This window comes from Primulina eburnea, chromosome 17 (genome assembly GCF_022965805.1).
Source record: "Primulina eburnea isolate SZY01 chromosome 17, ASM2296580v1, whole genome shotgun sequence".
NCBI lineage: Eukaryota > Viridiplantae > Streptophyta > Magnoliopsida > Lamiales > Gesneriaceae > Primulina > Primulina eburnea.
The window spans coordinates 28,393,957-28,538,135 of NC_133117.1; the positions used below are offsets into that span (position 1 = coordinate 28,393,957).

At 38.0% G+C, this 144,179-nt stretch overlaps 4 protein-coding genes, 1 long non-coding RNA gene and 1 other non-coding gene across 13 annotated transcripts; 4 read left to right on the forward strand and 2 right to left on the reverse strand.

The window, feature by feature from the left end:
- Positions 1-23,045: 23,045 nt before the first annotated feature.
- Positions 23,046-96,555, forward strand: LOC140817719 (deoxyhypusine hydroxylase-A-like). 3 transcript variants are annotated; one of them, XM_073177461.1, is made up of 10 exons: positions 27,190-27,341; positions 27,838-27,964; positions 28,858-29,098; positions 29,539-29,588; positions 29,672-29,855; positions 30,484-30,667; positions 30,757-31,102; positions 31,396-31,591; positions 31,834-31,893; positions 31,983-32,047. In XM_073177461.1, the coding sequence occupies exons 3-9, from the start codon at positions 28,955-28,957 to the stop codon at positions 31,852-31,854; spliced, it is 1,125 nt and encodes a 374-aa protein (XP_073033562.1). In that variant the 5' UTR covers positions 27,190-27,341; positions 27,838-27,964; positions 28,858-28,954; the 3' UTR covers positions 31,855-31,893; positions 31,983-32,047. The 3 variants fall into 3 exon arrangements, 2 of the variants coding, with proteins under 2 accessions (XP_073033563.1, XP_073033562.1); XR_012114872.1 differs by lacking the exons at positions 30,757-31,102; positions 31,396-31,591; positions 31,834-31,893; positions 31,983-32,047 and adding exons at positions 23,053-23,369; positions 26,850-27,014; positions 27,405-27,543 and having other exon boundaries at positions 27,108-27,322; positions 30,404-30,518; XM_073177462.1 differs by lacking the exons at positions 28,858-29,098; positions 29,539-29,588; positions 29,672-29,855; ... (3 more) ...; positions 31,834-31,893; positions 31,983-32,047 and adding exons at positions 23,046-23,369; positions 26,850-27,014; positions 27,405-27,543; positions 96,042-96,555 and having other exon boundaries at positions 27,108-27,322.
- On the forward strand, positions 31,979-67,251 carry LOC140817720 (poly [ADP-ribose] polymerase 1-like). Its single transcript, XM_073177463.1, has 9 exons — positions 31,979-32,046; positions 32,146-32,396; positions 51,546-51,595; positions 51,679-51,862; positions 52,539-52,629; positions 65,961-66,306; positions 66,600-66,795; positions 66,987-67,097; positions 67,187-67,251. Exons 3-8 carry the CDS (start codon positions 51,546-51,548, stop codon positions 67,056-67,058), a joined length of 939 nt encoding a protein of 312 aa, XP_073033564.1. The 5' UTR covers positions 31,979-32,046; positions 32,146-32,396; the 3' UTR covers positions 67,059-67,097; positions 67,187-67,251.
- Positions 67,183-70,748, forward strand: LOC140817721 (poly [ADP-ribose] polymerase 1-like). The gene is made up of 7 exons (XM_073177464.1): positions 67,183-67,250; positions 67,350-67,600; positions 68,128-68,365; positions 68,480-68,589; positions 68,666-68,742; positions 68,821-68,981; positions 69,703-70,748. The coding sequence occupies exons 2-7, from the start codon at positions 67,572-67,574 to the stop codon at positions 69,931-69,933; spliced, it is 846 nt and encodes a 281-aa protein (XP_073033565.1). The 5' UTR covers positions 67,183-67,250; positions 67,350-67,571; the 3' UTR covers positions 69,934-70,748.
- On the reverse strand, positions 80,238-80,344 carry LOC140818919 (small nucleolar RNA R71). The gene has a single exon (XR_012115147.1). It is a non-coding gene; the product is annotated as a small nucleolar RNA R71 (small nucleolar RNA).
- LOC140817723 (uncharacterized) lies at positions 90,314-95,661 on the forward strand. Of its 2 annotated transcripts, XR_012114874.1 has the most exons (6): positions 90,314-90,422; positions 90,518-90,597; positions 90,690-90,824; positions 90,994-91,176; positions 91,967-94,997; positions 95,040-95,661. It is a non-coding gene; the product is annotated as an uncharacterized lncRNA (long non-coding RNA). The 2 variants fall into 2 exon arrangements; XR_012114873.1 differs by having other exon boundaries at positions 91,967-95,661.
- A 1,864-nt stretch (positions 96,556-98,419) lies between the features above and the next one.
- LOC140817713 (F-box/FBD/LRR-repeat protein At1g13570-like) lies at positions 98,420-100,846 on the reverse strand. 5 transcript variants are annotated; one of them, XM_073177448.1, is made up of 5 exons: positions 100,579-100,846; positions 100,296-100,451; positions 99,254-100,139; positions 99,018-99,161; positions 98,420-98,948 (listed from the first exon to the last, which is right to left on the reverse strand). In XM_073177448.1, exons 3-5 carry the CDS (start codon positions 100,136-100,138, stop codon positions 98,643-98,645), a joined length of 1,335 nt encoding a protein of 444 aa, XP_073033549.1. In that variant the 5' UTR covers position 100,139; positions 100,296-100,451; positions 100,579-100,846; the 3' UTR covers positions 98,420-98,642. The 5 variants fall into 5 exon arrangements, with proteins under 5 accessions (XP_073033549.1, XP_073033547.1, XP_073033551.1 ...); XM_073177446.1 differs by having other exon boundaries at positions 100,338-100,451; positions 100,579-100,845; XM_073177450.1 differs by lacking the exon at positions 100,296-100,451 and having other exon boundaries at positions 100,590-100,846.
- Positions 100,847-144,179: the final 43,333 nt, after the last annotated feature.

A 144,179-nucleotide genomic window follows, 5' to 3' on the forward strand; every position in this document is an offset into this window, starting at 1 on the left:
TCAGAACTCGGTAAGATTGAATTTTCTCATTCGTCAATCATTCATCTCTGTTATTTAATTCTCGTTTAGATTTATAATTTTTTATTTCTTATTAATTTTAGTTTTAAATTTTTATTTTGTTCTTAACAAAATCCCTTTTTAATTGTCTTTTCTCGAAATACTAAATCTTCTATTCCTTGTAGATTCGACCGTATTCCCCGTTACACTAATTTAATTTATATAATAGAAATTTAAGTTTAGTGGTTCAACAACAGCATACTATTGTGTAACAAAAAAATGGTCCAACCCGTGTGGGGTGCCGGACGCTGTCATTAATCTTTTAATTTTTTATATTCGGACAATACCATTATCAATCACATTTTAAAGTTATTATTATTTCAAATTTTATATTAAATCGAAAAAATATGGAACTCGGTTTTTGTTTTAGAAATAATGGCATCTTCAATAATAATGGTACGAGGTAGTTTTAGCTATTAATGAATTATAGATTTCTTGTAAAATTGTTTTACACATTTATATTTGTGAGACAAATCAACTCCATTTTTATCTATGATGAAAAGCATAATTTTTTAAACTTTTCACTTAGTTCAATATTCTAACCATTACTACATTGTCACAATCAATTTAAACAAAAGAGGTACAAATGTTTTACTGAAAAGACTGGAATTGCTTGTTCGTTGCAGGGCAATAAAAGAAAAGGCTTTTTCAATGTGCCCGAAGGAAGTTCCGATGATATTGTGGAAAAAAAATCATGATTATCTATGTGAGATATAAATTTGATCTTAATTTAGGAAAATTCCATATGTAAATTGTGGTTCACATTGGGATTGAAATTACAAAATTATTCATGTTTTTTATTTGATTTTTTAAAAAAAACATTTATGATATTTTTTTGTAATTTCAAATATAATGTGCAACTAATGTATACCCGTATGTTGTTGTCTTGATTATTATTTAAGAAAAGAACAAACGAATGGTGGTATACTTAAAAGGGTAATTTTTCTATTTTAGTAATGGTTTGTTGTGTCGTGTAACAAAAAGTGTTCCAACCTATGTCGGGCCGGACGGATCATTACTCTTCATTTTTTATATTTGGACAATATAATTATCTTATCACATTTCAAAATTATTATTATTTCAAATTTTGGATTAAATCAAAAAAATAAGAAACTTGATTTTTTTTTATTTAGAAATAATGGCATCGAGTAGTTGTAGCTATTAGTGAATGATAGGTTACTTGTGAGATAGTTTTACACATTTATTTTTGTGAGAAGAGTTAACTCGGTTTTTATTTACAATGAAATAAATAATTTTGACATAAAACATAACTTTTTACACTTACAATTATTTCAATGTTCTAGCCATTATCCCATTATCAAAATCCTATTCAACAAAATGGTTACTAAAGTCGTACTGAAATTACGTGTTCATTGCTGGGCAATAAAAGAAAACGCTTTTACAATGTGCTCGAAAAGAATTTCCGATTATATTTTTTAAAAAAAATCACGATTATCAATGTGAGATATAAAATTTGATCTTAATTTAGAAAAATTCGACATGTAAATTGAGTTTTACACATTGCATTTGATGAAATTACAAAATTATTCATTTTTTATTTTAATTTTTTTTAAAAAAAACATTTAAGAGAATTTTGTAATTTCAAATATAATGTGTAAACTAATGTATAATCTTATGTAGTTGTCTTAATTATTATTTCCGAAAAGAACAAATTAAAGATGGTGAACTTAAAAGGAGAATGTTTCTATTTCAGTACAAGTTTGTTGTGTTGTGTAAATAAAAAGTGGTCCAACCCATGTGAGAGGGCGGAAGCTATCATTACTCTTTTAATTTTTATATTCGGACAATTTCATTATCCATCACCACATTTTATATTTATTATTGTTTCGAATTTTGGATTAAATCGAAAAAATATGAAACTTAATTTTTGATATAGAAATAATGAAATTTTCAATAACAATGGCATGGGGGTAGTTGTTGCTATTAATAAATGATAGATTTCTTGTAAGATTGTTTTACACTTTTATATTTGTGAGATGAGTCAACTCTATTTTTATCTACAACAAAAAATAATAATTTTGACATAAAACATAATTTTTTAAACTTTCACTTACTTTAATGTTCTAGCCATTACTCCATTGTCACAATCAAGTTCAACAAAATAGGTACTAAATTTGTACTGAAACTGTGGGGACCCGGACGCTAATCATTTTCTTAATCGTCATTGGGACTAATTATAAATTCAGATAAACAGGGTCTAAAAATTTTCTTTTTAAAATGTAATTGCGGAAGGTAATGGAATCAATCTATTATACAAACCAGTATAATAAATACAAATCTTGTACCTCATACATCTAGTTTAAAACTAAGGTTAAACTATTATGATCTAGTAATGAAACCTATCTACATCCAAGTCCGGAATCACCACTCTAATCTTGATCTCTCATCTTCTTCTGGACCCCGATCCTGCCCCACCTGTTGTCATGCACACATACAAAACAAGACAACAGCCGGATAACTCCGATGAGATATAAATATCCCAGTGTAAACAATGTATACATGCAATCATATAAAACATATATAAACGCATGAATTATATCTTGTCACATGTAGCATAATCAACAACATGTATCAATACCAGTCTGTAAATAAAAATATGAATCGTAATCTACGAAACATAAATTAATACGGATCTGGAAATCAAACTTTAGTCTCAATATCTAAGACTTGACTCATCTCTCATTCTAATCTAGGGATCCCGTGAAAGCGGACCGGTTACGGAGGCCGGAAACGCAACGGAAGCGAAAAATTAAAATTTTAAGAGCAAAATTTCGGCCCCCATGAAAAATGGTTTTGTGCAATATTTACAAAAACAAAACATACATAGGATGTTTTTAGAAATTTACCTATCAACTCCTTAGAGTTGATGAAATGGCTCCAACTTTGTTTAAAATAACAAAGCTCTTGTTTTGGTAGAGAAATCTACAAGCTCCTTCTTTTCCCCTTCAAGAATAAGGCCCACCACTTGGCTATGTAAATCCCCTTAAGATTTGCACTAGAAAAACTTAAGGATTTATCAAAGAGAAGAATTTTTCTCCAAGAAAATGAAGAACAAAAGAAAGAAAAATTTGAGAGAAAAATCCCTCTAATTTTCGGCCAAGGAGAGATACAAGTGAGGGAGTGAAGTCTAGTCTTGGGTGTGGGAAAAGTTGGGAGAAAAGTTGCATGCCTTTGCAATTTTTTTAATCAAAAATATTCCACACCTCTTCACCTCCCAAGCATGCAAACCCTAGCATGTCTCACATATATTATATGGTTTTTAACACATTAAAAACCATAGACTAAATTTTAATTATCTCAAACATTTTTGAGATTAATTAAATACTACTTGATTTTACTCAAGTCCCACTAGTTAAATAATTATTTAAATTGAGCTCTACAAGACTCAATATTATTTAATTAATTCAACACTTGAATTAATTTAATTATTTAGACTCTACTAGGTCCACTAGTGTTTAATTAATTCAACACTTGAATTAATTTAATTTAGTCCACAACAATGTTTATGAAAATCACAATTTTCAACTACATTATTTACTTGGCCAAATTTTAATCTTAGGAACACTTCCATAAATTAAAATTTATATTTCTCTCATAGAAGTCATACTTCTAATTTTCTTTACGCTTATAAACACATTTATAAGCCGTTCAACACATTGAACTATTTTACTTCTCTTCGGGATTTACTAAGCAAGTACTTGTGTGGCCCTCAATGGTTCATTGATACAACTAGCCGTGGGTTCACATCTCAATGTGATTCGGACTAAACATGTCCTTATACGAGCATACCCCAATTGCTCCATTCTTACTTATCAACTCCTTGATAGTAAGAACGTCAGAACTCAAGTCTGATAGTACCCAACCAATCACGTTAAACGCCTAGCAGCATCGCTTACGTGATTCCCTAGGTATCACATGATAGTGCCTGCAAGAACCATTCAATTATGGTTAGCGTACAGTACGGTCCCTTCAGCTCATATATCCCGACCGATTCGACAACTATTGGTATATCGAGAGTTGTCAATGAATCGATACTATGTGTCATGTTGTGGTTGCATCGATGGTGTAATCTATGAAACCCCTTTCATAATTACCACCATACTCTGATCAGAGATTTCAACCCACATATACATGAAAAACACATAGGATATCCATACCCGTAGGTAAGCGGTGAATCCCCGACTACAATGCATCGACTCCTATATGTTTCGCCGTAACACCCAACCTTGCCACCTAATGACCCCATAAGAGTCGGTAAACAAGTCAAAGTGAAACGCTAGCACATAGAGTCTCAATGTTGTCCCGGGTCATAAGGACTAATTCTGTACAACCATAAACCAGGACTTTTCCACTCGATAAGTGAGAACCACTTGGAAAGTCCTTTTATGGAGGGTTGTTCAGTGCACTCTACAAGGAGCACCTATCTGCATGCTCGGACATCACAATGTCCCCTACCAATGAAACATGGTACTCACATCGCAGATACTAGTCTCTAACTCGAGCGGCCTTTATCCTTCTTAGTGGCGGCTGAATCGACTAGGAACGGTTTAGAATATACAGTATTCCAAATATGAGTTTCATGATACTCATCATATGAGCATCTCATATTCTTTCTACTATTTGTATATTCAAGGACTTTATCTATGCAACTAGCATGGGTATAAAGATAAAGATGCGCCAAATTAATAAATTGAAATATTATTAAAATAAAGATCGTTTATACAAAGAGTTTCATTGTGAACAGTCGGCCAACACTTGGCTCGACGTGTACCTACTCTAACATCCCGATCTAATTTAGACTTTGGTATGCTGTATCGAGTGTCTACATTAAACGTTGATCTACATTTAAGCGCATCGATACACCGTAAGTCTAGAGTCTTATCGATTTTGAGAAAGACTCGGCGGTTCTGCCCTAGCTAGGCTGTTCTGCCCTAGACTCAATCTCTGGCTCTGCTATCAATCAATAGACTTAAAACATATCAATCTGATATATTGCAAATATCAATGCAATAACATAAAGTATGTGATTTTGGGAAACTCAAGTCAAACCTAACTCAAGTTGTGCAATCCCGAATCCACATTTATTTATACCTTTATCTTCTCGTTCTGACGAAGACGAGGTCTTGTATTCCAATCTGTCCATACCCAGTCTGGTAATGACAATAACATAAATACAACATCAGTATATATCTCAGTTCAGAATCTGTTCTGATCAATACTCAAATCAAACACAATCTTATTGATATCAATGACATAACAATACAATCTCAATCAATACTGAATCTGATCAATATCAATCAGTTGATGTTTCAACGGCATAACAACACAGTCTCGGTAACCCCGTCAATCTCAACATCACTGATATAATACCAGAACTCATAATCAATACCGATATAACTCATAATTTCAACGATAATACAAATCTGATATCAAATCTCATTTAAATCGATTCCGAAAATCATAACAATTACAGAAACAGTCTGTTCTTTAATCTGACTTCAATTATACGATGTCTACTATATCAGAAACATCATATATGATTCTTATTCAATTCTGAAAATATCATAATTTCAAATCTTGTCTAAACGTAACAAAACTTACGTCCAGTTGTAGCCTGCGTTGTCAGGAACTCAGTACTGTAATCAGATTCAAAAACAGACGGACGGATTTCTCACAAAAGACGTAAGGATTTTCTATAACCTTCCTCGGCCCTTTTCTCGATTTCTTCTCTTTTCTTTCTGATAGAAGAATTGCTTATCATATATATATATATATACTATACACGTTGCACGAGAGAAACCAAATGTCGATTTTCCATGATGCATGCCGCGCGCATATGCACGCACAAAGCCGCGCATATGCGCCGGTAGTTCGGCCCGGCTACCTGCTGCGCAAATCTTCTCGCGCATATGCGCGACGTTGCTCGCGCATATGCGCGAGATGTTCGGCCTCGCACCTCATCTCATTCGCGCATGTGCGCGCTTCCAGCCGCGCATATGCGCGCAAGTTTCTGGACACTCCGCGCATGTGCGCGCATTGACACCGTGCATGTGCGCGGGGACCCTTCTTGCACCTCTTTTAATTTTTCTTGCGGCATTCCCGGTCTGATTCGTTCTGTCTATAATCATCTCGATTAATCTATAAATCATTTCAGGTTAATCTCAGATTACGGTAATAAAATCTCGGGCCTTACAGAAACGCTGTTTTCATTTTTTATATTCGGAAAATACCTTTATTTATCAAATTTTAAAGTTATTATTATTTCAAATTTTGGATTAAATCGAAAAAATAAAAATTGAATTTTTTATTTAGAAATAATGGCATTTTCAATAATAATGGCATCCGATGGTTGTAGCTATTAATGAAGGATATGTTTCTCGTGAATATATTTATATTTGTGAAACGGGTCCATTCGATTTTTATTTACAGTGAAAGTAATAATTTTAGCATAAAAAATAATATTTTTTCACGTTTCGAGTCGGATCAAATATATGTATCACAAAATTGATTCGTAAAAAAAAAAATTTAACATGATCTCCATCTCAATCCTATTAAGACATTAAAGCAGTATGCATATTTTAGTTAATCGGAAACAGATAACCATCATATGATGTTATGTTGTTATCTTCTGAGTTAATGCAAGCATACATTTTCAGATGAAGAAAAGTAATTCTTTTCACTATCATTTCTTATTTTTCCGTCCTGTAAATTGTCATTGTTTATATATATTGAAGGGAGGGCCTGGCCTATTTTGGGATCTCTGAAAGAAACAGCAAGAAGGAAAATTAAGTAACAAGGAAGAGAAAAGATGCAGACTTCTGCGATTGAGGAAAATGGAAACAAATTTAATTTCTAAATTGCTTTTAGTATTTTGGAAGATGAAAAAACCTCATTGAATTATAATGCCTTTTATTATTTTCCAATCTGGTAACTGATAATAACTCAAAATCAAGCTTTTTTAAGAGTGGATATGGAAATAAATTTTTCCACAGATTGCTGCAAACTGTGGACCACCTACCAGGAATAAAAACTCGAGAGCCCCAAAAGTTTATTTTTCTTGATATATAAGTGATTTTTGATATGATAAATCATTTTCTTGCTGTTTAAACTTTAAATTTGTTTATATTCAAATATATCGAATTTGTAAAACCATTCGCAATAAATTAAAATTCTCAAATATAAATCGGAAGCAATGCGTTGCTTTCAAGTCCTCCCATAAGGAAACTTTATGTTAACCGACGTATTGATGTCAATATATACTATTCTTAGTCTTTTTCTATATATAATAATTATATTCCATGTTCAAATTATCTTACATGTTATATAATTAATATTATATCGTTGATGTAACGTCCAAAATATACAAAGAGGGCCGAGGCTAGGGGAGGTGGTTTGCGCGTGGGCTTTTGCGTGCGTTGGGGCTGGTTCGCTGGTCTAGGCTAGGTAAGCAAGGGTCCAGGAGGGTCAGGGTTAGGTCTGGTCCAAGGTGGCTCGGGGGCGGCTCGATGGAATTGGGCGTGTGGCTTGATTTATAAGCTATGGTTCGAATGGGCCAATGGAATAGGTAAGTGGCTTGAACCATGGTTCACGAGGGTATTTTAGGGATGAAAAACTTATGTTTAAAATTTGAGAAAAAAATATTAAGTTTGGAATCGTTTCGGGATTAAAACGCTCCATGGTTTAGTAATTAAAGAAATAAATCGAAAGATTCAGGTTTACGTCTATGAAAAATATGAGAAATTAATTTTAAGTTTATAAGATGGTTTGGGATAGGCTCGAGTCGATAAAAGTAAGAGAACGTCAAAATCGGGAATTTGAGATCACAAGGACAAAATGGTCATTTTATGTCCCGGGTAGTACGAAAAGTTTGGCAGTGTCTCGAACAATCATAATACATGCTAAATGATATTTTAAAACGTTTATGATGAAAATATGAGAATTTTATGATTTATGATAAAACTGTGCAATATTTCCTGTTAAAATGCTATTTTACGAATTTGGAAAGGACACGATATTTTATGAAAATAAAGGAAGAAATATATTTTGAAGGATGTGAATTGACTTTGACAAATACGATATGATATATGATGATTGGCAATATCGTGAGGGAGAAGGCACCAGAGGGAGCACGTTTACGGGAGAAGACCCAGAAGGAGCCCGATGATCGTATTTCCATTTACGACGGTGCCTATTGCCTGTCCCCATGCGCAACGGTGAGCTAAGGCTGATCAGTCGACCACATGATACAGCTAGTCACCACATTTTATATTTATTAATTTTGGATTAAATCGAAAAAAAATATGAAACTTAATTTTTGATATAGAAATAATGGAATTTTCAATAATAATGGCATGGGGATAGTTGTTGCTATTAATAAATGATAGATTTCTTGTAAGATTGTTTTACGCTTTTATATTTGTGAGATGAGTCAATTCAATTTTTATCTACAACAAAAAATAATAATTTTGACATAATACTGTTGAAAATAATATATTTTATTGAAAAAGTAATAGTTGAATATTTGAATGTTGAAAATAAGAGTTGTAAAGTTAGAATTTGTGTGTGATGATGTAGGTAATGATGTATTTTATTTTTGGATTATGTGTAATGAAACTCTATAAATAGATCTCTCATTTGTGAAGAAAATCACAATTGAGTAGAGAGAAAATATTATAAAGTGTGTAGTTTGGTAAATTTTGAGAGTTTGAGATTTTTACTTTTTACCATAATTTTTTTACTTTTTCACAACACGTTATCAGCACGAAGCTCTAAAAGTCCTACATACTTTTCCAAGCTCCAAACAGAAGAGAAAAGTAACAAAAGTAATAATATTTATTTACTGTTATTTATTTATTGTGTATTTATTTAATATACAATATAATGTTATTATTAGAAATAAGTAAAATAAATTTTTCATAAACTTGTTATAAATCCTGGGAGGATGTTAAGACGACATCCCACACTCCCGGTAAGGGATACGACAAGTATAAAAGCCTATAAGGTTTTTAAACAAAAAGTAATAATATTTATTTTACTGTTATTTATTTATTGTGTATTTATTTAATATACAATATAATGTTATTATTATAAATAATAAAAATAAATTTTTCATAAACTTGTTATAAATCCTGGGAGGATGTTAAGACGACATCCCACACTCCCGGTAAGGGATACGACACGTATAAAAGCCTATAAGGTTTTTAAACAAAATAAATTATGACACTCATTATAATATTATGATATGATATACATAATTATTTAAACATGTCTAATATTATATATACCATATTATTACCATAAAATTATACAAATACATACCTTTATTTTTTTGTACACCAACGGTCATAAATGGTAAAAAACGGCTAGTTTTTGCCCTATAAATATGATCTCACAAACACATTCAATCACTCCAACTTTCTCTTCTTCTCTAAAAATTATTGAAGAACCTAAAGGGGGGGTGAATAGGTTCTTTTAGGCCCTTTAGCGTTTTTAAAACGAGTTTGCAAAAATTGCAAGCGGAAGACTTGAGGGACAATCACAAATAAAATGAATGCGTAAAGTAAGTGCGTAAAATAAATGCGTAGTAAAGTAAATGCGTAAAGTAAAGAGGGATAGAGATGTTTATGGAAGTTCGACGAAGAATCGTCTACGTCTCCCCTTCTCGATGAGGATCGAGGTATCACTATATCGACTTGGCTTTAGGAGCTCCAAGCTAGCTTTTACAACCACGCCTCGATGCGTCTACTTGGCCTTGAGGGCTCCAAGGATAGCCACGAACTTTACAACCCACTCGAGAGTATTACTTTCACTCTTTTTCTACAACTCTTTTGATATTACAACTCTTTTAATCAACGCACACAAGAGATAGTAGAAAGCTTTGTAAGAGACAAGAGAGTGGAGTGGGATGATTGAAAATGCATCCTCAAAGGCCTATTTATACTAGTCTTGGACGCCAAGGTTCGGATCTTCTGTTTATGCTTCGGAACGTCCGATGTGATTGAAATCAATTTCCGTAATTTTGGGATGACTTCGGATCGTCCGTTCTTGACTTCGTAGGGTCCGAACATGCGCTTCGGAGGGACCGATCAAACTTCGTATCTTCCGAACAGTTCTTTCAGACAGTGTGTGAACAGCTTCGGAAGGTCCGAACTCAAGTTCGTACCGTCCGAACATTCCCGCGTTTCCAGAGATTTGAAATCTTCAACACTTCGTAGCGTCCGATCATGTCCTTCGTAGCGTCCGAAATCTTACTCGATCAATCAGTCATATCAATTTGTCTCCGCATTGAAGTGATTTGATTGCTTGTGTTCGGAACGTCCGATCACGTCTTCGGAACGTCCGAACGCTCTCCTCGCAGCTTCCGAACAGCTTCTATTTTGCTTCTGAATTGCACAATTTCGGACCGTCCGAACCGAATGTCGGATCTTCCGAACGTAACCTGTTCTTAATTTCCTGCATGCCTCAATATAAAACATTAGTACATTTTTAATCCAAGTTTTGGTATCATCAAAACAAAAACTTTGGGATATGTTACAGCATTAAAAACATTAATCTCATCCTCGAGATTTGTATGCGTTTAAGGCGTAACAATCTCCCCTTTTTGATGATCACAAAACTTGGTTAAAAAATGAGATAACAATAATCAACATAATCGAAATGGTTATTAAATAACTCCCCCTTAATCAAATAACAAGTCTAAGAGGTTGAATTAAGGCGAATTTATTTAATAACCAATTAACAGCAATTTTAACCAAATAAATTCTCCCCCTTTTTGTGATAAGCAAAAAGACATAAGCATAAAGAGAGACAAATAAACAGGTAAAATATCCACTAATAAATGCAAGTCTTTTATACAATGATGCATAAAGATAAAATAAACAAAAATAACAAAAACATAATCTAAGAATCCGCATCCCGCGACTCTCTATGGCTCGGTTCGGACGATCCGAACACGTTCGGTGGATTCCGAAGTAGCCAAGATGAGGAACACCTAAAATTTAAAATATTTAGCACATAAATGAATGTTGAGCCATAATTATGGATAAATACAATTAATTTGTATTATCCGACATTATAATGCTCACATTAATAATACTCCCCCTCAATTTAACAAATATGTACGAGGGTATTCGACTAGTGTTTACAACTCAATCATGCCAAGTTCACCACGCAAACGAGTAAAAGTAGATTCATCTAGTGGTTTTGTAAAAATATCAGCAATTTGATTCTTGGTGTCAACATAGTGAAGTTCAACATCATTTTGCTCAATGTGATCACGAATGAAATGATGTCGAATGTCAATATGTTTAGTACGAGAATGTTGAACTGGATTCTTTGTTAGACATATGGTGCTTGTATTATCACAAAAGATTGGAATTTTTGAAAAAGTAACACCATAGTCGAGTAATTGATACTTCATCCAAAGAATTTGTGCACAACAACTACCGGCAGCCATATACTCGGCCTCGGTCGTTGAAAGTGCAACACAGTTTTGCTTTTTAGAAAACCATGACACCAAGCAATTTCCCAAAAAGAAACAAGTACCACTAGTGCTCTTTCTATCCACCTTATATCCTCCAAAGTCGGCATCACAGTAAGCTTTTAAATCGAAAAATGAGTTCTTAGAATACCATAATCCGAGATTTGGAGTATTTGAAAGATATTTGAAAATGCGTTTTAAGGCGAATAAGTGTGATTCCTTTGGACATGATTGAAATCGTGCACACAAGCAAACACTAAACATAATGTCAGGTCTACTAGCAGTCGCATAGAGTAGGGAGCCAATCATGCTACGAAATAACTTTTGGTCAACAGGTTTACCTCCCTCATCTTTGTCGAGTCTGACTGTCGTGCTCATAGGTGTGGATGAGGCTTTGGAAGACTCCATCCCAAACTTTTTTAGCATCTCCTTGATGTACTTTCCTTGGTTGACAAAGAAACCATCCTTGCATTGCTTGATTTGGAGACCAAGGAAGTAGTTGAGTTCGCCCATCATGCTCATCTCAAAGTGATCCTGCATAAGCTTAGAAAAATCTCTACACAAGTGTTCATTAGTAGCACCAAAAATAATATCATCTACATATATTTGTACTATCAGCAAATCATTATTTTTAGTCAAGGTAAATAAGGTAATATCAACTTTACCCCTACAAAAACCATTAGACAGCAAAAAGGTAGATAATTTCTCATACCAAGCTCTAGGAGCTTGTTTCAAACCATACAAAGCCTTATCAAGTTTATACACATAATCAGATAAGTGCACATCTTCAAAACCAATAGGTTGCTCAACATACACTTCTTCTTTCAAATCACCTTTAAGAAAAGCACTTTTAACATCCATTTGAAACAATTTAAAGTCTCTAGAGCAAGCAAAAGCAAGTAGCATGCGAATGGATTCTAGTCTAGCAACAGGGGCATAAGTCTCATCATAATCAATTCCCTCTTCTTGACTATATCCTTTAGCTACTAGCCTAGCTTTATTTCTAGTGATTGTACCATGCTCATCTAACTTGTTCCTAAATACCCATTTAGTTCCTATGACAGGTCTATCAGTGGGTCTAGGTACAAGATTCCAAACTTTATTCCTTCTAAATTCATTTAGTTCATCTTGCATAGCAATAATCCAAGAATCATCAAGTAAAGCTTCTTCTATGTTCTTAGGCTCTATGTGAGAAAGAAAAGCAAGATAATTGCACATATTAGAAGAGCGAGTAGATACTCCCTTCGATGGGCTACCAATGATGAGGTCCATGGGATGATCCTTGTGCATAGTCCACTCATTCGGAAGAGGTGCGTCCTCTTGATCTTTAGGAACATCATCTAGGCTTGTGGACTCCAACTCTTCGCCAAGGATATCTATATCATCATCATCAGAAACAACAGGTCTAGGCAAGCAAGGGTTAGTTTCATCAAATATGACATGAATAGATTCTTCAACTAGTAAAGTACGTTTATTAAAGACTCTATATGCTTTGCTAGAAGTAGAGTAACCAAGAAAGATACCTTTGTCCGATTTAGCATCGAACTTACCCAGGTTGTCCTTACCATTGTTGTGGATGAAGCATTTTGATCCAAAAGCGCGGAAGTAAGAAATGTTAGGCTTTCTCCCTCTCCATAGTTCGTATGGAGTTTTCTTGAGAATTGGCCTTATTGATACGCGATTGATGATGTAACAAGCAGAACTCATTGCTTCAGCCCAAAAATATTTTGGTAGAGAATGCTCACATAGCATGGTCCTTGCAATCTCTACTAGGGTCCTATTCTTCCTCTCAACGACACCGTTTTGTTGAGGAGTTCTAGGACAAGAAAAATTGTGACCAATGCCTTTGCTTTGACAAAAAATTGAAAAATTTTCATTTTGAAATTCCGTTCCGTGGTCACTACGGATTTGTTTGATCAAAAGATTTTTCTCGTTTTCAACCTTTTTGACAAAAATTTTGAAATGATCAAAGGCATCATTTTTGTGGGCTAAAAACAATGTCCAAGTAAAACGTGAAAAATCATCTACAATGACAAAAGCATAAGATTTTCCTCCTAGACTAGTTGTCCTCGAGGGACCACATAAATCTAGGTGAAGTAATTCAAGGGGCATAGAAGTGGATACAAAATTTTTATTTTTAAAAGATTCCTTTGTGTGTTTACCAAGTTGACAAGCATCACAAAAAGAATCTAATTTTAAATTCAGCTTTGGCATTCCGGAAACTAGGTCAAGTTTTAAAAGTTTTTCTATGGTGCTCATCCCAACATGACCAAGTCGTCTATGCCAAAGAATGTTGTCATCAACATTTAATGTTACAAGGCTTTTTATTTTTGAAAAAGATGAAATCTTTAAATCGACCTTGTAAACATTTTCACTTCTATAACCTTTGAAACTAATGGTTTTGTCAGTTGTGAGTGATACAGTGCAATCGTGTGGTGTGAATTTGACTTCATAACCCCTATCGCACAATTGACTAATGCTTAGGAGGTTATGTTTAAGCCCTTTCACAAGAAGTACATCATCAATAATAGTAGAGTTAGATATACCTATTGAGCCGATGCCTTCTATGATCCCTTTGCTGTTGTCTCCGAAGGTCACCGATCCTTTTTCTTTTGGTCGAATGGATTGTAGCAGCTTCTTTTCTCCCGTCATGTGTCGAGAGCATCCACTGTCAAGATACCAAGTGCTCGATGACTTGTCTCCCCTTTGTCCCTACAAGGTTGAGATACAGTTTGATAGTTGGTACCCGTTTCTTTGGGTCCTTTGGGGTTAGTAGTAGTTGGGGATTTGGGGATCCATTTCCAATAACTATTCTTGTTGTGTTGGTGTCTAAGTTTCTTGCATTTAGGTCTTATGTGGCCTATCTTACAACAGTAAGTACATGTTGGTGGTGTTCTTGGTTTTGCCTTTGCGATAAGACTAGCGAAGTTGACTGATTTCTTTTCATATCCTAGACCTCCTTTGTCGAAGTTACACCTTTGCATGCTCAAGAGGTTTTCTAGTTTACCGCTACTCACATTGAACTTGTTGAAGGCTTTCTCTAAGTCTCTTAGGTTTGTCTTGAGCTTAGTGTTGTCATGCATCCTAGCTTCTAGTTCAGTTTTAAGTTGCTTATTCTCATTTCTAAGTGACTTAGCCTTATTGTACATACTAGTGTAAGCGGAGAGTAATTCATCGTAAGAGGGTACCTCGTCGTCATCCGAGTCGGTCAGATGATCTTCCTTCGCCATGAAGCATAGGGTAGACTCCTCTTCGTTGTCGCTGTCGCTCCACGTGGCTAGAAGGGCCTTTTTCTTGTCTTTGCCGGCCTTCTTCTTGGAGGGACACTCGTTTGCATAGTGACCCTTTTGTTGACAGTTGTAGCAGGTCACTTCCTTCTCAAACTTTTTGTCTTTCTTGTTGAAGTTGGAACTCCGCATGAATCTTTTGAACTTTCTAGTGAGGAGTGCCATTTCTTCATCGTCGCTATCTTCAAGTTGACTGGTCAAGGCGATCCCTTTCGCCTTTACTTTGTCGTCATCTTTCTTTGTCTCCTTCCGGGTAGATACTTCAAGTTCATGGGTCTTTAGGGTCCCATGAAGTTGATCAAGGTCGTAGGATGCCGCATCTCCCTTGTTGGATTCAATGATAGCCGTGCGCTTTGCATCCCATTCCGCCGGTAATGCTCGAAGGGCTCTCCTCCACACTTGTTTATTTGGGTAGTTCTCACCAAGTTGGGCAAGCTCATTGATGATTTGGGTGAGCCGCCGGAACATGGTGTCGATATCCTCCTTGGGTTCCATCTCAAAGGTCTCGTACTTGAGTTGGAGAAGGTCTATCTTCGTTTCTTTGACTTGATTGGTTCCCTCATGGCAAATCTCCAATTTGTCCCAAATTTCTTTGGCGGAGGTGCAAGCCGAGATTCGGTTGTATTCATTCATATCTAGAGAACAATGAAGAATATTCATAGCTTTAGCATTTTGAGAGATAAGTTTCATATCGTCCTTGGTGAAGTCATCCATTCCCTTAGGAATTTCCTTATTATCCACCGTTTTCATGGGGATATAGGGACCTTTCACCGTTATTTTCCAAAGGTCGTAATCGACGGATTGGATGTATAGAGATATTCTATTTTTCCAATATCCGTAATTTGTACCATTGAAAAGAGGGGGACGATTTGTGGATTGTCCTTGGGCATACTCGCTTGCTAGATTGGCCATTTTAAAAGATTTTGAAAAGCCTACGCTCTGATACCACTTGAAGAACCTAAAGGGGGGGTGAATAGGTTCTTTTAGGCTCTTTAGCGTTTTTAAAACGAGTTTGCAAAAATTGCAAGCGGAAGACTTGAGGGACAATCACAAATAAAATGAATGCGTAAAGTAAGTGCGTAAAATAAATGCGTAGTAAAGTAAATGCGTAAAGTAAAGAGGGATAGAGATGTTTATGGAAGTTCGACGAAGAATCGTCTACGTCTCCCCTTCTCGATGAGGATCGAGGTATCACTATATCGACTTGGCTTTAGGAGCTCCAAGCTAGCTTTTACAACCACGCCTCGATGCGTCTACTTGGCCTTGAGGGCTCCAAGGATAGCCACGAACTTTACAACCCACTCGAGAGTATTACTTTCACTCTTTTTCTACAACTCTTTTGATATTACAACTCTTTTAATCAACGCACACAAGAGATAGTAGAAAGCTTTGTAAGAGACAAGAGAGTGGAGTGGGATGATTGAAAATGCATCCTCAAAGGCCTATTTATACTAGTCTTGGACGCCAAGGTTCGGATCTTCTGTTTATGCTTCGGAACGTCCGATGTGATTGAAATCAATTTCCGTAATTTTGGGATGACTTCGGATCGTCCGTTCTTGACTTCGTAGGGTCCGAACATGCGCTTCGGAGGGACCGATCAAACTTCGTATCTTCCGAACAGTTCTTTCAGACAGTGTGTGAACAGCTTCGGAAGGTCCGAACTCAAGTTCGTACCGTCCGAACATTCCCGCGTTTCCAGAGATTTGAAATCTTCAACACTTCGTAGCGTCCGATCATGTCCTTCGTAGCGTCCGAAATCTTACTCGATCAATCAGTCATATCAATTTGTCTCCGCATTGAAGTGATTTGATTGCTTGTGTTCGGAACGTCCGATCACGTCTTCGGAACGTCCGAACGCTCTCCTCGCAGCTTCCGAACAGCTTCTATTTTGCTTCTGAATTGCACAATTTCGGACCGTCCGAACCGAATGTCGGATCTTCCGAACGTAACCTGTTCTTAATTTCCTGCATGCCTCAATATAAAACATTAGTACATTTTTAATCCAAGTTTTGGTATCATCAAAACAAAAACTTTGGGATATGTTACAGCATTAAAAACATTAATCTCATCCTCGAGATTTGTATGCGTTTAAGGCGTAACAATTATTCATCATCAAATTTTTCGAAGAAAAAAGAAGATGGCTTTCTCAAAGATATTTTTAATTATTTTGGTTATAATACTCACGAGTCTTGTATTTATCGGAGAATATCCTCCTCGTGCGTTTTCTTTATTTTTACAAATACTTGTACTTGTTGTTTATCCGTTATTTTGTATTGCAATATTTATTAACTAATAAAATGCATCGTAATTTTTTTTAGTACCACCATGTCAAATTTAACAAAGCTCGAATTTATTGCGCTCGACATCACGGGAAAGAATTATATGCCATGAACTCTAGATGTAGAAATGCATCTTGAGTCATTGGATCTAAGCGAGACCATTAAAGAAAATGGCATATGCACGTCACAAGAAAAGACAAGAGCCATGATATTTTTGCGTCGACATCTCGACGATGGATTGAAATGTGAATATCTGACTGAAAAAAAATCTCATGGCTTTGTAGAAGGGATTAAAAGAAAGATTTGAACATATAAGGGAAGTTATACTTCCGACCGCCCGGGATGAATGGAATACACTGAGATTCCAAGATTTTAAAAAAGTCAGTGATTACAATTCGGCGATGTATAGAATAATCTCGCAATTAAAATTTTGTGGACATGAGGTCACAGAATCTGATATGCTTGAAAAAACATTTTCCACATTTCATGCATCAAATATTACTCTACAACAACAATATAGAGTACGTGGATTTGCGAGATATTCTGAGCTCATCGCCTGTCTTCTTGTGGCGGAAAAGAACAACGAGCTATTAATGAGAAATCATCAGTCCCGACCCACTGGATCAACAGCATTTCCCGAAGTAAATGCTGTAAGTAAAAATGAATTTAAACCTCGGAACCAAAATCAAATTCAAAGACAAGATTTTGGTCAAAGTCGAGGTCGAGGTCGAGGTCGTGGACGTGGACGTGGACGTGGAATTGGTCGTGGTCGTGGTCGAGGCCGTGGTTTTGAAAATAATAGAGATAGTTATTTTTATAACTCATCTCAAAAGAGCGTCCCAAACCATCCACAGAAAAGGCATCATGAGAATACAAGTATTAATGAGAATCACTCAAAAAGATATGAAAGTTCTTGTTACAGATGTGGTACTCCAGGACATTGGTCCAAAATTTGTCGAGCCCCTGAGCATTTTTGTAAACTTTATAAAGAATCATTAAAGGGGAAAGAAAAGGAGACCAACTTCACTGAACGCAGTGACCGTTTGAGTGATTCAACTCATTTTGATACTGGTGATTTTATGAATGATTTCTCTGGAAATGATCAATATGTTGGTGGGATAGAAATGAACAATATTGATGCTGCAGATTTTCTCAACGATTTCTCTGAAAATGAACAATATAATGGTAGAATATAAATGTACAATAATTTATTTTTCATGTATTCATAGTATAATGTTTTATTGTATAATTATGATATGTGTTATATTTAATATATATTGCCAGTAATTTTATTTCATTGCATATTTTTTTGAAGTTCAAATATGGAAAATGATATGAGCAAAGCTGAAGTTTGCATACTCGATAGTGGTACAACGCACACTATCCTCCGAGATAAAAGATATTTCTTGGAACTAAAACCAACAAAAACAACGGTGAATACCATATCAGGTCCTGTAGACTTGATTAAAGGATGTGGTAAAGCACAATTTTTGTTACCTAATGGTACAAAATTTTTGATCAATGATGCTTTATATTCACCACAATCGAAAAGAAATTTGTTGGGTTTTAATGATATATATTCCCATGGGTATGATACTCAAACAATGAATGAAGGGAATGAAAAATATATGTGTCTTATCACATATAAATCAGGAAAGAAATATGTGATTGAAAAACTACCAATGCTCCCTACTGGATTGCATTATACACATATAAGTCCCATTGAATCAAACATGGTAGTTGATAATTCTTCGATATTAACCAATTGGCATGATCGATTGGGACATCCTGGTTCAACAATGATGCGAAAAATTATAGAAAATACACATGGTCATCCACTGAAAGACCAGAAGATCTTTCAGAATAATAAGTTTCAATGTAAAGCATGTTCTCTTGGAAAACTTATTATAAGATCATCACCAGTCAAAATCCAAACTGAATCACCAATGTTTCTTGAACGTATTCAGGGTGATATTTGTGGACCAATCCATCCACCATGTGGACCATTCAGATACTTTATGGTATTGATTGATGCCTCCAGCAGATGGTCACATGTATGTTTATTGTCAACTCGAAATGTTGCATTTGCAAGATTACTTGCTCAAATAATAAAATTGAGGAATCAATTTCCCGATTATACAATCAAGAAAATTAGACTGGATAATGCTGGTGAATTTACTTCCCAGACTTTCAATGATTATTGTATATCTATGAGAATCATTGTTGAGCATCCTGTTGCTCATGTACATACACAGAATGGATTGGCTGAATCATTGATTAAACGTCTGCAAATGATTGCTAGACCAATGATTATGAAAACAAAGCTCCCTATTTCTATATGGGGACATGCAATTTTACATGCTGCTTCATTAATTCGCATCAGACCAAGTGCATATCATAAATACTCCCCATTACAGCTTGCATTTGGTAAAGAACCAGACATTTCTCATCTGAGAATTTTTGGATGTATGGTGTATGTGCCTATTGCACCACCACGACGAAAGAAAATGGGACCTCAAAGAAAGGTTGGAATTTATATCTGTTATGATAGTCCATCAATCATTCGATATCTTGAACCTCAGACATGCGACGTGTTCATAGCACGTTTTGCTGATTGTCATTTTAATGAGGAAATCTTCCCAATGTTAGGGAGAGAACATAAACATACCGAAAAAGAAATTACATGGTATGTATCATCATTGTTACATCTGGATCCAAGAACAAAACAATGTGAAAAAGATGTACAACAAGTTGTACACTTGCAAAGAATAGCAAATCAAATATCAGATGCATTTGCAGACACAAAAAGGGTAACTAAATCATATATACATGCTGCAAATACCCCGGCTCGAATTGAAATTCCAAATAAACAAATGGAAGATACTCATGATGTCATTAAACGCTTGAAGCGTGGAAGGTCAGTCGGTTCCAAGGATAAAAATCCTCGAAAAAGAAAATTCATAGAGAAACACGATGATCACAAAATAAAGAATGATGTTTCTGAAGAAACACGTGATGATCACAAAATAGAGAATGGTGTTCCTGAAGAAACACATGATGATGAAAATGTTCTGTCAGAACCACAAACTGACGAGAATCATGAAATCTCTATCAATTACATTAATACTGGAAAAATATGGAACCGAAAAGATATAGATGAAATTGATGATATATTTTCTTATAATGTGGCAATCGACATCATAAATGATAACGAAGATCATGAACCAAAATCTTTTGGTGAATGTAAAAATCGGCAGGATTGGATAAAATGGAAAGATGCCATCCAGGTTGAATTGGATTCGCTAAATAAATGTAATGTTTTTGGACCTATAGTCCTTACACCTGAAGGTGTAAAACCTGTTGGATACAAATGGGTTTTTATTCGAAAGCGAAATGAGAAAAATGAGATAGTAAGATATAAAGCTCGACTTGTTGCACAAGGTTTTTCTCAAAGGCCTGGAATTGATTATGAAGAAACGTATTCTCCTGTGATGGATGCAATTACGTTTCGGTATTTGATTAGCTTGGCAGTATCTGAAAATTTAGAAATGCGTCTTATGGATGTTGTTACAGCTTTCTTATATGGATCACTTGATAGTAATATATATATGAAAATCCCTGAAGGATTTAAGATGCCTGAAACACAAAGTTCAAAACCCAGGGAATGTTATTCTGTGAAATTACAAAGATCATTATATGGGTTAAAGCAATCAGGTCGAATGTGGTATAATCGACTAAGTGATCACTTGATGAAAAAGGGATATGTAAATAATTCAATATGCCCTTGTGTTTTCATTAAGAAAACAAATACGGATGCGTAATTATTGCTGTATATGTTGATGATTTAAACATCATTGGAACGAATAAGGAAATTCAAGAAGTTGTGTCATACTTGAAGGAAGAATTTGAAATGAAGGATCTTGGAAAAATCAAATATTGTCTGGGTTTACAAATTGAACAAAAAGAATGTGGAATGTTTGTTCACCAGACAAATTATACAGAAAATATCCTTAAACGTTTTAATATGGATAAAGCAAATCCTTTAAGTACTCCAATGGTTGTTAGATCATTAAACATAGAAAAAGATCCATTCCGTCCATGTGAAGATGGTGAAGATATTCTTGGTCCAGAAGTACCATATCTAAGTGTCATCGGTGCCCTTATGTACCTTACAAATTGTACAAGGCCTGATATATCTTTTGTCGTGAATCTGTTGGCAAGATTTAGCACATATCCAATAAAGAGACACTGGAACGGAATTAAACATATATTCCGTTATCTACGAGGAACGACAGACTTGGGACTTTTGTATTCAAAAGATGCTAATCCAAGTATAATTGGTTATGCTGATGCTGGATACTTATCTGATCCACACAAGGCACGTTTCCAAACTGGATATGTATTTACTCGTGGAGGCACTGCAATATCTTGGCGTTCGCAGAAACAAACGCTCGTAACAACTTCATCAAATCATGCCGAGATTATTGCACTACATGAAGCAAGTCGTGAATGTGTGTGGTTAAAATCAATGACCCAACATATCCAAATTTCATGCGGATTATCATTCGATGAGAAGCCTGTGATACTATATGAAGATAATGCTGCATGTGTTGCTCAAATGAAAGAAGGATACATAAAAAGCGACAGAACTAAACATATTCCTCCTAAGTTCTTCGCATTCACCAAGGAGATTGAGAAGAATAAATGTATTGATGTTCGTCACATTCAATCAAGTGAAAACTCATCAGATCTCTTCACAAAGGCACTTCCTACGTCAATATTCAGAAAGCACATATATAATATTGGGATGCGCAATCTACGAAATTTGTGAAGAATTGTTCATGTCAACATCAAGGGGAGTTTACGTGACTGCACTCTTTTTCCCTTACTATGGTTTTTTATCCCAATGGGTTTTTCCTAGTAAGGTTTTTAACGAGGCAGTACAAAACACGTAATGAAGACATCATCGTATCATGATCATCATCACAAGGGGGAGTGTTGAAAATAATATATTTTATTGAAAAAGTAATAGTTGAATATTTGAATGTTGAAAATAAGAGTTGTAAAGTTAGAATTTGTGTGTGATGATGTAGGTAATGATGTATTTTATTTTTGGATTATGTGTAACGAAACTCTATAAATAGATCTCTCATTTGTGAAGAAAATCACAATTGAGTAGAGAGAAAAATATTATAAAGTGTGTAGTTTGGTAAATTTTGAGAGTTTGAGATTTTTACTTTTTACCATAATTTTTTACTTTTTCACAACAAATACATAATTTTTTAAACTTCCACTTACTTTAATGTTCTAGCCATTACTTTAATTTATATATTATTAGTCTTGTAATCATGTGAAGACAAATTTCTTTAGTTATTTTTTCATCAAAATCATATTATTAAATGAAAGATATCATTATAGATTTATATAATTATTATATGGTTAAAAACTTGTATATCATGAGAGTTTATAATTTGCCATTAGGGATTAGGGTTGAGAAAATTTAATAGCAGCTTTAATAATTAAAAAACCCATCATATCATTATATGTACATATATTTAATCATATCATATAAATATAAAATTAAACAATAATATTTATAAACTATCGTGTTAGTCCGAATGTTTAGAAATGTAGTGGTCACATATGTCTCCTTAATAAAAAATAAAATAAAGTAGGTCTCTTGTGAGACGGTCTCACGAATCTTTATTTGTGAGACGGGTCTCACAATAAAAAGTAATACTCTTAGCATAAAAAGAAATATTTTTTCAGAAATGATCTCAATAAGAGATTCGACTCACAAAATTTATCTGTGAGACCGTCTCACAAAAATTTTCGTGAAAAAAATAATATTAGTTATTTAATTAAATAATTATGATGAATGTCATTCGATGAAAATAAATGACAAAAACACAAGGACTAAATTGAAATTCTCTACTTAGGCACAATTTGTAGTCCACTAATCCCTTATAATTTATCTTATTAATCATCGGCCTCTCTAAACCCTAGATTCTCGGAAGTTTGGCGGTGGTCGGAACTGCGAGATAAGAGGCCTTCTTCGATTGCATAAATTGTTTCCGACGGAAGCTTGTCCCGATTCCGATCGTTCATTCCGAGTTTCTGCCGAAACCGAGAGTTTTTTGTGCAAGCAATTATTGGACTAGAACCAGCCAATATCCGAGAGATTTAGAGCTCTGTTTTCTCTTCGAACCCTCCATGGCTCTGACGCTCGCAATGCCCTAATACAAGGTATGTTACAGGCAATGGGCTGTAAAAGAATTTCAATTCCATTTAATTCGTGTTGGACATTGTAATTGTAGTCAATAGGCTTCGGGTTGTTCAATGCTATGGGCTGCCGTTATGTTTATAATTTGTGTACGGGGCTCTGTTTTGTTAAATTATTCGTTTTTTTAAATGTTTCACCTTTCTTTTGCTGTTGAACTTCCATGTTACCTATCTATTCTGTAAAGGCCGAAAATTCGTACTTGAAAATTTGCGGAAAAATAAAAATTTTCTTTTTAAACAATAAAAATGCCTCATTCATAACTAAATTGATAAACAAAGTTTGATATTCAAAAATGACAGCGGAAGAAAATACTTGTTTGCAAAAATAACAATTTAAGAATATCCAACTACTGATAAAAATGTTTGCATAAAATGGCAAGTGCTGAAAATGAGGTCCTCGGGTGCCACTACTGTCGATCCAAGCTAGCTCACTGGTCCCCGCCCTTGGCCCTGACCTCATCAGTACCTACAACAATCAAGTCTAGTGAGCCTAAAGACTCAACATGCATATATCGTAAGTAACGAGTAAATACTATATTAAAATTTGCATGGGATAAAATATCATGTCATGAAGCATACTGAAAATAACTTGTACTGAGCGATTATAATACGTGCATAACTGAACTGAAAAATCATAGTAAAAATGTTTGCTCCTTGGAGCCCTGTACTGAAATAAAATGTAATAATTTTCTGTTGAGATTATGGTCTACGCAAGTGGCCTCTGCACTGAACTGAACTGTCCGATCACTGGCGACCATGTGGTACCAAACTGAACTGAACTGTCCGATCACTGGAGACCGGGTGGTACCAAAATGAACTGACCGGTAACTGGCTACCGGGTAAAATAATGCTCCCATGATAGTGAATTGACCACAAGCAATATCGCATAAATCTCAAAAATAAGTATTTTCTATTTTTATGCACGTAATATAATTAAATGGCAAAAAGAAATATCCTGTATTATTTTCCACATGGATTGGATCGTCCCCAGGCTCGCTGCAACCTAAATATGCCATGAAAAATATGCAATAGATTTTACTTGACAAACTATGCAATTAAATTCGAAAATGCGACAATTACGTCTAACGACCTCGTATTTAATCATGACTTCGAACCAACCCGAACCAACACTGAACCGTCATATAGTCATGATTAAAATACGCTTAAAATGATGAAATAATTCTCCTAAAATGATGAGGGTCGAAATCTAGGTGAATGGAGGCCAGAACATGAAACGCTCTTTCGAGAGTCAATTTGGCACATCGCACCGTAAATTCTCGTACGACCTCAAAAATGATCCGAATCACGAACGGTCAAAAACATGACCTTCCTAACTCGATGAGGCACTGTCCAGTCCAAGGCCATAGGCTAAAAGCCAACCAAGAACCCTAACCACGCCTCTGAACCGCGACACGCTTGCTGTCAAGAATATTACAGCAGCTGCGTCTCCTTTTTGTTGCGTCGTTTTCGAGACTACCGGCCATTGGGGCTTGAACCACCGACCAGAGGCTCTTACCAACACCATAGGGAATGGTTTGAACCATGGCTAAGGGCCCTAGGCCAGCCACAATTCGAGCCAACCCTGTGACACCCTAAGCTTGCATCCGAGCGTCAAAAAAATCTGTGCTGACATGCGTCGGTTGCTTGCTGCCTTTCGTCGTTCCATTGGCCATTTGTTTGACCATAGCTCGATCTAGACACCCAGGGGTATTGAGTGAACCATGGTTAAGGGCTAGAATCCAACCAAGATCCAAGCAACACCACAAAGGCGAGCACCAACTCACACACACGAAACTAGAAATGTGAAACCGATGGGGGCTGTGCTTCTTTTGTTTTAAAACCAAGGGGATCGTGAACCAAGCCATGAAAGGGCATCTTGGTCACGCCCTAGACGTGTCAAGGAGAGGTTCTGATCATGGCTATAGCCCCTAGGGCAGCCAAGACCAGCAAGCTTCCCCTTTGACAGCACAACAAAATTTTCGAACAAGATTCTGCACTTATGGGGAGGTTGCTGTCATATGCGCGTTCCAGCGTGTATGGAACTGAAACCCACGATCTATCATGGCCCTAACATGTCCTAGTACATGTCTATAGACTCTATGTAGCCTCGAGCCCCTGGAACGAGCCACTCCTGAAATCGAAAGGAACATACCCAAACGTGAAGCATGAAGGGCAATAGAAAATCTGTGCAGAATTTTATTGGTTCTTGTTTGCTGAAATTTTCGGTTTTCATGATTAAAATCATGCACATGTGATGTAAAAAAAATAATATTAAGACTTGATTGAAGAGCAAGAAAGATATACACATGCCTTTGTTTCCTTTGAAAGAAAAACGAAAGAGCGAGATGATTCGGCGTGGAGGAGGTGGAGCACTTTCTTAGTTGCTTGACTCTCGAATTTTCTCTCAAATTTCCTCTAGTTTTCTCACGGTTTTTGCTAGGGAAATTGCTCTGATTTTCGGTGATGAGGGATGGGGAATGATGGTTAGGAGAGTGAGGGGAAATGGTTGCAATATAAGGGGGATGGCAAGACCAAGTCTACCTCTCTTTTGAAATTTAAAATGATTTGATATCAAATATTCTTGAAGGGATTATGGAGGTGAAATGACCGATTCTACATGTCAACTAAGTCTAGGATAATGAAGGATTGATAATTAAATGGTGATTAAAAGCATGAAGGATTATCATACTAAGAAATAACAAGGAATGAGTCAAAGATGAGTTGGCAAAGAATTGTTTGATCACCTGAGGGGTGGCCGAAATTAAATAAAAAAATGGAAGGGAAATATTGTCCAGTTGATAAATTTTAAACCTTTAAATCCTTAGCTATTCTTTTAAATAATTTAGTGAACTAACCTCTTAATTATTGGAGCTTAAATGTATTTATTTTCTACTCACCTCAAGTTGTTTAAATAATTCTTTAAATTCCCTTTTAACTTAAATTAACTTACTTGCTAGCTAAAATAAATTCTGGAAATATTTTCTGAATCTTAAATTTTATCTCTAACCTCCACTCCAGTCCGGTCTCACTGAATTAACTGAAAAGAATAAAATTAAACTGCTGGCTAAAATAATTAACTTCAAAGAAAAGCATTTAAATATTCATGCAATGAAGTCCATTTAATTTAAAATACTAGAATTATGCATGGCTTATACGTAGTCTAATTACGGGTTCTACATATTCATTTTTAGATTAATTTGAATTATGCCAAAAAGCTGTAAATGCAAAATATAGAAATTGGAAAGCTTCATCAAGAATGATAATATACTCTTTACATGCTTGATTGAAACCCAAACAAGAAAGATGCTGCAGAAATGTTAATTACTCTTTTTAAGTAGTCCTCTTAAGTTTGAAAGTAGGAATAAATTCTAATTGTTGTATTGTTGAAACGATTTTCACTTTTTGTTGTGAAATTGTGTTTATTATTATTATCCTATAAATTAGGATCCTGAAGTTGTGGCCTTTTCTACTTCAGCAACTAGGGATGCTTCAAATCTGCTTGCCCATGAGGCTGCATTTGCTTTGGGTTAGATGCAAGATATTCGTTCCATTCCTGCTTTAGAAGTAGTTCTAAATAATCTTTCATTGCATCCCATTGTTCGCCATGAGGTAACTTGCTTTTGAATATTTTCTTCACTTGGTTCAGTCATTTGAAAATGTTCCCTTGGGTTTAGATAATCTTGTGAACTTGTGCATCCACAGGCTGCGGAAGCTCTTGGTGCTATCGGGTTGGAGAGTGTTATTCCCATTTTGAAGAGTAGTTTAACTTTAGATCCTGCCCAGGAAGTTCGAGAAACTTGTGAGCTAGCACTGAGTCGAATAGAGGAGATGACGAATTCTGTGGCTGGAGAGTCATCTCTTTTCTTGTCAGTTGATCCGGCTGCCCCTGCTTCATGTTCTTCTGTAAAAGAACTTAGGTAGCCATTCTAGATATAGGTAGATGACTATATGTATCCTGATTCTACCAGTTGCTTTTACTTATCCCTTTCCACTTCTCAGAGAAATTCTATTGAATGAAAATAAGTGCATCTACGAGCAATATGCTGCTCTTTTTGCCCTCTGGAATCTTGGTGATAATGATGCTATATCTGCCATTATAGAATCCCTTGGTGCAAAAAGTGCTCTTCTACGACATGAGGTCTGTTGTTGTCTTCTTGCTTAATATATCCGATTGGATTGTAGTTGTCAGTTATTATCTTTATCCATTCGACACTGTTCACCTATTTGCATGACAATTACTTAGCACTAATGTTAAATTTATAGTTTGTATATGTAACTTTGTTGTGCAACCATATAAACTGGGCTTTTTCTCTAAATTGGTGGCTTTCCTCTAAATCGGTATGAGCCAACACTATTTCACCCTTAACCTATTAACCATATAGCCTGTTCATTGTTTATATTCGTTAACCTCCTTGTTTTTATTATTCCTCAGGTTGCCTATGTATTAGGGCAACTGCAGAACAAAAAAGCTTCAGATGCACTGTCCCAAGTCCTCAGAGATGTACATGAGCATCCGATGGTCAGACATGAAGCAGCTGAAGCTCTTGGTTCGATTGCAGGTTTGACCCCTGCCATATATTTTTGTTCCTGGATGGAATCACATTTGAATTGCTTATATTTAATGAGCTTGTGATGTGAATTTTTAAATAGAGTAAGAGTTACACAAGCGTGTCTAAAAAAATTAACGATGTGCATGACATAACAAAGACCTGGTAGCCTGTTCGGTAGAGAAGAACTTCCTGAGAAAAAGAAATTGCTCGTGTATGTATCATGGAAAATTTGGTCCGTGTGAGATGCAAGTGTATGTACACATAGAATTGAGAAAAAGAAAATGCTCGTCACTGCGAAATCAAGTTGAAGAACTATTTCTGGCGAAGAAAACCATCTCTTTTCCTCAATGGAAAAAGCAAATACAAAAACTAAAAAACGGCTGCCTCATGTGCCACAGGAGTCGTGCCATTTTAAGTTGTGCTAAAATCGTTATTGTCTTCTTCCGAGTAGTTGACATCGATTCAATGGAATTCTCAGATAAAACTGCAGCCACAGAACTTTTTCAAATATGATATATTTTCAAAAAAAAAAATTAATCAAAGAGAAATGAATATTACTCATTTTGTATATAAAATAAAATGGTGGCCAGAATATGCTATTGTTGGCTACTGTTTTAATTTGCAAGAGAGGAAGGAAGTTTGGACTCCAATCAATTGTTTAATGAATATATAATAATTAGATATGGAAAAAACATTTAAAAAATCATTAATTTTTCCATTTAATATCTACAGCCTGAGATATTAACCAAGATAATTTTTTTTGCAATTCACAAGGACCATCGAATTTGTTTGAAAGTTTTTGGATTTCGATTGTCAGTACAATGTATGTTAGTGGGCCTAAGCTCAAAGTGAGTCCCTAGATCCCACTGCGGTAACAAGTTCTCTTATCATTTCTTTCACAGTCGGTGTGCAGAATCCTGTAGTCACGTTATTTCTGAATCTACACCGAGTGCAAAAGGAAGGCAGAAAAAGGTGCAAAAAGACAGGAAAGTGGGGGAAATGGCGAACCCTCCAAAGCCGTGGAAAGTGGAATATGCAAAGTCATCAAGATCGTCGTGCAAGACTTGCAAGAATCACATTGAGAAGGAGAATCTTAGGCTCGGAAAGATGGTCCAAGCTTCCCAATTTGATGGCTTCATGCCTGTATTTTTCTTTTTATTCCTTCGCTCATATCTTCTTGTTGTTTCTTTTCATCATAAATTTTTAAAAATTAACTCAGTTTTAGTAATTTTTTTTGTTCATATATCTAAAAATGATTTTTTTTTTGGCTTTCTAAGTACAGTGATGTCATTTTTTTGTTTCCTGGTTCGTTTCTCCTTTAGTTCCTGACATTTGTACCATCGAGTCATTTTTGGGGTGCATTCTTGTCGTTTGCATAATTTAAACATTGTTTGCCCTCTGGGGTTTCTAGGTTCTTAGTGTTTCCTGTGTGGAACTTGTGTAACACGAGATTTTTTTGATATCTTGGGTTTTTGGAACCAACCATTACGTTTTTTAACTCCTTCGCTTGATATTCAAATGGTTCTTAATTAAGCAACTAGCTTGTTTGATGCCACCTCACTTGTGTTTGTTTTTGGAGCCAGATGTGGAACCATGCTCATTGCATCATGAAGAAAAAAAAACAGATAAAATCGTAAGTGCTATCATATACAGGATTTTATTCAACCTTTGATGGACTAATGGTAAATTCTTTTACATTTCTTATATTCACATCAGGGTTGATGATGTCGAAGGCTTAGAATTGCTTCGGTGGGAAGATCAACAGACAATTAGAAAATACGTAGATGGTGTCGGTCAGACAGATTCCGTTGCTTCTCCTGCCCTCCATTGTGGCATAGAAGTTTCACCAACATCCCGTGCTACTTGTCGATACTGCAATCAAAAGATTACAAAGGGAGAGGTTAAGTATTTGTGACTTTCCCTGTTAAACAATAACGAGATTGATGTTTGATTTAGCCAATCTTCTATATATGTGCATTACTCATCATCCTTTTTACTTGCATTCTTCCTAATTATAAGGTAAGATAGTTTTAAAACCTGTTACTCCTGCTGGACCATATGATGGTGCACAATTTCTTAATGAAACAGATGAGTTGGGGATGTCGAGTGGCCTTTCAGTCAGTTACATCTGTAGCACAAACTTATTTAAGGGTTATTGTCAAGAACCTAATCATGGCATCTCTGTTCGTCACTATTTACTACACTAGTTACAGATATATAGTTATTCGGAAATAATTCATTATTTTCATGTCTATTCATGTTTTTTTTTTTGCAAGCAATTATTACAATCATGGCTTTGCATGCTCTGATGTCTCACTGTAAAGTCTTTACCTGATGCTATTCTGATTTCCCCAATTTCCAATTGGACTGAAGAGGGGTTCTTCTCGAACTGTCGTTACCATTGTTCCTTTCGCAAATTTAGATTTTGTAAATTTGCTTCATGACCAGTATACAGATGCCATCAGGTCCGTGGAAGCCTTGTTAAAGATCTGTCCTCCCCCCCCCCCCCCCCCCCTCTCTTTACTTAGGTTCGTATATCAACTAAACCTGAAGGTGAAAGTGCTAGAGCCTTGGCATGGCACCATGCAAAGTGTTACATGGAAATGTCACCGACTTCCCAGGTAGAAAAATTTTCTGGATGGGAAAGTCTTTCAGCCACTGATCGTGCGACAGTTACTTCTCTTGTTACAAATAATGCCTCAGCTTTAGAAGGTCCAACTTTCAAATTTTCAGGATAAATCATTAGATTTCTTGGGGATTTCTTTGGATACTGTCATGATGACCCATGGTTTTTGTTTCAGGCACAAAAGTAGACGTTAAAGAGGAGAAAAATATGTTGCAGGATTCAACATCCAAAAGTGGTAACAAGAGGAAAAGAGCATTTGAAAGTGATCCGAAACCGAAAAATTCTAAAGATGGAGGTAACAGTTCTTCAATCAAGTTGCCTTCTGAAAATAATGTGAAAAATGTTGAAGGTGAGCCCTTAAAAGAATCTGTCCTGGAAAGCCAACTTGAGGATCAGACTAAGGCTCTGTGGGAGCTTAAAGATGATCTCAAAAAGTATGTGACTTCTTCAGAGTTGAGGGAGATGCTTGAAGTCAATGATCAGGATTTGAAGGGATCAGAGCTTGATTTGCGAGAACGTTGGTAAATTTTATTCTCTTTTCGATCAATTTGACTGCAAAACTCTTTGACCTAGTGAAATCATTTGAAATGCTTACTTTAGAAAAGCCTAAAAAATCCCCTCCCACCCAAATGTTATATATCTGGATTGATTTATTACTATTTTTATCTCGCTGATTTTCGTTTCGTACATGTCCTGATTGGTTCTAATTTCATCTATTAACCTGCTAATTATTGTGCCATTCAGTTTTTATCGTGTCAATGGTTTCTCTAATGTTGGACCCCTCTTATTGTTTCTCCTTTTTTGGTCCTTTTAGTGCTGATGGAATGCTTTTTGGAGCACTTTCAAAATGCCCTCTTTGCTCGGGATGGCTTCGTTATTCCTCAGGAATGTACCGATGCTGTGGATATTTATCAGAGTGGAGTAAGTGTTCGTATTCCACCGCTAAACCTCAGCGTGTGAAGGGAAAGTGGAAAATCCCTGAACAAACAAGTAACGACTTTCTCTTGAAGGTATGTTAGTTGATTAGCACCATGTAGTTTTTCTTATATTTTCTTTTGTCCTTTTATGACACCATAATGTGTTTCATTCTTTGAATAGTTGACCTAAAAGTTAACAGTCATTACTATTCAATTGAATCAACGGTATTTTTAAGACATCTTTTTCCCCTCCCCCATTATCTTGCTGATAAATGTTCTTTCAGCTATATAGAGGATTTGAAGAAGACTTTTTGTCTGACAAAGTACTTTCGCAGGAGAGTGGAAGAGCAAAATAGCGGAAGCAGGTGGACAGGTTCATACCAAGATAAGAAAAGGTTTATAGCCACTCTTCTTCAATTGAAATTTTGGGTTTTTTGTCTCTCAGTTCTTGTAAATCAAAATTGATGTTCTTCTAATATCACAGAAACCAATTGCTTAGTTGTAAGTGGTGTGTTGGATGAAATTGGTGCAGAAATAAGAAAGGCGAGGTAATCCTGGGAAACTGCAAAGAATATCATACCACCCATTGGTCCCTACCTCTCTGACCTTTTTTCTGTGTCCTTCTCTCCATGATTTCTTCCTAACAGGAGAATGAAACTACCAGTGTTAAGGGAAGATTATTTGATTGATTGCATTAAAAGACAGAAAAAACCCCCTTTTGATTTGTACAAAGTAGAATCTGTTGAAAAGACACATAGCATGGCTACAGTCAAGGTGAAAGGGCAAAGTGCTGTACTCGAGTCTTCTGGTTTACAAGATTCTGGGCACATTCTGGAGGTTGGGAAAAGTATCTATATACAACTTTGAACATGTCCGACTTGTCAACTGGTGTTAATAGGTAAATGCTCTTATTCTTTCTGAAGTAATTTAATTAATGGTCATCTTAATAAGGCTTTCTTTCCGAATTTCTAACTTCTCGAATTTTATTTATAGGTTATATTTTGAAAAATTGATTTTTTATGCAAATGTGGTGCCAACTTGACAGCATATCAAGTGCTTCTATTGTTCTGAATTTTAATTGTGGCATGTCAAGTGCTTCAACTGTTCCGAATTTTATTGTGGGTTCATATTTCTGGAGTAGGATGGAAAATTAAAATGTTGTGGGTGAATCATGCAGAGAATAATATTTTGTGATACGTATTCACGTAATGTTACATTTTATACTTTGTATTCCTAAGGTCAGACACCACCAATTACCAAACATAACATTTGATTTTAAACTTCCGCTGTGTTTGGAAACGTAGAAAACCGGGATCCAACAGTGGTATCAGAGCCATTATTTTTCTAAAACACCATCTGATACCCCTATAAGGGCTCGGGTCCTGGAGGACCCGGGAAATGTCATTGAGTAGTCCCTATAGAAACCGGGAGGGCGATTGTTACCCACGCGACTGGGCGCTTCATGCATGACCGGGTATTTACTTACCTCCCGAGCAACTAGGGACCGGGCTTTCATGCTGAAGCCGAGGGCTCAATACTCGAGTAACTTACTTAGAGAATCTTACAGATTGTAAGGCAGAAAGCGACTGGGCGGGAAGTCAACGTCTTCCGCCTGAACGTATCCCCGAAAATATGGAGAAGAAAGGGACTGGACATGCAGTCAACGTCCCTTATTCTTGGAGTACCCACGAAGCTATCGGATAGAAAGGGACCCGACAGGCCGTCAACGTCCGAGGGTACAGGTAGTAGGTGAGCACGCGCATAAGGTAACCCTAGCTTCTCTTCAAATAGCAGGTATCGTTGACATTCTACAGGTCTAAAATTTCTTCACTCTCAAGCATCCATACATATTGCTTTAAGTTCCCTCTCGACAACCCTGCTGACTTAAGCATCGGAGTGGTCACGCCGGACACCCTTCCGGCGCCCATTCACGAGTTCCTTTCATTGTTTGCAGGTCACGATCGAAGCCATCTACCTTGCTCATTTTCCTAAACAACACTATAAATTCTTGATTTGACCCGGTGGAGCACCCGACCCTGCTCATCCATTTTACCCGGATCACATCATTGGCGCCGTTTGTGGGAAATTGAAACTAAGGCGTTGATATGGCTCACACGAGGAAAACTAACCAGAACACTTCCCGGGTCCAGGGAGTTGACGCGAATCATTCAAGACAAGAGGACGCCCCTCCCGATCTTATCACTATGACTCCAGCGGAGTTTGATAGACGCATTAACGAAGCCATAGAGAGAGCTATGGCCAGGCGGGAAGCTTCCCACCATGATATACCACTCGAGAAAGAACCAGAAAAAGAGCAGGAGCAGCAGCAAGAATTGAGGGAGGAGGAGAAGAGGGGAGAAGTGGAGGAATCCTCTGCTGGTTCTAAGTCACCAACGATGGTCGAGGAAATGCTGGAGTTAAAACAGAAAATGAAAGTCCTGGAAGGGCAGCTGGAAAATCGTGGTTCTTCTCGGACGTCTGTCAAAGGACGCCCGTTTGCTGAGGCTATCATCCGAGAACCTCTTCCTGGAAACTTTAAATCTGCTAAAGTAAGGGCGTATGATGGAAACGAGGACCCGGAAGAACACCTGGCCAGGTTCGAGAATATGGCTATGCTGCACTGTTACACTGATAGGATCAAGTGTAAAGTGTTTTTAACCACGCTGGTGGACTCAGCTCAGAGATGGTTTGATGGATTGGCTCCATTGAGTATTAAATCATTTGAGGATTTTCAGAAAGCCTTCTTACACCATTTCAGCAGCAGTAAGAAGTATAAGAAAACTGCTTTCAGTTTGTTCGAAGTGAGACAGGGACCGGAGGAAAGTTTGAGGATGTATATCAAGAGGTTTAACAAAGTGGCCTTGGATGTGCCAACTTGTGCTGCAGAGACAAAAACTACTGCCTTCACTCAAGGCCTAAAAGAGAGTGAGTTCTTCAAGTCATTAACGAAAAAAGTGCCTGAAGATTTTGAGGATTTGCTGTCTAGGGCAGAGAAGTATATCAATATGGAAGAAGCCCAGAAACAAAAGAGGGAAGCCATCAGGAAGGAAAGAGGGGACCGGGCACCTAAGCCCGAGGAGAGGGAACCACGGCGGGGTAATCCAGGGCACTTTTCCCCGTATGTGCCTTTGAAAATTATCCGAGAAAGAGAAGTGCAGGAATGCAGTAGGGATAGGGATCCGATTCCCAGTCATCAGCTGTCCCAACCCGGGAAAAGTGGATTTTGCACCAGGCATGGTGTGTGTCAGCATAACACCGAGAATTGTAAGGCTTTGAAAAGAAGTTATGTCCCACCCACCAACCAGGGGTATGACCAGTACACCAAAAGGTCGAGAGGTCCACCTTGGACCCCCCGGCCGCCAGTATCTCATGCTCGAGTAGACTCAAGAAACAACTTGGGAAACCATATGGGTAGGAGGAGGGAGCCGGAACCTGAGAAGAGGAGCCCTTCGTCCCCTGTTGCTGGAGTGATTAAGATGATATCGGGAGGATCTACCGATGGAGATTCAAATCGGGCCAGGAAATCAAGAAGTAGGCGGGAGTGTCTGGAGGTGGAGGGATATAGGAGGAACGAGGCCGTGGTCAGTTTTGGCCCGGAGGACCTGAAGGGAATAAACATGCCCCACAATGACGCTTTGGTTATCCAAGCCCGGGTGGCCAATTACGACATCCTGAGAGTCTTCGTGGATTCCGGCAGTTCAGTCAATGTGATTTTCAAAGATGCCTTAGTGCAGATGGATTTGCAAGGGTTTAAGTTGGAAGCTGTGGAGACTGCCCTTTTTGGTTTTGTGGGACATGCAGTTTATCCGGAGGGAGAAATTGTTCTGCCACTCACTCTAGGCTTCCGGGACATCAAGAAAACGGTCATGACCACCTTCACAGTGGTGGACTCCCCATCATCTTACAATATCATTCTGGGGAGGCCGGCCATGAATGAGTTGAGGGCAGTAGCATCTACTTATCATCAAAAGATCAAATTTCCAGTGGGGAACCAGGTGGGAGAAGTTCGTGGAGATCAACCCTCTTCCCGAAAATGTTATGTGGAAGGTATCCGGGCAGATCAGGGCAAATCAAAAAAGGAGGGGAAGAAACCCAGGGTGGAGAAAGTTTGGAAGGGTGGAGTGGAGAAAGGAGAAGTCCACTTTGTGGCAGAGGAAGAACAGGAAGCTGTGGAGATAGGACCAGGCCGACAGATCCGGGTGGCCCGAGACCTCGATATATCCACCCGGGTCAGTTTACTTAACTGTTTAAAGACTAATATTCATGTGTTTGCCTGGTCCCAGCAGGAACTAACAGGGATTTCACCCCTGATATCTGAGCATCAATTAAACATTCTCCCAGGAGCTCACCCGATCAAACAGAAGAAGAGACACTTTGGTCCCGAGAAAGACAAAGTTATTGAGGAGCAGGTGAAAGAGTTGCTGCAAGCCGGCCACATCCGGGAGGTACAATTTCCTACATGGCTCTCGAATGTGGTGCTGGTACCCAAAGCTGCCGGGAAATGGAGGATGTGTGTTGATTTTCGGGACCTCAATAAGGCTTGTCCCAAGGATCATTACCCATTGCCCCGGATTGACCAGTTGGTGGATTCCACCTCGGGCTTCGAGCTGCTCAGTTTCATGGACGCCTATCAGGGATATCATCAAATCCCCTTAGCAAAAAATGATCAAGATAAGGCCAGTTTCATCACCTCGGGAGGTACATTTTGTTATGTTGTGATGCCTTTCGGGTTGAAAAATGCAGGGGCCACATATCAGCGTTTAATGGATAAAGTCTTTGAGAAGCAGCTGGGAAGGAATCTGGAGGTTTATGTGGACGATATTTTGGGAAAGTCAAAAGAGGTGATGAATTTTATCGATGATTTGGAAGAAACCTTTACCACTCTGACATCTTATGGGATCAAGCTCAATCCCGCTAAATGTATTTTCGGAGTCAAGAGTGGTAAGTTCTTGGGCTTTATAGTGACAGAGCGGGGAATCGAGGTCAACCAAGAAAAAGTGAAGTCCGTCTTATGTATGCCTTCTTCCCGATCTGTCAAAGAAGTGCAGAAGCTGACCGGGAGGATTGCCTCCCTATCTCGGTTTATATCTCGCTCAGCCCACAGAAGTTATCCTTTCTTTCAGGTTCTCAGAAAAGCCCAAAAATTCGGATGGGATGACAAGTGCGAGCAGGCTTTCCAAGATCTTAAAAAGCATCTAGCTGAGCTTCCAGTTCTGGTAAAGCCTGAGCCCGGGGATAAATTGTTTGTCTATTTATCCACTACTGAATATGCTGTCAGCTCTGTCCTAATAAAGGAAGAAGGCTCGGATCAAAAGCCTGTCTATTATGTCAGTCACGCCCTAAGAGGTCCCGAGCTGCGGTATAGTGAAGTGGAGAAGATGGCCTTGGCTTTAGTTGTGACTGCCCGGAAATTGCGGCCTTATTTTCTATCGCATCCTATTATCGTTCTTACTAACAGCCCGCTTGGAAGAATTATGACACATTCTGAAGTATCCGGGCGGATGATCAAATGGAATGTGGAATTGGGGGAATACGATATTGAGTATAAGCCTAGGTTGGCCATAAAAGCGCAGGCTTTATCCGATTTTCTATCTGAGATGATTCAACCTGCTGAGGAAGAAAGATGGAGGGTGTTTGTAGACGGGGCTTCTTGCCTGGTTGGATGTGGAGTAGGAGTCGTGATAATCTCCCCATCGGGAGAGAAGATTAAATTGGCAGTCAAAATTGGTTCCAGGGTAACAAATAATGAAGCAGAATATGAGGCTGTTCTAGCCGGCGTCCGGGCTGCCCGAGAAATTGGAGCGGCTAGGATTATATTGTATTCCGATTCACAGTTGATTACTCAGCAGATCAAGGGCACGTATGAGGTCAAGGACGACAAAATGCTCAAATATTTGCATCTCATCAAAGCCCAGGCAGTAGTGTTTGTGGATTGGAGCATCGAACAGATACCCCGAGAAGAAAATGGAGAGGCTGATGCCCTAGCAAAAATGGCTGCTTCTTTGTCGGAAGACAGCACCCGGGAGGTTTTATTTGTTTCCCGAGCAGTTTTAACTATTGAAGAAGAAGAAATGTTGACAATACCCGAGGATTCTTGGATGACCCCTCTGATCAAATTCATTCGGGACAATGAATTGCCCGAGGAGAGAGCTCGAGCACAGAAAATAAAAAGACAAGCCCCCAGGTTTGTTCTCTTAAATAATATCTTATACAGGAGATCATTCCAGGGACCATTGTTGAAGTGTTTGAGCGGGAATGAAGAGATTTATGTTCTTCAAGAGATTCATGAAGGATGCTGTGGTGAGCATTTGGGGGGGACATCTTTAGCTCGGAAAGCGATGCTAGCCGGGTTCTGGTGGCCGACTCTTCACCATGATTCAGCTCGAGTGGTCCGGACTTGTGAAAGCTGTCAACATCATTCCAACTTTCAGCACAGCCCAGCCACTCCTATGAAGCCTATTTGGGCGTCTTGTCCTTTTGATCAGTGGGGTATGGATATAGTCGGCCCATTGCCAGTTGCTCGGGCCCAGAAAAAATTCCTGTTGGTGGCTGTGGATAACTTCTCCAAATGGGTGGAAGCCGAGCCCTTGGCTAAAATCACCGAGCAAGAGGTTTTGAAATTCTTATGGAAGAATATAGTACGTCGCTTCGGAATACCCCGGCGATTGATCTCGGATAATGGGAGACAGTTTCAAGGAAAAGAAATAACGTCTTGGTGCCAGGAAATGAAGATCACCCAGTCCTTCACTTCCGTTGCGTACCCTCAGGCCAATGGGCAGACAGAAGTTGTAAACAGAATCATTGTGCAGGCTTTAAAGACCAGACTGCAAAGCAAAGGGAAGGACTGGGTAGAATAATTACCCAACGTACTATGGGCATACAGGACTACTCCTCGGGCACCTACCCAAGAAACTCCATTCAGCTTGGTGTATGGATCTGAGGCCATCCTTCCTGTTGAGATCGGTCAAACATCTGCCCGGGTAGAATCTTACCCGAGCAACAATGAGGGTAGCCGTGCATTGGAACTGGATCTATTAGAAGAAAAGAGGGACCAAGCCATGATCCGGATGGAGGCATATCGAAACCGGGTCATGAAATCCTACAACAAAAAGGTCCGAGTTCGAGACTTGCAGATAGGGGACTTGGTGATGAAGAAGGTTAATCCAACTGGGGACGTGGGCAAGCTCGAAGCTCGATGGGAGGGGCCTTACAAAATCATTAAGAGAGTCAGTTCAGGATCCTTTTACCTAGAAGATGCTCAGGGTAAACTTCTTAAGAGACCTTGGAATGTACTTCATTTGAAGAAATATTACGCTTAGCCAATGTATAGCTGTAATTTTCACTTTGAAGAAATAATAAAGGATCGTTTTCCTCATTCTTTTGCCTACTATAAGTGATATTGTGTAAAACTGAGGAGACATAAGCCCAGGGTTCTACTCCATGGCTCGGGGCTCCGTACCTCGACCATTCCAAAGTCCCGGGACCTGTTCCCCGGCCTAAGGTTCCGTACCTTAGTTCTACATAAGCCCAGGGTTCTACTCCCTGGCTCGGGGCTCCGTACCTCGACCATTCCAAAGTCCCGGGACCTGTTCCCCGGCCTAAAGTTCCGTACCTTAGTTCTACATAAGCCCAGGGTTCTACTCCCTGGCTCGGGGCTCCGTACCTCGACCATTCCAAAGTCCCGGGACCTGTTCCCCGGCCTAAGGTTCCGTACCTTAGTTCTACATAAGCCCAGGGTTCTACTCCCTGGCTCGGGGCTCCGTACCTCGACCATTCCAAAATCCCGGGACCTGTTCCCCGGTCTAAGGTTCCGTACCTTAGTTCTACATAAGCCCAGGGTTCTACTCCCTGGCTCGGGGCTCCGTACCTCGACGGCTCGGGGCTCCGTACCTCGACCATTCCAAAATCCCGGGACCTGTTCCCCGGTCTAAGGTTCCGTACCTTAGTTCTACATAAGCCCAGGGTTCTACTCCCTGGCTCGGGGCTCCGTACCTCGACCATTCCAAAGCCCCGGGACCTGTTCCCTGGCTTAAAGTTCCGCACCTTGGCTCCTCATAAACCCAGAGCACTACATCCTGTTAAGTGTCCTTTCGTTCCAGGCATTCACATCACATATATCCATTTAAAGTGCGGAAGGCTAATACCCGTTCACATGATTTGGTATCTTAGTTAGTTCTCAACACTTGGAAAATTGTTAGATTTGTTAGAACGAGAATGTCCTGATCATATAAGGAACGAGTACTGAATTTTTGTAAATATTGCGAAGAAGGATAAAAGGAAAGAAAATATTCCATTACTACAAAGCCCGAAGGCAGGGAGTGAACTTAAAAATGAAAAGAGGACAAGCCTATTCTATATCAGCAGAGGGCTGTTTTCTGGCTCTTTCGCCTCCTCTGTCGGCTTCTCTATTTGCCCTGCTTCTCCCTCTCCAGGTTTTTCTTCTTCCTCCCCCTCTACGGACTCCTCCTGTTTCTCCTCCTCTACCGGTTCCTCTCCGTCCTCCTCTTCGGATGTACCCTCGTTGCCTCCCACCCCGGCTCCTGCAAGAGATGCAATGGCTAGCCCGAAGTCTGGAAAGTTGGCTCTATCCTTGGGGATAAGCTCGGCTTCCTGGAATTGTTGAAGGCATCTTTTGAAGCCAGTCTTAAAGAAAGGATAAGCTCGATCCTCAACGGCCACCTTGAATTCTGAGGATTCCAGGAAGGAAGTCCGCAGTTGCTCTTTTTGACGCTCAGACTCGGCTAGAGCCTTCTCGGCTCTTTCAGCCCGGGACATTTGTTCTTCTATGGCATCTATCAGGGAGGCGTTCTTGCGATCAAGAATCGATTGATGCCTTTGAAGAGTTTCCTCCCTGATGTGACTTTCATTTAATTCCTCCCTGACTTTGGCCAGCTCCGCCTGAGCAGACTCCACAGAGCCTTGAAGGGTTGCCACTGTCTCCGAATGGAATCCCTTCAATTGAGCAAGCTCCGCTTGAATAAGCTCGTTCGTCTCTTGGAAGACCCGGAGTTGGGGAGCCTGGTGGTTGGCTAAGGAGGACACCTCTTCATAGGCTGACATTAACATATGTGCACCCTATTTTTCAGAGAGAAGGCAGGGTTGGCAAGGTCATATAAAAAAAAAATGGGAGAGAAGATAGGGGAAGAAAGAAGCTTACAGCCAGAAGTTTGTTCAAGCCACCCAGGCATCGAGGGGTTGGCGGCATGCTCTTCAGGAAGGCCTGGTCAGTAGGAAGGAGCATTCGCTTGAGGAAGTCTGCCCCAACCCGGGAGGCTCCCTCGGTGGAGAAGACAGACCCGCTGGGCTGCGAAGGGAGGAAGGGCCCCTGGAAAAATTCTGGGAGAGGCCCCTGGAAGGATTCTGGGAGAGGCCCTTGGAGAGGTTCCTGTGAAGGTTCTTGGAGGGGTGCCTGGTCATCGCGCATAAGGGGAGGCGTGTCTGACTGAATCGCTTGAAAGGAAGCCTGGCCTCCCGCTTGATCATCCTCGCTGAGAGTCACCACCGGGATGGTCGTAACTCTTCTTGGCCTTTGGCTAAGGGGGAGGAGGTCCTCATCATCTTCTCTGGATTCAGGCGCCGTTCTCTTAAGTTCAAATTGCACCCGGGCCGTCTCCTTCGCCCGGGCAGCCACATCCTCCGCTCTCTTTTCGGCAGCGGCCTTTCGGGCTGCCCTTTTCTTCTCCTTGGCCGCCTTCTCGGCTGCCCATCTTTTGGCAAAAGCCTCTTCCATTAAATCTGCATAAGGAGCAGGCAAGGGTAAAATCCAAATGCAAATACAAAGTCAGGGAGCAATCGCACAACATGTAAAGGAAAGTTACCAGGTTGATGGCCCGAGCCTAGCAACTTCATCAATCACTTGGTCAATCGGGTCCTCAACCCGGGCACTTAAATGATAAGCAACCAGTTGTTCTTGGGCAATAAGGACGGAGGAAGAAAACTTTCTACCCTCTACCAGGGCGAGGCTTCGGATGTAAAATTCTTCAGATTTGTACGCCTGAGGAAGTTCTGGCTGTTGAGGAAGAGAAGGGAGGAACTCGGTTGAACAATCAAGAGAACCCGGGAGACGAATGAAAAAATATCTTCCTTTCCACCCCTTTTGAGAGGAAGGGATGTCATCAAGAAAGCGGGCATTAAGCCGAGCAGAAAGAGAAAAGGCATTATCTCCTAATCTACAAATAAAGAAATAATGCAGAACTTTGAAATTTATTACCAGATCATGCGTACGGAAGAGAACAAAAACCGAAGCCATGATCCGGAAAGAGTTGGGATGAAATTGATTGATAGGTACACCAAAAAATTTGGCAACCTCGACGTAGAACGGAGCAATGGGAAATCGAAGACCGTTGCGGAGTTGGTCTCGAAAAAAGATAATATAACCCGAGGGGGGTTGATTCGCCCGGTCAGAAGGTCCGGGTATAAGAATAGGATAAGAAGAAGGAATGACCCCTAGGGTTCGAAGTTCTTTTTCTGCTCCAGGTCGCAGGGAGCTTTTCAGAGAAGAGAACCATGGAATCTCGGGGGCCTCGGTTAAAGGGTGGTCGGAAGCCCGGGCTTTACCCTTACCCTTATCCTTTTTTGGGATCCGGGATATGCCCGAAGAAGAAGGTTTAGAAGGTCTCGAGGAAGATTGGGGTTTTAAGATTATAGGTTTTTGGACAGTCTGGGTAGAAGGGCGACGAGAAGTAGGAGAAGGAGACGAATCAGAACGAAGGGCTGCGGATTCATACCCTGACGAACCTCGAGCATTGGCCCCGGAAGTAGAAGAAGTAGAATTAGACATAAGGGAAAGAAAAAACTTACAAATGCGGTGGAAGATCGTCGGAGTAAGGAAACTTTGAATGCCGGAACTGCGAGAAGAGAATTTGCAAGGGCTTCGCCGAGAATGCTGATTTGAAAGTGATTTTTGGGAAAACCTAGGGTCGCTATATATAGGAGATGGGGAATGATCGGAACCGTCGATTGAGTGAACGCGTGTGCGGTTTCGATGCGCCTCGAAAGTTGCGACGGGCAGAACGAAAAGACAGTTACACAGATCGAGATGTCATGATGTTTTATCTCCTCGGAATACGAAACATTACTAGCCGTCGGGATAGATGAACACGTGTCGTTGTAGTAACGTGTGGATAGGCCGGGAGGTTTAGGAGAACTCGGCAAGTTCGTTTCATAGCTCGGGAACCTAGAGACCCAAGACGGAGATTTCTAAGTCCGAATAATCCGAGACCCCGGCATCTTGTTATAGTCAAAAGGTTCGATAGCCCGGGATTATATTTTAAGTTCGGGGGGATCAGGTTATTGCAAATAACTGTAAGTCTATTGATTCGGTCCGCATAAATTCGCACAAGATTTATTTGCAGAAGAGTAAAGCGATAGAAGTCGATAAAATTTCCATTACATAAAATAGCGGCGAAAAGTTATGGGATCCATTATGTTAGATACAGAATCCTGCCACTCCGTTATCCAATTAGTTAATTCGTGAATGCGGAGGTCAATGAAGAATTCATTCTTCATTATCTTGTCCAGGGCATGCCACTCTTTCCACAGCATCATGTGCAGCAGAACTTCATCGTCAACTAGATCGGTCACCCGGTCTACTACAAATTCTCGGATATACTTCCTCGCTCTGGCTCTTTGCGCTCGAGTAGTGGCCAAGCGATTGCGATATGTATAATCCAAGTCATGAACCTTGTCCCGCACGGCCATGACCTTCGCCCATATATGTTCCTCGATTTCCCTCTTCAGTTCCTCCACATGAGGATGCATCTCCGGGGTCACTAGGACATGTGTACTGCTGCAGGCACTGGAACCGCTTGAATTCGACATTTTGAATTGAGAGTCACTTTACATCTATCCCCCCTTATTTATAGGTGAACGTTTTTAAATGTGGAGGAAATACAAGGGTCCCAGCCAGCGGAATCGTCCCCTCTATGGGTCAAAGGAAAAAGTTAATCGAAGCCATCGAATCTAAACACGTGGGCGGTCAGGATATTCCTTGAAAATTGTGCTAAGAAGGTGAAGGGGCATTGACGGTTACCAAGGCGCCCGACTGATACATCTGGGAATACGGAACGTTCTCATTCGGTGAGAGTTTTAATGATGAGCTGTATATCATCCGGATACCACGTGAATAGTCCGGGAGGTTTGAGGCCCCGGCATATCATTCTAAGTCCGGGAGGTTTGAGGCCCCGGCATATTATTCTAAGTCCGGGAGGTTTAAGGCCTCGACATTTTATCTTAAGATCGGGAGATTCGAGGTCCCAGCATATTGTTGTAAACCCGAGAAATGCGGAGCTCGGGCGCCCTTTTTGTTTTATTAGTACGAAATCCTCACGTCTCCGTTCGTTACTTATTAGTAGTTAATCTTGTCAGTCGAGTTAGACAGTCCGTGAGATATGCATCAGATAAAATAGTAAAAGACAGTAAACTCGGATGATAATTTTATTTAACGAAATTACTTCGAATTACATCGAAATATGCCTCCTCTACGAAGGCTTTCCACAGGAACATCCAACGTCTCACTTCTCGTGTAGCCCTTCCTTCATAGCCCTTGGCGTCAGTGATATCGTTGAGAGTGTTCCTCTCTTTTCGAAGCATCAGTTCGTACATGCGGTCCTCTTCAAAAGGATCCCCCAACTCGGAAATATTTAGATACTCCCGATACTTCTCCAATTTCGCTAGAAGCCGAGGAGTATTAGCCTCACCGCAGTAGTAGAGAAGCTGTAACTCCTGCAGTGCCTCCCAGAAGGCGAGAATTTTGTGAAAGACCTCCTCCTCTATTTCCGTCTTATGCCTCTCTGAGGATGCATTCATGAACTCTTCTGCCAGATCAGGGACGCTGGGATTGCTAGCACCTGCCATTGTATCTTCCTAACAACACTTTGCTGGTATGATGACGGATCGGTAAGGCCCTATTTATAATAAGAACAAATTAATGATGACCGCTGATCTTCAAGATGCCTGAACGGTTGAGATAAGTTTTGGAAATTGTGCCGGGAGGGGGAAAGACGTGCACAGTTGTCGAGGTGTCAGACTTATCCATTTCTCGAGATGTGGAGCGTTTTCTAGTAGGAATTAATTGTGGGTGCATCTCATTATAACGAATGCAACATCCAGAGGGGCTGGATAACAATTCATTAGGGTCCGGGAGACAAATCATCCAGGCGTGACATCTCTTCTACGGGATATTTAAAGGCTCCGATGCTATTATACACCGTGAATTATTTCACACCAATCGGGACAGCGAGTGAGACTCTAGCCCGATTATTTTAGGGATGGGTGGTGATACCCCTATAAGGGCTCGGGTCCTGGAGGACCCGGGAAATGTCATTGAGTAGCCCCTATAGAAACCGGGAGGACGATTGTTACCCACGCGACTGGGCGCTTCATGCATGACCGGGTATTTACTTACCTCCCGAGCAACTAGGGACCGGGCTTTCATGCTGAAGCCGAGGGCTCAATACTCGAGTAACTTACTTAGAGAATCTTACAGATTGTAAGGCAGAATGCGACTAGGCGGGAAGTCAACGTCTTCCGCCTGAACGTATCCCCGAAAATATGGAGAAGAAAGGAACTGGACATGCAGTCAACGTCCCTTATTCTTGGAGTACCCACGAAGCTATCGGATAGAAAGGGACCCGACAGGCCGTCAACGTCCGAGGGTACAGGTAGTAGGTGAGCACGCGCATCAAGGTAACCCTAGCTTCTCTTCAAATAGCAGGTATCGTTGACATTCTACAGGTCTAAAATTTCTTCACTCTCAAGCATCCATACATATTGCTTTAAGTTCCCTCTCGACAACCCTGCTGACTTAAGCATCGGAGTGGTCACGCCGGACACCCTTCCGGCGCCCATTCACGAGTTCCTTTCATTGTTTGCAGGTCACGATCGAAGCCATCTACCTTGCTCATTTTCCTAAACAACACTATAAATTCTTGATTTGACCCGGTGGAGCACCCGACCCTGCTCATCCATTTTACCCGGATCACATCACCATCAAAATTATTTGATATTGAGTAATTGTCATGAACAATTGGTACATGATTAGTGATAGATTAGGTATGTTGTGCGATCATAGCATATTTAATCTAAATAAATCGACGAAACCAAATTTATCAATTGCAGCTATCTCGGTTGTTAAATTTTAGGATTAACTGTTTCACAAAACGAAAATGCTATATTTAATTAATATGGAACGCTATCATGCCCAGTTAGTTATTGATAAGTTTTAACAGGATGCTGAGTTTGGTCAATTAAATTAAAAAGACACTAGGTTTTTAACGGTTATCCTTATAATTTTAAAGTTAATTATTTGTAACTGCATGAATAAATAATATGTTAGGCGATGAACAGTGATACAATTGAATAGTGAAAAGTACCCCTTGAATCAGAACTCGGTAAGATTGAATTTTCTCATTCGTCAATCATTCATCTCTGTTATTTAATTCTCGTTTAGATTTATAATTTTTTATTTCTTATTAATTTTAGTTTTAAATTTTTATTTTGTTCTTAACAAAATCCCTTTTTAATTGTCTTTTCTCGAAATACTAAATCTTCTATTCCTTGTAGATTCGACCGTATTCCCCGTTACACTAATTTAATTTATATAATAGAAATTTAAGTTTAGTGGTTCAACAACAGCATACTATTGTGTAACAAAAAAATGGTCCAACCCGTGTGGGGTGCCGGACGCTGTCATTAATCTTTTAATTTTTTATATTCGGACAATACCATTATCAATCACATTTTAAAGTTATTATTATTTCAAATTTTATATTAAATCGAAAAAATATGGAACTCGGTTTTTGTTTTAGAAATAATGGCATCTTCAATAATAATGGTACGAGGTAGTTTTAGCTATTAATGAATTATAGATTTCTTGTAAAATTGTTTTACACATTTATATTTGTGAGACAAATCAACTCGATTTTTATCTATGATGAAAAGCATAATTTTTTAAACTTTTCACTTAGTTCAATATTCTAACCATTACTACATTGTCACAATCAATTTAAACAAAAGAGGTACAAATGTTTTACTGAAAAGACTGGAATTGCTTGTTCGTTGCAGGGCAATAAAAGAAAAGGCTTTTTCAATGTGCCCGAAGGAAGTTCCGATGATATTGTGGAAAAAAAATCATGATTATCTATGTGAGATATAAATTTGATCTTAATTTAGGAAAATTCCATATGTAAATTGTGGTTCACATTGGAATTGAAATTACAAAATTATTCATGTTTTTTATTTGATTTTTTAAAAAAAACATTTATGATATTTTTTTGTAATTTCAAATATAATGTGCAACTAATGTATACCCGTATGTTGTTGTCTTGATTATTATTTAAGAAAAGAACAAACGAATGGTGGTATACTTAAAAGGGTAATTTTTCTATTTTAGTAATGGTTTGTTGTGTCGTGTAACAAAAAGTGTTCCAACCTATGTCGGGCCGGACGGATCATTACTCTTCATTTTTTATATTTGGACAATATAATTATCTTATCACATTTCAAAATTATTATTATTTCAAATTTTGGATTAAATCAAAAAAATAAGAAACTTGATTTTTTTTATTTAGAAATAATGGCATCGAGTAGTTGTAGCTATTAGTGAATGATAGGTTACTTGTGAGATAGTTTTACACATTTATTTTTGTGAGAAGAGTTAACTCGATTTTTATTTACAATGAAATAAATAATTTTGACATAAAACATAACTTTTTACACTTACAATTATTTCAATGTTCTAGCCATTATCCCATTATCAAAATCCTATTCAACAAAATGGTTACTAAAGTCGTACTGAAATTACGTGTTCATTGCTGGGCAATAAAAGAAAACGCTTTTACAATGTGCTCGAAAGGAATTTCCGATTATATTTTTTAAAAAAAATCACGATTATCAATGTGAGATATAAAATTTGATCTTAATTTAGAAAAATTCGACATGTAAATTGAGTTTTACACATTGCATTTGATGAAATTACAAAATTATTCATTTTTTTATTTTAATTTTTTTAAAAAAAACATTTAAGAGAATTTTGTAATTTCAAATATAATGTGTAAACTAATGTATAATCTTATGTAGTTGTCTTAATTATTATTTCCGAAAAGAACAAATTAAAGGTGGTGAACTTAAAAGGAGAATGTTTCTATTTCAGTACAAGTTTGTTGTGTTGTGTAAATAAAAAGTGGTCCAACCCATGTGAGAGGGCGGAAGCTATCATTACTCTTTTAATTTTTATATTCGGACAATTTCATTATCCATCACCACATTTTATATTTATTATTGTTTCGAATTTTGGATTAAATCGAAAAAATATGAAACTTAATTTTTGATATAGAAATAATGAAATTTTCAATAACAATGGCATGGGGGTAGTTGTTGCTATTAATAAATGATAGATTTCTTGTAAGATTGTTTTACACTTTTATATTTGTGAGATGAGTCAACTCTATTTTTATCTACAACAAAAAATAATAATTTTGACATAAAACATAATTTTTTAAACTTTCACTTACTTTAATGTTCTAGCCATTACTCCATTGTCACAATCAAGTTCAACAAAATAGGTACTAAATTTGTACTGAAACTGTGGGGACCCGGACGCTAATCATTTTCTTAATCGTCATTGGGACTAATTATAAATTCAGATAAACAGGGTCTAAAAATTTTCTTTTTAAAATGTAATTGCGGAAGGTAATGGAATCAATCTATTATACAAACCAGTATAATAAATACAAATCTTGTACCTCATACATCTAGTTTAAAACTAAGGTTAAACTATTATGATCTAGTAATGAAACCTATCTACATCCAAGTCCGAAATCACCACTCTAATCTTGATCTCTCATCTTCTTCTGGACCCCGATCCTGCCCCACCTGTTGTCATGCACACATACAAAACAAGACAACAGCCGGATAACTCCGATGAGATATAAATATCCCAGTGTAAACAATGTATACATGCAATCATATAAAACATATATAAACGCATGAATTATATCTTGTCACATGTAGCATAATCAACAACATGTATCAATACCAGTCTGTAAATAAAACATGAATCGTAATCTACGAAACATAAATTAATACGGATCTGGAAATCAAACTTTAGTCTCAATATCTAAGACTTGACTCATCTCTCATTCTAATCTAGGGATCCCGATCTAATTTAGACTTTGGTATGCTGTATCGAGTGTCTACATTAAACGTTGATCTACATTTAAGCGCATCGATACACCGTAAGTCTAGAGTCTTATCGATTTTGAGAAAGACTCGGCGGTTCTGCCCTAGCTAGGCTGTTCTGCCCTAGACTCAATCTCTGGCTCTGCTATCAATCAATAGACTTAAAACATATCAATCTGATATATTGCAAATATCAATGCAATAACATAAAGTATGTGATTTTGGGAAACTCAAGTCAAACCTAACTCGAGTTGTGCAATCCCGAATCCACATTTATTTATACCTTTATCTTCTCGTTCTGACGAAGACGAGGTCTTGTATTCCAATCTGTCCATACCCAGTCTGGTAATGACAATAACATAAATACAACATCAGTATATATCTCAGTTCAGAATCTGTTCTGATCAATACTCAAATCAAACACAATCTTATTGATATCAATGACATAACAATACAATCTCAATCAATACTGAATCTGATCAAATATCAATCAGTTGATGTTTCAACGGCATAACAACACAGTCTCGGTAACCCCGTCAATCTCAACATCACTGATATAATACCAGAACTCATAATCAATACCGATATAACTCATAATTTCAACGATAATACAAATCTGATATCGAATCTCATTTAAATCGATTCCGAAAATCATAACAATTACAGAAACAGTCTGTTCTTTAATCTGACTTCAATTATACGATGTCTACTATATCAGAAACATCATATATGATTCTTATTCAATTCTGAAAATATCATAATTTCAAATCTTGTCTAAACGTAACAAAACTTACGTCCAGTTGTAGCCTGCGTTGTCAGGAACTCAGTACTGTAATCAGATTCAAAAGCAGACGGACGGATTTCTCACAAAAGACGTAAGGATTTTCTATAACCTTCCTCGGCCCTTTTCTCGATTTCTTCTCTTTTCTTTCTGATAGAAGAATTGCTTATCATATATATATATATATATATATATATATATATATATATATACTATACACGTTGCACGAGAGAAACCAAATGTCGATTTTCCATGATGCATGCCGCGCGCATATGCGCGCACAAAGCCGCGCATATGCGCCGGTAGTTCGGCCCGGCTACCTGCTGCGCAAATCTTCTCGCGCATATGCGCGACGTTGCTCGCGCATATGCGCGAGATGTTCGGCCTCGCACCTCATCTCATTCGCGCATGTGCGCGCTTCCAGCCGCGCATATGCGCGCAAGTTTCTGGACACTCCGCGCATGTGCGCGCATTGACACCGTGCATGTGCGCGGGGACCCTTCTTGCACCTCTTTTAATTTTTCTTGCGGCATTCCCGGTCTGATTCGTTCTGTCTATAATCATCTCGATTAATCTATAAATCATTTCAGGTTAATCTCAGATTACGGTAATAAAATCTCGGGCCTTACAGAAACGCTGTTTTCATTTTTTATATTCGGAAAATACCTTTATTTATCACATTTTAAAGTTATTATTATTTCAAATTTTGGATTAAATCGAAAAATAAAAAATTGAATTTTTTATTTAGAAATAATGGCATTTTCAATAATAATGGCATCCGATGGTTGTAGCTATTAATGAAGGATATGTTTCTCGTGAATATATTTATATTTGTGAAACGGGTCCATTCGATTTTTATTTACAGTGAAAGTAATAATTTTAGCATAAAAAATAATATTTTTTCACGTTTCGAGTCGGATCAAATATATGTATCACAAAATTGATTCGTAAAAAAAAAAATTTAACATGATCTCCATCTCAATCCTATTAAGACATTAAAGCAGTATGCATATTTTAGTTAATCGGAAACAGATAACCATCATATGATGTTATGTTGTTATCTTCTGAGTTAATGCAAGCATACATTTTCAGATGAAGAAAAGTAATTCTTTTCACTATCATTTCTTATTTTTCCGTCCTGTAAATTGTCATTGTTTATATATATTGAAGGGAGGGCCTGGCCTATTTTGGGATCTCTGAAAGAAACAGCAAGAAGGAAAATTAAGTAACAAGGAAGAGAAAAGATGCAGACTTCTGCGATTGAGGAAAATGGAAACAAATTTAATTTCTAAATTGCTTTTAGTATTTTGGAAGATGAAAAAACCTCATTGAATTATAATGCCTTTTATTATTTTCCAATCTGGTAACTGATAATAACTCAAAATCAAGCTTTTTTAAGAGTGGATATGGAAATAAATTTTTCCACAGATTGCTGCAAACTGTGGACCACCCACCAGGAATAAAAACTCGAGAGCCCCAAAAGTTTATTTTTCTTGATATATAAGTGATTTTTGATATGATAAATCATTTTCTTGCTGTTTAAACTTTAAATTTGTTTATATTCAAATATATCGAATTTGTAAAACCATTCGCAATAAATTAAAATTCTCAAATATAAATCGGAAGCAATGCGTTGCTTTCAAGTCCTCCCATAAGGAAACTTTATGTTAACCGACGTATTGATGTCAATATATACTATTCTTAGTCTTTTAGTAATTAACTCAGTTTTAGTAATTTTTTTTGTTCATATATCTAAAAATGATTTTTTTTTGGCTTTCTAAGTACAGTGATGTCATTTTTTTGTTTCCTGGTTCGTTTCTCCTTTAGTTCCTGACATTTGTACCATCGAGTCATTTTTGGGGTGCATTCTTGTCGTTTGCATAATTTAAACATTGTTTGCCCTCTGGGGTTTCTAGGTTCTTAGTGTTTCCTGTGTGGAACTTGTGTAACACGAGATTTTTTTGATATCTTGGGTTTTTGGAACCAACCATTACGTTTTTTAACTCCTTCGCTTGATATTCAAATGGTTCTTAATTAAGCAACTAGCTTGTTTGATGCCACCTCACTTGTGTTTGTTTTTGGAGCCAGATGTGGAACCATGCTCATTGCATCATGAAGAAAAAAAAACAGATAAAATCGTAAGTGCTATCATATACAGGATTTTATTCAACCTTTGATGGACTAATGGTAAATTCTTTTACATTTCTTATATTCACATCAGGGTTGATGATGTCGAAGGCTTAGAATTGCTTCGGTGGGAAGATCAACAGACAATTAGAAAATACGTAGATGGTGTCGGTCAGACAGATTCCGTTGCTTCTCCTGCCCTCCATTGTGGCATAGAAGTTTCACCAACATCCCGTGCTACTTGTCGATACTGCAATCAAAAGATTACAAAGGGAGAGGTTAAGTATTTGTGACTTTCCCTGTTAAACAATAACGAGATTGATGTTTGATTTAGCCAATCTTCTATATATGTGCATTACTCATCATCCTTTTTACTTGCATTCTTCCTAATTATAAGGTAAGATAGTTTTAAAACCTGTTACTCCTGCTGGACCATATGATGGTGCACAATTTCTTAATGAAACAGATGAGTTGGGAATGTCGAGTGGCCTTTCAGTCAGTTACATCTGTAGCACAAACTTATTTAAGGGTTATTGTCAAGAACCTAATCATGGCATCTCTGTTCGTCACTATTTACTACACTAGTTACAGATATATAGTTATTCGGAAATAATTCATTATTTTCATGTCTATTCATGTTTTTTTTTTTTTGCAAGCAATTATTACAATCATGGCTTTGCATGCTCTGATGTCTCACTGTAAAGTCTTTACCTGATGCTATTCTGATTTCCCCAATTTCCAATTGAACTGAAGAGGGGTTCTTCTCGAACTGTCGTTACCATTGTTCCTTTCGCAAATTTAGATTTTGTAAATTTGCTTCATGACCAGTATACAGATGCCATCAGGTCCGTGGAAGCCTTGTTAAAGATCAACTAAACCTGAAGGTGAAAGTGCTAGAGCCTTGGCATGGCACCATGCGAAGTGTTACATGGAAATGTCACCGACTTCCCCCAGGTAGAAAAATTTTCTGGATGGGAAAGTCTTTCAGCCACTGATCGTGCGACAGTTACTTCTCTTGTTACAAATAATGCCTCAGCTTTAGAAGGTCCAACTTTCAAATTTTCAGGATAAATCATTAGATTTCTTGGGGATTTTTTTGGATACTGTCATGATGACTGATAAGCACGAATTATATAGCATTTTAGGGATCTTATTTTGTCGTATTCGTGCTTATCTGGCATTTTTTATTCCGAGTTTTGCGCTTATTTCGTTTCATTATGGCTATTTGCAGGTTTGACCCAAAGAGGGTGAAAACCAAAGAAATGAAAGAAAAGTCAAGCCTCGCAACGCCAAATCAGAAATACCAGGAAAAATAGGAGAAAACACAAGTTTTGGAGCACGGACCCAGACACGGACCCCGGAGACAGGTCCGTGCCATTCATTTGCCAAGACACAATTTACAGAGCCTCGACGGACCCTCGACGGACCCCTACACGGGGTCCGTGTCCCTCACCATCCGAGAATCGAAATTACAGTGTGTGGACGGACCTCCAGACGGACCCCTGCACGGGGTCCGTGTCAGCCATCCTCGAGAAGAAAAAAATCCAGTACCTACACGGACCCCTCTCCGGATGCAGGCACGGGGTCCGTGTGCGCAATATCAGATCGAGATTTTGGCGAAGATTTGCTCGTAATCTGGAAAGGAATAAAACCAAAAAAAAAGAACAAAACAATCGTGGAGAAAATCAGGAAGCAGCCGACTTTGAGAGAAAAAAAAAGGCGCAAGCTTGAAACTTTTGAAGACGGCGACGACTGGGAAAAACGAGAGGACAAGACAGCGCAATTTACACGCAAGATCCGCGCACCGTCATTGAGATTTCTCTTCTCTTTTATTTTCGTATTTTTTTAGACATGAATTCAAACATTAAATTTGATTTTAGTTTGAATTTATGGAGTAGTTATTCTTGTGATCGGGACCACGATAGGGACAAACGACTGATTTTGTTTATTCGTTGGATCGTTTAATTCATAATTATTTCATGTTATTGATTAATATTTGCGTAATTTCCGTGCTTTTGATTTGGCCAATTAATTGCATGTTTGTTGTTCGATCTTGACTCGAAAGGGAATAGATTGGAATTAGCTTCAAAAAGATTAATCAACACACGGTTAAACCGACTAGAAATAGTATTCGGTTTCAGTGTGCGATTTTAGGCGACAGCTGTAATTCTATCGTTGATGCATGCGTTTTTGTTTAATTAAATTCAATTAGAAATAATTGGACTGTTAAATGAAAATAGGATTATAAATTCTAGAAATAGATTTATAATTAAATTAGGGAATTACATCGTGACTTCGAATAATTGTTAGTCGAATAATTCCAGTGTTTGAATTTACTCAGAGTTTGTTACCGTTGTGTGTTCCCGGTCATTCTATTTAAATTTGAAAATCCCACGTTCCAAGCTTCTCTGATATTTAATTTAGTTATTACATTAGAATAAATTCGTTTAAAAAATTCACTTAGTCGAAATAATAATCAATCGCTCGTTCTTGTTTGCCTAGATTAAATAAAATAATCGAATCTTAGTAATTAAATAATAGTCTCTGTGGGATCGATACTTGGACTGTTCGTCCATTTACTATAACTTGACCTAGTCCGCTTGCTAGAATTATTCCCAACCGAAATCGTCGGTCAAGTTTTTGGCGCCGTTGCCGGGGACTATTTATTTGATATTAGGATAAATTATTCGTTTGAGACTAGGCTTTTACTCTTAGTTTAAAATTTTTCATTCTCTCTTTAGCATTTTAATTACCTTTGTTTATTCCACTTATTCTCTCTTGGAGCTTAAATGGTGCACTTAAATTTTTTGATTTCAGGGGTTAGCTCGTGTTATATGAGCCGTGCTCAAGACGTCAGGAATCTAGTGCCACTTGATCTTGAGATTGAAAGCACTCTCCGCAGTATCCGTAGAGCCCGAAGGAACAACAACTTGACTCTGGAATTTGAATCTGAAGCAGAATCTGAAATAGATCGTAAACCAGAAGTTGAGGAAATGGCCGGAGAAGAGGATAACCGTACATTGATGGAGCTTCATCGACCAGCATTCGAAGGTTATGGGTCTAGTATAATCCGCCCTACGATTCAGGCAAATTCATTCGAGCTGAAGCCAGGCATCATCCAGATGATCCAAATGCAAGTAAAGTTTGGTGGAGCACCATATGAAGACCCTTTGGAGATTTGTTTGACTGATTCATGTTCAGGAGAATTGGAGAATGAGGATATTAAGGAATACATGTTTTATCTGGAAGCAGGCAGACCGATTTCGAGAACGGTAAACTCTAGGATTGGGGAGCTTGGGCATGTCCCAAGACCTTTAAGGTCATCCATTGAAGAAGCCCCAATCTTAGAGATGAAACCTCTTCCTTCTCATTTGAAATATTTATTTTTGCTTGACAATGATAAACTGCCAGTAATTGTCTCATCTATTTTGACAGGTTTGGAGGAAGAAAAGCTGCTGCGAGTTCTGAGAGATAATATCAAAGCAATAGGTTGGAGCATTGCAGACATCAAGGGGATCAGTTCATCCATGTGCATGCACAAAATTCTGATGGAGGCTGACCACAAGACTTCTACCCAACCTCAAAGACGACTGAACCCAGCTATGCAAGAGGTGGTAAAGAAAGAGGTGATTAAGCTACTGGACGCAGGTATTATTTACCCGATTTCTGATAGTAGGTGGGTTAGTCCAGTGCAAGTAGTTCCGAAAAAGGGTGGGATCACTGTTGTCAAGAATGAAAATAATGAATTAATCCCTACTAGAACTGTTACAGGGTGGCGTGTTTGCGTTGATTATAGAAAACTTAATGACGCCACCCGTAAAGACCACTTCCCCCTCCCTTTTATTGATCAAATGTTGGAAAGGTTAGCTGGACATCCTTTTTACTGTTTCCTGGATGGTTATTCAGGTTATATGCAAATTCCTATTAACCCTGAAGATCAGGAGAAAACCACTTTTACTTGTCCTTATGGGACATTTGCATATAAAAGAATGTCATTCGGTCTATGTAATGCACCAGCAACCTTCCAACGATGCATGATGGCAATTTTCCATGATATGATTGAGGATTTCATTGAAATATTTATGGACGATTTTTCTGTATTTGGCTCTTCATTCGATACTTGTTTGATTAATTTGTCTAAAGTTTTGGAGAGATGTGAGGAGGCAAATTTGGTGCTGAACTGGGAAAAATGCCACTTTATGGTGAGAGAGGGGATAGTGTTGGGGCACAAAATTTCTGAAAATGGGATTGAGGTCGATAAGGCTAAGATTGAAGTGATAGAGAAACTCCCTGCCCCAACAAACATCCGAGGAGTGCGTAGTTTTTTAGGACATGCAGGGTTTTATAGACGGTTTATCAAAGACTTTTCCTGCATTTCTAAGCCACTGACCAATTTACTGATAAAAGATGTGAAATTTAATTTTTCTGCTGAGTGTGTGCAGGTATTTCAGATCCTGAAGGAGAAGTTGATCACCGCACCTGTGATGATAGCACCCGATTGGGGGTCGCCATTTGAGGTGATGTGTGACGCAAGCGACACCGCTCTAGGGGCAGTGTTGGGCCAAAAGAGGGATAAATGTATTCATGTCATCTACTATGCTAGTATGACACTTTCCGCTGCCCAACTGAACTATGCCACTACAGAGAAGGAGCTTCTTGCCGTGGTTTTTGCTCTTGATAAGTTTAGATCGTATCTGATAGGGAGCAAAGTTGTCGTGCATACTGATCATTCAGCCTTAAAATATTTGATGGCTAAAAAGGACGCAAAGCCAAGACTAATTCGTTGGGTTCTTCTGTTGCAGGAATTTGACTTGAAGATCATCGATAGGAAGGGGACAGAGAACCAAGTTGCAGACCATCTCTCGCGATTGGAGAATCCAAGTACATGTAATGAAATTATTCGCGATGATTTCCCAGACGAGCAACTGTTTGCGATCAACAGTCTACCATGGTATGCCGATTTTGTTAATTATCTATCAAGTAAGTTCATTCCTCCCCATTTTACATACCAGCAAAAGAAGAAATTTTTCTCTGATTTGAAATATTATTTGTGGGAGGACCCTTATTTGTTTAGAATATGTGCAGACGGTATAATTCGTAGATGTATCCCCCAAGAAGAGGTAAGTGAAATTTTGTTTCATTGTCATGCTGGTCCGGCTGGGGGCCATTTTGGAGCAACTAGAGCTGCGTCCAAAGTCCTCCAGTCTTGTTTTTATTGGCCTACTTTGTTTAAGGATGCGCATGAGTATGTTACAAAATGTTCAAATTGTCAGCGCACAGGTAATATCTCTAGAAGACATGAAATGCCTCTTAATAATATTTTGGTATGTGAGATATTTGATGTTTGGGGTATAGATTTCATGGGGCCGTTCCCGGTATCTTTTGGGAACAAGTACATTTTGGTGGCTGTGGACTACGTGTCTAAATGGGTAGAGGCTACTGCATGCAAAACTAATGACTCTAGGGTTGTTGTTCAATTTCTTATGAAAAGTATTTTCTCACGTTTCGGCACACCTAGAGCCATTATTAGCGATGGAGGTACTCATTTTTGTAATCGTCAGTTTGACAGTCTGTTGGTTAAGTATGGGGTCCGACATAAGGTGGCAACACCTTATCACCCCCAAACTAGTGGCCAAGTCGAGGTTTCAAATAGAGAACTAAAACGCATTCTTGAGAAGACTGTCGGTGCTTCGAGGAAAGAATGGTCTAAAAAACTCGACGATGCACTTTGGGCGTACCGCACTGCTTTCAAAACCCCCATTGGCATGTCTCCTTTTAAATTGTTGTATGGGAAATCGTGTCAGCTACCTGTTGAACTTGAACATAAGGCTTACTGGACGACTAAATTTTTGAATTTTGATGCTAAAGCCACAGGTGATGATAGATTGCTGCAGTTGAATGAATTGGATGAGTTTCGGTTGGAGGCTTATGAGAATGCCAAGCTTTACAAAGAGAAAACCAAACGCTGGCATGATCAGAACATTGTCGGTCGAGAATTTGTGGTGGGACAACATGTACTATTATACAATTCTCGACTGAAGTTGATGCCAGGTAAGTTGCGTTCACGGTGGTCCGGCCTTACACCATCACGCAAGTTTTTCCATATGGGACAGTGGAGATCACTAGTGAGGCAACTTGAGCTTTCAAAGTGAATGGACATAGGCTGAAGGTCTATCATGGTGGTGCCATACCCGATGAGCCGACCACAGTGGATCTACAAGATCCAAACTAAATCAAGGGAGTACAGTCTGGCTATCGACTCTAAATTTAGCGCTTATTGGGAGGCAACCCAGTGTTTAATTTTATTTGTCTTTCATGCTTTAGTTTATTTTATTTGTTCTAATTCACTTTCCTTTTATTTTTCCCGCATTATTCGTAAGTTAATCTCAGTGAATGGTGGTGCAGGTAATTTCGCTACTGACGGTGGAATTTCTCAAGTGTGGGCGAGTCTATCAGGGCGATCGGTTTCAAAACCTCAAATGGACCAGGAAAGTTTCTGTACAATTCTTGCATCTTGTGTGCTTTATTGAGTGTCAATTTTTCTCTTTAGAGTTATAGAATTGTACATGCATGACATAACATTTGGGTTTGGGTCGTATATTTAAAAAAAAAAAAAAAAAAATGAAACAACTACTCCTCATCAGATCCTAGCTCCAAGTCCTCTAGCCCGTCAAGTGTGGATCGGTCGTAGGGTGGCGCAAAGATATCGGCGGTAGACGACTGTGTCTGCTGATAATGCTCGATACGAGCCAAACGGGTGCGGATGTCGTCCATGGTATCAAAGATGGCCGAGAAGACCGGACGGATACCTCTCGGTGCACGCTGTCGTGGGGGCGCATAATCCTGTGGGCCAGCGCGGGCGTCCAAAGCAGCTTCCTCCTCGACACGGGCTTCCTAGGCGCGCTCGTCAATGGTAGGGGCAGGCACTGGTGGGTCACGAGGGTGAGGAGTGATATGGCTACTCCTGGGGTTCCGATACCACGCACCCTGCCTAAAAATGAAATACATCCCCTGCATGGCCTGTGGTGAAAGCGTCTGTGAGGATGTGGGCAAGAATGAAGGCTCGCCAGTAAGATCAATGCCATGGGCCGCTAAAATCCGGGATATGATGATGGGATACGGGGCATAGGGCTTTTTATTCTTGGTGGGGTCAATGTGTGCGACTGTACGCATATGTGAAAGGATAATGGACGCCACCGGAATAGCAGGAATAGCCCCCAAGCCATTCAGCATCTTATCAATAATGTACAGGTCCATCAGACGGACCTCATTGTTTCCAGCCTTCCGCGGAATTATATTGGCACCAGTGAAATAACAGATCAGTCGATCAAGGAGCGGGAGGTGGGTCGGAAGAACACTGAGACGGGAGCCGGTGGGGTATGTGACGTACCGGAGACGGTGCCGCGCGTCAGGGATCCGGTACGTGCTGTCGGAGTGGAAGAAATCGATCTGGTTGAACACTACCCAAGGGCCATCATTGGGGACGCCCAAAATTAAGGCCAGATAATCACTAGAGATGTCGATGGGGACGCCCTTTACGTAAGTACGGATCGATGTCAACCCGGTCTTGTCTTTCTCTTCAAAATTGGCATAAAATTGCCACACCAGATCAGGGTAGTATGGCCCGGCTATGTCCAACAGGGGTCCCCACCCAAATTTATTAAACTCTGCCCGGAGTGGCACCTCGGCATCGATACGTGGGTGAATAGATCTCTCCACGATGACAAAATTCCCGTGAAGGGCCGAGTACCAGTCGAAGTTCGCCCGACTCGTAAATTTCGAAGCGTCAAAAGATAATCTGGCAGACCCAGACGAGGAGGAAGCAACGCTGCGTGCATGCTTGCCAGTCAACTTGCGAGGAGGCATTTCAATGTTAGCAAATAACCCCAGCAATTCAATATTAAAAATCCAATCTACCAATCCCAACACTTCACCAAAACAGCCACAACGATCCCAGTAACGATATGGCCTTAAAACGAGATCAAAGTGATAACTCAGCAATTCACAAACAAGCACAATTCACAATCGGCTACTCAAAACCCAAGCAATAAACGAACGGACTCGCAATATATTGATCTTTCGTAGTAGCACAAATCCCCAACACTGATAATCGGTAAATTGAGATAAGGGACAGCCACTCTTACCGGAAAACAGAAAATGATGACAGCCCGGTGGTGGTAGGTGGCCGGCGACGGGAGTGTCGGCGGTGTGGGAGCGGTGGTGCGTGTGGAGATGGAAGTGGGGTGGTGAGGTGCTCAAAAGGATGCTAGAGTGGGTGATGATGTGAGAGGTGGTGACGGGGGAGGCTCTATGCCGACGGTGGTGCAAGGGCAGCGACGGGCGTGGTGGTGTGAGAGGTGGTGACGGGAATCGAATTGGGGAATTAGGGATTTGAAGGAGGGTCTGCGCGATTTTATTCTGAGAAGTCGCGAAAATAAGGGACACGGACCTCGTGCTGGGGTCCGTGTAGAGGTCCGTATACCTACTGAGTTTCGAGTATTATGAAAGTGACAGACACGGACCCCGTGTAGGGGTCCGGAGCAGGGTCCGTGGACCTACTGTATTTCGGCTTTTTTGGAAGTGGAGAACACGGACCCCGTGTCAGGGTCAGGGATAAGATCCGTGCATACTCGGGAAATTGGCACTTTCGAAAGTTTAAACGCACGGACCCCGTGTAGGGGTCCGGGGCTCATTTGCCAAGACACAATTTACAGAGCCTCGACGGACCCCTACACGGGGTCCGTGTCCCTCACCATCCGAGAATCCAAATTACAGTGTGTGGACGGTCCTCCAGACGGACCCCTGCACGGGGTCCGTGTCAGCCATCCTCGAGAAGAAAAAAATCCAGTACCTACACGGACCCCTCTCCGGATGCAGGCACGGGGTCCGTGTGCGCAATATCCCGATCACAAGAAAAACTACTCCATAAATTCAAAACTAAAATCAAATTTAATGTTTGAATTCATGTCTAAAAAAATACGAAAATAAAAGAGAAGAGAAATCTCAATGACGGTGCGCAGATCTTGCGTGTAAATTGCGCTGTCTTGTAACAAAAAAAAAAAAGTTGATTGAAAATTCCGTTTCTTATAAAGTAGGTCCACGGACCCTGCCCCGGACCCCTACACGGGGTCCGTGCGTTTAAACCTTCGAAAGTGCCAATTTCCCGAGTATGCACGGATCTTATCCCGGACCCTGACACGGGGTCCGTGTTCTCCACTTCCAAAAAAGCCGAAATACAGTAGGTCCACGGACCCTGCTCCGGACCCCTACACGGGGTCCGTGTCTGTCACTTTCATAATACTCGAAACTCAGTAGGTATACGGACCTCTACACGGACCCCAGCATGGGGTCCGTGTCCCTTATTTTCGCGACTTCTCAGAATAAAATCGCGCAGACCCTCCTTCAAATCCCTAATTCCCCAATTCGATTCCCGTCACCACCTCTCACACCACCACGCCCGTCGCCGCCCTTGCACCACCGCCGGCATAGAGCCTCCCCCGTCACCACCTCTCACATCATCACCCACTCTAGCATCTTTTTGAGCATCTCACCACCCCACTTCCATCTCCACACGCACCACCGCTCCCACACCGCCGACACTCCCGTCGCCGGCCACCTACCACCACCGGGCTGTCATCATTTTCTGTTTTCCGGTAAGAGTGGCTGTCCCTTATCTCAATTTACCGATTATCAGTGTTGGGGATTTGTGCTACTACGAAAGATCAATATATTGCGAGTCCGTTCGTTTATTGCTTGGGTTTTGAGTCGCCGATTGTGAATTGTGCTTGTTTGTGAATTGCTGAGTTATCACTTTGATCTCGTTTTAAGGCCATATCGTTACTGGGATCGTTGTGGCTGTTTTGGTGAAGTGTTGGGATTGGTAGATTGGATTTTTAATATTGAATTGCTGGGGTTATTTGCTAGCATTGAAATGCCTCCTCGCAAGTTGACTGGCAAGCGTGCACGCAGCGTTGCTTCCTCCTCGTCTGGGTCTGCCAGATTATCTTTTGACGCTTCGAAATTTACGAGTCGGGCGAACTTCGACTGGTACTCGGCCCTTCACGGGAATTCTGTCATCGTGGAGAGATCTATTCACCCACGTATCGATGCCGAGGTGCCACTCCGGGCAGAGTTTAATAAATTTGGGTGGGGACCCCTGTTGGACATAGCCGGGCCATACTACCCTGATCTGGTGTGGCAATTTTATGCCAATTTTGAAGAGAAAGACAAGACCGGGTTGACATCGATCCGTACTTACGTAAAAGGCATCCCCATCGACATCTCTAGTGATTATCTGGCCTTAATTTTGGGCGTCCCCAATGATGGCCCTTGGGTAGTGTTCAACCAGATCGATTTCTTCCACTCCGACAGCACGTACCGGATCCCTGACGCGCGGCACCGTCTCCGGTACGTCACATACCCCACCGGCTCCCGTCTCAGTGTTCTTCCGACCCACCTCCCGCTCCTTGATCGACCGATCTGTTATTTCACTGGTGCCAATATAATTCCGCGGAAGGCTGGAAACAATGAGGTCCGTCTGATAGACCTGTACATTATTGATAAGATGCTGAATGGCTTGGGGGCTATTCCTACTATTCCGGTGGCGTCCATTATCCTTTCACATATGCGTACAGTCGCACACATTGACCCCACCAAGAATAAAAAGCCCTATGCCCCGTATCCCATCATCATATCCCGGATTTTAGCGGCCCATGGCATTGATCTTACTGGCGAGCCTTCATTCTTGCCCACATCCTCACAGACGCTTTCACCACAGGCCATGCAGGGGATGTATTTCATTTTTAGGCAGGGTGCGTGGTATCGGAACCCCAGGAGTAGCCATATCACTCCTCACCCTCGTGACCCACCAGTGCCTGCCCCTACCATTGCCGAGCGCGCCTGGGAAGCCCGTGTCGAGGAGGAAGCTGCTTTGGACGCCCGCGCCGGCCCACAGGATTATGCGCCCCCATGACAGCGTGCACCGAGAGGTATCCGTCCGGTCTTCTCGGCCATCTTTGATACCATGGACGACATCCGCAGCCGTTTGGCTCGTATCGAGCATTATCAGCAGACACATTCGTCTCCCGCTGATATCTTTGCGCCACCCTGCGACCGATCCACACTTGACGGGCTAGAGGACTTGGAGCTAGAATCTGATGAGGAGTAGTTGTTTCATTTTTTTTTTTTTCAGACTTGTGGAGGGTTTGATTGTTCTCTAGTTTTGTTTATTACTTTCCGATGCTGTTGTTGATGTTCTGAGACTTGTTTATTTATGATTATTCTCTGCTGGCTTTACTTGTGTGCATGATTGGTCTTCCTGTTCATTTTTACGTTTCCTTGTGTATTCGATGTCATGTTTTTCAGGAGTTGCTGATTTCTACCACATTTTTACCACTTACTCGACCTTTGTCCAGGGAAGTGTTTTTGCTTTAACTGTCTTGATCATTCATTTTTTTATATATATTGTTTTACACTGAGGGCAGTGTCGATTTCAAAGTGTGGGGGTAGGTCAGTTTAGTTTCACATCGTTGCACACCACTTAACAGCACTTTTCACGTAGGATGAGATTTTTTTAGACAACGAACTCCTGTTTCACTTGATATTCTGATTAATTTGTTAGATTTTGGATCACCCGGGAAATCGTTTCACGCCTAGTATTGAATGAGAGGAGTCGTAGTTTCAAGGAGAGAGTCAGACATTAACTAGTTCTGTATCAACATTTCATTCTATGCACGTGGTCAGACTTTTGCTCATTAATGGTAAATCGGTGTAAGGTGAACTTAAAAAAAAAAATTAAAAAGAAAAAAAAAGAGATTCGAACAACAAACCCTAGAACTTGTCTGATTAGCCCTCGAAGCGAAAATACGAACGATGGTGACTTAGGGATGATTTAGGCGATTTTTGGACCGTTTGAGCCTTTCAAGCCTAACCGATACATCATTTATTGTCTCTAGTAACCCTTTTCGAGCCTACAAAAATCGAATGGTGTGTGTCTATGACACACGATTAGCCCCCATTCGTAATTTATTCAATGTCCCACATCAACTACCTGAAGTTTAGCCTATACACTTTTCCCTACCCACTTGTGAGAGAAATAAACTTCCTGTACACATTGAAATGGTTGAAATACCCCAATGGGTTGAAGAAATATGTGTGAAGGAGTCAATGAATCTTTATTCATGAAAAAAAGATTGAAGAAAAAAAAAAAAAAAGAGAAAGAAAAGAAAAGGGAAGAAAGTGTGTAGTATTGAAAACACCCGAAAAATCTGTGGGTGAAAGTTGATGGACAATGAGAAAGAAAGGAAACGACAGGGCCCTAAAAATGATGAAAATGCAGTAGTTGGTGATGAGTCAAAAGTTAAGTGAATGTGCGACATGATTAATTTTCCATCTTCTCTCACTTTTGATTCCCACGCCTTCTTTTGTAGCCGTGAACCGTGGCCTTACGTTATAAGCTTAAAAGACCTATTAACCTAGTCATCGTCGTTCAACATTTAGTAGAGAGGGGTATGAAAGTCAAGCATATGGGGCGGTTCGATAACAAACAAAAAGAAGTGATCCTAAAACCAAGTAACTGCTGATGAGTACGAGTCTGACATGCACACTACACACATCTTGTTCCGTTGATCTTTACTGGTGACTGTTAGATTTTTAAATTGCAACGAAAACGAATCTTGTGATATGCGAAGCGTGATCTTTTGACTGGGGGTGAACGGATTTGACAAATTGAGAAGTTTTGATTATGTTACTTGAGCTCTGAATCTGAGATATTTCTCATCTTTATTTTGTCTGATTTGTTCGAGGGCGAACAAGGGTTAAGTGTGGGGGATTTGATAAGCACGAATTATATAGCATTTTAGGGATCTTATTTTGTCGTATTCGTGCTTATCTGGCATTTTTTATTCCGAGTTTTGCGCTTATTTCGTTTCATTATGGCTATTTGCAGGTTTGACCCAAAGAGGGTGAAAACCAAAGAAATGAAAGAAAAGTCAAGCCTCGCAACGCCAAATCAGAAATACCCGGAAAAATAGGAGAAAACACAAAGTTTTGGAGCACGGACCCAGACACGGACCCCGGAGACAGGTCCTGTGCCATTCATTTGCCAAGACACAATTTACAGAGCCTCGACGGACCCCTCGACGGACCCCTACACGGGGTCCGTGTCCCTCACCATCCGAGAATCCAAATTACAGTGTGTGGACGGACCTCCAGACGGACCCCTGCACGGGGTCCGTGTCAGCCATCCTCGAGAAGAAAAAAATCCAGTACCTACACGGACCCCTCTACGGATGCAGGCACGGGGTCCGTGTGCGCAATATCAGATCGAGATTTTGGCGAAGATTTGCTCGTAATCTGGAAAGGAATAAAACCAAAAAAAAGGAACAAAACAATCGTGGAAAAAATCAGGAAGCAGCCGACTTTGAGAGAAAAAAAAAGGCGCAAGCTTGAAACTTTTGAAGACGGCGACGACTGGGAAAAACGAGAGGACAAGACAACGCAATTTACACGCAAGATCCGCGCACCGTCATTGAGATTTCTCTTCTCTTTTATTTTCGTATTTTTTTAGACATGAATTCAAACATTAAATTTGATTTTAGTTTTGAATTTATGGAGTAGTTTTCTTGTGATCGGGACCACGATAGGGACAAACGAGTGATTTTGTTTATTCGTTGGATCGTTTAATTCATAATTATTTCATGTTATTGATTAATGTTTGCGTAATTTCCGTGCTTTTGATTTGGCCAATTAATTGCATGTTTGTTGTTCGATCTTGACTCGAAAGGGAATAGATTGAAATTAGCTTCAAAAAGATTAATCAACACACGGTTAAACCGACTAGAAATAGTATTCGGTTTCAGTGTGCGATTTTAGGCGACAGCTGTAATTCTATCGTTGATGCATGCGTTTTTGTTTAATTAAATTCAATTAGAAATAATTGGACTGTTAAATGAAAATAGGATTATAAATTCTAGAAATAGATTTATAATTAAATTAGGGAATTACATCGTGACTTCGAATAATTGTTAGTCGAATAATTCCAGTGTTTGAATTTACTCAGAGTTTGTTACCGTTGTGTGTTCCCGGTCATTCTATTTAAATTTGAAAATCCCACGTTCCAAGCTTCTCTGATATTTAATTTAGTTATTACATTAGAATAAATTCGTTTAAAAAATTCACTTAGTCGAAATAATAATCAATCGCTCGTTCTTGTTTGCCTAGATTAAATAAAATAATCGAATCTTAGTAATTAAATAATAGTCTCTGTGGGATCGATACTTGGACTGTTCGTCCATTTACTATAACTTGACCTAGTCCGCTTGCTAGAATTATTCCCAACCGAAATCGTCGGTCAATGACCCATGGTTTTTGTTTCAGGCACAAAAGTAGACGTTAAAGAGGAGAAAAATATGTTGCAGGATTCAACATCCAAAAGTGGTAACAAGAGGAAAAGAGCATTTGAAAGTGATCCGAAACCGAAAAATTCTAAAGATGGAGGTAACAGTTCTTCAATCAAGTTGCCTTCTGAAAATAATGTGAAAAATGTTGAAGGTGAGCCCTTAAAAGAATCTGTCCTGGAAAGCCAACTTGAGGATCAGACTAAGGCTCTGTGGGAGCTTAAAGATGATCTCAAAAAGCATGTGACTTCTTCAGAGTTGAGGGAGATGCTTGAAGTCAATGATCAGGATTTGAAGGGATCAGAGCTTGATTTGCGAGAACGTTGGTAAATTTTATTCTCTTTTCGATCAATTTGACTGCAAAACTCTTTGACCTAGTGAAATCATTTGAAATGCTTACTTTAGAAAAGCCTAAAAAATCCCCTCCCACCCAAATGTTATATATCTGGATTGATTTATTACTATTTTTATCTCGCTGATTTTCGTTTCGTACATGTCCTGATTGGTTCTAATTTCATCTATTAACCTGCTAATTATTGTGCCATTCAGTTTTTATCGTGTCAATGGTTTCATTAATGTTGGACCCCTCTTATTGTTTCTCCTTTTTTGGTCCTTTTAGTGCTGATGGAATGCTTTTTGGAGCACTTTCAAAATGCCCTCTTTGCTCGGGATGGCTTCGTTATTCCTCAGGAATGTACCGATGCTGTGGATATTTATCAGAGTGGAGTAAGTGTTCGTATTCCACCGCTAAACCTCAGCGTGTGAAGGGAAAGTGGAAAATCCCTGAAGAAACAAGTAACGACTTTCTCTTGAAGGTATGTTAGTTGATTAGCACCATGTAGTTTTTCTTATATTTTCTTTTGTCCTTTTATGACACCATAATGTGTTTCATTCTTTGAATCGTTGACCTAAAAGTTAACAGTCATTACTATTCAATTGAATCAACGGTATTTTTAAGACATCTTTTTCCCCTCCCCCATTATCTTGCTGATAAATGTTCTTTCAGCTATATAGAGGATTTGAAGAAGACTTTTTGTCTGACAAAGTACTTTCGCAGGAGAGTGGAAGAGCAAAATAGCGGAAGCAGGTGGACAGGTTCATACCAAGATAAGAAAAGGTTTATAGCCACTCTTCTTCAATTGAAATTTTGGGTTTTTTGTCTCTCAGTTCTTGTAAATCAAAATTGATGTTCTTCTAATATCACAGAAACCAATTGCTTAGTTGTAAGTGGTGTGTTGGATGAAATTGGTGCAGAAATAAGAAAGGCGAGGTAATCCTGGGAAACTGCAAAGAATATCATACCACCCATTGGTCCCTACCTCTCTGACCTTTTTTCTGTGTCCTTCTCTCCATGATTTCTTCCTAACAGGAGAATGAAACTACCAGTGTTAAGGGAAGATTATTTGATTGATTGCATTAAAAGACAGAAAAAACACCCTTTTGATTTGTACAAAGTAGAATCTGTTGAAAAGACACATAGCATGGCTACAGTCAAGGTGAAAGGGCAAAGTGCTGTACTCGAGTCTTCTGGTTTACAAGATTCTGGGCACATTCTGGAGGTTGGGAAAAGTATCTATATACAACTTTGAACATGTCCGACTTGTCAACTGGTGTTAATAGGTAAATGCTCTTATTCTTTCTGAAGTAATTTAATTAATGGTCATCTTAATAAGGCTTTCTTTCCGAATTTCTAACTTCTCGAATTTTATTTATAGGTTATATTTTGAAAAATTGATTTTTTATGCAAATGTGGTGCCAACTTGACAGCATATCAAGTGCTTCTATTGTTCTGAATTTTAATTGTGGCATATCAAGTGCTTCAACTGTTCCGAATTTTATTGTGGGTTCATATTTCTGGAGTAGGATGGAAAATTAAAATGTTGTGGGTGAATCATGCAGAGAATAATATTTTGTGATACGTATTCACGTAATGTTACATTTTATACTTTGTATTCCTAAGGTCAGACACCACCAAACATAACATTTGAGTGCATGTGTGTGTGTGATCTTGATGATCTGCCTTGAACTTATCAATGCTGTTTTTTTGTTAATATGAACTTCAAATTTCAATATGCTTGCTGTGATATGAGATACTTTATTTTCTAGTGATATGTCCTGAAATTGTATTTTTTGTCTGTCATGTGAAGCTACTACATTCTTCAAATCATTCAAGATGATAGCGGCACTGATTGTCATGTTTTCCGAAAATTGGGTCGAGTTGGAAATGAAAAAATAGGGGGAAACAAGTTAGAGCAGATGCCTAAATCTGATGCAATTCAAGAATTCAAGCGTATATTTCTTGAGAAGACTCGGAACCCTTGGGAGGCATGGGAACAAAAGAAAGATTTCCGTAAACAACCTGGAAGATTCTATCCTTTGGACATTGTATCGCCAATATCTTTCTCCTCTGATTTTGAATTTTTCCTATTGGAGAAGGAAAGCATGTTCTTAAAATCGTGAAATGTTATCAGTTTGATTGTTCTAGTTTCTGCTTTGCAGGATTATGGGGTTAAAAATTCACCTAGGAAGCAGCTTGACTTTGCAAACAGCCAACTTGCACCTCAGTTGGTGGAATCGATGAAAATACTTTTTAACGTGGAGACATACAGGTTACTGATTTGTACTACTTCTTGATGAAACATTTTGCTTTTCGAACCACAGATAGGGAGGTTCAAATTTTTGCAGGGCTGCGATGATGGAATTTGTGATCAACCTATCTGAAATGCCGCTTGGAAAACTAAGCAAAAGTAACATTCAAAGAGGTATATCTATCTAGATAAGTTATTGTTAGAAAATTATATTTTATAATGCACAAATATAATGTTTTGTCCTAATTGCAGGTTTCGAGGCATTGACACAGATACAGAATTTATTAAATGATACTGCTCATGCTCCTTCTGTTAGAGAGAGTTTGATTGTTGACGCAAGCAACAGATTTTTCACCGTTATCCCTTCCACTCATCCACATGTGATTTGTGATGAGGATGACTTTAAGATGAAGGTACAGGGGTGGTGTTGCTATTACCAGTTTTTGTCTATAAAAATGATGATGTATCTTTGCATTTGTTGACTACTGGGTCTTCTTGTCACTCATGCATATGTATTTTTTTTTTCCTGAATTGGATTTGGAGGGGTGAAGGTATTGGGCTGTGAAACATTCAAATTGGCAAGATACGTAGTATAATATTTTAACCTCTTTGTTTTTTTGTGAAATATTTTTTGTTGTATGGAGTGTGTTCGTCGTTTGTACTGCTGTACCATGGTTTATCAATGTTTTCATTAGATCTATGTAAAGTCTCATGTGTCAGATTTGGTTCGGTAATCTAGTCTTTTATCAAAAAAAAGATTTGGTTCGGTAATCAACATTTTGCAAGCTTGTTAGAGCTTCTATACTTGATCATGCGTTTTTCTGAGGGTCTGTTCATATCACCAAGTCATTGAAACAAGAATCTGTAGGAGAGAACTAACAGAGACTCCAGCCATTCTCTCTGTTCTCCGTGAATTTTTTTTTTTTGCAAGAAGTAGATTTTGGCTTAGAAATATTCCTAGTAGCTGAGGTCAGTGACTATGATGTGGTTGAAGAAGGCAATGGATATTAAAAGACATCAGCATATGCTCTCTCTCTTCCTTTTTTGAAATCATAGTTCTCACTGTAATCCATTATTCTTATGTGACTGACCTGTCTGCTGTGTGATGAATGATCTAATTATATTGTTCTTTAGGTGAAAATGCTGGAAGCTCTCCAGGATATTGAAATAGCATCCAGAGTAGTTGGTTTCGATACTGATAGCAATTATTCTGTTGATGATAAGTACAGGAAGTTGCACTGTAATATTTCCCCTCTTCCTCAGGATAGTGAAGATTTTCGACTGATTGAGAAGTATCTACATACTACACATGCTCCCACTCATACATTAATTTCCTTTCCACATGCCCTCCATTTTTTTGCTTGAGTTCACTTTTCCTTGTTGCATTCAGCATGATGGCTTGGGCTAAAGAAATGTTGCAAGTGTTTGATAAGTGCATTTTATGCACTTAATTTGTTCCTATACTTCATATAGATTGTTAGTCTTTTTGGGCGGAATTACGCGTTTTGTGTTGTTTTTGGTGTGATTGCAGGAATCTAGGTGCGGATATGACATGGGTGTGAAAATGAACCAAAATGGCGCTTAGTGGAAGAAATGAGAGGACAGAAAGATCGGCGCATATGCGCCACCCAAAGCCGCACATGTGCGCGAGCAATACCCCAAAGCGAGGTGAATTACCGTGAGCCTCGTGCATATGCGCCACTCATGGCGCGCATATGCGCGAGATACATTAGTCGAGTTCCAGAGAGCAGCGCGCATATGCACCGCTCATGGCGCGCATATGCGCGCAAGAAGAATTCCAACATCCGAAGGACCCGTGCATATGCGCGAGTCTGTGTCGCGCATATGCGCGCGGCGCGAGCTTTCAGAAATAAAAAGGCGTCGGCGTGTTCTTTTTAGGGGTTCCGAAATATTCTTGAGCAGCCGACATTAGAGAGCAAAGGAGAAAAGCGAGAGCCAACGACGGAGCGTGAAGAACAGAGATAGAAAACGCTGAATCCGGACACGGAGACGCACTCTCATCTCTTGTCAACACATTTCTAATTCGGTTCTTTACTTTTACGTTTTTAATGATTACAAACAGGTTTTGTATTGATTTAAATTCGAGTATGAACTAATTTTATATTCTAGAGATTGATGTAGTCTTGTTTTAACCCATGTTAATGACATTTTAAATTTTCATGAATTAATTCATCGTGTTTATTTGTAATTTCTTGTCATTAATGCTTTTGAATTACTGGCCATAATTCGATTGATCAAATAATTGAAATCTTACACTCGACAGAGGTGATTGAGATTAGGACAGGAGAAATTACATCGTTAGATATTTATAACGTGCAAAAGACGTATAACTCTGACGAATCCATAAGAGAACCTTGTTTGCATTTATGACGTGTTACACGATTTTGAATAGACATATTAAAATCGGTAATAGGTAATACAATTCTATTTATCACTCGACAGAGGGAATAGAAAACTTGCGAGTTCTTGGTTAGTAAATACGATGCAATTTAATAACATGTTAGTTAATTTTAATTTAGCATAGGGGAAACCAGACGAAATCATATCTCTAGATTTATTTACTCTGTGAATTTTCTACTGCGTGCTAGAATTACAGGAACTGTTATTTTATTTGAATTGATTAAAAACCAACCATTTGATCTGTTTAAATAAAGTTGAGCTATGTCAATTATGGTAATTAATATACAGTTTTAAATATTTACTCTTCGTGGGATCGATATCTGTAATGCCCAAGATTTTATATCATGTTAATCTGAGATTATTGATTTTTAGTGGACACGATTATAACCCGGACCATTTTGAGATTAATTTGAGAAGACTAAATTGTTGGGCGAAGGTGGCGCGCCCGGGCGGAAGTTTTTAACCGCCCGAGCGCGAGTGCCTAGTGGAAGAGGGCCGAGAGTTACTCGCCCGGGCGGAAGTTTGTGCTCGCCCGAGCGAGACTGAATCGCGCAGAAGGGCCGAGCGTTGCTCGCCCGGGCGGAAATTTATGTCCGCCCGAGCGAGAGACGTGTTTTGAGAAGGAAGAGGCCACGTTTTGAAATCATGCAACGTATATATATATACATATATACAAACGAAATTCCTCAGAAAATCGAGGAAAGAAGTCGAGAAAGGTTTCAGAAATTTTCAGAGAAATCCTTACGCCTTTTGTGAGAAATCCGTCCGTTAGATTTTAAATCCGACTTCGATACCGAGTTCCTATCGACGTAGGCTACAACTGGACGTAAGTTTTACTACGTTTTGACATGTTTTGAAATTATGATGTTGTTAGAATTGAACACACGTCATATATGTTATTCTTGACATGTTAGACAACGTAGAATCGAAGTCAGATTAAGAAACAGACTGAATATGGAATTGTTATGAATTTCAGAATGAAATTGACTAGAAATGATATCAGATTTGTATGGTGGTTGATTGTAAATGATTGGAATTGATATAGACGGATATAGTATTATCAGTATCGCAAGATTGTACTGTGGTACTGTCAGAATTTGATGAAACAGAGTTGTTGTGATTTGATTTGAATATTGATACAGAATATTGGTATTGTCATTGCCAGATTGAGTATTGACAGATTTTGAGTCGAGACTTCGATTGTATCAGAGCGACAACAAGAAAGGTATAAATTAATGTTGATTCGGGATTGCACAACTCAAGTTAGATTTGACTTGAGTTTCCCTAAATCACATACTTTATTTTATTACATAGATATTTGCAGATTATCAGATTGATATGTTAATGGGTTGACTTAGAATAGAGTCAGAGTCCGAGTCTAGGGCTGACAGCCTAGCTAGGGCAGAACCGCCGAGTCTTTCTCAGAACCGATAAGACTCTAGACTTACGGTGTATCGAAGAGCTTTAGATGTAGATCGACGTCTATCTCAGACACTCGATACAGAACACCAAAGTCTAAATTAGATTGGGATCCCTAGATTTGAGATAAGATAAGAGTAGATCACGAGTCATTGATTCATGTAGTAAGATTAGATACATGTTTTGATGTTTGCTTATGCTTTTATATATGTTTTATATGATTGCATTTAATACATTGTTTATACTGGGATATTTATATCTCACCGGAGTTATCCGGCTGTTGTCTTGTTTGTATGTGTGCATGACAACAGGTGGGACAGGCACAGGGTCACAGTGGTGAAGACAGATCGAGATTAGAGTGGTGATACCGGACTTGGACTAGAACTAGGGTTTAAACACTTGATAGTAGTGGTTGAACCTGAGTGTGTATGTTTGTGTATTGTATCAGATTTATACTTTTATACTGATATGTATAGGAGTTTGATTCCATTACCTTCTGCATTTAAAAAAAAAAATTAGACCCTGTTTATTATAATTGATTAATTAGTCCCAATCGTGATTAAAAAGATGATTAGCGTCCGGGTCCCCACAACAGGTGGTATCAGAGCGATAGATCCTTTAGATTGAGATAGAAGAGGCTAGTGAGCGGGGTAGACTGAGGTTTTCTTTCCTGCTTTTGAATGCTAGCATGTCTTACTGCTTTATTACATGTTACTTGTTTATCTGATTTGATATAGTAATATGTTTTATTGAGATTGGATCAGTACTGATTCTAGATCAGCAGTAAGATGATCAGAGGAGGTTGCAACAGAATTGTGGTATCTGTTACTAATCTATTTGATTATTAGATATGCCTCCGAGACGAGTACCAGAACAGGGAAGTACATCAAATCCTCCAATGGATGTCACACCGACTCCAATGGAAACGTTACTGAAACGATTTCAGTCATTTCATCCGCCGACTTTGAAGGGAACAGAGAACGCTGTTGAATGTGAAAGTTGGCTTGATGATGTAGAGTTGTTGTTCGACTCTTTGGAGTATACAGATGAGAAGAGAATAAAGTTGATCGCACACCAGTTACATGATGTTGCCAAAGACTGGTGGATTACGAGAAAGAAAGCCATGGAGCATAGAGGTACGATGATTACCTGGAATATATTTAGAACTGAATTCTATCAACGATTTTTCCCAGTGTCGTACCGAAAGGACAAAGGAGCGGAGTTTGCCAATCTAAAGCAAGGACCGATGAACATAGAAGAATACGTGTCAAAGTTCTCCTCCTTGTTGAAATTTTCTCCACATGTGGCTGACAGCGAAGAGGCTACTACTGACCAGTTCATCAATGGCCTGAACCCCGACATTTTCACATTGGTGAACACAGGGCGACCGTATAATTTTACTGATGCCCTGAACAGAGCCAAGGGAGCAGAAGCAGGTCTGATACGACAGAAAGGAGCTTCCTTTGTGCCTCCAGCACCGAGACCACCACAACCACCTCCCAGATTTGAGAGTGGTAGCAGCAGTGGAGGAAAGAAGGAATTTTTGAAAGCTAAGGGAAAGCAATTCAAGAAATCGGGGAGTAGTTCTTCCAGCTCCGGTGGTTCCAGACTGAGCCAGAGTTACACTGGAGTTTACTGCAAGACTTGCGGAGGAAGACATGCAACCGAGCAATGCCAGGGAGTGACTGGTAGTTGCAACTTTTGTAAACAGCCGGGACACTTTGCTAAAGTGTGTCCACAGAGAGGTACCCAAAGAACACAGGGGGCCGAGTCATCAGGATCAGCAGCACAGACTGAGAGACGATCAGCTGCTGTTCACACATTTCAGCCAGCGCCAGCTCAGGCACAGCAGAGGCCCGGAGGAAGCCAGACAGTTGGGCAGCCTCCGAGACAGCAGGCCAGAGTCTTCGCTTTGACAGAGGAGCAGGCCCAGGAAGCCCCAGATGACGTTGTAGCAGGTAACTGTTCTTTATGTGGTTACTCTGCTTACGTATTAATTGATACCGGTGCTTCACACACATTTATGTCTGAACGATTTGCATTGAGTCTTGCATTGCCTGTAGAGTCTTTAGCTACTGTAGTGTCTGTATCTTCGCCTTTGGGGATAGGTTTGATATCCGTAAATTCTGTTAAGCGTTGTGTACTACAGTATGACGGGCATGAGATTGAATTAGATTGCATCGTACTTGGATTGTCCGATATTGATTGTATTATCGGTATAGACATGCTAACCAAGTACAGAGCAACAGTTGATTGTTTCCACAAGATAGTAAGATTCAGACCAGATATGGCTGAGGAGTGGAAATTTTACGGGAAGGGTTCTAGATCGAGAATTCCTTTAGTATCTGTATTATCTATGACTCGATTGTTACAAAAAGAAGCAGAAGGATTCCTTGTATATTCAGTAGATTTACTGAAATCGAGTCCAACATTGGCAGACTTGCCAGTGGTACGTGAATTTGCTGACGTCTTCCCAGACGAGATCCCGGGATTACCTCTAGTCAGAGAGATAGACTTCAGCATTGAACTGATGCCAGGTACAGTGCCGATCTCTAGAGCTCCATACAGAATGGCACCAGTTGAATTGAAAGAATTGAAAGATCAGCTTGAAGATTTACTGGCCAAGGGGTACATCAGACCGAGTGTTTCTCCTTGGGGTGCTCCAGTACTGTTCGTAAGAAAGAAAGATGGTTCGATGAGACTATGCATCGACTACCGGCAACTGAACAAGGCAACGGTAAAGAATAAATATCCTTTGCCTCGTATTGATGATTTATTCGATCAGTTGCAGGGTTCTTCAGTATATTCCAAGATTGATTTAAGATCGGGATATCATCAGCTGAGAGTCAGAGATTCTGATATCTCAAAGACGGCATTTAGAACCAGGTATGGACACTATGAATTTATTGTCATGCCGTTTGGTCTGACGAATGCTCCAGCTGTGTTTATGGGATTGATGAACTGTGTATTCCAGAAATATCTCGATGAATTTGTGATTATTTTCATCGATGATATATTGATTTATTCAAAGAATATGAGTGAACATGCTGATCATTTAAGAACTGTGTTGCGAATTTTAAGAGCTGAGAAATTATATGCTAAACTGTCGAAATGTGAGTTTTGGCTAAGACAGGTAGTATTTCTGGGTCATATTATATCCGGTGATGGTATATCAGTTGATCCCAGTAAAGTGGAAGCTGTGATTTCTTGGCCAAGACCGACGTCAGTACCCGAAATTCGCAGTTTTATGGGTTTAGCAGGATATTACCGTCGTTTCATTAAAGATTTTTCGAGTATAGCTAAACCAATTACTCAGCTGACTCAAAAGAATGCTCCATTCGTTTGGTCTGAAGAATGTGAGACCAGTTTTCTGGAATTGAAGAAGAGGTTGACCAGTGCACCGGTGTTGACTATTCCATCCGGTACTGGTGATTTTGTGGTTTATTGCGACGCTTCTCACAGAGGGTTGGGATGTGTGCTGATGCAACGAGGGCATGTTATTGCCTATGCCTCAAGACAGCTTAAACCACATGAAACCCGTTATCCAATTCATGACTTAGAATTGGCAGCCATTGTCTTTGCATTAAAGATATGGCGACACTATCTTTACGGGGAGAAGTTTGAGATATATTCCGATCATAAGAGTTTGAAATATTTATTTTCACAATCTGAATTGAATATGAGACAGCGAAGATGGCTTGATTTGCTTAAAGATTTTGATTGTGAAATCAAATACTATCCAGGAAAGTCTAATGCAGCAGCTGATGCACTGAGTCGAAAGGTATGTTCTTTATCCTTATCGACGATAGGTGTTTCAAGTTTGATAGAAGACTGCTGTTTGTCTGGATTAGAATTTGAAACAGATTATAGACCGTTGAGACTCTATACGGTGCAAGTAGAACCAGAGCTGATTTTAAGAATTAAGGCAGCTCAGAAAGTGGATCAGAATGTACAGAAATCAATATCGATGGTTAGAACAGGACATCGATCAGAATATCAGGTACGTGATAACGTTTTGTACGTGAATAATCGTCTAGTTGTGCCAAATATTTCAGATTTGAAACGACAGATATTGTCAGAAGCGCACAACAGTCGATTTAGTATTCATCCTGGTGGCAGAAAGATGTACAATGATTTGAAAAGACAGTTCTGGTGGAAACAAATGAAGAATGATATTGCAGAATTTGTTTCAAAATGTCTAAATTGCCAACAGGTGAAAGCAGAAAGAAAGAAACCAGGAGGTTTATTACAGAGTTTGTCCATTCCTGAATGGAAATGGGATCACATTTCCATGGACTTTGTGACGCAATTGCCGCGTTCCTCCAAAGGTTATGATGCGATTTGGGTCGTGATTGACAGATTAACCAAATCCGCATGTTTTATTCCGTACAAGATGACGTACAGATTTGACCAGATGGCAGAGATCTATGTCAGAGAGGTGGTCAGATTGCATGGAGTTCCGAAGTCGATTGTATCAGATCGTGATCCTCGATTTACTTCGCACTTCTGGCAGAGTTTGCAACAGGCTCTCGGTACGAAGTTACATCTGAGTACCGCATATCATCCACAGACCGATGGACAGTCAGAGCGGACTATCCAGACACTAGAAGATATGCTGAGAGCAGTAGTGCTAGATTTCAGCACTAATTGGCAAGATGCATTGCCGCTTTGTGAGTTTTCGTACAACAACAGCTATCAGACGAGCATTGAGATGGCACCATTTGAAGCGTTGTACGGAAAGAAATGTAGATCCCCTCTTTATTGGGATGATATCTCTGAAGTTCCTGAAATTGGACCAGATATGATCAGAGATATGACAGAAAAAGTGAAGCTAATTCGAAAGAAAATGAAGGCAGCACAAGATAGACAGGCCAAATATGCCAATGTTCGACGTAGACCGTTGGTATTTGAGGCAGGAGACCGAGTATTTTTAAAGATTTCACCTTTCAGAGGAGTTGTCAGATTTGGCAAGAAAGGGAAACTGTCTCCACGATATATTGGGCCTTATGAGATTCTCGAGAAGATAGGAGATCGTGCCTATCGACTAGCCTTACCGCCTTCATTATCAGGAATACATGATGTCTTTCATGTATCGTTACTAAGGAAATATCTTCCTGATGCTTCACATGCTATTCAACCAGACGAGGCCGAACTGGATGAGACGTTGAGCTATATTGAAAAACCGATTCAGATTATCGATCGTAAAGAAAAACAGCTCAGAACGAAGACTATTCCACTTGTAAAAGTTCAATGGACTCGTCATGGTGTTGAAGAAACAACCTGGGAAACTGAATCAGATATGAGACAAGAATTCCCAGAATTATTTCGATGATGTAAATTTGCATACAGTTTTGTATATATACTCCTTAGTGATACGAATAAAATACCTGTGATTTCGAGGACGAAATCGTATCTTAGGGGGGGAGAAATGTAATGCCCAAGATTTTATATCATGTTAATCTGAGATTATTGATTTTTAGTGGACACGATTATAACCCGGACCATTTTGAGATTAATTTGAGAAGACTAAATTGTTGGGCGAAGGTGGCGCGCCCGGGCGAAAGTTTTTAACCGCCCGAGCGCGAGTGCCTAGTGGAAGAGGGCCGAGAGTTACTCGCCCGGGCGGAAGTTTGTGCTCGCCCGAGCGAGACTGAATCGCGCAGAAGGGCCGAGCGTTGCTCGCCCGGGCGGAAATTTATGTCCGCCCGAGCGAGAGACGTGTTTTGAGAAGGAAGAGGCCATGTTTTGAAATCATGCAACGTATATATATATACATATATACAAACTAAATTCCTCAGAAAATCGAGGAAAGAAGTCGAGAAAGGTTTCAGAAATTTTCAGAGAAATCCTTACGCCTTTTGTGAGAAATCCGTCCGTTAGATTTTAAATCCGACTTCGGTAGCGAGTTCCTATCGATGTAGGCTACAACTGGACGTAAGTTTTACTACGTTTTGACATGTTTTGAAATTATGATGTTGTTAGAATTGAACACACGTCATATATGTTATTCTTGACATGTTAGACAACGTAGAATCGAAGTCAGATTAAGAAACGGACTGAATATGGAATTGTTATGAATTTCAGAATGAATTTGACTAGAAATGATATCAGATTTGTATGGTGGTTGATTGTAAATGATTGGAATTGATATAGACGGACATAGTATTATCAGTATCGCAAGATTGTACTGTGGTACTGTCAGAATTTGATGAAACAGAGTTGTTGTGATTTGATTTGAATATTGATACAGAATATTGGTATTGTCATTGCCAGATTGAGTATTGACAGATTTTGAGTCGAGACTTCGATTGTATCAGAGCGACAACAAGAAAGGTATAAATTAATGTTGATTCGGGATTGCACAACTCAAGTTAGATTTGACTTGAGTTTCCCTAAATCACATACTTTATTTTATTGCATAGATATTTGCAGATTATCAGATTGATATGTTAATGGGTTGACTTAGAATAGAGTCAGAGTCCGAGTCTAGGGCTGACAGCCTAGCTAGGGCAGAACCGCCGAGTCTTTCTCAGAACCGATAAGACTCTAGACTTACGGTCTATCGAAGAGCTTTAGATGTAGATCGACGTCTATCTCAGACACTCGATACAGAACACCAAAGTCTAAATTAGATTGGGATCCCTAGATTTGAGATAAGATAAGAGTAGATCACGAGTCATTGATTCATGTAGTCAGATTAGATACATGTTTTGATGTTTGCTTATGCTTTTATATATGTTTTATATGATTGCATTTAATACATTGTTTATACTGGGATATTTATATCTCACCGGAGTTATCCGGCTGTTGTCTTGTTTGTATGTGTGCATGACAACAGGTGGGACAGGCACAGGGTCACAGTGGTGAAGACAGATCGAGATTAGAGTGGTGATACCGGACTTGGACTAGAACTAGGGTTTAAACACTTGATAGTAGTGGTTGAACCTGAGTGTGTATGTTTGTGTATTGTATCAGATTTATACTTTTATACTGATATGTATAGGAGTTTGATTCCATTACCTTCCGCATTTAAAAAAAAAAATTAGACCCTGTTTATTATAATTGATTAATTAGTCCCAATCGTGATTAAAAAGATGATTAGCGTCCGGGTCCCCACAATATCCGTACTCTAACCAGTACTAAAACTTGACACCGTACACTTGCGGTAGTGAAAACACGCAACAAGTTTTTGGCGTCGTTGCCGGGGAGTAAAATATTTAATTGCATATTGATATCATTACTAAGTAGTCTTTACTTTAATTTAGACTTTATTTTATTTTATTTATTTATTCTGTTAATTGATAATCTTCTCTGTTTTGCAGTGCATGCGAAAATATCAAAATCCTGACTTGCTGATTTTTGATCCGGAAATCGAAAGAACTGCCAGGAGATTAAGGAAAGCAAGGAGAGACGAAATCAAAGCAATGGCTGAAAACATAGATAATCAGAATGAGCTCCCAAGAGAGGTGCCAATCCGGGAACATTTCCGCCCAGTCATCAACGCTCACTACTCTGGAATAGCTCGTGGAACTATTGCTGCAAACAATTTCGAGCTAAAGCCCGCACTCATTAACATGGTTCAACAGAACCAGTTTGGAGGAGCAGCCACTGCAGATCCCCATCTTCACCTCAGAACTTTTCTGGAGATCACAGATACGGTAAAAATTAACGGTGTTTCTGACGAAATTATTCGATTGCGCCTGTTTCCGTTTTCTCTCAGGGATCAAGCTAGGAGTTGGCTCCAATCTCTACCGCTGGGAAGTGTTACTACTTGGGCAGATTTGGTTACGAAGTTTCTGTCAAAGTACTTCGCTCCTGCTAAATCTGCCCAGCTGAAAATAGATATCACCAACTTTAGGCAGAGAGAATTTGAGGTATTATATGAGGCGTGGGAGCGATACAAGGAGTTACTCAGGAGATGTCCGAATCATGGGTATGCAGATTGGGTACAAATCGAGTTATTTTACAATGGTTTGGATGGGCCGACTAGAGGGAATGTGGATTCAGCCGCCAGAGGTACTATTTTTTCTAAAACACCTGATGAGGCCTATGATTTGCTTGAACAGATGACCATTAACAGTTATCAGTGGCTGAGTGAAAGATCTGGATCAAAGAAACCTGCTGGAATGTATGCTGTAGACCCGATCACATCACTTACTGCACAGGTTTCGGCATTGACCGCATAGATCGCAGCGATGAACAAGCCAGGCCAATCTACGTCTGATGTAGCATTGGTGACTACTGAGGAAGAGCCAGTTATGGAGGAAGCTCAGTACATCAACAACCGTGGTTTTGGAGGTTATCGAGGTAATCCTCCCCCTAATACTTATCATCCAGGTTTGAGGAATCACGAGAATTTCTCTTATGCGAACAACAAGAACGTGTTGAATCATCCACCGGGGTTCAATACACAGAAAGGGGAAGGAAAGCCATATTTTGAAGATTTGGTTGGGACATTTGTGACTGAGTCTGGGAAACGGATGGAGAGGACTGAGTCTCGTCTTGATAACATGGAGACACACATGGGCAATATGGGTGCCACGATGAAGTCCTTGGAAACACAGATTGGGCAACTAGCTAATGCGTTAAAAGATCAGAATCGAGGACAGTTTCCCAGCAATACCGAGGTGAATCCTAGGGAACAGTGCAAAGCTGTCACACTGAGGAGTGGCAAAGAAATTGGAATCCCAGAGCCTACTGAAGAAAGTGTAGAGATTACAGTTGAGGAAGGTGAGGAGAAGAGTGCAAGTGTTGGGAAACAGAAAGTGGAGGAACCTAAGAAAGTGATTCAGCAGCAACCTTTACCTAAGGTAAATCTTCCATATCCACAGAGGTTCAAGAAGAAAGGACTAGATGATCAGTTTGCGAAGTTTCTGGAAATTTTCAAGAAAATACACATCAACATCCCATTTGCCGATGCATTGGAGCAGATGCCCAATTATGCTAAGTTCATCAAGGATGTGATGTCCAAAAAGAGGAAACTTCAAGAGTTTGAGACTGTAAAGCTGACCGAAGAGTGCAGCACAATACTTCAAAGGAAATTGCCACAGAAACTCAAAGATCCAGGGAGTTTTACTATTCCTTGTGTTATTGGTGGTTCTAGAGTAAATAGAGCTTTATGTGATTTAGGTGCTAGTATAAATTTAATGCCTTTTTCTATTTACAGGAGTTTGGAGATTGGCGAGGTGAAACCTAGCACTATTACTTTGCAGCTGGCGAACAGATCACTTACCTATCCACGAGGGATAGTGGAGGATGTGTTGGTAAAGGTAGACAAATTTATATTTCCTGCTGATTTTGTCATTTTAGATATGGAATAAGACCAGGAGACGCCACTTATCTTTGGAAGGCCGTTCCTAGCTACCGGGAAGGTATTGATTGATGTGCACAAAGGCGAGCTCACATTGAGAGTAGGCGGAGATGAAGTCGTTTTCAACATCTGCAACACCATCAAAGGACCAAATGAGGTAAGTACTTGTAATAGCATTGATATAATTGATTCATGTGTATCTCATGTTGGTGCAGGTAGGATGACAAAAGACTCTTTGGAGAGATGCTTGTTGGAGTCAGTTTCTACAGTTGATGAAGAGGACTGGGATGTGCGAGAGGAGTTAATTGCTCTCAATACGCTACCTAAAGAAAAGAATAATGCCCAACTTGAAGAGTTACTTGAAGATGCAAGTAAAGAGGTACCAAAAGCATCTCCTGCATTGAAGGAATTACCAAGTCATTTGTGCTATGCCTTCCTAGACGAGAGTTCGTCACATCCGGTAATTATATCTTCTGCTCTTACTGTTGATGAGAAAGATAGGTTGTTGAGGGTGTTGCGAGAATTTAAATCTGCTTTGGGATGGACACTTGCTGATATAAAGGGGATTAGCCCTACTGTTTGTATGCATAAAATCTTGATGCAGAAGTCCTATTCCCCCTATGTTGATCATCAGAGGAGGCTTAATCCAGCCATGAAAGAAGTTGTGAGGGCTGAGGTATTAAAATTGTTAAATGCTGGTATTATTTATGCTATATCTGACAGTTCTTGGGTTTCACCAGTACAAGTAGTGCCTAAGAAAGGGGGAATAACTGTAGTCAGAAATGAGAATAATGAATTGATTTCAACTCGTCCAGTGACTGGTTGGCGAGTGTGTATAGACTACAGGAAATTGAATGATGCGACTAGGAAAGATCACTTCCCTCTCCCCTTTATTGACTAGATGCTTGATAGAGTAGGTGGTTATCATTATTATTGCTTTCTAGATGGTTATTCAGGCTACAATCAAATTGTCATAGCACCGGAGGATCAAGAGAAGACTACCTTCACTTGTCCCTACGGTACATTTGCCTTTAGGAGAATGCCATTTGGACTTTGCAATGCACCTGCTACGTTTCAGAGGTGTATGATGGCCATATTTTCTGACATGGTTGAGGAGATAATGGAGGTTTTCATGGATGATATATCTGTCTTTGGTTCATCTTTTGATCACTGTTTGCAGAATTTGACCCTTGTTTTGCAGAGATGCCAGGAGAAGAATGTAGTGTTGAATTGGGAGAAATGTCACTTCATGGTGCAAGAAGGTATTGTGCTTGGGCACAAAATTTCAGCTAGAGGAATGGAAGTGGACAGAGCCAAAGTTGTGGCAATTGAAAATCTCCCACCACCAAAGAATGTGAAAGGGATCAGAAGTTTCTTGGGACATGTCGGGTTCTATCGTCGTTTTATTAAAGATTTCTCTAAAATTACTAGACCTTTATGTAATCTGTTAGAGAAAGATTCTACATTTATTTTTGACGATGATTGTTTGCAGGCGTTTAACAAAATCAAGACAGCTCTGATTTCTGCACCTATCATGATAGTGCCTGACTGGAAGGAGCCCTTTGAGCTCATGTGCGATGCGAGCGACTATGCTGTAGGAGCAGTATTGGGACAAAGGCGAGACAAGATGTTCAAGACTATCTACTATGCTAGTCGTACACTCAATGCGGCCCAACAGAATTACACAACTACTGAGAAAGAAATGCTAGCAGTGGTGTTTGCATTCGACAAGTTCAGAACATATCTCATTGGCACCAAGGTAACTGTTTTTACTGACCATGCAGCTCTTCGTTACCTGTTTGCAAAGAAGGATGCCATGCCCAGATTGATACGATGGATACTCCTACTTCAAGAATTTGAATTTGAAGTCAAAGACAAGAAAGGTTGTGAGAACCAGGTGGCAGATCACTTGTCACGATTAGAGCTGGAAGAAAGAACTGAAGGCGGAGTTATCAATGAGTCGTTCCCAGACGAACAACTCTTCAAGGTAAATGTTGTACATCCTTGGTTTGCAGATATAGCTAATTTTCTTGCTGCAGGAGAATTACCATCAGATTTAACTTATCACCAAAAGAAAAAATTTCTTCATGATGCCAAGTTTTATCTGTGGGATGACCCCTTCTTGTTCAAGAGATGCGCTGATCAGATAATTAGACGATGTATAGCAGAGGATGAAGCAGGTACAATCCTAGAGCAGTGTCATTCCTCACCCTACGGTGGACACTTTGGAGCATCGAGGACAGCAGCTAAGGTATTACAGTCAGGTTTCTATTGGCCTAATTTGTTTAAAGACAGTTATACCTTAGTAAAATCTTGTGATAAATGTCAAAGAGTTGGCAATATTTCTAGACGCCATGAGTTACCACTCACAAATATTTTGGAGGTGGAACTTTTTGATGTCTGGGGTATTGACTTCATGGGTCCATTCCCCTCCTCTTTTGGCCAATCGTACATTTTACTTGCTGTTGACTATATTTCTAAATGGGTGGAAGCAATTGACACCAGTACTAATGATGCTCGAGTCGTTGTTAAGTTTGTCCACATGAACATCTTCACAAGGTTTGGAACGCCTAGGGCCATAATCAGTGATGAAGGTACGCATTTCTGTAACAAAATCTTTAACTCACTGTTGGCCAAATATGATGTGAAGCACAGGGTGACACTGGCATACCACCCGCAAGCGAATGGACAAGCAGAGATATCCAACCGGGAGATCAAACAGATACTAGAAAAGACAGTGAAGACGAACCGGAAGGATTGGGCGATCAAATTAGATGATGTCTTATGGGCATACAGGACTGCATACAAGACACCTATCGGGATGTCTCCTTATAGGTTGGTCTTTGGAAAAGCTTGTCATCTCCCTGTGGAACTGGAACATAAAGCATACTGGGCTGTGAAAAAGCTAAATTTTGATATGGGAGCATCGGGCGAACAACGACTGCTGCAACTGAACGAGATGGAAGAGTTTAGGAATGATGCATACGAAAATGCCAAGATATACAAGGAAAAGACCAAGAGATGGCATGACAAGCAGATTCTTCGACGACTTTTCGAACCGGGGCAACAGGTGTTATTATTCAATTCCCGACTGAGGCTGTTTCCTGGTAAGTTAAAATCACGATGTTCTGGACCATTTATAGTGGAAACAGTGTACCCACACGGTGCAATTGAGTTAAAGTGCAACAATGGTCAGACATTTAAAGTCAATGGTCAAAGGGTCAAGCATTACTTTGGAAATGAAGTGCGACACATGGACAACATCCCACTGGGAGAACCAAAGTAGACTGAAGAAAGTCAGGCTGATTACGTTAAACCAAGCGCTGTGTGGGAGGCAACCCACATTTATTTATTTTTGCATTCCTTTTAGTTATTCTAGTTTATTTTATTTCGATTCCTTAGTTTAATAATTTTAATTTTCTCGTTTCTAGTATTAATTTGCATTTTGTTATTTTTTGCAGGTATTTCAAAAAAAATTGAAAAAAAAAAGCTGATGGACAGTGCGCCCCGCGCACATGCGCTACTCAAGGCGCGCACATGCGCGAAGAAGACAGAGGCGTCGGCGCATATGCGCCAATCCAGGCGCGCATATGTACGCAAAGTCTGCACACCCGGACGAGTGGCTTCCGCGCATATGCATTAGAACGCGCATATGCGCTTCACAGCAACTGAGACCGTAGCCTCGGCGCATATGCGCCACTAGGCGCGCATATGCGCCACATTCCAGAATTCACAGCCGAAGCAGGCGCGCATATGCGCCGATTCAAGGCGCGCATATGCGCGCGACTCAATTTAAGAAAAAAAAGAGGCAGACCGCGAATCACTCTCACGAACACAACAGCCTCCCTTCTCAGAAACCCTCACAGCGCCTACTCCCTCACACACTCAACGCCGCCGCCCCTCCTCAGAAAACCGCCACCGCCGCCAATCGCCGCCGTGAATTTCCAGCACCCTCCTAATTCCGGTCATCTTTTGTTCAAGTAAGGGGCTTTCTCCAGGTTTTTTGTTAAAATTTTGAGATTTGTTAGAATTGGTGTTCAATATTTAGAGGAACGTGTGATATTGTGAAGTGGGTTTTTGAATTGTTCTAAAAGTGGTTTGTGATCACTGGGTTTGTACATCTATTGCTATCCGGATTAATTGGTGGTGAATTATACTTGCTATACACATTGGGGTCCGATTAGCTTGAATTTGGCTTTCCTGTTGGTTGAGTTAGTGTGTTGTTGTGAGCATTTGATTATTGAACTGAAATGGCACCAAAAAAGAAGTCGAAAAAGGGTGCCTCTTTCTCCGCAAGCTTCGACTCTCACAGGTTTTGGAGTGAGGAGGCCCAACAGATTTACGATAGTACGATGACACGGCCCATCATACCGGAGCGGGGATTCAATCTGACCATTGCCCGTGGTGTGATCATTAGTGAACTGGAGCGAAGGCAATGGGTCGAATTCGCTCAACATCCGTCTGACGCCGTCATCTCACTTGTACGTGAATTCTATGCCAACCTGCGGATTCGGCATGACGAATCTAAAGTATTGGTCCGCGGGAAATTGGTGTCGTTCGATTCTCGAATGATCAACACGCTATATCATATGCCCAGTTTCTATCAGGACGAGTACTGTGAATTCCTCGAGGCAGGAGTTGATTATACAGAGGTCATTCGGACCATTTGTGAGGCTGGAGCTGTTTGGAAAATGAGCGCGAGCGGACCGACTTCATTGAAAAAGAGCGACATGGGCCCTAACGCCAGCGCCTGGACGTTTTTTGTACTGGCCCGAATTCTCCCGTCTTCTCACTATAATGATGTCACCAAGGACAAAGCCGCCTTGGTCTATGCCATTCTGAAGGGCAAATCAGTTGATGTGGGGAAACTCATCTATGGCTCGATTATGCGAGCTGGCGCAGGGTTGGCCACGGTTGCTCTCCCTTGCCCCCACACTGTTACCGAGCTATGCCACCAGGCCGGTGTCACATGGGCCCCTGACGAGCCGGTACTCAAGCCAAAGGCGCCCATTGTTGCTTTCTTTGGAGCCGCATCATATGTTCCACATCGGTTCCCGGCAGCAGAAGAGCCCCCACAGGCACAGCTTCCACCACCACCTGCAGAACCTCGACAGCACATGGGAGACAGACTGAGGCGCCTAGAGCTTGAGATGCAGAATCAGAGGCAGTTAATAGTTGAGCAGCGCCAGGTGCTGGATTCACTTCAGTACCGCACCGACCACTTCATGGGGTTCATGATGGACTTCACCTCTTCCCGCCTCTAGATCCTCACGACCGCATGTTTCCCCAGCATCCTGCTTGGCCACCGCAGTATCCAGGACCACCACCCCAGGATCCGCCCCAGCACATGGATGAGGATGGCGTTGATGATGATGGCGAGCACTGACGCTCGTCGTGTGAGGTATGATTGTCCCGTTTTTTCTTGATTATACATTGAGGACAATGCATGTTTTAAGTTTGGGGGGCTGATTTGATTATTTGATTTGAGATGAGTCGATCTGAGTTGATTTTCTGATTTTCTGCTTTAATGTTTAATTTTGATGTTTATTTATTAAAAAAAATATTTAGTTAATTGAGTCTTTATGTCCGTTTCATTTTATTTTAGTCGTTAATTTTTTTTTAGAATTGTGGAATTAAGGTAATAACCATGCAATGATGAGAGTGACCCGAAATTCATGTTGTTCCTTGATTACGAATCCGAATGCATGCTATTGTTACGTAACCGTTTACACACTATTTCACGATTGAGATGATTGTTGATACACCCGATGTCAAGAGAGTGTTCATGTGGTTTGTGATTTGAATTGTATAAATGGACTTCAAAACCTGCATGTTGATTACGTGTTATTGAGTGCATGTTCACTAACACAAAAATGATTCAGGCAATCTTTGAAATATGTTGGGCCTGTTTTTCCTTGAAAAATATGTCAATTGATAGCCCTTTGAGCCTAAATGAGAATGAGATGTGGAACTCTTTCTGTTTGAATACCCGAAAACATGATATGTCTGTGTTTGTTGATTGGCAAATTGAAAGTAGTCTAGAACTTGGTTTGGCACTCTTCGAGGCGAGATACGGGTATTGTGTGACTTAGGGATGATTTAGGCGATTTTTGGAACGTTTGAGCCTTTCAAGCCTACCCATAACATCACATTATACCCTAGTGTCCCATGTTTGAGCTTAATGAAAATCGAGTGGAGTGTGCCAAGGCACACAAAAGCCCCCATTCGTATCAAGTCTAAACTCCTACGTCAACTACCAACTTTTGAGCATATACACTAGTACCGACCGAAAACTGAGAGAAAACGAACCTATGTATCGCTACAAAAGTTCTTCTCCCTTGTGTGCATATAAGAATATCATGAAAAGGTGAAAGGAAAGAAAGAAAAATGTCTATAAAAAAAAAGAGAAGAAGAAAGAAAAAGTTGAATAAAGAGGGAAAGAGTATGACATGTGATGTAAAAAAGCAGGACAAATGGTGAAAATGTTGTGGCAAGGCAAGTGGAAGTGAAGCAAAAGGAAGGAGACGCGTGTTGAAAAATAAATTGGTTTGTTTTCTCTCAGTTTTGACTCCCTACCTTCATTTGAAGCCATTAGCCATAGCCTAACGTTATAAGCTTAAAAGACCTATTAACCGAGTCACACATACCCAATATACTAGTGGAGAAGAGTTGCCAAAGTTAAGCCTATGGACACTTGAAAATGCCGTTGATAGACACAGAGTTTGATTGTGTATACGTGCGCATCTCATGATATTGGATTTTATTTAGTTAATTGTTGTCTTCATAATACCATTTTGTTTATCCAAATGTTACCCTATAAGTCCTGTTGATTTGTGAAGGTAAATGTGTGCCTCAATGATTTTGCTAATTACATGTGTGTCGAGGAGTCCAGAATTTTATGAGATAAAAAGTTGTGAGCTTATCTTGGCATGTGGAGTGGGTAAACAAGAATAGGAAAACACACACGCACGTGAACTGTGAGTAATGTGGCATGTGTTTGATTCAAAATCATGGAAACTATAATCTCTGAGGCTAGTGGTTATCCTTTTATTCCACAATTCTCGTTCGTTTTGTTATTTTCTTTAGGATGTGTTTAGTTTAATCTAGTCTAGTTACTGTTTTATTCATTTTTATTTTGCTCGGGACTAGCAAAAGTTTAAGTTTGAGGGGATTTGATAAGTGCATTTTATGCACTTAATTTATTCCTATACTTCATATAGATTGTTAGTCTTTTTGGGCGGAATTACGCGTTTTGTGTTGTTTTTGGTGTGATTGCAGGAATCTAGGTGCGGATATGACATGGGCGTGAAAATGAACCAAAATGGCGCTTAGTGGAAGAAATGAGAGGACAGAAAGATCGGCGCATATGCGCCACCCAAAGCCACGCATATGTGCGAGCAATACCCCAAAGCGAGGTGAATTACCGTGAGCCTCGCGCATATGCGCCACTCATGGCGCGCATATGCGCGAGATACATTAGTCGAGTTCCAGAGAGCAGCGCGCATATGCGCCGCTCATGGCGCGCATATGCGCGCAAGAAGAATTCCAACATCCAAAGGACCCGCGCATATGCGCGAGTCTGTTTCGCACATATGCGCGCGGCGCGAGCTTTCAGAAATAAAAAGGCGTCGGCGTGTTCTTTTTAGGGGTTCCGAAATATTCTTGAGTAGCCGACATTAGAGAGCAAAGGAGAAAAGCGAGAGCCAACGACGGAGCGTGAAGAACAGAGATAGAAGACGCTGAATCCGGACACGGAAACGCACTCTCATCTCTTGCCAACACATTTCTAATTCGGTTCTTTACTTTTACGTTTTTAATTATTACAAATATGTTTTGTATTGATTTAAATTCGAGTATGAACTAATTTTATATTCTAGAGATTGATGTAGTCTTGGTTGAACCCATGTTAATGACATTTTAAATTTTCATGAATTAATTCGTCGTGTTTATTTGTAATTTCTTGTCATTAATACTTTTGAATTACTGGTCATAATTCGATTGATCAAATAATTGAAATCTTACACTCGACAGAGGTGATTGAGATTAGGACAGGAGAAATTACATCGTTAGATATTTATAACGTGCAAAAGACGTATAACTCTGACGAATCCATAAGAGAACCTTGTTTGCATTTATTACGTGTTACACGATTTTGAATAGACATATTAAAATCGGTAATAGGTAATACAATTCTATTTATCACTCGACAGAGGGAATAGAAAACTTGCGAGTTCTTGGTTAGTAAATACGATGCAATTTAATAACATGTTAGTTAAATTTAATTTAGCATAGGGGAAACCAGACGAAATCATATCTCTAGATTTATTTACTCTGTGAATTTTCTACTGCGTGCTAAAATTACAGGAACTGTTATTTTATTTGAATTGATTAAAAACCAACCATTTGATATGTTTAAATAAAGTTGAGCTATGTCAATTATGGTAATTAATATACAATTTTAAATATTTACTCTTCGTGGGATCGATATCCGTACTCTAACCAGTACTAAAACTTGACACCGTACACTTGCGGTAGTCAAAACACGCAACAGTGTTTATGCCCAAATTTTGATTATGTATTTTGCGATGTTCTCAGGAATGGGCTCTCAAATTGGAGGAAGTGTTTTCTCTTGAAAGGGAAGGGGAATTGGACAAATACGCTCCTTATAGAGCAAAACTCAAGAACAAGATGCTTCTCTGGCACGGTGATACTCCTGCCATTTGCTTGAATAACAGGATTGCACACTCGAATTAAATCTCTGAGATGTAGCTTTTGGGTAAATAACTCTGTTACTTACAGGTTCGAGGTTGACCAACTTTGTTGGTATCCTTCGAGAAGGATTAAGAATTGCTCCTGAAGCCCCGGATACTGGATACATGGTTTTGTTTTTTGCTCATCAGTCATCACTTCATTTAGGTGTTCATTACTTCTTTGTGAAGAATCAAACTTACCATTAATTTTTTCGATACAGTTTGGGAAGGGAATTTACTTTGCTGATCTGGTAAAAATGCTCAATATTGTTATACTGACCGGAAGAATCCAATGGGATTGATGCTTCTCAGGTGAAGTTGCCTTGGGTGATGTTTACGAGCTAACAAAGTCCCAGGTGACGTGAAGCCTATGTTTTACTTCTCATCTTTGGTTATTCTTGAATTTTTTTTTATTTTGAGATCTAGACTGGCTCGATTGTAGTTCTCGACATCCTTCACATTTAGGTACGTGCACGTCTTTCACTTTCTGTGCAACAAATTAATTTGTTTGGAACTCTAATTTAGTACATGGATAAGCCGCCTAAAGGGAAGCACTCCACAAAAGGCCTCGGCAAAAATGTGCCTTTACAATCTGAATATGTGGAGTGGAGGAATAATGTAGTAGTACCATGTGGAAAACCAACAGCGTCAAATGTCAGGGCATCGGAGCTAATGTACAATGAGTATATTGTCTATAACACAGCTCAGGTAAGTAATTTTTTGAGTTAATCATATCTCATACAAGCGGCAGATTGCATATACGTTCATGAACATGGGTTACCGTTGCTGTGGAGTGTAATTTTCTATTGTAATGTTCTATGATCGAGTAAGACAAAATGTACGAGTTATTAAAGACCTGATTCTTTCTTTGGACTAATTCAGCAAATAGTTGCTATTAACATACTGATATATGCTGTCTGTTTCACAATCATCAATAATTGTTGTGCATGCAACACATTTCTTGGTATGAATCTTAATTATGGTTTTTTGCTTTGTTAATTTTTACTCCATGAAGAAGTTGCACGTACCTTAGTTTATGAGAACATTAGGACACAATCTTACTAGTAATGAGACACCTAAACAGAAAATTAGATAATTATCTTGTCATGCCATCAGCTTTTAATACAATTTCAAATGCAATCATTTGGTATGATGGGAATTTGATTTGTCATTGTTCTTGTACTAGAAATGTGGAACTAGAATTTTCTTCCCAAAAAAACAAGCGGGACTTGAATTTATCATTGTCACTTAGTGCACGAAGCAAAACTTAGTTGGCCTATACAATGCTATATGTTGAAGATCCGATAAGATCAACTCGGATAAGCTGATATTTAAACTTTTATGCTTTATTTTGTAATTTAATATTCGAATAGATTACGTTGCTAGCTTTCATTTGTGTAGTATATATGTAAGGCTGTATTTATTGAGTATTCATGGAATAAGGTTATCTTCTCGTTCCACGTATATATATTTCCCTCATAAAACTATATGGAATCAGAAGAAGGGGCCGATCAATGACAAAATATGGCATGGCCTCTGCTTCCGACTCCTCTTTTCAGGCGCCCACACCAGAGTCTTTGGGCGACACATCTCCTCTTTCAATCACATGCCATAAACTTAATGGTAAAAACTTTCTGCCTTGGTCGCAGTTCGTGTTAATGTACATCTGCCGTCGAGGGAAGAAGGATTTTCCTACGGGTTCCGCGACATGCCCAGTTTCCACCAATCCAAACAACCAGGTCATGTCATAGTTGATTAATTCAATGATCCTCGCCTTCTTTATATTTCTGCCTTAGAGATTTGGGACGCTGCTCGTGAATCCTATTTCTGCAACGACAATACGGTTGAGCTCTTTGCAACTGAATCGGCCATACACGATCTTCGATAAGATGATTCCAACGTGACTGGGTATTTCTCAGCCCTCACTCACAACTGGCAAAAAATTGATTTGATTGAGATGCATGATTGGAAGTGCTCCAAATACGAGAAGCTGTACAGATCCATTATCGAAAACAAACGGGTTTTGAAGTTCCTCATGGGCCTACATATTAATTTTGATGATGTCCGTGACAGAGTTCTTAGCACGAATTCTTTGCCTAGCCTTTGTGCGGCTTTCTCGGAGGTACGTAAGGAGGAAAGCCGAGGCAAGGTGATGCATGGCTCGTCCCAAGTATCATCTGATAGCTCTCGTCCTTCAAAAACAAATTACTTCATCTCCTATTGATGGTCCTGCCCCTCAAGGAATTCGCTACAGACAATATTCAAACAATAATAAAGGAAAAATGATTTCGGGACGTATTTGGTGCGATTTTTGCTAGAAACCCACTCATAATATCGATAGTTGCTGGAAGATACATGGTATAACCAGTGGATTGAAAACTAGCAAGAGAACGCCGTACACACTGTTGTCTCTTATCACTCTTCTTATGCATCAGTACCGTTTACCAAGGAACACCCGGCTTATCTCATAGAATGATTTATCAAGTTATTGGATAGTCGATTCTGGTGCATCAAACCATATGTCCAGCCAATTGCAACTGTTCACATCATACACCCCTCAAGGATTCCACAATCAGTTCGGGTGACAGATGGTTCTTGTAGCACGAGAGTGCTTGGTTCGGGTTCAATTTGGTTATCCCATATTTATGCTCACACACATCCAGATTTATGCTTACATAATGTGTTATTCGTTCCCGAATTCATTGTAATATGTTGTCCATTAGTGCATTGAATAAAGACTTGCATTGCTTTGCAGTATTTTCCACTGATTCGTGTGTTTTTCATGACCTAACATTGGGCGTCAAAGTCCCTATCTTCCAATGTCTCTGGTCATCATATTTCTGCATTCCGGTTCTCTAAGGATAGTGATATCTTGTTATGGCACTATCTCCTAGGTCATCCAAATTTTTTGCATCTCAATTAAAATTTCCATTTTTGTTGAATAAAAACTCTTTCATTTCCCTCATTGTGAAGTTTGTCAATTGTCAAGGCATGCTCGTACATCGTTCAAACCACAAACATATACACCGTCCAAGCCTTTTTCAATAATACATAACGATTTTTGGAGACCACATGTCAAAAACATAACGGGTACTTGATGGTTCTTATTATTTGTTGATGATTATACTCGCCCGTCTTGGGTTTTTATCATGAAAGACAAGAGTGAGACGCCTACAATTTTTAAAACAGTCATCGCTATGATACACACAATTCTCAACTGATATCCAAATCCCACGCACTGATCGGGCTCGGGATTTCTTTAACATGGTCCTTGGGGATTACCTAACCACTCGGGGAATAATTCATCAAAGCTCCTGCGTTGACGCACCTCAACAAAATGGTGTCGCAAAACGAAAAAATCGTCATCTCCTTGAGGTGGCTCGTTTTTTATTGTTTATACATAATGTCTCTCATCATCTAGGGTGAGGTTGTCCTCACAGCCACTTGCCTCATAAATCGAATGTATTCTAGAGTCCTTAAGTTCCAAACACCTATCCAATCTCTCCTCAGCATCTACCCTAAATCACACTTACCACACAACATTCCTTTGCGTATTTTTGGTTGCTCATCTTTTGTTCATATTCATTCCCAACATAGAGGCTAGCATGATCCGCGTTCGAGCGGCCTTTGATGAAATACATGCTCTTGAAAAGAACAACACTTGGCAGATCACTGAACTTTTGTTGGTTGCAAGTGGATTTTCACAATCAAACATAAGGCAGATGAGAGCGTTGAACGATATAAATCACGATTAGTAGCAAAAAAGTTGACTCAAACATATGAGATTGATTATCAAGAGACCTTTGCCCCAGTAGCCATGCTAAACACGATTCGTGTGCTCCTATTTATTGCTGCAAATCTAGACTGACCTCTATATCATCTTGATGTTAAGAATACATTCTTAGATGGAGATTTGGAAGAAGAGATCTACATGAGTATTCCACATGGATTTGAATCCAAAACTACTGCCAATAAACTCTGCAGATTAAAGAAATCACTTTATGGTTTGAATTAATCCCCAGAGATTGGTTCCACAAGTTCACCAAAGTCTTGAAAGAAAGTAGATACACAAAGTGCCAATCACGTCGCACAATGTTTGTCTAGCATTCCAACCAAGACAAGATTTATGTTATCCTTGTATATGTCGACGTTATTATTACTGGGAACCATGAAGAAGATAGCACTCAGATCAAGCAACTACTCTCAAAAGAATTCGAGATGAAGGACCTAGGGCACATGAAATATTTATCGGGAATGGAAGGGACTAGATCAAAGCAGGATTATTTCTCAAGAAAATTTGTAGTAGACCTTTGAAAGAGACGTGGATGTTGGGATGCGAGCCTGTTGATACTCCTATGGATCCAAATATAAATTTGGAAAAAATGACGAAAGTCTAACAGTCGACAAAGGAAGATATCAGATGTTTGTGGGAAAACGATCAATATCTATCTCACACAAGACCTGACATTGGATTTGTTGCAAGTGTTGTAAGCCAGTTCATGAACAATCAAACAGAAGAACATATGAATGTTTTTCATGCGTTGAAGTACCTCAAAAGATTCCCTGGGAAGGGACTATGCTTCCATAAGACCGCCCTAAGAAACATACAGTTATACAGTGATGCTGATTGGACTCCACTGACAGACGATCCACATTTGGGTATTGCTCATTTGTATGGTGTAACCTTGTAACATAGCGTAGCAAGAAAAAATGTGGTGGCAAGAAGTAATGTTGAAGCCGCGTTTTGGTCCTTGGCCAATAGAACTTGCGAAGGTACATGGATACAAATGTTGTTGGCACAACTGAAATTAGAGGTGCATCATGTAGTGGAACTAAAGTGTTACAATCAAGCTGCGATAGGTATTGCCAATAACCAAGTTCATCATGATCGAATTAAGCATGTTGAAGTTTTCGTCATTTCATATGTGAAAAACTCGAGAAAGGAACTTTGAAACTCTGTTATGTCCCTAGCCACGCACAAGTTGCTGACATCCTAACTAAAGCCCTATTCCGACCGACATTTAAAAATTGGTATCCATGTTGGGCATGATCAATATATACAACCCAACTTAGGGTGACTGTTGACGATTCGATAAGATCAACTCGGATAAGCTGTTTTCATATTTAAATTTTTATCCTTAATTTTGTGATTATCTTCGGATAGATTAGGTTGCTATCTTTCATTTGTGTAGTATATATTATCCTTTCCTTCCACGTATACATATTTCCCTCATAAAACTACACTATACCTTTGTAGTAGCCTAGTAGGTTTGTCTCATTTAAAGAAAGGTGTGTTGCCTAATTGTGTGGAGGGTTGAGTTCGAAGGTTATAATATAAAGTTTCTCAAACCTCGCTAAAATAAATTTCTTGGCTTTATATTTTCAGAAATCATGTACTGAAACTGGCCACCAGTTTCTTTCATTTTTGTGTAGAATTCTGCTAAATAATGCCTATATCTACTGATTCATCTATAATGAATTTAGTTTGGTGAATGTTTCAGCGCAGTCAATCTTTAGCACTCATGCATAAGTGCTTTTGCACAAGGTTTGGTGACTCGAACATTATGATGTAGGTCAAGTTGCAGTTCTTGGTGAAGGTGCGGTTCCATCATAAGAGATGAGATATGAATGTGAAGTAAGACGTTAGTGGTGCACGGTGGTGTCAATTATCTTTTTTTTTTTTGGCGACTACTTGCTTGTGTAGTTTCTGGCTACTACTACTTGTTCATGTTTTGGAAAATGGGATTCTCATATTTTGGCTAGATCTCGTTTTGGGGTTTGTTGGAGATCTTAGCTTCATCCAAGGTTGTAAATGGCATTCACAAGATCACGACCACCGTGAGACTTGTAACTGCCCCTGCCCTTGTGCTGAACTTTTCAAATATTCAGGTATCCCTAGTTGTCATGAGCTGCTGCTGCCTAGAATATAATGATTATAACACTAAGTTCATTCTAGTATGATAATGCAATACTGCTGACTATTTTTTTTTTTTTTAAATCATGACAATGGGGGTGAAAGGTTTGTTTTTGTTTTAACATGATTCGGCCTCCCGTCTCTCCCCTATTGTGGAATTGTGGTAAGTTTATGCCACAACAACACAAGGGTGTTGGCAATACTACCGACTACTTTTATCGTGTTATGCTACTGTGTTATATATATATATATATATATATATATATATATATATATATATATATATATATATATATATATATATATATATATATATATATATATATAATACTCTATCACCACTGCAATATCATGTCTGTGCTTACACTTCAATGCTACAATAATACAACCATCCCTTCATTTATTATGATACTAGTACTATGTATACTAACATAATAACACCATAATAAAAGTAATATAACTTTAATAAAACCATGAGTAGGTTTTCTGGATCTATGTTTGTGAGACGAGTCAATCAGTTTACTTATACATCGAAAAGTAATACTTTTAATATAAAAAATAAGGCAAGAGATACAATATTGTTCCGTGAGACGATTTTCTAAGAGTTTTTGTTTAATACCATGTATTACTTATTGTTAAAATCTTATGTAGCACTGTGCTAACCATATAAAAACATATCTTTAGGTGAGTGATTTCTTGGAGTCAAACAAGAAGATACAGAATCCTTCACTACTGACAGATACTTAACTTCTAACTGGCATCTTAATTAACAGTTTTTAGAAAATAAATGTAACTTTATCGATGACGTACGTTGTCAAATTTATTAATTTTTAATGCATTCAGTCTATTAGTTATTTGAAAATATTTACTATATGATTATGCTTTTAAATGTTATTATATTATATGGTGAATATGATTTAATATTATAAAATAATTTTAACGTACATTAATTCAATTGTTTGAAATCACATTTTAAAATTAGTTAACTTCAGAGGTCCGTAGTCCAACGGAGATTTCGAGCCACGAGGCACATGTTGTGAGACTGACCAAATATTTTATAAATATATTTGTGATCGTTTGCTTGCTATGTTTGTTTTTATGTTACAGGTTAAGATTAAACTAGGATCTCATGTATTGCTAATTTGTGAAAAATATAATTATTCTGGACTTCCCTCAAATGTTGGGTTTAAGTTGTCACTTTTTTATGTTTTATATTTATATTTTCATAAAATCGTTCTATTTTTTTAATGCAATTTTTTTCTTGTTTTTGATGGCAAAAAGCCTGGAAAGGGAAATCTATGAGAGGAGGTTTTTATTTTTATTTTTTCAGCCCAAAAGGGGTGGGCAATAGCTCCAAACTAGCCGAATTTCAAAGTGTATTATGGTTTTACGGGGAAATAAATTTGTACGCTTAGGCTGCATTTGGTTGGAGGATAAAATAAACTAATGATTAATATGTAAATGATAAAAGAAATGATTGTGATAGAAATATAATATATGATATAAAATAATATTATGTTTGGTATGATTTTTAAGTGGGATAATTTTGAATTTTTTATGAAATGACAAAATTGCATGCCCTTTTTTTTTTCCTTCTTTACTCCGACGACTGCGCGACGGTGTGGTGGCTGACGGAGGCGGTGGTCAGCTGCGACGGCGGTGGTCGGCTGTCAGGCGCATAACAGACATTTCAATTTTTTATTCTTTTATGTAATTCGATTGGGTTGTAAAATTTTATTATGAAGTTTCAGTTGTCGTATTGAACTCTGGTTATGTTTTATTTATTCGACTAACTACATACTTAGGATCACTACAAAGTCGATGTCCCTAGATTTTATATATATATATATATATATATATATATATATATATATATATATATATATATATATATATATCAGATGCTCATTTTGATATTGAAGAGTGAAGCAAAGAATTTATATAAAATCTATATCGATAGTATAGAGTTGACGATTATTTTGGATTCGGGTATAAAAATATAAAACCAGAACCCAAATAACACTTTCTCTATAATAATAACTATGAAGAAAAAAGAGTACAATTAACAAGTAGTGTAAAAAATTTGAGTTTTCTTTGTTATCACGATCGATTAATTGTTCATAGCCCGTAGGAAAGCCTACAATTAGATATCGTTCCCATAGGAAATATCATGTACCATGCATATGAATAAAATATATATCGACCAAAATCGTGCATGCATATGGTGGTACTTGATTATTTTAAAAATAATTTAATATAGCTAAATAATTACAAGATTTACCGAGGATGGAGTGATTTCTCGAAAATGCTCCCACGCAAGAGCTTCAGCCTTTTGTCGGATTTCAGGGGTTTTGTCACAAAGTTCGACGACGAGTTTTTCGAGCACCACAGCCTCTTTCATGAGCAACCATGAAAAGCTTATTTCAGGTAGCCACCCGATAAACCCTGATAGAGTCACCTCTTTGAGATGGCTACGTGGTTCTATCCCGAAAAATCCCATTTCAGTTAACTTCACAAAATACTTATGAAATGTATCATCGAAAACTTCATCACCCCTCCACAGAAACTGCAAACCAAACACATATTAAGTTCTTACAATCTTTTACATATGCGTTAAGAATAAAACAAAACTTACTTTTATCTCAAGTTTCTGCAACTTAGGACAATTCCAAAAGAAAGGTGGGTAATAAGTAAAACTTCTGCCACCACGCAAACACTTCATTTGAAGATTGAGATGCTTTAGATTTAAGAATATGGGGGGTTCTCTTAAGGGACAGTCCTGTGTAAAACAATAATAATTATATCACCAATACAATAATAATAATAATAAAAAGTAAAAGGAGTAGTGATACTGATTTTAGTACTTCGTACCTCAAAGTCAGTTGAGTGGACATTGATGCGCACTAATTGATCGAGGATAGAAGGCAAAATTCCAAGGAAGACGCGGCCGAGTAAGTGAAACTGATCCGATGAGTTAAACTCAACAAGCTTTGGGACGTTGTTGAGGTGCAGTGAATACTTAGGCTGCAACTTAAGACAGGTCAACGAAACAAGGTTGATCATGTCGCGAACCTCAATCAACACGACATTCTTAGAGGAAGAAATCTCCAAGCGCTTCAACTTCGAATGTCCGACCAACGACACTTTTTTTAACCTGTAAGAACCCACAATGGACAAGTGTTCGAGAGCAGTACAATTTGAAACGAAAATCTCGACATCTCGAGCTTCCACGTGAAGGGAGTGCAGAGACAATTGCCTAAGTGATTTGAGGCCCTGAAATGACCCTAAGCCTCCACCTTTTCTCTTAATCAAAGTCCTACGAGGAAAACTGTAATAGCCAGACATGGCTTTGGAGTGATAAATCATGCGTATGTCGATGCTTTCTACGTCTTTTTCCAGCACCAACGGCAGCCACCTATGAATATTGGCTCCCTTCATACTGGGTATATGCACCTTGAATTCTTCCAAATATCGACAGCCTCTGTTTGAAGCCAAGAAATCATAAATCTCCTTCATGTGTTTAGGAAATTCCTTTTCCATTAGTTGTTGAACATCTTTGACTTTTGATTGATGGGAGGGATGTCGAGTGCTGAAGGAGATACGAGTGATGTAAGTGTAGAGGTGTCGCCAACGAGTGGACAGGATGCTGGTGACTATAGCTTCTCGCCATGTCAACCGAGAGATTATGGCCACAAGAACATCATCCGGCAATTCACTGATCTCATCAACCACTCCATTTTCACTTTTGTTCTTCATTCTGGATGATCAAAGAAAACTAAGCTAGTTAATTTTATTGCATAAACCCAACCACTGTGAAATCTTCCAATCATAATCATTAGATATATCGATCCCTTTTCAAATCACAACGCGACAAGCACTATAAACGGAATATGAGAACCCAAATTGTAGCTACCTGATCTCATGTAAATAAAAAAAATCGAGGGATGAATTATACCCCACAGTGTTCTTGAAATTCGTCTGTTCGACGGAATCTCGAAAAAGACTCGACCTTTATTGCACAAAAAATCTATTTGATTTGGCCCGATTTTGTTTCACAACCTTTGAAGCCCTGCAATGTTCTTGAAATAATGACATTCAACACAACAGTTCTAAACATACTGGAATACATTTTGTTTGCATCAAATCTGTCAACGAAAGGTAAATTAATCAACCAAAAATCGAGGGATGAATTATACTCTGTTGAAGCCCCACAATGTTCTTGAAAGATGTCGGATCAACGAAAAAGACTCGAACTTTATGCCTCACAAAATCTATTTGTTTTGGCCCGATGTTATTTCACCACTCCAGGGATAATTAATTGGTACTGGAAGGAAAGTGGCGAATACTGTGGTGGCTCGGCCGGACCTAGTTGGTGGCACCCGGCGGCGGGCGTTTCTTCAAGGAGATGTAATATCGTATCCGCTAGTGTTTTCTGTGCTCTCACGTTTTGATTTTGATTTGATTTTTTTCGATTGGATTTGTTGTACAATCGTTTTTTCCATAATTATTCTTACATCCATTTTTTTAATAATATTATTGTAAGTTATTTTTAATATTAAATTTTAAAATTATACTTAAATGGATGTAAAATTAAATATAATATTTAAAAAAAAATCAAACAACCTAGAAAGTTTGTTAATCGCCTAGACATGTTTTGAGTTGTCTATTTTTTCAACACCACCTAAATCCATTGATTTTCTAAAAATGGGGGCAATGTGTGACCGCTACCAACTTAAATGACGTCTTTTAGAACAATGCTTTTTAGATTTAAAAAAATGCTTATAAAACTATTTTAAAAATCCATTTTATAATTAAAAATAATTAAGACGTTATTTGAACAACTTTTTCTGTAAAGTATTTTGAAAAATTATACATAAAAATTAAGTCCCTTGCATATTTGGAAGTTTCAAGTGGTATTAAACAAGAAGATTGGCTTTGGACAAAGAATGAGCGGCGGAAGACCAATCGAGACCAATTAGTTACAAGGAAATATCCAGAGCACAAACAATAAATTTCGGGTAGAAATGGGAATACCTCTTTCGTCATAACAATAATCACATTTTCTTTGACAAAATTGGATGGGATGGCCCAATATAATAATTAAGATATGATAATTTTCAAGCCCTTATTTGGGGGATTTTTTCCAAGTTGTTTACTATGATCTATATCTTCATTCGAAAATGTTTTTCATATTCTATTTAGAAAAAAACTTGGTAAATAATATATGTATTCATTAATTACATTTTCTATTATAGGCATTATAATCCAGTCATATGTTGTCCATCCACTGTATTCACTTCTGAGCTCACCAATTAGGTATCACTCATCTATTGGATGTGATAGATCATGTTCAAATTGTACATCTGATAAATTTAGGGATGGCAATGGGCCGGGGCGGGGGCGGGTTTGTCATTACCATCTCCATCCCCGAATTCCATCCCCACCCCCATCCCCGCCCCTATCCCCGCTTTTTCGGGTTCGGGGAATCCCCAAACCCGAAACTTCGGGGATCAACTTCCCATCTCCGTTTCAAAAATATTAATATGGTAAGACGATGACGATTTCGTAGATTTTCTCGAACCAAAAGTTATTATTATCTATTATTATTAGATATAATATTAATATTAATATTAATATCAATATTAATAATAATAATATTATTAATATTTTAAAAAATAATAATATTATTATATTATTAATGTTAATAATATTATTATTTTATTATTGATATTATTTTCGGGGCGGGTTCGGGGATTTCGGGGATGGGGATAGTAATCCCATACCCGCCCCGAAATACATCGGGGATTTAAAAAAATCCCCATCCCCGAACCCAAAACCGAAAAAATCGGGGATCCCCATCCCCGTTTCGGGTTTTCCCCGCGGGGCCCCAAACCCGTGGGGAAAGTTGTCATCCCTAGATAAATTATTAACACATCATTTGTAAGCACGGTAAGTAGACATCATATGAATATGCTAAGTGTATCGACACATAGCAGTTCAGACCTTTCGAAGTGGCGTTCGGAGATTCCGAAGCTAGGTGTCAAATCAAGCATGACACGTAGCAACATGCAAGTTCAGACAATTCCAACTAGAATTTACAAATAGGCCTCGAGATTTCATTTCAAGGTATGAAATTTAGAGGATTCTTTCAATTTCAATTTATACTTTATTGTTTTCTAAACCTTATGGTTAGGCCAGTTCAGTTTGGAAGCTCTTTTCAGGAGTGACAATAGCGCCAAAAATGGTTGGCACGACTTTCTTCCCCAAAGGGTTGTCAATGGACAAAGGTATTGTAACGCCCCGAAAAATTTAAAGGTCCACGCGAACCCCATGCATTTGAATTATTAAATTCTCCTGTATTTTTAAGTAAATATTTAATTGCATTAATTAATTATGTTGTGAATATTTGCATGTTTAAAATATATTTTCTACATGGTTGCATTAAAACTATATTTTTAAAGGTTATTCGAGTTGCGATCGAGGAACGGAGACCGAGGACTGAAAATAGAAAATGTTTTCATTAAATAATTATTTTTAATTATTTTAAATAAGGGTGTTGTTTTTTCTTATTTTTTTGAAAATAAGAAGTTTTGAGGTGATTTTATACGTCGGGACGTAAATTTTATCGGTGTTGGTTTTTCATCAAAAATATGAATTTTTTTGGCAATCCGGCTATTAAATTCACAAACTAATTTAATCAAAATTGTTTTTAATAAGTTAATTAAGCATTAATGGGCCTAAACTACTTACTTGGTGGGCCTAAGCCTAATTAGTGAATAATTAACTATTTAATACTCAAAAACCTCACCCTAAACCCATCATAAGTCACGCCACTTTCTGAATTTTTGCACCCTCAAATTCTCTCCCAAATTTACACGGCACACACAAGGAGATTGGAAGGGAAAGCATCAAGTTCTTCTTAATTCTTCAAGCCAAGGTCCTCCTCGTCGTCGTTCTTCGATTTGTCAACGTAAAATCGTGCGTTTTAAACGCAAAGGCACGCCATATTCTCCTTTTACTCATCTTTCACACCATATTATGTGTTTGATACATGATTGCATTAAAAACATGATACAACTTTTATATTTTCGTTTTTATGGCTATACATGCACAAAAAAAGAGTTTTTCTTTTTTAAAACTCCTCCTATTGATGCACAAAGGGGCTGCCATGGTAGGGAAACTTTAAGGGATATTTTTCCACATGTTTGAGGGTCCATGGATGAAGGTTTAAGGGCTGGAAATTAGGGTGAAGTAAGATGAACGAAAATTGGACATGCATGGGCTTAGGGTTTCGATTTTTCTTACTAGGGGAACACGGCTGCTGTCGGGGTGTTAGTGTCTGTCCAGGAGATTACCTAGGGTTTTCTGAGGGTCCTAAGAGGGTGGCCAAGGGTCTGGTCGTGCGGCTAAGGGGCTGGGGTCGAAGCTAGACTAGGTTTGAATCACACTAGATCTAGGACTCTTTGTGCAGAAATTTCAGTAGCTGATAGGGGTGTGTTCGAGGGTTCTAATTAGCTTATTTTGGGTTGAAAAAGGTTTATTTATGTGTGAGGAAGCTTTGGTTCAAGTTTGGTAAAGTTTGGTTAAGTTTCGAGTCCATACGAGTCAAAACCGGGAAGTACGTCTAACTTTAAAAACGAATCGGGAAACGCCTAGATTTAAGCTTAATAAAATTATGAAAAATTAGGTTTAAGCTTAAATAATTATTATAAGTCTAAGTTTCTAATTTGGGAATTTTATATTAAGTTTTGGTTTAATTTGGGATTTAAAACGCATTAATACGTCACATTTATAGATTAAATTAAAAGTCCTCGATTTTAAGCTAAATAAAATTATGAGAAAATTTATGTAGGCTTAAATAATTATTTGGGGCATGTTAGAGTCATGAAATCAAGAAAAAAGTCGAAAACGTAAACTGTCGAGTCCAGGGGTAAAACGGTCTTTTTACACCGGAAAATTAGTAAAGGTCATGACAGTGCCCTAAATGCTGTTTTTATGATATTATGATTATTTTATGAAATGTTCATGATTAAATTATGATTTTTAAATGTCTATGATTTTTATGATTTAAATATGGGCATTTAAAAGATATGTTGCATGCTTGGTTTCAAAATAAAAATGATATTATATACATGTTTTTATTAAGTGATGATAACATGTTGAAGGACGTGAAGGGATTGTGACTACTACAATATGTTGGAAATATCGTGAGGGTTATGGTCTCAGTGGGAGCCCGACGATCGTGTTTCCGTTGATACGAATACGAATACGATGAATATGATTGGAGATGTCGTGAGGGGAGAAGGCCCCAGAGGGAGCCCATTTATGGGAAAAGGCTCCAATGCCATGATATGTTAATACGTAGGCCAGGGCCCAGTTGACCGGTGAGAGTGTTGCTGGTGTCCCCCGCCGCCCAGTACTGTGGTTTTTTTAGATGGATCCATCGCCCAATACGTTTAAGAATACGAGTCACAATCACGATCTGAATTCAACAAACACGAACATGAACATGAATACGAATATGAATATGGATACGAATATGGACATGAATATGAATATGTTTAAGTGATATGTTTATGTCTTTCGAAAATGTTTTTATGCATCATGAAAATGTTTACGAAAACGTTTATGTTTAAAGTTTATGCATCTTCATGAAAACGATATTTCAAGTACAAGTATTTTTCACTGTTATATGTTAACTGTATTACGTATTACTCGTTATCAAGAATATGATGTGTTGAGTCTTTAGACTCACTAGGTGTGATTGATGCAGGTTATATTGGTTATGAATATGATAATGGAGGTCTTGATGGTTGAGCTGACTGGACTGAAGGTGCACATAACCCGAGGACCGACGCTAGTTTTCCGCACTAGTTATGATTTATGATTTTTAAGTTATGTTAAAAATATTTTATGATTTTTATTTATGCTTTTGAGAGGTTTTTGAGATATTATAGTATGGGCTGTATTTCTCAATTATAAAGTTGGTTGTTTTATTCTAAAATGATGACAAAAATATTTTATGGTTCGGCCGATGCTAAGTGAGGTTTAAAAAAAAAATTCTAGTACTTTTTAAGAAAACGAAAAAGGGAAGACGTTTCAGGTATGATCCGTGAGCCACAATCATAATTGGGATAGCTTGTTAGCATCAGCAGTTAGTAACAACAATATGTTTGATTATGTTGTTTAGGAACAGAGTTTTGGGTTTTATAGGTTAGTTACAGAAGATACGTAAGTAGTAACAGAGATATTCTGTTGAATATGTATGTTTATGTACTACATTGTTATATGTTGTATTATTATTATTATTATATGTCATAAGTTGTATGCTTATATATGAGTATTATATCTTCTTTATATAGATCTCTTATTTTCATGTGATGAAATGCCAATCTTATTGTAAATATCTTAAATAAATCTTATACAAGTTAAAATTGAAAAAAAAAATTATGAATAAACCCTAAAGAAATATCTTAATATTTCTTTTAAGAACTTGGTGTTTTTTAAGATGGATCATTATCTTGATTGTTGGTGAAATAAAATGATGATTTATATTATATAAGTGTGTGTAAATTAAAATTTTCAGTAACAAAATGATGGATTACGTGAATTAAAATGACTATTCAATCTTAGATTTTTTTTTTTTTTTATGTATTGTTTATATAAAAATTACTCAGGAAATAGAAAATTTATAATCACATTAATATTTTATATGTTTAATTTTTTTAGGTACTACGGTGAACATACATTGTAATTTCTCCAAACATTACAAATTTTATTTGCTTTACTTTATATTTTATAGCTTTGTTCGAGAATTAAATTCATTGCAATTTTAGTCTAATTTTGAAAAATTAGATTCATGCCAAGAAAAGCTCAGGTACGACACTGATTTTGGAACTTGAAGAGCCTTCATTGATGGTATTGAATGGAATAAAGTAGGAATGTAATCCACTTTGAGATATAATGATGACGAGATTAACGGAAATATGAAATTGTAACATTTCCTACTATAGGTATTGTAAAGAATGAGAAAGAAATGAAATATAAGTTCATTTCTTAATCTCAATCTTATTATTACATGCTAATATTTATTTTATTAATTTTCATATTAAATTATTGTTAGTTGTACTTTATTAATATTTAGAAATATAATGATGATGATTTATCGTTAAAATATTTCAAAAGGAATAAGTAAAAGCAAAAGAACTTGGATAATAAGATTTTGTTTGGAAAAGTAATTATAAAACGTTTTTATAAAAGTTTTTTTTTTTTACAGTTTTTAATAATTTTTTTAATAATAAATATGTGTTTGAATATTTATTAAATAAAAATATTTTTGACAAGGTTTCAAAGGAAGTTGGCAAAAACTTGTGTGAGACGGTCTCACGGGTCGTATTTTGTGAGACAGATCTTTATTTGGATAATCCATGAAAAAGTATTACTTTTTATGCTAAAAATATTATTTTTTATTGTGAATATGGGTAGGATTGACCCGTCTCATAGATTGTGATCCGTGAGACGGTCTCACATGAGACCTACTCAAGGAAGTTAGGCGGTGTGTGGGCGAGATACCTAAGTGGCCACTTAGACGCCCTTTAAAATATTTTAATTAATTATAAATTATAAAAATATAAAATATTTTATACTATCTAAAATTAGTCAAAATATGCAAAAATATGTTCAATATTTTCATTTATATTTTTTGAACCATGCTTATTAACGTGCATATATTTTTTATGTGCATATATATTTGAACAATATATAGATTAATTTGTTCAACCTTTATTTTTTAAAAAATTAAAATATTTTAAAATTTATTTTTTAAAAAGCAAAAATCAAACAGCCTAGGAAGTTTGTTAATCGCCTGGACATGTTTTGAGTCACCTATTTTTTCAACACCACCTAGATCCACCGATTTTCTAAAAATAGGGGCAATGTGTGACCGCTAACAACCTAAATGGTGTCTTTTAGAACACTACTTTTTAGATTTGAAAAGATGTTTGTAAAACTATTTTAAAAATCGATTTTATAATTAAAAATAATTAAGACGTTATTTGAACAATTTTTCTGTAAAAGTACTTTGAAAAATTAAACATAAAAATTAAGTTCCTCGCATATTTGGAAGTTTCAACAGGTATTAAACAAGAAGATTGGCTTTGGACAAAAAATGAGCGGCGCAAGACCAACCGAGACCAATTAGTTACAAGGAATTATCCACAGCACAAAACAATAAAAGTGGGCAGAAATTGGAAGACCTCTTTGATCATAACAATAACCACAGTTTCTTTGACAAAATTGGATCGGAGGGCCAATATAATAATTAAGTGATTCTTATTTTCATGCCTTTATTTTTTGTGGGATTTTTCTCAAGTTGTTTACTATGGTCTATATCTTCATTTGGAAATATTTTTTCGTATTTTATTTAGAAAAAACTTGGTAAATAATATATGTATTCATTAACTACATACAAAATATTTAGTTTCAGCATATATTATTGCATTATATTGTGAAGTATCATGTGCTGGTGCCTTTGAAGATATTTCAAACACAATATTCTCCAATGAGCTGCAATAGCTCGTGTTCTAAAAATGTTAACACCGATGAATTAAATCGAGTTTGGTTTAAAAGCAAGCGGAAGAAACTCGAAATAATCCTTCGTGAAGAAAATTGTTATATTAGAAAACATTTTAATTTATGTAAACTAAATAACTGAAAAGCAGGGGATCAGTTAGTAGTTCAGTTATGGTAAGAACTGAACTGACAGATACTCTAACCGATCAAGTCAGTTTGAAAACAACATTTAATCAATTAAATACACAAGATATGTTTATGGATGTTAGGAGACTTCAACTGCTCTTACGTCACTCCTTCTACCACCTCGGGTAGGATCCACTAGAAGACTTTGATCTATACAACTACTTGTACAAATCCACCCATCTTAGGACTTACACACTACCTAACTGAACTCCTAGTCTAGACTGAAGGCAGCACCTTCCAGCCAACACTTCTTTAACGTCTATGTGAGAAAGACTACATACACAAGTTTAACGTCTTTGTGCAAGACTGTAGTTGAGTGGTGGTGTGTTCGTGTGTGAGAACTGAACAATAAATTAAAACGGTACACACCGATATCGTACCGAAAACTCGGTATACCGTATAATTTTGATATAATTGGTATGCTAATTATATGTATCGAAAATTTCATTATACTGATTTCGGTATAATCGGTATGCTAGTTATATGCACCGAAATTTTGGTATACCAAAAATCGGTATATCAAAATTTTCGGTATGATATCGGTATGAATTTTCTTATACCGTAATTTTTGTAACGGTATACAGTTTAGGATTTTTGGTACGGTACATTACGATTTATCACCCCTAATTGAGACTATGTCATTTTAAATAATAATGGCATCAGGATAGTTATAGCAATTAATGAATGATAGGTTTCAGAGATAATTTCATACATTTATATTTGTGAGACGAGCCAACTCGATTTTTATGTGCAGTAAAAAAACATAATTTTGACATAAAACATAATTTTTTAAACTTCTCCACTCACTTCTATATTCTTGCCATTACTCCATTGTCACAATCAAGTTCAACAAAAATAGGTACGAAAGTTGTACTGAAAAGCCTGCAATTGCGTGTTCATTCCTGGGCAACAAAAGAAAAGGCTTTTACAATGTGCTCGAATGAAGTTCCGATAATACTTTTAAAAAGAAATCCCGATTATCTATGTGAGACATAAAATTTTATCTTAATTTAGGAAAATTCCACATGTAAATTGAGTTTTACACATTGCAATTGAAATTGCAAAATTATTCATGTTTTTTATTTGAATTTTTTTTAAAAAAGATTTAAGATCATTTTGTAATTTCAAATACAATGTGTAAATTAATGTATAACCTTATGTAGCTATCTTAATTATTATTTACGAAAAGAACAAAGGATAATGATGTACTTAAAATGGAAATGTTTCTATTTCAGTACAGGTTTGTTGTGTTGTGTGATAGGCTCGTAATAATTTGTGTTTTTGTTGTCATATTCCTCATTGTTGTCATTTACGACATGCTTAATTGATACATTTATATGTTATTTTGTTGTAAAAGGAATTTTTTTGCTCTTGGGATAAAAATGGACTAAAAATGTGAGTTTATATCACAATAAAAGTTGTCAATATGAACTTTATGAAGAACTTGAAGCACAAAAAATTCAGAAGTAGACTTTCCACAAGTCGTGATTTTTTAAATGTAAGAGGAAAAAAATTTTAAGTGTTGTGAAGGGATAAAATTTTGTATTAGAAAAATTTTAAGTGTTGTGTGAGAGAAAATTTTTAAGTGTTGTGTGAAGTGATAAAAATGTGTATGAGAAAAAATTTTAAGTGTTGTGTGAAGTGATAAAAATGTGTATGAGAGAAAAATTTTAAGTGTTGTGTGAAGTGATAAAAATGTGTATGAGAAAAAAATTTTGAGTGTTGTGTGAAGTGATAAAATTGTGTATGAGAGAAAAAGTTTAAGTGTTGTGAAGTAGTGAGAAAAATTTTAAGTGTTGAGAAAGAAAATGGAGTGGAACGCGGATATTTATAGTGAGTTGGCGACGGTTTGTTGTTAAATTGTCGCCAAAATTTAAATTAGCGACGGTTTGGATTTTATCGTCGCGAAATTTAGCGACAGGTTTTGAAATACTGTCGCATGTTTTAATTTGGCGACGGTGTGCGACGGTGTTTTAAAAACCGTTGCTACATTTAGCGACGGATAATGTTATCCGTCGCTAATTTTAAACATGCGACGGTTTGATTTAAAACAGTCGCTATAATTAGCGTCGGTTTATTAAAACCCGTCGCTGATCTTAATTGCGCGACGGTTAATGTCAAACCGTCGCTAATTTTAGCAACGGTTGTTTGAAATTCCGTCGCTAAATTTGACAACGTCTTCCCCTACCGTTGTTATTTGTCCAAAAACCACGCTATTCGACAACGGTTTCTCTATTTTCCAAAAAAAAAAAAACGCTAATAAACAACGGTTCTAGGAACCGTTGTCATTTACCCTAAAACCGTTGTCTTTGACCCCCCAAAGACAACAGTTGTTTAAAATCGTTGTCTTTGGCCCCTCAAAGACAACGGTTTTTTAAAACCGTTGTCTTTGATCCCCAAAAGACAACGGTTTTGGCTAAAACCGTTGTTAAAAACGCTACGACAACGGTTTTGCACAAAAACCGTTGTCGTATGTGTGTTGTTGTATGGCGTTTTTCTTGTAGTGAAGCATACACATGTGAAGAAGAAGGGAGGCGCGCACAACCCAGAAAAATATATTTCTCCCATCTCTCTCTACCATTCAACGTGAAACACAAGGAGACGTATGAATTTTTCATCTTTTTTCAAGAAATCTAGGCTAAGTTTTTGTTTTTTGATTTAAGGGATATTTCTATTAGTTTAATTTATCATTGTGAGGCTTTTTGCACTTAAATTTAATATTCTTGTTTGTTCAAGTATTTGTTGGTTTATGATTTATTTATATGAAAGTTGTAAGTTGATTAATCTGACAATTTAATTCGATATATAATTTTCTATTGTTATCCATAAATTCAGTGATTCGTAATTGTAATGAACGATTGGTACATAAATGGTGATGGATTAGGTGTGTTGTGCTATCAAAGCATACTTAATCTAAATAAATCGACGAAACCAAATTTATCAATTGCAGCTATCTCGGTTGTTAGATTTTAGGATTAACTGTTTTCACAAAACGAAAATGATATATTTAATTAATATAGAACGCTATCGTGCCCAGTTAGTTATTGATAAGTTTTAACTGGATGCTGGATTCGGTCAATTAAATTAAAAAACACAAGGATTTTAGAGTCTATCCTTATAATTCTAAAGTTAATTACTTATAACTGCATGAATAAATAATATGTTAGCCGATGAACAGTGATACAATTGAATAGTGGAAACTCCTTGAATCACAACTCGGTAAGATTGAATTTTCTCATTCGTCAATCACTCATCGCCTTTATTTAATTCACATTTAGATTTATTATTTTTTATTACTTTTAAATTTTAGTTTTAAATTTTTATTTTGTTCTTATTAAAAAAAATCACCTTTTAATTGTCTTTCCTTGAAATACTAAATCTCCTGTGGATTTGACTCTATTCTCCATTACACTAATTTAATTTAGAGAGTAAAAATTTAAGTTTGGTGACTCAACGACACACAAGGTTGTGTAACAAAAAAAAAAGGTCCAACCCATGTGGGGTGCCGGACCCTATCATTACTCTTTTCATTTTTTATATTCGGAAAATACCATTATCAATCACATTTTAAAGTTATTATTATTTCAAATTTAGACTAAATCGAAAAAATATGGAACTCTGTTTTTGTTTTAGAAATAATGGCATTTTCAATAATAATGGTTCGAGGTAGTTTTAGCTATTAATGAATTATAGGTTTCTTGTAAAATTATTTTACATGTTTATATCTGTGAGACGAGTCAAATCAATTTTTATCTACAATGAAAAACATAATTTTGACATAAAACATAATTTTGAAAACTTCCACTTATTGCAAGATTCTAGCCATTACTACATTGTCACAATCAATTTAAACAAAAGAGGTACTAAAGTTTTACTGAAAAGACTGCAATTGCTTGTTCGTTGATGGGAAATAAAAGAAAAGGCTTTTTCAATGTGCCGAAGGAAGTTCCGATGATATTTTGAAAAAAAAATCATGATTATCTATGTGAGACATACAATTTGATCTTAATTTAGGAAAATTCCACATGTAAATTGTGGTTCAAATTGGAATTGAAATTACAAATTTATTCATGTTTATTGTTTTAATTAAAAAAAAAACATTTATGATAATTTTTTTTTTAATTTCAAATATAACATGTAACTAATGTATAACCTATGTTGTTGTCTTAATTATTATTTAAGAAAAGAACAAACGAATGGTGGTATGCTTAAAAGGGAAATGTTTGTATTTTAGTAATGGTTTGTTGTGTTGTGTAACAAAAAGTGTTCCAACCTATGTTGGGGGCCAGACGGTATCATCACTCTTTTCAATTTTTATATTTGGACAATATAATTATCTATCACATTTCAAAATTATTATGTAAGACTTAACTTAATTGTGGCGATAAGAATCAAAACCAGCAGGTTGTTAGTTAAAATCAGTAGGCAATATAAAAGCAGTAGTCTTCAGAACTTAGAAAACCAGAAGCAGAACTCAGTTTAAACTAGAGTAACTTATCCTTTCCTATGCTAACAGAACAAGTCTTAAATGTTACCGTTACTTTATCAAGTACTAGTATTAATTACACCATTAATGCTGTACGAAAGTTATTTATTACGTACTAGTTTTGGTATGAAACAAGGCTGATTGTTGTGAAGCTTTTCTACAGGACCCTTTTCAGGTAGTAAAGCTGATTTCATCAGAAGTCAAAGAAGCTGTTTTGATTATAGACGTTGGATTCAAGTTATCTATATATACTGATCAAACCCATTTCAAGAACAACGCTGATTACCTTTATTATCTATTCAACGTTACATTGAGCAACCGCGAACAAATCATTATCTTCCAAGCTCAACTTGCAAAAAAGAAATACACGCTTAACATCTTATATCTGATATTTGGAGATCATTTTGTACTGCTGTTTCTTCATCTCTTCTAGTAAAACCCCTTACGATATTCTTTTGAAGAAGAGTTTGTAAACTCGAAAAGAGTTTTTTCCAGAGCCTTGTCATATTGAATCATATTGTGTTGAGTTACTAAGAATTTCAGTAGGCAAAAGATAAGTCCTGCTGAAGTGGGTGTGTACAAGTGTTGTACTGTAAAATCAAAGTCGTTTAGTGATACCTTCTACTGCCTACTGTTATTACTGTTTTTACCCTACTCCATCGGATTATTTCCACACTTATTATTGTGATTTGCTGGACGTAACCTTGAACAAGAATAGCTACAACCTCTAACAGGATTTCAGCACCCTTTGCAAAATCTATGAGTAAAGGAAAGAGTTTATTCACCCCCTCTAAACTCTTCATCTATCCTCAACATATTATTATTTCAAATTTTGGATTAAATATAAGAAATAAGAAACTTGATTTTTTATTTTGAAATAATGGCATTTTCAATAATAATGGCATCGAGAAGTTGTAGTTATTAGTGAATGATAGGTTACTTGTGAGATAATTTCACACATTTATTCATGTGAGATATAAAATTTGATCTTAATTTAGGAAAATTCCACATGTAAATTGAGTTTTACACATTGCATTTGATGAAATTACAAAATTATTTATTTTTTTATTTTAAATTTTAAAAAAACATTTAAGAGACTTTTGTCATTTCAAATATAATGTGTAAACTAATGTATAATCTTATGTAGTTGTCTTAATTATTATTTCCGAAAAGAACAAATGAAAGGTGGTGTACTTAAAAGGAAAATGTTTCTATTTCATTACAAGTTTGTTGTGTTGTGTAAGAAAAAAGTTGTCCAACCCATGTGAGATGCCGGAACCTATCATTACTAATCTTTTCATTTTTATATTCGGACAATTTCATTATCCATCACACGCATTTTATAGTTATTATTATTTCGAATTTTGGATTAAATCAAAAAATATGAAACTTATTTGTGATGTAGAAATAATGGAATTTTCAATAATAATGGCATGGGGGTAGTTTTTGCTATTAATAAATGATAGGTTTCTTGTAAGATTGTTTCACACTTTTATATTTGTGAGATGAGTCAACTCGATTTTTTTCCACAACAAAAAATAATAATTTGACATAAAACATAATTTTTTAAACTTCCACTTACTTTAATGTTCTAGCCATTACTCCATTGTCACAATCAAGTTCCACAAAATAGGTACTAAATTTGTACTGAAAAGCTGTTTTCATTTTTTATATTCGGACAATACCTTTATTTATCACATTTGAAAGTTATTATTATTTCAAATTTTGGATTAAATCGAAAAATAAGAAATTAAATTTTTGATTTAGAAATTATGGCATTTTCAATAATAATGGCATCCGATGGTTGTAACTATTAATGAAGGATATGTTTCTCATGAGATACATTTATATTTGTGAAACGGGTCAATTCGATTTTTATCTAAAATGAAAGTAATAATTTTAGCATAAAAAACAATATTTTTCTACGTTTCGAGTCGGATTAAATATATGTATCACAAAATTGATTCGTAAAACTATTTCATACGAGTTTATATGTATTAATTGAAGTTTTTATGGATACATACAACCTCCACCAATGTAAGAAATTTTTTTTATTGGATTATAAATCTATTATTTACAAAATATATATTCATGAAAGTCTCATATATTTGATTGAATATGCTTGAATTTAACATGTTCTCCATCTCAATCCTATTAAGACATTAAAATATTATGCATATTTTAGTTAATCGAAGACAGATCTTCTAGTCAATTAATGCATGCACACATTTTCAGAAGAAAAAAGTAATTCTTTTCACTATCATTTCTTATTTTTCCGTCCTGTAAATTGTCATTGTTTATATATATATATTGAAGGGAGGGCCTGGCCTATTTTTGGGATCTCTGAAAGAAACAGCAAGAAAGATGCAGACTTCTGTGATTAAGGAAAATGGAAACAAATTTAATTTCTAAATTGCTTTTATAGTATTTTGGAAGATGAAAAAACCTCATTGAATATTTTCCAATCTGGTAACTGATAATAACTCAAAATCAAGCTTTATTTAAGAGTGGATCTGGAAATAAGTTTGTCCACAGATTGCTACAAATTGTTGGGGATCGATATAGAGTTTAGAGGGGGGGTGAATAAACTTTATTCCTTTGACGATAGTTTTTGCAAAGGGTGCTAGAATCTCGTTAGAGATTGTAGTTGTTGTCCAGCGATCACAATAATATGTGCGGAAACGATCCGATAAAGTAAGGTGAAAACGGTAATAACAGTAGGCAATAAAACAGTAGTTGTTTCTAGAAGTTCGAAGATAAAATCTTCTACGTCTCCCCTTCTTCTATTTCCAGAAGGTATCATTAAAAGACTTTGTATTTTACAGTACACCCTTGTACACACCCACTTCAGCAACTCTTAGTAACTTAACAAAAAAGTTAAATACAAAAAGGTTCTTGAAAATACTCTTTTTCAGTTTGCAAACTCTTCATCGAAATATATTAAATTGTTTTGCTTGAAGAGATGAAAAAATAGCAGTACAAAATTATCTCCAAAGATCATATATATAATATGAGGCGTGTACTGCTTTTCTGCAAGTTTGAGCTTAGAAGATGATGATTGCTCAATGTAGCGTTGGATAGATAAAATGATCAGCGTTGTTCTCTAAATGGTTTTGATCCATATATATAGATAACTTGAATCCAACTTCTATAATAAAAAACGGCTCTTTTGATTTCCGATAGAAACAACTTTGTTTCCTAAAAAATATCCTACAAAAAGCTTTCAACATAGTCAGTCTTGTTTTATACCAAAACTGGTACAGCGAATTAAATGACTTCGTACAACATTAATGGTGCAATTAATGCTTAGTACTAGGTAAAGTAACGGTAACATTTAAGACTTGAACAATCGAGTGGAATGCTGTTAAGTACTGATCCGGTAAGACTAAGTGCTGCTTTTGTTACACTAAGCCATTGAGTACTAACTAAAGTACTACTTCTGGTAAAGCGAGACAAAAGCTACTGCTTTGCATTATCTTCTGGCTGGTGTTATTCCTACTGGTTTTGATTCTCATCACCACAATAAAATAGGTATAACAATTTCCCTCTTTGCGGTGATGCCAAAACCTGGAAGTTAGTAACAATGAATAATAAAGCAGATAACAACTAAAACCAGATGATTAACAAGTAAATAAACAGTTTGAACGGAGTTTGTAAAATAGCAAGAAATCCTAGTCATCTGTTCCAATATCTCGGAACAGAGTTTCCTCGTCCTGAGGATCTTGATTTCTGTGGGATGGTTATGCTTGATTTTCTCCAGTCCTTCCTTCTTTTGATCATCTTCCTTGTGCTTCCATCATGCCTTCTATTTCCCCCCTTTTTGGCATCAGCGGCGTGAAATCTAGTAAGTAAAAGATCAACCCGTCCAGTAAGTGTAATAATGCCATTATGCAGAATCTCCAGAGTTGGTGTGTGACTCGAAACTTGATCATTCAGAACCTGAATAGATTGAGATTGGGACGCAATCTAAGCATTGATATTTTCGAGTCTGGAGTCCATAGTGTCAACTTTGGTAGAAACAGAATGAAGAGCCGCATCATGAGTAGAGAGGATACGACGAGCATCAGATTGTCCAAGTACAAGGTCAGCACGACTTTTGAGTACATTCTTCCTAAAGAGTTGAGTGTCAACCTCAATTTTTGCCAACGATTCTGCGGTATTGCTGACATACTCATGACTCACTCTCTGAAATTGGTGGTGGGGTAGACTTCACCAGCATGAGCATGAGATAAACGCTTGACAGTCTCTGATAGGCTGTCAATAGTCCATTTAGGATGATCAATCTCAGATTCAAGATTGAATTGATCTTCCTCTGGGGATTGGCTTCTTTGACGCATTTGTTCTCTAATTTCAGCAATATGCGCAATGTGAGAAATTTGAGAGGGTGAGTCAGCAGGAATGCCAACTAATGCAGTAGAAGAGACAGGAGCAGTAGGAGCAGTACATAATGCAGTAAAAAATCTTTCATTAACAGTAGATTGCTCAGCAGCAATGGTTTCAACAGCAGCTTGTTCAATAACAGCAGAATGTTCAGGAAGTGTGCTTTCTTCTGTTTGCACGACTTCGATGGCATCCAACTGTTCGGCGGGTTGAATCGGATCATTCAAGATCGTGACCATCTCCTCTTGATGTTCAGTGGAGAAGATCTCCAAATTTGGCAATGAGGGAGATTGGGCAGCATGCGATTCTTTCTGGGGTTGATCTGCTGATAGGACTGTTGGTTGGATTGATTCATCAGCTTGAATTGTGTCCGGTGCCGCAGAAACATCTCGAGTGATAGACTGAATGAATTCATCAACTGAAGCCAGTTCTCGAACAGATATGAGAGAAGAAGACTGAGTAGGCAACTTGGAAGATGCAGGAGTACTGGAAACCTTAGCTTCTGTAGGAGCAATAGTTCGTTCCTCAACTGGCTTAATTTGATCAAGATCTGGAATAAGGCCTACTGAATATGGTTCAGAATCTCCAAAAGTCTGTTCTTGAGCAAGAAGTTGCTCATCCATTATTCTCAAATGGTCAATCAGTGCAAGGATCAGATTTTGATCTTGAGCAGCAGTGGGAATCAATGCATCAAAATTAGACTGAAGAGTCTTTAATACTGATTCCAGCTTCTGACGTTTAAGCTGCTCAAAAATGAAGTTGCGGCGTCTCGTCGCGTCAATCACATTTTCAGTCTTTGCAAATTCAAAGAAATTTTTCTCATACTTCACCATTCTTCCAAAGACACCTTTTGTTTTGAAAAACGTGAGGGGATGGAAGACCCGAACCTTGTGCCATTCATCAAAGAAGGTCATTTCTTCATTGGCTGAATTTTCAATTTCTTCGAAATGAAGAGCAATGCCAGTAGAGACAGATGATTTGGCAGCTAGAAATTGCAGTTCGTCAAAAAGTTTTCCTTTGCCTTTTCCTGTCGATGAGGCAGTCATCATGGGTCGAAAAGCAGAATACCCGGCAGTTGAATCACGAATAACGATTCCAGACACGGGTCTGAAAGTTGAAGCAGTAGATGTTGTGGGAGCAGAAACACCAATTGGTTTTGAGACTGAGGTGGTTGGTGGTGCAGTAGGAACGGCTTCTGGAAACACTTGTCTCAACGGAACAGTGTCCAAATCAGAGATGGCTGCTGTCTTCTTAATTTGAAGAACAGTGCGAGCTTTCTTCTTGCTGGGAGTAGGTGGAAGAGATGGTTGAATAAGAGCAGCAGACTCCTCGGAAACTGTCTTATCAGAATCAGTGGAGATAACCACTCGTTTTCTTTTAATTTTCATCTGAGGTCCTAGAGCCTCAGCTTGATCATCTCCCACTTCCTTTATCAAAGCAATAAAATCAGCCACGGTTGGCTTTGGTCTCAATGCGAGCACATTATCAGCATTTGCCATTGTGACGTAAGAGGGGTCCAAATCAGAAGTAAGAGAAAAACCAGCATTCTTAAGCATTTGGCTGATCTGCACAGCGAAACCAGAACTCCTCCTAACCACTATTTCCTTCATTATTTTGAACAGAAAACGACTCCAATCCACCTTATATCCATAATTGATGGCAGCCATCACTTGAACTTTTTCTTTTGTTAGCCGATCGAACATTCCGGCTTTGACTAACAGCGCTTTGGCAACAATATCGACAAGTACTTGAAATTCCATCTTCAACGGCTTCTTGAAACAGGATGGAGACAGTTCCTCTCCAGACGCTGAGAAATTCAGTAGAGCAGTAGACATTTCCTCCTTGGAAATTCCAGAAAGTTCATTTATCCCTGGAAAAAGGGAGAAAGAAAGTCGATCCAAGCAAAGCAGAATCGATAGAAATAGATACATCACCTTGGGAATACATGATTTTCCATTCTTCCACAGTCACCTTAGCATAAAAGTCCAGAAGGACAGTTTTGTATATCACAGCAGGTGCTTCTAAGAATTTTCTGAGTCATGACTTCTCAATAGCTTTGAACATATTGAGAAGATTCTCATCCTTGATAGTGAGGACAGATTCAAAGTTAACTTGGTAAGCATTCAAGTTGTAAACTTCGGCCATTTCTGTAAGTAAAGAGGATTCAAAGAGAATATGAGTTCAAGAGAAAGCAGTAGTCGATAATCAGAATTCTGAAAGCGTAAAAGATAAAAGAGATGAGAGAGGCGGTTAAAATTCAAAAATGTATAGCCGTCAGTGAAACATAAGGACACGTTTCAATATGTTTACGGTTGAGTATTTGAAAAGTTAAACAGAGGGTGTCAGTAAAACTAATGATTTTAAAAAGTTTTGAAAAGAGCGGGCTGTCCAATTGGTTACTGAAAATAATCAGAAGAAGATTTGTCGTTTTATGATAACGTCTGCTGGAAGTTACAGGATATTGAAATATTTTCATCACTTTGATGAAACCAGCAGACACGTTTTATCGAAAAGATAAACATTCTATCTACTATTGATAAAACACGAAAATCTTAGTCTGACTAAGATACTGTTCCCCCTAAATCAATGCAACTAATAAATGCGACGATACGATTTCTAAGGAAAAGATAGCTGAATCTTGCTATTCGTGTAGTCAGATAGCCGTCTATTCAGCTTCCCGAGATTCTATATAAATGCCTGCAAGTTCACAAACTAAGTCATTTAAACTTTTCATCAAATCAAAAAAAATTAGCAGTTCAAGCGATCTCTCGGAGTCTTCTCCAGAGTCAGAATTAGTAGAGGAACTCCAAAGACAACGTCCAGCCTCTCGTAAGCAGATGTTTGAAGACATCCTTTTTCAAGATATGAAGGCTTGGAAGAAATTCCTTGGTTTATAATACGAACAATCAGTTAGATTTTTCATTTTTATTAGGGCTAAGTTGCGGGATAATCCCTTCCACAAACCACGATCATGCGAAGAGAGGGGATTCCAGGAGCTTTTAGATAGGTTCCTGCTTAAGTACTTTGCAACATATAAGTACTTCAAGCTGCTGATATCAACAAATGTAGTAGATAAACTCAATGTAATGCTTCTGGTTTTATTAATGAAAAATCTCATTTTGACATGTTTTGTTTATCTACTGCTTTCAGTGAAAGAATGATATATAAAAAAATATGAGTAAGAAAAAACTCAATCTGTCTAAATCAGTAGAACGATTCGGTTGACTTGAGACTCTTCAACTTCTTCACCATTAAATGCAACATGTCTATAAATAAGATAACAACAATTGTTAAGGAAACAATAAGTCGATATGTCGGATTCAAGCAATTCGGATGCCTGTAGCAGCACTCATGTCCTGGTAACACCAGAGACACTTCCATATCTGGAACCTTTGAAGAAGACCATTGAGGAATATGTCTGGATAAAGGTCATGTCTGTATGGTTCAAAGTGCAGGAGCTACAGAATGTGTGTCAGAATGGTTTGGCTTCTACTACTGCTCAACGAGTAAGAGTTAGAAGGTAAAAACGGGAGTTTGAAGTTGATCAGGTTCTGAGCTTGCTACTAATAGAGTTCTGCTTCAGATGATGCTTTGGAAGGAATGTCATCTGCTTGAAAAGATTTCCAGTGCAGAATCCTTTAAAAGGATTGTAAGTCACGAGTTGAGTAACTGGATTTTCGAGACGAATGTTTTTCTTCTGCACATGATCTCTTATAAAATGATGTCTGATGTTGATGTGCTTCGTTCTGGAAGGAAGTACTGGATTTTGCGTAATTGAAATGGCACTGATATTATCACAGAAGATAGGTGATTCAGAGGCATGAACTCCGTAGTCTTTAAGTTGTTGTTGCATCCATAATATTTGAGAGCAGCAACTTCCAGCAGCGAGGTATTCTGCTTCTGCAGTAGATTAGCTATGGAAATCTGCTTTTTACTAAACCAGGAGATCAGCCTATCACCAAGGAATTGATAAAAACCACTTGTGTTTTTCCTGTCTAGTTTACAACCTGCATAATCAGTATCTGAATATCCAATAAGATTGAAAGATGAATCATTCGGATAGCATAAGCCGACATTTTGAGTTCCTTTTAAGTACTTCAGAATACGTTTAGCAGCAATATAATGAGATTAATTGGGGTTAGATTGAAATCTTACAAAAATGCAAACAGCAAATAAGTATCAGGTCTACTGGCAGTAAGATACAATAGTGAGCCAATAAGACCACGATACTGAGTTACCTCTACTGAAATTCCACTTTCATCTTTATCAAGCTTGGTAGATGAGCTCATTGGAGTGGAAGCAGCAGATCATGCTTCCATACCAAACTTTTTCAGTAGCTCCTTGGTATACTTAGCTTGATTTATGAAAATTCCAGTATCAAGTTGCTTGATCTGCAGTCCTAGGAATATTGTTAATTATCCCATCTTCCTCATTTCAAACTGATCATGTGTCAATTTAGCAAACTTTGCACACGGTTTGGGGTTAGTTGACCCAAAAATAATGTCATCAACATAAATTTGTACCAATAGAATAGGTTTATTCTTGACTAAAGTGAACAAAGTCTTGTCTACTGTGCCAATTGTAAAATCATGATTGACAAGAAATTGTGACAGAGTGTCGTACCACGCTCTAAGTGCCTGTTTTAAACCATACAGGACTTTGTGTAATTTGAATACATGATGAGGTGAAAAATGATCAATAAAACCTGGAGGTTATTCGATGTAGACCTCTTCTTGTAGTATTAGGAAGGCACTATTCACATCCATTTGATAAACTTTGAAATTTTTAAAAGCAGCAAAGACAAAAAATATTCTGATAGCTTCAAGATTTGCTACTGGTGAATAAGTTTCATCATAGTCGATTCCTTCCTCTTGTCTGAAACCTTTAGCCACCAGTCTTGATTTATTTCTAATCACAATGCCTTCTTAATTTAGTTTGTTTCTAAATACCCACCGGGTTCCAATAACAGCTTGGTGAGATGGTCTAGGTACTAGAAACCAAACTTCGTTTCTTTTGAATTGATTAGTTCTTCTTGCATAGCTTCAATCCAACTTGGATCCAGAATAGTAACGTCAATTTTCTTTGGTTCATCTTGAGAAATAAAAGCAGCATGCATATATTCATTAAGCATTTGCCTTCTGGTTCTCAAAGGTGCTGCTGGATTTCCAATAACCAAATATGGAGGATGTGATTTTCTCCAAATAAAAGGGTTTAAATGGGTTTTTTCCTGGTTTGATATGTTTGGATTGATCTCAGCTGAACTAGTAGAAAGTTCTGGATTGTCAGATGCTGGTGCTGGTAAATCTGATGTCTGTACTTCTGGTTCCACTATTGGAATGTCTGGTTCTGGATTTTGAACGTCTTTGATACTCGGTTCTGTATCTTCTTCACTATCTGGTTCCAAATGAATCATGTCTATCTTGTTACTCAAATTTGACATATTAGAAATTTCAGGAGAACCGATGTCTTCATCGAAGACAACATGAACAGATTCTTCAACATTGAGAGTTCTATTATTGAAGATTCTGAAAGTTTGCTTACTGTTGAATAACCTAGAAAAAGTCCAGCATCTGATTTTGAATCAAATGCAGATAAGTAGTTTTTACCGTTGTTGAGAACAAAGAATTTGTAACCAAACACATGGAAATAGGATACATTAGGCTTACTCCCTTTTCATATCTCATAAGGAGTCTTATTATGCCTTTTGTTGATCATTGTTCTGTTTTGTGTGTAACATGTGGTGTTGATTGCTTCTGCCCAGAAGCGCTAAGAGATATCTGTTAGAGTAGGTGCCCGTCGAGCCAAGTGTTGGCCGAGTGTTCACAATGAAACTCTATGTATAAGCAATCTTTATTTTAGTAATATTTGATATTATTATTTTGGCACATCTTTATCTGTATACCCATGCTAGTTGCATAGATAAAGCCCTTGAATATACAAATGGTAGAAAGAATATGAGATGCTCATATGATGAGTATCATGAAACTCATATTTGGAATACTGTATATTCTAAACGGTTCCTAGTCGATTCAGCCGCCACTAAGAAGGATATAGGCCGCTCGAGTTAGAGACTAGTATCTGCGATGTGAGTACCATGTTTCATTGGTAGGGGACATTGTGATGTCCGAGCATGCAGATAGGTGCTCCTAGTAGAGTGCACTGAACAACCCTCCATTAAAGGACTTTCCAAGTGGTTCTCACTTATCGAGTGGAAACGTCCTGGTTTATGGTTGTACACCATTAGTCCTTATGACCCGGGACAATATTGAGACTCTATGTGCTAGAATTACACTTTGACTTGTTTACCGACTCTCATGAGGTCATCAGGTGGCAAGGTTGGGTGTTCTGTCGAAACACATAGGAGTCGTTGCATTGTAGTCGGGGATTCACCGCTTACCTTCGGGTATGGATATCCTATGTGTTATCATGTGTATGTAGGTTGAAATCTCTGGCCAGAGTATGGTGGTAATTATGAAAGGGGTTTCATAGATTACACCATCGATGCAACTACGACATGACACATAGTATCGATTCATTGACAACTCTCGATAAACCAATGGTTGTCGAATCGGTCGGGATATATGAGTTGAAGGGACCGTACTGTACGCTAACCATAATTGAATGGTTCTTGCAGGCACTATCATTTGATACCTAGGGAATCATGTAAGCGATGCTGCTAGGCGTTTAACATGATTGGTTGGGTACTATCAGACTTGAGTTCTGACGTTCTTGTTATCAAGGTGTTGATAAGTAAGAATGGAGCAATTGGGGTATGCTCAAATAAGGACATGTTTAGTCCGAATCACATGGAGATGTGAACCCACGGCTAGTTGTATCAATGAACCATTGAGGGCCACACAAGTACTAGCTTTCTAGATCCCGTTGACAAGTTAAAATAGTTCAATGTGTTGAACGGCTTATAAAGGAGTTTATAAGCGTAAGGAAAATTAGAAGTATGACTTCTATAAAGGAGAAACTAGTTCAATGTGTTGAATGACTTATAAATGAGTTTATAAGTGTAAAGAAAAATAGAAGTATGACTTCTATGAGAGAAATGTAAATTTTAATTTATGGAAGTGTTCCTAAATTAAAATTTGGCCAAGTGAATAATGTATTTGAAAATTGTGATTTTCATAATCATTATTATGGACTAAATTAAATTAATTCAAGTGTTGAATTAATTAAACACTAGTGGACCTAGTAGAGTCCAAATAATTAAATTAATTCAAGTGTTGAATTAATTAAATTATATTGAGTCTTGTAGAGCTCAATTTAAATTAATTATTTAACTAGTGGGACTTGGGTAAATTCAAGTAATGTTTAATTAGTCTCAAATATGTTTGAGATAATTAAATTTAGTCCATGGTTTTTATTTTGATAAAATCATATAATATGCATGCATGGGAGGTGAAAGGTTGGGAGACTACTTTTTGAGTTTTCAAGTCATGGCATGCAAAAAGTGATTCAACTTTTCCCACAACCAAGGCTAGTCTCCCTCCCCCTCATTCACAACCATGTTGGCCGAAATTTCCATGGGAAAAATTCTCTCATTTTTCTCCTCCATTTTGTTCTTCAATAGTTGAGGAATACACACACTTCTCTTTGAAAATCCTCATATTTTTCTAGTGCAAAACATGAGGAGATCTACCTAGTTGGTGGTGGGCCTAATTTGAAGGAAAGATTCAAGGACTTGGAGGAGGAGCTTGTAGATCTTCATGCCATTCAAGAGCTTTGTTGTTTAACAACAAAGTTGGAGCCACAATCAATCTCTTAAAGATTGATAGGTATATTTTCTAAACACACTATGAATGTCATTTTGGTGTTTTATTGTATTTGTTGCACAAAACTAGATGGTGGCCGAAAATTTCTCTTGAAATATAAAATTTTTAACTTCCGTTGCGCTTCCGGCAACCGTAACCGATCCCCTTTCAAGTGGTATCAGAGCTATGGTTACGATTTTGTGTAGCAAATACAAGATATTATGTTGAGATTGATTTCTAACCGCATGAGAACAAAAATTTTGCAACAATGTCAAGGTTTTTTTGGGGGCATGTTTCGGGCAGCTCGAGCTGCCCGAGGGGCTGCCCATTTCGGGCAGCTCGGGCTGCCCGAACACCCCTATGTTTTAATAAAAAAAAAATATATTTTTTGTTGCCGGAATCCGGCGACGGAGCTCCGGCGACGACGATGACAGCTAGGGTTTCCAAAAGTGTTTTGGAATATCAAAGTGTCATGGGCCTTGAGTTGTTGGGCTATTGGATGGCTAACATGTTTGTGAATTTTATAATTTCCTTGTCTTCCATCGACAATGGGTGCATGATGAACGCTACCCGTACTCGGGGCTCGGCTCATATTATTGGGGGAGCTTTGGGTGCCGGAAAGCTGTGACATCCATTGACATGGTGATGTGAACTACGTGGAACTCCCATGATTTCGGCTCATATTATTGGGGAACTCATGGAGACCGTCCATTAAGGTTCAACATCGATGGGTAAGGCTTGACACGTGAAGATGAACGACGTCATATTATTGGGTCCTAATCAAACGTGAGACAAAATTTTACGTAGAGGGTTGCATTGTGATGCAATTGGAAACTACCTTTTAGGAATTGTGATTGGCTGATATTATTCGGGATCATAATTCGCTAATTGGACCTTACGTACCTACTGAGGAAAGGAGTTTCTCGTTTTCACTAGAGGGTAGTGAAAGATGTCAAAACAGTGGGAGCAAATATTTATGAAGTAAAAGTCCAAACTTCATATCTTACTAAATATTTTAAAATAGTCACCAACATTTATCTGTTTTTACTTTTCATTACAAATTGACAATGTCTTTGATTCGCAATCCGATATCTGTAATACTCGACAAACACATATTAACTGGACCTAATTACCTCACTTGGCTAAGAAACCTGAAAATCGTCTTGAATTCGGAAAGGGTAGCATATACACTGACTGAGTCACCCCTGTTGAGGCTCCGACTGATTGCAATCCTGAGGAATTGCAGGCTTACAAGGAATGGTGTGACCATGACTTGATAGCCAGGTGTTATATGCTGACTTCTATGAATGATGAGCTGCAGAGGCGTTTTGAGGATGCAAAGAATGCTGCTGACATTCATAAGCACCTCAAAGAGCTCTTTGGTGAGCAGACTCGGCCTCTTAGGCATGCTACCGTCAAGGAGCTGATCACTATGCGCATGCGATATGGGGCCTCGGTCCATGAGCATGGCCTGAAGTTGATTGGGCTCGTGGATAAGCTCGTTGGCATGGATATGATCTTGCCTTCGGAGTTGACCACCGACGTGTTGCTGTTATCATTGCCTAGCTCATTTGATCCTTTTGTGGTGAACTTCGACATGAACAAGATGGAGCCGACCCTTGAGGAGTTGGTGAATATTCTTGTTACGTTTGAATCAACCATCAAGAAAGAGAAGTTGGTTCTTTATGTGGGTTCTTCATCTGGTACGAAGATTGATCCACATGGGAAGGGAAAGAAGAGTTCTTTCCAACGTCCCAAGAAGAACGTGCCCTTGATGAGGAAATCTCCGAATCCCGTTGTGGCAGCCACACCAGTTAAGGCTGACAAGACTAGTGATGTTTGTCATCACTGCAAGAAGCCTGGACATTGGAGGCAAAATTGCAAGGAATATCTGGCCCAGAAGAGTTCTGGAAACGGTATGTTCTAAATTGAAGTAAACATTTCAATTAACTCTACTTCTTGGGTATTAGATACCGGTTATGATACATCTCTGTAATGGGTTACAGGTGATGGGAAGAAGTAGGTAGCTTAGGGGAAGGTGAGACCTTCTTGAGAATGGCTATGGAGCAAGAGTTGCTGCCAAGACCTTAAGAAATGTTTACTTATTGTTGAACAATGATTTTAAGTTAATTTTAAGAGATGTTTTGTTTGTACCATTTTGGTGAAAAACATTGTTTCCATTTCTATTGTGATAAAAATGGATATTCTTGTTTATTTAACAAAGGTGTTTGCAACATTTACAAGAATGAATATTTAATTGGTACTTGAGAACTTGAAAACGATCTCTATAACTTAAAATTGAAAGATATTCCATTAAATGTCCATTCAAAAGGCAAACACCATATGAGATATGGATGGGTAAGCCTCCCAAATATTCTTATCTTAGAATATGGGGGTGCCCTGCTTATGAAGCAGGTAGTAGGAGATAAATTGGATAGTCGATCCATTTTATGCTACTTTGTGGGATATCCAATGAATTCGGTTGGATACTACTTCTATCATCCTCAAGAAACAAAGGTGTTTGTTTCAAGGAATGCAACCTTTTTGGAAAAAGAATTTCTATTGGATAAAAAATGGGAGATGATAAAACTCGAAGAGGTTCGAGAGACACCCACAATTATAGAACCCACACCCGAAGAGCCAAGAGAGGAGATACAAGCTCCTAGCAGATACGAGAAAGTCTCGAGACCACCTGTGAGGTATGGTCAGCTTCTTGAAGAGGGCCATGATGAGCCTAACCATGGATGTGATCCAAGGACCTTCAAGGAAGCGTTATCTGATGCCGATTCATCCAAATGGCTTGAAGCTATGGAATCTGAGTTGAATTCCATGCATTCAAACCAAGTGTGGGATCTTATAGATCCACCTGAGGGAACGGTTCCCATAGGGACTTGGGGCGGATGGGAAGGTATTGACTTTCAAGGCGCGATTGGTGGCAAAAAGGATATACTCAAATACAAGGAGTTGACTTTGAGGAAACCTTTTCTCCAATTGCAATGTTCAAGTCCATAAGGATTTTGCTAGCCATAGCTGCATGGTATGACTATGAGATATGGCAGATGGATGTCAAGACAGCCTTTCTTAATGGGGATATTAAGGAAGAGATTTACATGTCTCAAACCTGGAGGGTTTACATCTATCGGAAGTGAGCATATGATATGCAAACTTCAGAGATCTATTTATGGTCTAAAGCAGGCATCTAGGAGTTGGAACCTTAGATTCGATAGTACAATCAAAGAGTTGATTTACTAAGAATCCTGAGGAACCCTGTGTGTATAAGAAGGTCAGTGGGAGTGTTGTGACATTCCTAGTGTTTTATGTTGATGACATTCTAATCATTGGGAATGATGTAAGAATGTTGCAATCAACTAAGATATGGTTAGCGAGTAAGTTCTCGATGCAGGACTTGGGTGAAGCATCTTTTGTATTGTGATACAGATCTATAGAGATAGATCGAAAAGATTGCTTGATCTCACCCAGTCCACATACATTGATACCATCGTGAAGCGGTTCTCGATGGGTGAGTCCATGACAGGACATCTACCAATGTGTCATGGCGTGTCCCTATCCAAGTCTGTCTCCCAAGACTGATGCAGAGATAGTGGCGATGACACACATTCCGTATGCTTCGGCAATTGGTAGCATCATGTATGGGATGATATCTACACGTCCTGATGTGGCTTTTGCACCAAGTGTGGTGAGTAGATATCAATTGAACCCCGGTCTTCCACATTGGAAAGCTGTGAAAGACATCCTCAAGTAGTTGAGAAGGACCAATAAATTGTTCTTGGTCTATGGGGTGGAGAACTGAAATTGGAAGGCTATACCGACTCTAGCTTCCAAAGCGATATTGATGACTCGAAGTCAACCTCTAGGTTTGTATTCATGCTCTATGGTGCTGCTGTCTCTTGGAAGAGTTCCAAGCAAGACAATACTGCGGATTCCAGCACAGAGATCGAATACATTGCTGCATCAGATGCAGCAAGGGAGGCTGTTTGGATAAGGAATTTTGTCTAAGAGTTGGACGTCATTCCTAATGGAGTTGCTCCTGTCCCGGTGTTGTGTGACAACACGGGAGCTTTAGCTCAAGCAAAGGAGCCAAGGTCTCATCAGAAGTCCAAACATGTATTGAGAAAGTACCACATCCTCGGAGAGATTGTGGAAAGTAGAGAAGTGTCTTTTGACATAGTCGGCTCCGCAGATAATGTTGTTGATCCACTAGCTAAGCCTTTACCTGGACCATTATTCGTCAAGCATCGCGAATCAATGTGTTTAAAGCATATGGGTAGTTGGCTCTAGTGCAAGTGGGAGATTGTTAGAGTAGGTGCCCGTCGAGCCAAGTGTTGGCCAAGTGTTCACAATGAAACTCTATGTATAAGCAATCTTTATTTTAGTAATATTTGATATTATTATTTTGGCACATCTTTATCTGTATACCCATGCTAGTTGCATAGACAAAGCCCTTGAATATACAAATGGTAGAAAGAATATGAGATGCTCATATGATGAGTATCATGAAACTCATATTTGGAATACTGTATATTCTAAACGGTTCCTAGTCGATTCAGCCGCCACTAAGAAGGATATAGGCCGCTCGAGTTAGAGACTAGTATCTGCGATGTGAGTACCATGTTTCATTGGTAGGGGACATTGTGATGTCCGATCATGCAGATAGGTGCTCCTAGTAGAGTGCACTGAACAACCCTCCATTAAAGGATTTTCCAAGTGGTTCTCACTTATCGAGTGGAAACGTCCTGGTTTATGGTTGTACACCATTAGTCCTTATGACCCGGGACAACATTGAGACTCTATGTGCTAGAATTACACTTTGACTAGTTTACCGACTCTCATGGGGTCATCAGGTGGTAAGGTTGGGTGTTCTGTCGAAACACATAGGAGTCGATGCATTGTAGTCGGGGATTCACCGCTTACCTTCGGGTATGGATATCCTATGTGTTATCATGTGTATGTAGGTTGAAATCTCTGGCCAGAGTATGGTGGTAATTATGAAAGGGGTTTCATAGATTACACCATCGATGCAACTACGACATGACACATAGTATCGATTCATTGACAACTCTCGATAAACCAATGGTTGTCGAATCGGTCGGGATATATGAGTTGAAGGGACCGTACTGTACGCTAACCATAATTGAATGGTTCTTGCAGGCACTATCATTTGATACCTAGGGAATCATGTAAGCGATGCTGCTAGGCGTTTAACATGATTGGTTGGGTACTATCAGACTTGAGTTCTGACGTTCTTGTTATCAAGGTGTTGATAAGTAAGAATGGAGCAATTGGGGTATGCTCAAATAAGGACATGTTTAGTCAGAATCACATGGAGATGTGAACACACGGCTAGTTGTATCAATGAACCATTGAGGACCACACAAGTACTAGCTTTCTAGATCCCGTTGACAAGTTAAAAATAGTTCAATGTGTTGAACGGCTTATAAAGGAGTTTATAAGCGTAAGGAAAATTAGAAGTATGACTTCTATAATGGAGAAACTAGTTCAATGTGTTGAACGACTTATAAATGAGTTTATAAGTGTAAAGAAAAATAGAAGTATGACTTCTATGAGAGAAATGTAAATTTTAATTTATGGAAGTGTTCCTAATTTAAAATTTGGCCAAGTGAATAATGTATTTGAAAATTGTGATTTTCATAAACATTATTATGGACTAAATTAAATTAATTCAAGTGTTGAATTAATTAAACACTAGTGGACCTAGTAGAGTCCAAATAATTAAATTAATTCAAGTGTTGAATTAATTAAATTATATTGAGTCTTGTAGAGCTCAATTTAAATTAATTATCTAACTAGTGGGACTTGGGTAAATTCATGTAATGTTTAATTAGTCTCAAATATGTTTGAGATAATTAAATTTAGTCCATGGTTTTTATTTTGATAAAAATCATATAATATGCATGCATGGGAGGTGAAAGGTTGGGAGACTACTTTTTGAGTTTTCAAGGCATGGCATGCAAAAAGTGATTCAACTTTTCCCACAACCAAGGCTAGTCTCCCTCCCCCTCATTCACAACCATGTTGGCCGAAATTTCCATGGGAAAAATTCTCTCATTTTTCTCCTCCATTTTGTTCTTCAATAGTTGAGGAATACACACACTTCTCTTTGAAAAATCCTCATATTTTTCTAGTGCAAAACATGAGGGGATCTACCTAGTTGGTGGTGGGCCTAATTTGAAGGAAAGATTCAAGGACTTGGAGGAGGAGCTTGTAGATCTTCATGCCATTCAAGAGCTTTGTTGTTTAACCACAAAGTTGGAGCCACAATCAATCTCTTAAAGATTGATAGGTATATTTTCTAAACACACTATGAATGTCATTTTGGTGTTTTATTGTATTTGTTGCACAAAACTAGATGGCGGCCGAAAATTTCTCTTGAAATATAAAATTTTTAACTTCCGTTGCGCTTCCGGCCACCGTAACCGATCCCCTTTCAATATATGCATCTGCTAGCATTGTTCTAGCAGCTTCTTTAAGAGTTCTGTTTCTCCTCTCAGCTACTCCGTTTTGTTGAGGCGTTCTGGCAGCTGAATATTCATGATGAATGCCATGTTCATCTAAGTACAACTCAAGAGTTTGTTAGTGAACTCAGTACCCCGATCACTTCTGATTTTAATGATAGAAGAGGATTTTTCATTTTGAATCTTTTTCAGAAGCTTGATCAGGAGGCTACTGGTTTGATCTTTTCTAGCAAGAAATATTACCCAAGTAAATCTAGAAAAATCATCAATAACAACAAGGGTGTATTTCATTCTCCCTAAGCTCATGATAGGGATTGGACCAAATAAATCCATATGCAGCAATTCCAAACACCTTGAAGTTGATTTACTACATTTGTTCTTGAACCTGGATTTGATCTGTTTCCCAAGCTGACATGTAGAACAGACATGATTCTTAACGAAATTAATATCAGGCAAACCATCAACTATGTTCTGCTTCTTGAGATTATTGATTGACTTGAAATTCAGATGATTCAATCTCTTATGCCAGATCCAGTGCTTATCAGTAAGAGAGGCAACTAAACATGTAGGAACAGTAGCATGATCTAAGTTCCATGAGACTTTGTAGGTGTTGCCTTCCCTCTTTCCAGTTAATACAGTAGACTCAGCAGATCTTTAACTGTGCATATGTGCTTCTGAAAAGCTATAGAATAACCATTATCACACAGTTGACTAATGCTAACCAAATTATAACAGAGATTCTCAACCAATAGTGCATCATTGACAGTTATATTACCATGGATAATCTTACTTTTACCTACGGTTTTACCTTTTGAGTTGTCTCCAAAAGTTATCTTTGGTCCAGTACAACTCATTACTTCTGATAGCATATTTTTCTGTCCAGTCATGTGTCTGGAGCATCCACTATCCAGATACCACGTGGAGCTGCTTACTTTAGCTTTCTTCACCTGTTCCTGCAAACAAAAATTTTAGTATCTGGTACCCAATCTACTTGGGTCCAAGCCTTATTAGTCCCTTAGGAACCCACATTTGTACAATTTTTGGTGATTTTGTACTTCGGGTATCCATAGAGGTGTGTGCAGTAGAGGGTCTATTATTTCTAACACTATGCATCTTAGAATGTTGTTCTTCTCTTCTGTTTTTGTTGTCTGGCATGTATCTATTCTGAACAGGTCTAGAATTGTAGTACTGGTAGTTTTTTTACCTTTATAGAGGGTTGTCCTCGTGAGTTGAATCCTCTACTGGATCCAGAACTCTGGTGAACTTTCCCCTTAGGTTCAACATAACCCAGACCATAATGTTTCCTTTTGTTCGTCTGATTTACATTTCTTTCAACATGAACAGTTGGTACCTCAGGTTCATATACCACACTGGATTTAACAAAACGAATGTATTTTGTTTTGCTTGTATCCAGATCTGGCTGAGTACTAGTTTCAGAAGTGCTTTTATTATTGTTGAATCCGAGACCACTCCTATCTCAGGATTGCTTCTGCAATTCTTTTACCTTTTCTAATGAAACAGAAGACTTATTCGAAGCATTTACCATAACAGACAGCTTCTAATTCTTAGACCTCATGTCTGGTAATTTGCATTTACTCTTTCATTCTCAGTTCTCAACTTACTTATCTCAACTTTTAAATAATTGCAGCTATTCTCTTGTAAACAAGTGAGCTTACTGACTTGATTTTTTTATGTTTTGATTTTCAGTCTTAACTTCCTCGAATGATTGAGAAAGTCTCGAGTACTCTTCTACCATGTCATGCAATGCTTTAATTAAATCAGTTCGTGTAAACTCGTCAGAGTCAAAGTCAAATACCTCTGTAGATGTCGAGGTTGATTCAGTGTCTGCCATTAGACATTTTATCTCTTCTGCATTGCTATCAGTATAATGACTTTCTGAGTCAGAAGATTCAAAACTAGAGTCCGCCCATTTTGATTTGGTTTCCTCAGCAATCATCGCCTTGCGGTCTCTTCTGGTCTTCTTGTAATTTCTTTTCTAATATCTTTTCTTCTGATCATTTTTCTTTGGCTATGGGCAGTCAACAATGAAGTGCCCGACTTTTCCACAATTAAAACATGTCATGTCACCAGATGATGAATCCTTCTTGAAGTTTCGATTGGGACCTTGGTATGCTCGATGATTCTTCTTCATGAATCCGGAGAATTTCTTCACAAACAAAGACATTGCGTCACTGCTGATCTGTTCGGCAGTCTTTTAAGATTTGCTATCAATGATGACAACATTTAAAGTTTGTGGAAGAACTGCAGCGGCGGTAGAGGAAGTAGTAGCAGTAGTAGTGGCAGCAAAAGCTTTGGTCGGTAAATTTGATGAGGGCACTTCTCCGTTTCTTACTTCCAGTTCGAACTCATAGGCTTTTAAGTCTGCAAACAAGTCATGCAGATCTAACTTGTTCAAATCTTTAGATACTCTCATAGCCATGGTTTTCACGTCCCATTCGCTGGGTAAGGCTCTCATTACTTTGAGTGCTATTTCTCGGTTGTCGTGCTATTTACCCAGAGCTATTAGATCATTGACTAAGCTACTAAATCGTTTATTAAACTCATTTAGATTTTCACCCGCCTTCATCTTTAGATTTTCAAACTTCTGCATGGCTACAGAAAGTTTATTTTCTTTTGTGTGCTCATTTCCTACACATATCTGAATGAGCTTTTCCTAGATTTCTTTCACAGTAGAACACATCTTAATTTTGCTGAAGGTGTTCTTATCAAGAGTTTTATAAATTTCCTTCGCGACATTATCATTATTGGCTTTCTTGTTATCTTCGCCAGTCCATTCGTTTCTTGGTTTTTCAACCATTTGTGGTGCACCCTCAGTAACAGCAATAGCTATATTTGGATTTAAGATCTTTAATGGGCCGTCTGTGATGACATACCACATTTCATCATCTTGGGCTGCAAGATGAGCTTGCATCCGGATCTTTCAGTCATCAAAATCTTCTTTCGAGAACATAGGAACCTTGCTAAAATGTGCCATAACTGTTGCAAATTTTCAGAACAAGAGAAATCTGCTCTGATGCCACTTGTTGAGGATCGATATGGAGTTTAGACGATAGTTTTTGCAAAGGGTGCTAGAATCCTGTTAGAGATTGTAGTTGTTCTTGTTCTAGTGTAAGTCCAGTAGATCACAATAATATGTGCGGAAACGACCCGATGGAGTAAGGTGAAAACGGTAATAACAGTAGGCAATAAAACAATAGTTGTTTCTGGAAGTTCGAAGATAAAATCTTCTTCGTCTCCCCTTATTCTGTTTCCAGAAGGTATCAATAAAAGACTTTGGATTTTACAGTACACCCTTGTACACACCCACTTCAACAGGGCTTATCTTTGCCTATTGAAACTCTTAGTAACTCAACACAAAAGTTAAATACTACAAGGTTCTGGAAAAGACTATTTTCCAGTTTACAAACTCTTCTTCGAAAGATAGTAAAGTGTTTTGCTTTAAGAGATGAAGAAATAGCAGTACAAAATGATCTCCAAAGATCAGATATATAATATGAGGCGTGTACTACTTTTCTGAAAATTTGAGCTTAGAAGATGATGAATGATTGGTTCGCGGTTGCTCAATGTAGCGTTGGATAGATAAAATGATCAGCGTTGTTCTCTAAATGGTTTTGATCCATATATATAGATAATTTGAATCCAACGTCTATAATAAAAAACAGCTCTTTTGATTTCTGATAGAAACAGATTTATTTCCTAAAGAGGATCTTGCAAAAATCTTTCAACATAGTCAGTCTTGTTTTATATCAAAACTGGTACAGCGAATTAAATGACTTCGTACAGCATTAATGGTGCAATTAATGCTTAGTACTAGGTAAAGTAACGGTAACATTTAAAACTTGAGCAATCGAGTGGAATGCTGTTAAGTACTGATCCAGTAGGACTAAGTGATGCTTCTGTTACACTAAGCCATTGAGTACTAACTAAAGTAATGCTTCTGGTAAAGCGAGACAAAAGCTACTGCTTTGCATTATCTTTTGGTTGGTATTATTCCTACTGGTTTTGGTTCTCTTCACCACAATAAAATAGGTCTAACCCAACTGTGGACCACCCACCAAGAATAAAAACTCGTGACCCCCAAAAGTTTATTTTTCTTCATATACAAGTGATTTTTGATATGATAAATCATTTTCTTGCTATTTAAACTTTAATATGTTTATATTCAAATATATCGAATTTGTAAAACCGTTCGCAATAAATTAAAATTCTAAAATATAAATCGGAAGCAATGCGTTGCTTTCAAGTCCTCCCATGAGGAAAATTTATGTTAACCGACATATTGATATCAATATATACTATTCTTAGTCTTTTTCTATATATAATAATTATATTCCATGTTCAAATTATATTACATGTTATATGAACAAAATTAATATTATATTGTTGATGTTACGTCCAAAATATACAAAGAGGGACACGACTAGGGGAGGTGGTTTGCGTGTGGGCTTTTGCGTGCGCTGGGGGCTGGTTCGCTGGTCTAGGCTAGGTAAGCAAGGGTCCAGGAAGGTCAGGGTTAGGTCTGGTCCAAGGTGGCTCGGGGGCGGCTAGATGGAATCAGGTGTGTGGCTTGATTTACAGGCTATGGTTCGAATGGGCCAATGGAATAGGTAAGTGGCTTGAACCAAGGTTCACGAGGGTATTTTAGGGATGAAAAGCTTATGCTTAAAATTTGAGAAGAAAATATTAATTTTGGAATCGTTTCGGGATTAAAACGCTCAACGGTTTAGTAGTAAAGAAATAAATCGAAAGGTTCGGGTTTACGTCTATGAAAAATATGAGAAATTAATTTTAAGCTTATATGATGGTTTGGATAGGCTTGAGTCGATAAAAGTAAGAGAACGTCAAAATCAGGAATTTTAGATCCCAAGGACAAAACGGTCATTTTACGTTCTGGGTAGTACAAAAAATTTGGCAGTGTCCCGAAAAATCATAATACATGCTAAATGATATTTTAAAACGTTTATGATGAAAATATGAGAATTTTATGATTTAGAATAAAGCTGTGTAATTTTTACTGTTAAAATGCTATTTTACGAATTTGGAAAGGACACTATATTTTATGAAAATAAAGGAAGAAAAATATTTTGAAGGATGTGAATTGACTATGACAAATATGATATGATATATGATGACTGGTAATATCGTGAGGGAGAAGGTCCAGAGGGAGTCTGTTTAAGGGAAAAGTCCCCAGAGAGAGCCCGACGATCGTATTTCCAATTACGGTAGTGCCTAGTGCTCGTCCCCATGCGCAATGGTGAGCTAAGACTGATCAGTCGATCACATGATACAGCTAGTCACTTTCAAGGATCAAATTTCATCTAAAATTATATATGATGATGGAAATTTTTACGATTAAATGATTTATGATTTATTTATCATTACAAGCTTATTTTAATAAAAGTATAATTTTAATGCTTGTGCCTGTATATGTATTATTTGTTATATATGGTTAGAACGTGCTGAGTCATTAGACACACTAGGTTTGGATGGCTGCAGGTGAGGTTGTTATTGAAGGAGGCGCTGACGCTTGAGTAGATCGAGTCCGAAAGTACACTCCCGAGGGACATTTATTTTCCGCTTTAGCTTGCTAGTAGAAGTTTTGAAATAAAGATTTTGAGAATGATTTATTTAGAGATTTTTATGTTTTATTTTGAAGTTAGTTTTGATCATGTTAAAGGTTGACGTAGGATTTTTGTTAACTGACGACTTAAGGATTTTTATGCAATTAAGAATTTTAAATGTTAAATTAAATAATTTTTTGGATGTGGGAAATGTTGAGTTATTTAGTATGCAAGTTTCGATTTTTACAAAAAATAAAAATAAAAATAGTAGGATTTTTAAGTTAAAAATTAGTAGAAGTTTTAGTTGATGAGTTGTAATTCATTTAATACTAAAATTTTTAATTTAAGATGAAGTTTTTAGTTTGAGTGTACAGTGTGCTCCCCAACTCAAATAAAAAAAAAAAGCCATTTTCCATAATAATTAAATGTTTAGATAGGGTCTGGAACATATTATTTTTTATTTTTGAAAATGTTTGGAACATATTATGATATACGAGTACATTGTTAGTTGAATATTTCATGAAATAATTGTTTAGCTGGATATCTTAGATATATATCCAATATTAGACCGTATTGAACATATAGTATAAAAATATTGATTTTTTTTTTAAAAAAAAAACTATTCAAATGATGATGGATTGCTTAACGAAGTAGTGTTTTATCAAATATTTTTTAGACAAATTATTAACATTGAGATGTGGCCGACCCGAGCATACAATAAGGCTTTTTGGATATGTGTCTCTTCCCGATTTTGTGCTAGTTCAAGCTACAGCTGAACCATAGAAATGGACGGTCAAGATCTCAATGCGAGCACTTTGTACTTTTCTCAGGTCTGTGTTTGTTCAAATTGCATTCGAACCGTTGAAATGAATGATTATGATTTGATCTGTGTGTTTCTTTATAAAACGTTGAGAAACACATAATGCGTTATATACTTGAACAGTTTCACGAATTTTACATATTAATCAACATGCAATCTTCTAAACATTAAAAAAAAATGAAAAACTGTAACGGAGAATATTTAATTCAATCCGAAGCACTAGGAAGTCACGTGGAAAAAATTTCTCCAATAAACTTTTATTTTCGTATATTCTTGCTAGAAAAAAAGATATTTAAATCCCGTGACTTTAACTGTTCTTTGTATTAGTTTGTAATTAGTCAAACTTAGGTATTGATCCTTTAACTTTTAAGTTTTGATTATTTTTGTTCGATTTTAACCCAAGTGTCCAATTTCAAGGCTATAAAATCCGATCATAGGACAACAAATCTATAGATTTTGTCTTATTTTTTTGTGGTTGTCGTGAGTTTTCTCTTTGTTTTAATAGAATATTTTATAATTTCGGTTCGTGGAATTTTATGTAGCATTATAATATGATTATTTCCCTCTAAATTAAAAATCCCCAAATTTCTTGTCATAACATAATATTTTTAGTTATTAATTTTTTATTCATTTTCGTTCTCTAGAATTTGATAAATATGTTAATTGTGTAGCAATTTTCAAAGTTTAAGGACTAAAAGTGTTGCGTTGAAATATTTAGGGATACAAAATATTTAAGTATGACAATAAGAGGACTAAAATGTATTTTTCTTGGAGACAAGAATATGACATTTGTTCTTATTACTGTTACTGGTAACCATGTCCAGAATTCAAACAAATTAGACAAGGAAAAATTCAGGTTGAAAAGCCGACTAATATGTATTATTTACTGAAGATCCGAGTAAAATGAACACAGAGATTTAGGATCGATTTTGACAAGATGTTGAAGTTTTAATGCAAATTTTCTTATTTTAAAAATAATATTCCACGATATAATTAAATAAATACATTACATTTTAATATTATTATTTATATATCAAATTAATTTAAAAAAAACCTAAAATCGTGGTGGTTTCCACTATATAAGGTGAGACTAGCTTGACAGATTTCCATTACACGATCGAGAAGAATGGTATGTTCCTTTTTCTCTCAAATAATGAATAATTATGTATCTTTTAATAGTCGATATTTAATCATTGTAGGAGAGAATCCCAGTTGTTCCACCTAAATTCATGCAATTAATAAATGCGACGATACGGTTTCTGAGGAAAAGATAGATCAATCTTGGTATTCGTGTAGTCAAATCGCTGTCTCTTCAGCTTCCCAAGACTCTATAAAATTACCTGCAAATTCACAAACTAAATCATTCAATCTTTTCATCAAATCAACACAAATGATAAGTGCAAGCGATCTCTCGGAGCCTTCTCCACTGTCAGAATCAGCAGAGGAATTCCAAATACAACTTCCAGCCTCTCGTAAGCAGATGTTTGAAGACATACTTTTTCAAGATACGAAGACTAGGAAGAAAATCCTCAGTTTATTAATATGAAAAATAATTTAGATTGCTCATTCTTGTTAGGACTAAGTTGAGGGATAATCCCCTTCACCAACCATGATATTTCATCATAGTCGATTCCTTCCTCTTGTCTAAAACCTCGAGCCACCAGTCTTGCTTTATTTCTAATCACTGTGCCTTCTTCATTTAGTTTGTTTCTGAATACCCACCGGGTTCCAATGACAGCTTGGTGAGATGGTCTAGGTACTAGAAACCAAAATTCGTTTCTTTTGAATTGATTCAGTTCTTCTTTCATAGCTTCAATCCAACTTGGATCCAGAAGAGCTTCGTCAATTTTTTTTGGTTCATCCTGAGAGATAAAAGCAGCATGCATATATTCATTAATCATTTGCCTTCTGGTTCTCAAGGGCGCTGCTGGATTTCCAATAACCAAAGATGGAGGATGAGATTTTCTCCAAATAAAAGGGTTTAAAGGGATTTCTTCCTGGTTTGGTATATTTGGATTGATCTCAACTGAACCAGTAGTAGGTTCTTGAGTGTCTTCTACTGGTACTAGTAAATCTAATGTATGTACTTCTGGTTCCACTATTGGAATGTCTGGTTCTGGATTTTGAACATCTTTGATACTTGGTTCTGTATCATCTTCACTATCCAGTTCCAAGTGAATCCTGTCTAACTTGTTACTCAAATTTGACATATTAGATATTTCAGGAGCACTGTTGTCCTCATCGAAGACAAAATGAACCGATTCTTCAACATTGAGAGTTCTATTGTTGAATATTCTGAATGCTTTGCTCACAGCAGAGTAACCAAGAAATAGTCCAGCATCTGATTTTGAGTCAAATGCAGTTAAATAATTTTTGTCATTATTGAGCACAAAGCATTTGCAACCAAACACATGGAAATAAGATATATTAGGCTTACTCCCTTTCCATATCTCATTAGAAGTCTGATTATGCCTTTTGTTGATCATTGTTTTGTTTTGCGTGTAGCATGCGGTGTTGATTGCTTCTGCCCAGAAGCGCTGAGAGATATTTGTATCTGCTAGCATTGTTCTAGCAGCTTCTTTAAGAGTTCTGTTTCTCCTCTCAGCTACTCAGTTCTGTTGAGGCGTTCTGGCAGCTGAATATTCATGATCAATTCCCTGTTCATCTAAATATAACTCAAGAATTTTGTTAGTGAACTCAGTACCCCGACCACTTCTGATTTTAATAATAGAAGAAGATTTTTCATTTTGAATCTTTTTCAGAAAATTGATCAGGAGGTTACCGGTTTGATCTTTTCCAGCAATAAATATTATCCAAGTAAATCTAGAGAAATCATCAATAACAACAAGGGTGTATTTCATTCCCCCTAAGCTCATGATAGGGATTGGACCAAATAAGTCCATATGCAGTAATTCCAAACATCTTGAAGTTGATTTACTACCTTTGTTCTTGAAGCTGGATCTGATCTGTTTTCCAAGCTGACATGCAGAACATATATGATTCTTAACAAAATTAATATCAGGCAAACCATCAACTATGTTCTGCTTCTTGAGATTATTGATTGACTTGAAATTCAAATGATTCAATCTCTTGTGCTAGAGCCAATGCTTATCAGTAAGAGAAGCAACTAAACAAGTAGGAACAGTAGCATGATCTAGGTTCCATGAGACTTTGTAAGTGTTGCATTCTCTCTTTCCAGTTAATACAGTAGACTCAGCAGAATCTTTAACTGTGCATATGTGCTTCTGAAAAGCTACAGAATAACCATTATCACACAGTTGACTAATGCTAATCAAATTATAACAGAGATTATCAACCAATAGTACGTCATTGATAGTTATGTTACCATGGATAATCTTACCCTTACCCACAGTTTTACCTTTTGAGTTATCTCCAAAGGTTATCTTAGGTCCAGTACAGCTCATTAATTCAGAAGTAGATTTCTCTGTCCAGTCATGTGTCTAGAACATCCACTGTCCAGATACCATGTGGAGTTGCTTACTTTAGCTTTATTCACCTGTTCCTGCAAACACAAATTTCTAGTATCTGGTACCCAATCTACTTTGGCCCAAGCCTTATTAGTCCCTTAGGAACCCACATTTGTACAATTTTTGGTGATTTTGTACTTCGGGTATCCATAGAGGTGTGTGCAGCAGAGGATATGTTATTTCTAACAGTATGCATATTGGAATGTTGTTTTTTCCATTCTGTTTGTGTTGTCTAGCATGTATCTCTTCTGAACAGGTCTAGAATTATAGTACTGATAGTTTTTAACCTTCATAGGGGGTTGTCCACCTGAGTTGAATCCTCTACTGGATCCAGAACTCTGGTGAACTTTCCCCTTATGTTCAACATAACCCAGACCATAATTCTTCCTTTTGTTCATCTGATTTACATTCCTTTCAACATGAACAGTTGGTACTTCAGGTTCATATACCACGCTGGATTTAACAAAGTGAATGAATTTCCCTTTGCCTTTATCCAGTTCTGGCTTGGTAATGGTTTCAGAAGTGCTTTCATTATTGCTGAATCCAAGACCACTTCTATATCCGGATTGCTTCTGCAATTCTTGCATCTTTTCCAATGAAACATAAGACTTATTCCAAGCATTTACCAGAATATACATCTTCTGATTTTCAGATCTCATTATCTGGTAATCTGCCTTTACTCTTTCATTCTCGGTTTTCAACATACTCATCTCCACTTTCAAATCATTGCAGCTATACTCTTGCAAGCAAGTGAATTTACTGACTTGATTTTTTAAGTTTATATTTTCAATCTTAACTTCCTCGAATGATTGAGAAAGTCTCGAGTACTTCCCTACCATATCATGCAATGCTTTAATTAAATCAGTTCGTGTAAATTCGTCAGAGTCAAAATCGAATACCTCTTCAGATGTCGAGTTTGGTTCAACATCCGCCATAAGACATTTGATCTTTTCTACATCACTTTCACTGGAATGACTTTCTATGTTAGATGACTCAGAACTTGAATCCGCCCATTTAGATTTGCTTTCTTCAGCAATCATCGCTTTGCGGTCTTTTCTGAACTTCTTGTCATTCTTTTTGTACTCTTTCTTCTTCTGGTCATCTTTCTTGGGCTTTGGATAGTCAGCAATAAAGTGATCAATCTTTCCACAGTTGAAGCACGCCCTATCACCAGGTGGTGAATCTTTCTTGAAGTACCGATTAGGGTTTTGGTAAGCTCGGTGATTCTTCTTCATGAACCTGGAGAACTTTTTTACAAAGAGAGACATAGCGTCATTGCTGATCTTTTCAGCAGTCTTTTCAGAAGTACTCTCAATAAAGGTAAGAGGTACTGCTTGTGGGATGACTACAGCAGCAGCAGTAGAAGTAGTAGCAGCAGTAGCAGCAAGGGCCTTGGTTGGTAAGTTTGTTGATGGCTCTTCTCCGCTTCTCACTTCTAGCTCGAACTCGTAGGCTTTTAAGTCGGCGAAGAATTCATGTAGCTCCAACTTGTTTAGATCTTTAGAAACTCTCATAGCCTTTGTTTTGGCGTCCCATTCCCTAGGTAAAGCTCTCATCACCTTGAGTGCTATTTCTCTGTTGCTATGCTCTTTACCAAGGACAGGGAGTTCATTAACCAGGCTGCTGAAACGTTCATCAAACTCATTTAGAGTTTCTCCAGCCTTCATTTTCAGGTTTTCAAACTTCTGCATTGCTATAGACAGTTTATTTTCCTTTGTCTGCTCATTTTCTTCACATATCTGAATGAGTTTTTCCCAGATTTCTTTCGCGGTAGAACACATCTTGATTTTACTGAATGTGTTTTTATCAAGAGTTTTATACATAATATCCTTAGCAACATTGTCGAGATTAGCTTTCTTCTTATCTTCTCCAGTCCATTCGTTTCTTGATTTTTCAACCATTTGTGGTGCACCTTCAGTAATATCAATAGATGTATTTGGCTTTAAGATCTTTAATGGACCATCTGTGATGACATACCACATGTCATCATCTTGGGCTGCAAGTTGAGCTTGCATCCGGATCTTCCAATCATCAAAATCTTCTTTCGAGAACATGGGAACCTTGCTAAAATGTGCCATAACTGTTGCAAAATTTCAGAACAAGAGAAATCTGCTCTGATATCACTTGTTGGGGATCGATGTAGAGTTTAGACGGGGGTTAATAAACTATTCTCCTTTGATGATAGTTTTTGCAAATGGTGCTAGAATCATGTTAGAGATTGTAGCTGTTCTTGTTCAATAGTACGTCCAGCAGATTACAATGATAAGTGCAGAAACAATCTGATGGAGTAGGGTGAAAAACAGTAATAGCAGTAGGAAATAAAACAGTAGTTGTTTCTGGAAGTTCGAAGATAAAATCTTCTACGTCTCCCCCTTCTTCTATTTCCAGAAGGTATCACTAAAAGACTTTGGATTTTATGTTACAACACTTGTACACACCCACTTCAGCAGGGCTTATCTCTTGCCTACTGAAACTCTTAGTAACTAAACACAAAGTGACTCAGTATAACAAAGTTCTAGAAAAGACTCTTTTCCAGTTTACAAAATCTTCTCAAAATATAGTAAAGTATTTTGCTTGCAGAGAAGAAACAATAGTACAAGATGATCTCCAAAGATCAGATGTAAAATATGAATCGTGTACTGCTTTTCTGCAAGTTTGAGCTTAGAAGATGGTGATTGATTCGTGGTTGCTCAAAGTAGCGTTGGATAGATAAAAGATCAGTGGTCATCTTCAAGTGGTTTTGATCCATATATATAGATAACTTGAATCCAACGTCTATAATCAAAACCGGCTCTTTTGGTGTCTGAAAGAAACAGCTTTATTCCTTAAATGGATCCTGCAAAAAGCTTTTAGCACAATCAGTCTTGTTATTTACTAAAATGAGTAAATCGAATTAAATGACTTAGTACAGCATTTAATGGTGCAATAAATACTTGTACTCGATAAAGTAACGATAACATTTAAGACTACTTCCGTTAGCATAGAAGATGTCAAGTTATCCTAATTCCATACTAGGTCTGCTTCTGGTTA

Excerpts from the sequence above, each read along its gene's own strand:
- LOC140817719 (XM_073177461.1), top strand. The coding sequence starts at position 28,955 with ATGGCGAACCCTCCAAAGCCGTGGAAAGTGGAATATGCAAAGTCATCA. Across the intron at positions 31,103-31,395 it reads CTTGATTTGCGAGAACGTTG|TGCTGATGGAATGCTTTTTG; the intron begins GTAAATTTTATT and ends TGGTCCTTTTAG. Across the intron at positions 31,592-31,833 it reads GTAACGACTTTCTCTTGAAG|GAGAGTGGAAGAGCAAAATA; the intron begins GTATGTTAGTTG and ends GTACTTTCGCAG.
- LOC140817713 (XM_073177450.1), bottom strand. The coding sequence starts at position 100,138 with ATGAAGAACAAAAGTGAAAATGGAGTGGTTGATGAGATCAGTGAATTG. Across the intron at positions 99,162-99,253 it reads TCCACTCAACTGACTTTGAG|GACTGTCCCTTAAGAGAACC; the intron begins GTACGAAGTACT and ends TGTTTTACACAG. Across the intron at positions 98,949-99,017 it reads TGCAGAAACTTGAGATAAAA|TTTCTGTGGAGGGGTGATGA; the intron begins GTAAGTTTTGTT and ends TTTGGTTTGCAG.
- LOC140817721 (XM_073177464.1), top strand. The coding sequence starts at position 67,572 with ATGTCCGACTTGTCAACTGGTGTTAATAG. Across the intron at positions 68,366-68,479 it reads GATTCTATCCTTTGGACATT|GATTATGGGGTTAAAAATTC; the intron begins GTATCGCCAATA and ends TCTGCTTTGCAG. Across the intron at positions 68,590-68,665 it reads TTTAACGTGGAGACATACAG|GGCTGCGATGATGGAATTTG; the intron begins GTTACTGATTTG and ends AAATTTTTGCAG.
- LOC140817720 (XM_073177463.1), top strand. The coding sequence starts at position 51,546 with ATGTGGAACCATGCTCATTGCATCATGAAGAAAAAAAAACAGATAAAA. Across the intron at positions 51,863-52,538 it reads AAAAGATTACAAAGGGAGAG|GTAGAAAAATTTTCTGGATG; the intron begins GTTAAGTATTTG and ends GACTTCCCCCAG. Across the intron at positions 66,796-66,986 it reads GTAACGACTTTCTCTTGAAG|CTATATAGAGGATTTGAAGA; the intron begins GTATGTTAGTTG and ends ATGTTCTTTCAG.